This window comes from Procambarus clarkii, chromosome 21, assembly GCF_040958095.1.
Source record: "Procambarus clarkii isolate CNS0578487 chromosome 21, FALCON_Pclarkii_2.0, whole genome shotgun sequence".
NCBI lineage: Eukaryota > Metazoa > Arthropoda > Malacostraca > Decapoda > Cambaridae > Procambarus > Procambarus clarkii.
The window spans coordinates 30541578-30682777 of record NC_091170.1 but is presented as its reverse complement, the minus strand read 5'-3'; the positions used below and the strand labels follow the sequence as shown (position 1 = coordinate 30682777).

General features: G+C 37.9%; 3 protein-coding genes and 1 non-coding gene across 11 annotated transcripts; 3 read left to right on the top strand and 1 right to left on the bottom strand.

The window, feature by feature from the left end:
• The first annotated feature begins 9190 nt into the window (after positions 1 to 9190).
• On the top strand, positions 9191 to 9261 carry TRNAG-CCC (transfer RNA glycine (anticodon CCC)). Its single transcript has one exon. It is a non-coding gene; the product is annotated as a tRNA-Gly (tRNA).
• A 10595-nt stretch (positions 9262 to 19856) lies between these two features.
• babo (TGF-beta receptor type-1 babo) lies at positions 19857 to 103807 on the top strand. 8 transcript variants are annotated; one of them, XM_069328254.1, is made up of 14 exons: positions 19919 to 20178; positions 27375 to 27464; positions 28493 to 28637; positions 67577 to 67722; positions 68512 to 68684; positions 76407 to 76522; positions 78894 to 79026; positions 79188 to 79323; positions 80205 to 80299; positions 81690 to 81857; positions 82017 to 82189; positions 82973 to 83078; positions 84173 to 84306; positions 86933 to 103807. In XM_069328254.1, exons 4-14 carry the CDS (start codon positions 67625 to 67627, stop codon positions 87056 to 87058), a joined length of 1458 nt encoding a protein of 485 aa, XP_069184355.1. In that variant the 5' UTR covers positions 19919 to 20178; positions 27375 to 27464; positions 28493 to 28637; positions 67577 to 67624; the 3' UTR covers positions 87059 to 103807. The 8 variants fall into 8 exon arrangements, with proteins under 8 accessions (XP_045602354.1, XP_069184355.1, XP_045602349.1 ...); XM_045746398.2 differs by lacking the exon at positions 68512 to 68684 and having other exon boundaries at positions 19857 to 20178; positions 76407 to 76516; XM_045746393.2 differs by lacking the exons at positions 67577 to 67722; positions 68512 to 68684 and adding an exon at positions 45351 to 45586.
• A 1062-nt stretch (positions 103808 to 104869) lies between these two features.
• LOC123760647 (tRNA (adenine(37)-N6)-methyltransferase) lies at positions 104870 to 117709 on the top strand. Its single transcript, XM_069328251.1, is given in 7 exon segments — positions 104870 to 105809; positions 107952 to 108121; positions 110300 to 110450; positions 112809 to 112975; positions 113202 to 113539; positions 113541 to 113995; positions 114252 to 117709. Coding segments are annotated over 7 exon segments (1590 nt in total). The 5' UTR covers positions 104870 to 105744; the 3' UTR covers positions 114496 to 117709.
• On the bottom strand, positions 115172 to 117124 carry LOC123760759 (uncharacterized). The gene has a single exon (XM_069328250.1). The coding sequence runs from the start codon at positions 117122 to 117124 to the stop codon at positions 116129 to 116131; it is 996 nt and encodes a 331-aa protein (XP_069184351.1). The 3' UTR covers positions 115172 to 116128.
• Positions 117710 to 141200: the final 23491 nt, after the last annotated feature.

Below are 141200 nucleotides of genomic sequence, written 5' to 3'. Positions count from 1 at the left end.
GAGGTGTAGCCACCAATCTTAGCTCAGTTGTCGTGAGTCCTGTCGTCTAGAGATGTCTCCAGCACAACTATATCAAGACGATGGAGGTTAGCGAAATTGTGCGCGACATCGCAGCCAATGGTAATGATCCATCTCCCCCTCCTTCCCCCACCTTCACGATGTTTGGCAGACATTTTGGCTAATGGATTGGATCCTCGTGTTTGCACGCGGTATGAAAACGTGGTTTGTTATGGCGGCTGATAGGTTAATGGGGCGGAGACTGGCCGGTGTGCCGGGCACTCGACCACCTGCTGGGCTTGAGTGTGTGTGTGTGTGTGTGTGTGTGTGTGTGTGTGTGTGTGTGTGTGTGTGTGTGTGTGTGTGTGTGTGTGTGTGTGTGTGTGTGTGTGTGTGATCTACAGGTGTGTTACTGCCTGCGTCAGATCCCAGCGCGTCTTGGTCCGTCTCTTTGTCTGTGTTTGTCTATCTGTCTGTCCGTTTGTCCAAAGTTGGAGGCCAGACGCTAGTGGCTGGCCTCACACAAATTTGCGGGGGGAATAGTCTGGGGTACGGGACGGACATAGGGTGGTCGGGGTAGGAGTAAATTTAATGCTTTAAGAAATATTAGCAATTATAAACAACCCCCCATTCCAAATGCGATTTTCATGGAGTCATGATTGAAATATTTGGAATAATTCCCTTTACAGTTTTTAGTGATCGTAATAATATACTCTCTCCCTCCTTCCCCCCCCCCCCCTCTCTCTCTCTCTCTCTCTCTCTCTCTCTCTCTCTCTCTCTCTCTCTCTCTCTCTCTCTCTCTCTCTCTCTCTCTCTCTCTCTCTCTCTCTCTCTCTCTCTCTCTCTCTCTCTCTCGTGCAGGAAGAGTTGTTCTTCCTCCATTTTTATGCCGCTTTGATGTTTTGGTTAATTAGCACTATAAAAATTTTATTTTTATTTTCGGCTTGTGATGTGCAAATGTGTTGTTGCCATGGTAACCCCCTCTCAGAAAATCGGATGTTGGCTGCGAGAAAGAGAAACTGATCGTGGCAAATAAAGTTTGCGTGGAACAAAGTTTGGGAGGGAATATAGTTTGTGGGATATAAATTCGTGCCATGAGCTGCCAAAGTCAGCACCTCTTCTACCATATTGGAATATGTTAAATAAGACAAGAACTACAATTTGAAAAAAAAAATCCTAAATGATCCTATAATTGGCCAAAAAAGACTCTCGCTTCGCTTGATCTGTTGTGTATATACAATTGTGTATCTGCATAGAATTAGCATAATCCGGTCAAATGAGCATTTATCCGTAGACCCCGTAATTAGTAAGAGTTTTATTTGTCATTTTTTATTTATTTCTGCTGCTGCTTTTGTTTTTTTCCGGTTGAGAGGAAAAATGTGGAACTCGTGATTTTAGCAAATATATCAGCGATGTTAAGTTCAGGGGTTAAGTTAAGTTCGAATTACTGTGTTTGTCGCACAGCAGCTGACGTGGTTGTTACTGTTGCAAGCCGAACCCTCGCCCCCCCCCCTCCCTATGTTAATAACGTCCTTTGCAACGTTGATACACACAAATGTTTTGGTGGCGCAGTGGTAAGACACTCGGCCGGCGTTTCGCGAGCACTTTAGCCTGGGTTCGTATCCTAGCCGGGGAGGATTGACCGAGCGCCAAGCCTTAACTGTAGCCTCTGTTCACTTAACTGTAGTGGGGGGAGCCACCTCTATCTTTCTGGCTCTTGACCCGACAAAGAATTCAAACGTGAGAATAGTTAAGTTATAAGTTGCAACAAGGCTATTAGGCGGGGTATGAAGAGCTAGATCCGACTTCCCAGAACGAATACCACTTCCTCCACTACCACAACCACTACCACCACCTCTATTACCACCACAACCACCACCACCACAACCAATACCATCTAACCACCACCCACTGCAAGATCCATTATTGAATGCGCCATTAACCCGTCTCTGGCGAATATTTTCTGTTTTCGATTCATCAAAATTTCGTCTCGCGCACTAATCAAATGAAATTTCGATCACGGTGACGCTTCTTAAATACAATTTAATATTGGAATTTCTCAGAAGAGAGAGACGATGTCTGGCCGCAACTGCAAGAAAGACTCACCCGCGCTTTCCCATTGGTCCATTAATATATCATTATTTTTTCACGATCACTGATTGGTCGATTCAAGTGTCCGTTTCCAGTTAACCGTCACTGTCGGTTTTATTTATTTTACTTTCTTCTTCTTGCTAATAATTCAATACAACTTGCATTAGACAGTGATTTGAATATATTTGACCTTGTGGGTTATAATAATTTATTGTGACGGGGGACAGGAAGCCAGAGTGTATTCATACACGTTAGGCTTTTATCGAGGTCCTCGAGGTAATTCGACCCTCTTGAAGGTCGAATTACTGACCCCGCCCATGCAGGATGCAACCCCACAACAAGCTGACTAACTCCTGGGTACCTACTTACTGCTAGGTGAACAGGTGCGTTAGATGAAAGGTAATATGCCCAACCGTTTCTGTCCCGCCCGGGATTTGAACACGGAATTATGCATCGAGAACGAACTCGACTATACTACCGGGACCCCTTTATTTATATGGGTAATATATGGTTAATTATTCAGACGGTCATGGTCGAATTATTTCTGAATATTTTGTTATATGGAAGGTCTTCCCAAGGCGGTCAGAAAATGTCGGTTACTTCCACTGGCCAGCCATTTCAATAACTCTCTACCCTTATACACAAATTCTTCCGAATTTTGTTGCTGTTTTTTTTTTTAAGATGGTAAATTTGTCACCCGTCTATCAATCTTACGCCATTACAGCTATTTCGTACACATTATTTTCATGCGCCACGCGTCAAAATTTACTGCCGTACCCAAATGAAATTTTCCTACCTGATTGATACAGAAATTTCTCACTGACAAAAAAAAATAGGGCAAATATTTACGGAATGCGGCTCTGTCAAGCCACCATTCGCGGTCCGCTTCAATCCGGAAATTCACTAGAGTAATCAGAAATCTTAACACGGAATGATAGACTTCTGGTGGAGACCTCAAAGATGAATCATAAATAATATACTTATACTCCGCAGTCTCGGTCGTGATATCGACGGCCAGTCCTCGCACCAGTTCATTTTCTCTCGTGAAGTCATAAAAGAAAACGAAAACAAGCGAGGATAACTTAGTATTTTTTTTCTCTTTTACATTGACGCACACGAGAGCGATTTCAGCCCGAGGCCGCTAATGTGGCGTTATCACGCGAGAAGCAGTTATTACATATTGCTCTCGTGTTTGAACTGCTACGAGCCTTCTAATAACAAGCAGCCAACTTTATTCATGGTGGTATACACTTCCTGACGAACACAATTTGGGCTCCATTACTGATTGAAGCGTCTACATACTGCCAAGAAGTTCAAGGTCATATTAAAAGAAATTATGAATACGTTACCATTAAAAATATGTGTGTGTATATATATATATATATATATATATATATATATATATATATATATATATATATATATATATATATATATATATATATATATACAAATTAAAACACAAATATATTGTCGTGTAATTAACATGTCGGCGTTGGACTGAGGTAATGCTGCATAATTGTGAAAATACTCGTGATTTTCGAGCGATAAATTGGAACAGTAGCAATGACGCGAGCCTCTAAAGTCTTGCATAATATATCTTTGTTCATAAATTAATAATCCACCATGAAAGCTATAATTATTTCTAAAGTATATGCTCGATATACCGTCATGTTGTATATTACCTGCCAATAAAATACAAATTATATACAACCAGGCTATATTATTTTGAAGTAAAATGGGATCCTCTCGGCTCATTCCTGGAATATTGGAACATTAGCAAGAAGCTTTAAAAAAAATTGCTCAATTCTCCTGAATGATAATTATATGTAAGTGAAGCCTTCACCGTGTGCTGTAATTATAATTATGGTAGCCCTGTGTGTGTGGTGTGATCATAGTGGTGGTAGCCCTGTGTGTGGTGTGATCATAGTGGTGGTAGCCCTGTGTGTGGTGTTATCATAGTGGTGGTAGCCCTGTGTGTGGTGTGATCATAGTGGTGGTAGCCCTGTGTGTGGTGTTATCATAGTGGTGGTAGCCCTGTGTGTGGTGTTATCATAGTGATGGTAGCCCTGTGTGTGGTGTGATCATAGTGGTGGTAGCCCTGTGTGTGTGGTGTGATCATAGTGGTGGTAGCCCTGTGTGTGGTGTGATCATAGTGGTGGTAGCCCTGTGTGTGTGGTGTGATCATAGTGGTGGTAGCCCTGTGTGTGGTGTTATCATAGTGGTGGTAGCCCTGTGTGTGGTGTTATCATAGTGGTGGTAGCCCTGTGTGTGGTGTTATCATAGTGATGGTAGCCCTGTGTGTGGTGTGATCATAGTGGTGGTAGCCCTGTGTGTGGTGTTATCATAGTGGTGGTAGCCCTGTGTGTGGTGTTATCATAGTGGTGGTAGCCCTGTGTGTGTGGTGTTATCATAGTGGTGGTAGCCCTGTGTGTGGTGTGATCATAGTGGTGGTAGCCCTGTGTGGTGTTATCATAGTGATGGTAGCCCCGTGTGTGGTGTGTTATCATAGTGGTGGTAGCCCTGTGTGTGGTGTTATCATAGTGGTGGTAGCCCTGTGTGTGGTGTGATCATAGTGGTGGTAGCCCTGTGTGGTGTTATCATAGTGATGGTAGCCCCGTGTGTGGTGTTATCATAGTGATGGTAGCCCTGTGTGTGGTGTTATCATAGTGGTGATAGCCCTGTGTGTGGTGTGATCATAGTGGTGGTAGCCCTGTTTGGTGTGATCATAGTGGTGGTAGCCCTGTGTGTGGTGTGATCATAGTGATGGTAGCCCTGTGTGTGGTGTGATCATAGTGGTGGTAGCCCTGTGTGTGGTGTTATCATAGTGGTGGTAGCCCTGTGTGGTGTGATCATAATGGTGGTAGCCCTGTGTGGTGTGATCATAGTGGTGGTAGCCCTGTGTGGTGTGATCATAGTGGTGGTAGCCCTGTGTGGTGTGATCATAGTGGTGGTAGCCCTGTGTAGTGTGATCATAGTGGTGGTAGCCCTGTGTGGTGTGATCATAGTGGTGGTAGCCCTGTGTGGTGTGATCATAGTGGTGGTAGCCCTGTGAGATAAAACCAATCGTAGCCCTATGATATAACCCATTATAGCCCTGTGTGATACATAATGGTTTATCCCCCCCCCCCTTGTGATATATCCAAGTGTCGCCCTGTGTGATATAGCCAATAGCACTCCAGTGTAATATAGCCAAATGATAAACCCGTGTTATATAACCGGTTTGTAACCTCCGGGTGACATAACCAACGATAACTCCGGGTTACATAGCCAATTGTAGCCCCTTTCTGATATAACCAATGTCAGCCTAGTCTTACATAACCAATAGCAGGCCCGCGTGCCAGAACTAACGGCAGTGGTGGTCCCGCAACACTCCCGTAGTGTTGCAGTATTGCTGAAGCTGTCATCCTTGATTATGGTAGTGTATGATTCTGTGTGCGTCTGCAAGTGTTGACAGACCAGTAGTACCTGTGTGTGTGTGTGTGTGTGTGTGTGTGTGTGTGTGTGTGTGTGTGTGTGTGTGTGTGTGTGTGTGTTACTGGTCCAACTATTCGATGCCCCACATACGGTACAGACTGAGGACCCGTTTGCATGACAATCTCGCACTGAGAAGCGTCATAGCGCACTTAACACTTATTTTCTCCCCCCCACCCCTTATTCACTCTAATTTATTAACGATTGCCACATCATTATCTACCTTTTTTTACGCCCAGAATAATACATAAACTCTCCTCCTCCTCCTCCTCCTCCTCCTCCTCTCAGTTTTACGCCGCTGGTTATTGCGGCCATTTTTTTTTAGCAGGGACTCCATCGTGTCGAGAAATTCTTATTTACGTTTGCACGAATCTACTGGGAATCCGGATTCCTGCTGTCAAGAACGCCACCGGATTAAGGGATTTACTGGCGGGGATCTTAGGATGTTATGAAAGTTGTACACGAAGATGGAGGAAGAAAGTGGTGTTTATGTGTGTGTATTTACTTGTTCATGTGCGTGTATATGTATAAATATTTGTAACGCATCATGAGTATGTGCTAGTGTTTATGTGTACTTATCTGCAGCCATGTATGTATGTATGTCAGCATTAATTCATATGTATGTGTGCTTATATGTATCCATAGAAACTTATTTGTGAATTAGATTGTTTATTTTTTTTCAATTAGTTATTTGCTTTTAATATTTTATAATTAATTGTTCGAATTGCTCACACTCTTCTAAATCATTTGAACTGTAATGTCTCTTTCTGTTCCCTATTGTCTGATGGGTTCGTTCTCCCTCCAGAATACGGAATCCCGGGAGAGAGAGAAATGGTTAGGCATATTTTCTTTCACCTAATGCCTATGTTCACCAAACAATAAATAGGTGCCCCCCTGGAGTTATAGTCACCTGGTGTGTGGTTGCCTCCTGGAGAAGGTCAGAAGGTCGACCTTGGAGGACCTCGACCATATAAGAATAAGGTGCATATATACACGGGCTGCCTGTCCCCGACCAAACTGCTTAGGCTTTTCCCTATTAGTCATTGTATTATGTATACATGTAGCTGCTCATATGAATAATAGAAGATGGCAGTCCCCGTGGGGTAGTGGTAAAAAAACTCGCCTGGCTTTGTCCTGGGTTCGTATCCTGGCCGGGGAGGATTTACTCCGCGTCAATCCTTAACTGTTTACTAGCCTCTGTTAAGGTTAGTAACAGTTAAATCATTTGAATTTAACATTAACAAAGTAACATAATTTAATCATTTGATTTAACAGATAAGTAACTGTTAGCCTCGGTTTACCCAACAGTAAAATGGGAACCCGGTTGTTAAACTATTTGGCGGGTCGTATTCCGGGGAAAATTAGGATTAAGGACTTGCCGGAAACGCCACGCGTGCTGGTGGCTGTACAAGAATGTAAGAACTCTTGTATATAAAAAAAGTAAACAAAAATAGGCAACCATGGTTAATTTAAGAGTGTTGGACATCTCGAGAAGGGAGATAGTTCTAAGTTAAATCTGACGAAACCTTGTCTTTAAATATATCAACACAAAATAGCACGCCAAACAATTATAAATACAGACTGGCTAAGATTATATTCAGAAAAGACCTGGGTAAATACTGGTTTGTAAATATGGTTTTGATTTATGGAACATTACGTGGAGTCCCTGAAGTGTTCCAAGCGTAGGTTAAACATTATATATGTGACCGAAAACTCATCACCCCTGAAGGATTCGAACCCAGACAGCCAGGGCTCCATGCACCTTAACGTATCCAGTACTTTACTCGCTAGACCACACTGTTCAAAAAGAATTGGAAGTCGTTGGACCTTTAACCCAACCCCCGACAGCACTCTTGGTCAACTTTGGGGACAGATATTTCATGGAGCCCCCTCGCATGTTGGGGCCTCGTGAGTAACACAAATGTGAACACAAATTTGTTTATGATAAAATATGTGAGTGAGTTTGGGTATAGATATGAGCTGCCTCGTACAGCGCCTTCAGGCCTTCAGTAATTTCACATATTCTTATGTGGTTATGTTCTTGTGTGGATATGTTCTTGTGTTCCTGGAAGAGGGCAGCGAGAAATAAAATCTTGACAGCTGTAGTGGGCCGTCCATGATGTGCACTACTGTAGCGCAGTAGTCTACGTCCGAAAGACTCGGGTTCAATCCTTGCGCAAGTCAGAAAGGGTTGGACATGTTTCCTTCCACCTAACAGTAAAATAAGTCCCACGGAGATAGGTAACTGTTGTGGACTGCAGCCTTGGGAAGGTTAGTAGTTGTCCTAGTTCATCCCATCCTCCTGAAATGATAGTACTCACAGTAACTATTTGGTGGGAAGTACCAATACATAGTGAAGGGCCGCCAGTACACTACTTTTGGTACTATTAATTTTATAGTCCGGGAAAAAATCAAACTAAAACCAAACTTAAATATTTCTAGGCCTAGTATAGCATATATATATGTACTGTAATAGGCCTAAGATAGCGAGTGTTAGTCCTAGGATTGCTAAGAGAGGTTTGGTTAGGTTTTATATTAATGTGGCGCTTAAAAAAAAAGTTTCCGGTTTGTCCAAATTCAGTAACACAAAAGTCAACTTTCCGGTGGTCCATCACTACATATGGGTACTTTCCATCAGTTACTGTAAGTACTCTCATTTTCGGAGGATAGGCTGCCTAGTGGGACTTCGATAGATTAGCCTTCGTGTCCCCGACAATGTCTAACAGGGCGAGCAACTTCCATATATCGCTAAATTGGCTTACAAAATGCTTTGTAATTGACATTTTGCTGTGTGTTTATATCGGCAGTGTTGGAATATGGTGGCCCGAGACGTTGGGTGAGCGGCGAGATCACTATAAATAGCCCTTAGTGCTGGGCCTTACACCACGCTCAGGGGTGGAAAATCAATGAAGGTTTCACAGGGGTTGGCAGCCCTGCTTTGGGGATTTGTCTTAGCTCCTTGTCATGTTCCAGGCTGCTGCCATTATATCTAAATTCCGCCCAGGTGAGGCTGCCTCGACTCCACTGATCGTTGAAATAAGCTACCATTGTTCCAGTCGATGTTTAGATAGTCTTGCAAATTGCATTCCTTTATCAAATAACCCTGCCATTTTACCGCTGATGCATGCAACACTTCGTTAAATTAATACGTTGTAACACCGTATATAACTGATAAGTTTAAAAAAAACTGCTGTTCTCTGGTTAATTCCATAGTAAGATGGAAACCACTTTTATAAGAGCTACCCCAGTGTTCCGTCACAGAAAACGGGTGCGTGTTCTAGGAATCTGGCGGAGGCGTTTATGAGAGTGTGACACGCATGCGCACACCATCACTGTCACTAAGTCTTTCACAAGAAAGGCTCATTTGGTGGAACAGGGCCCTCAGACTTTGCCTTCCGTGAGACAGAGAGTGAATGTGTCAGGGTCTTAAAGACTCTTTCAAGTCGAGTAGCACAATACTGATAATCAATATTTCAAGGACAAACCATTATTTTATTAAGGATATTCTACGCGTTTATTCATTATAGATCATAGTATAAGCAACTAATAAATTAAGTTTTATGTATTTGGACAACTAAAGTGATTAAACGTCTTATTTTCCTCAGTAAATTCTCTCTAGTACCACCAAGCGCCGCTGGTGTAGTGGTATCATGCAAGATTCCCATTCTTGCGACCCGGGTTCGATTCCCGGGCGGCGCACTCTTTTTTTTTTCACACCTACTAAATATTTCATTAAAAAACTGTCAATCAATATATTTAATCATATCAACTTATAATAATCAACATAAGTATTCGATCACTTCATAAGTTATTATATACACTCATGGGAACTAAACAACATACCCTTACTTAAACAATTGACTATAGGTCACACTTTATTGTTTTATTTATTTGTTTATATACAAGAAGGTTACATTGGGGGTTAACAGAGAATATAGAAATTAAGTTGAATTTACATTCTTATAAAGCCACTAGCACGCATAGCGCTTCGGGCAAACACTGTTAAACATTTAACAGTGTTAAATATTTACGGAAATGATGATAATGACATAATTAGGAATATGAGGAAACTTAGTGTCAGCAGTTTTCTTGATGGGAACATAATTGGGGAAGCGGGTTTTAGGGTTGGTGTTAAATTTGAGCTTTATCAAAGTTATTGGTTTCTCGCCAATAACTTTGTTGCATGAGAATTTTGTATGTGGTGATCATGTCTCCCCGAACTCTTCTGTCTTCCAGCGACATGAGGTGCAGTTCACGCAGCCTTTCCTCATAACTCATGCCTCTTTATTTCTGGGACTAGCTTAGTGGCATACCTCTGAATTTTTTCCAGCTTCGTCTTGTGTTTGACATGGTATGGGCTCCATGCTGGGGCCGCATACTCCAGGATTGGCCTTACATATGTGGTTTACAAGGTTCTAAAGGATTCCTTACACAGGTTTCTGAAGGCAGTTCTGATGTTAGCCAGCCTCGCATATGCCGCAGATGTTATTCTGTGTATGTGTGTGTGTGTACTCACCTGTTTGTACCTGCAGGATCGAGCGTTGGTTCTTGGATCCCGCCTTTCTAGCCTTCGGTTGTTTAATGCAATGACTCCTTGCTGTAAACGCGCAATGTGTGTATTTACAACAAGGTGAGCACACACAATGTGTGTGTGTGTGTGTGTGTGTGTGTGTGTGTGTGTGTGTGTGTGTGTGTGTGTGTGTGTGTGTGTGTGTGTGTGTGTGTGTGTGCGCGTGTGTGTGTGTGTGTGTACCAGGACAGCAGTGTATACAAACTATGGAGGGCGGTGAGGGGTACATTAGACAGTGAGATCATCCAGAGATAAAATGCATGAGTGGCGGGGGCACATGGTGGAGCGGGACACGCACAAGTAGCCTCACACACACACACACACGCCACTCCCAGGAAAAGAACGCCGCCATGAAGGAGTGGCCAACATATTCCAAATTTATCTAGTTTATTTATATATATATATATATATATATATATATATATATATATATATATATATATATATATATATATATATATATATATATACAAGAAGGTACATTGTGTTTGTGAGGATACATAGCATGACTTTAATATTCTTGTAAAGCCACTAGTACGCGCAGCGTTTCAGTCAAATGGGTTGTAATTTTGTTAGAATTATCAATGTTAGAATTGTTAGAATGTTAGTCAATGTCAACGTCAATGTTAGAATTAGATAATGTGAACAGATAATAACAACTCTATAACAAATATTATAAAGGATATGGTCAACATTTTCACATATTTATATTTGGTATAAAGTCACAAATCACGTTCATAGCTCCGGGCAAACTTGAAGATTAATGTATATTTAGCGTATACATTTTTAGGGAAGCAAGGAATGTACTGAATATACACTTTCTGGTCCACTCCGAAAATAATACTACAACAAATACAAATATTTATTCAGGTAAAGTACATACATACAAGGTGAAATACAAAATTTGATGGATTTATAGATAGAACTAGTACATACAATGCCTAAAACCACTATTACGCAAAGCGTTTCGGGCAGCCACTAGTTATATACTTCACGTAAAGTATAATTGCAATTATAAGCGATGAAGCAATGAAAGTATGCAATAAATGATGACATTTTATTTACTATATATTATTATTATTATTATTATTATTATTATTATTATTATTATTATTATTATTATTTATACATCACTTTAACATTATTTTTTGTGAATTATTATTATTATTATTATTATTATTATTATTATTATTATTATTATTATTATTATTATTATTATTATTATTTCCCTCGACAATAAAATGCCCCGGGTTACTATTGGCCATATATGCATCGGAAATTATTGTAAATTTAAAGTTTAATTTGAAAAATTAATAGTATTCCTCAAAGTAAGTTTACTTCGAAAAGATGGCACTTAAATTTTTGTGGTAGTGAGGGCATATCCGGTGGGTGGCACGCTGGTAATGGGCAGGGTGCCTGGCCCCGTTGGTGCCACGGGACTATATATGGCTCCTGTTCAAGTGCCGCGAGGCTATGTATGGCTCTTTTTTTTTTTTGCAATACCACGGGACCACGTATAATTCCCCTCGACCTGCCTTTCCTCCCCCCCTTCACTGAGTCGAACAGACTGGTCTATTCTTTCTTACTGTGTCTATTCTCCTTCTTCGTGTCTAATTCAAGTACATTTATTGAGATAATAAAATACATCTCAAAGGGATAGAGTAGCTTAGGCTATTTCTACCTCTCTCCCTCCCTCCCTCACCCGTGTATAACACACACACACACACACACACACACACACACACACGCTATGATAGAGCCCAATAGGCTCAGGAATCTGTACACCAGTTGATTGACGGTTGAGAGGCGGGACCAAAGAGCCAGAGCTCAACCCCCGCAAGCACAAGTAGGTGAGTATAATTAGGTGAGTACACACACACACAGCAACAGCCCAGGCGCAGCTGGCTGTGAAACTGTATACTTGAGGGAGCGCAGTGGCAGTTACGATGAAGGAAAGAATGTATCCACTTTTATATATATATATATATATAACTATAAACAGTACTTGTTCTCTTATTCTAGTAAATATGTTCATGTGTCTACCACGTGATTAAAGGTCAAGTATACGTGTTTCGCTTCTTTGGGCATATATAACTTCTTTTAGCAGATTTCGCTTCTTTAAATAGATAATGTTTTCTTCAAGATACATATCGCTTCTTTACATAGATATCACTTCTTTACATAGATATCACTTCTTTACATAGATATCACTTCTTTACATAGATATCACTTCTTTACATAGATATCACTTCTTTACATAGATATCACTTCTTTACATAGATATCGCTTCTTTACATAGATATCACTTCTTTACATAGATATCACTTCTTTACATAGATATCACTTCTTTACATAGATATCACTTCTTTACATAGATATCGCTTCTTTAGATATATATATATCGCTTCCTTAGATATATATATATCGCTTCCTTAGATATATATATCGCGTCTTTAGATAGATATCGCTTCTTTATCACCAGTGATTAAAAATACATTGACTGTACCGGTGAATAGGCTACGAAGAATTTGATATATCTGGCACAAAGTGATAAATATGTCGAGTATTACACTGTGGATGTTTGATCAGATCTATAACTATCATTCTAGATCAAGTTGAGTGGCCTATTGTAGCACAGTGGTGTACATCCTCAGCTCACAATCGAAGAACCAGCGTTCAATCCATGAGCAACAAAGAAATGTTTTTTTAACACGTTTTCCTTCACGTAGCAGTTAAAACCAGGTACCCTGGTATTTAGCCAACTGCTGTGGGTTGCATCCTGGGGAAGGTCTTAAGTTGACCTCGATAATCCTACTAAGTTTTGTTGCTTCCTGTCCACGACGACGGGAATTATGTTGATAGCTATTAAACCCCCCTCCCCCCTTCCTTCTTTACTTCTCTATATCCACCAACAGGCAGTAAGTACCTCACGATTACCTAGTTCTTATTGCTCCACCTTCATTATAAAAACGGCGAAATTTGCTATCACATAAAAGGAGCATGCAGAAGATATTGTACTTCGACGAAACTTTATCAAGAACGCATGTAATTAATTACATGCGTTCTTGATAAAGTTAAAAAGCCCCACCACACACGGGGCTTTTAATGTATTTTATAATTACAGACAGGAACAATTTATGAGTAACAATTTAACTATATATTACCCTGTCACATTGACCTCCTGATATATTAAAGGTATTGCAGTATCTTCCTAAGTTACTTTCCAAAACCTGGAAGAGACCTGCTTTTTCTTATTTCTATAATTCACTAATATGTCGTAGTTATTCTAATACCAGGTAAATGCTAAATAATGAATATATACCTTATGTCAAGAAACATTTCCTATACTGTTCCCGATCAGCTAGATGTTTACTGTTCAAGCTGTTTTTTTTTTTTTTTTTTTTTTAATTTTATTTGCCAGCTGTTTTCTTGTTTTTCCTGCTCAGCTGTTTTTTGTTTTTCCTGCACAGCTGTTTTTGTTTTTTTTCTGAATAAGCTGTTTTTTTCTGCTGAAATTGCAGACCCTGAATTTCCTGTATTTCCGGGAGTGGCGTCTTGGGTTAGGTTACTGCGAGCTCACCTCATGCCCTCCTCGGCTAATGCCACCTTTCGTGTTCAAACTATTTTTTAACCATTTCAGTGTAAATTCAATAGTTAATTAACAGCAAATTTGCGCGTTTCCAATAGCTTGCCCCCCAGCTTTCAGGCAATATTACAATAAGTAAATATATTGTGCAAGGAATTCTCTCTCACACACACACACAACACAATTTTATATATATATATATATATATATATATATATATATATATATATATATATATATATATATATATATATATATAAATATATATATATATATATAAATATATATATATATATATATATATATATAAATATATATATATATATATATATATATATATATATATATATATATATATATATATATATATATATATATTTATAATGTTAATCCATTCTGCGTTTCGGAATGGCACAATGCCGCCCAACAATTACCAGATAAGAGCAAGAGACCATATATTATTTTCCAAAAGACATACTTGCTAGGACTATAAGTCATAAATAGTCAGCATATTGCCATGTTTCTTGACCGTTGTAATGTCACACTAGACTACAGTGTTATTGTCTTCGTGTAACATGGATGGTAAATCCCAGTGTGCCTATGTCACTATCGTAAAGTTCTCGTGAGCGTGTCCGGGCGAGCGTGACTCATCCTTAAGAGTGAACATGGCGCCAAGGCAACATATACTACACTCTCTAATAGGAAGAAAACCAGCTGTGTTGTTCATCCTGTCACTTTTACCCAAGCGCAGCTGGGGCTTGCTTAACTGTCTCAAGTGAACACATTCTGAAACAAGGGATTAACGTCTCACAACCCTCAAGTTTACGTTAACTTGCGGGTGCAGAGTGGTAGAACCTTTTCAAGACTATTTATATTTGACAAAATGTACTTTCCTAATTCAGACAATGTGGGGATTATTATACTACACATATTTCTAATGTCTCTGAGATGGACACGCTCTCTAAGACAGTGGTCCAGTCGATGTCCTTCACTGTTATATGTTTTGGGCAGAAGGAAAACACACATCTTGTCCGCATTTCTCCCCCCCAAAAAAACGCAGCGTTCAACCCCATAAATTCCATGTATAAAATTACAGTACTTATAACGCACAAGAGTATTTACAATATAACAATAATGCCCATATAATAATACTATGAAACTAACCTAGGTAGTACTTAATATTGCAACACCTTCAATCCTAACATTCACTCATGCTACAAATTCTTCAGTTTCACTCATTAGGTGTTGTTTTCATCCCAAAATCTCCATGGGAACTTGTATACAAGACGAATTCTTTGAAGTACGGATTCCATCCTTCGGACACCTCATTTTCGTGTATAATGGATATTTTAGGCTGTGACTGCACTGTACACCAGCGTACAAATTCAGACTTGCCCTTCTATCCTCCTTTCCTTGGGCCAAATTCACAAAGCAGTTACGCAAGTACTTATGAACCTGTACATCTTTTCTCAATCTTTGGCGGCTTTGTTTACAATTATTAAACAGTTAATGAGCTCCGAAGCACCACGAGGCTGTTTATAACAATAACAACAGTTTATTGGGAAGTTTTCATGCTTGTAAACTTGTTTAATAAATGTAACCAAAGCCGTTAAAGATTGAGGAAAAATGTACACGTTCGTAAGTACTTGCGTAATTGCTACGTGAATCTGCTGGCCCTTGTTACGGTGACGTTCGATGATGCCCCCTAATCGTAAATGGATCTTTTTGTGAAACATTCAATATGGCCTCCTTCCAACCTGTCCTCTCAAATAGTGCATTGCATTTTGACGTATGAACAAAACGTCACATCAGTTTAATTTAGTGACATTGTGAACGTTCGTGGGGATAGGCTGCCTTTCGAGCGTTAAGGCCAAATTCAGTAATATAAGACGTCAACTTTTTGATGGTTCCTCACATCTTATTGGTACATTTGACCAAATAGTTACTATATGTATTATATCATTTTAGAAAGATGGGCTGAAGAAGAACATCAATAATAACAATAATTATAGTATCATAGAAGTATAACTACTAATAATCATTTATCTGTTATAATAATTACAATGCTCTAGCAATCTTAGCGATAATAAAAACCAATATAAGCAATAGCGCCCAGCAGGGAAGGGCAACACTTGAGTCTCAAGTGTTGTTATATATCTTGAGAGGCTGACTCGACTCGAAACGACTTGAGATGCGTCTCCATCTCACTCCACACACTTGTATTTATTTATTCATTTATTTATTTATACAAGAAGGTACAATTAAGTTTGAGAGAGTACATAACATTGATGTTTTTTTTATATTTTTTGCAATGCCACTAACACGCGTAGCGTTGCGGGCAAATCCTTAATCTTTATAAGTCGGCAATTTGTAGCAAAATTTGAAGACAATATTCTCACAAGAAGGGGGTGTGTCTCCACCTCACTCCACACAAAATTCACGCAACAATTGCTACATCTCCACACAATATTCCTAAGCTATTAGAAATGGAGAAGCTCTATCTATAGCCTATCCCTCCTCTCCTTCGCCCTCTCTCTCTCGCCCTCTCTCTCTCTCTCTCTCTCTCTCTCTCTCTCTCTCTCTCTCTCTCTCTCTCTCTCTCTCTCTCTCTCTCTCTCTCTCTCTCTCTCTCTCTCTCTCTCTCTCTCTCTCTCTCTCTCTCTCTCTCCTTCGCCCTCTCTCTCTCTCTCTCCCTCTCTTACAAAAACTGGATGTGTAAATAAGGAAGAATGGACATAATTGGGAGCTCTTAGCTCTAGTTCAAATCTGCTGGTAAGCGTGTCTTAAGATGTATTAATTAATTTATTCTTATTTAATAACTTGAATTTCTTTAGATTTGTTAATATAATGTTTATATAACTTTATTTATTTGTATTAATTTGTATCTGGTTTTGAAGGTTATTATATATATGATGTTTAATTATATAAATCTAAACTTCTATGAATCAGTTTTGTTTTGCCAATTTATTATTATTCTTCGTCGTTATATTTCAACAAATTTTGGAACTTATTTAGTTCGTACTGTAAGCCAAGGCGGTCGGCTTCTTGAAAATGATGATTAAGGTCTTATAACTGAAGATACTCAGACAACTTTGATTATAAGATTAGATATATTATCAGTTTAAGATCATAAGACACTTGTGTGATCACATCTGGAGCATCTCGACTGTGCTTGACCAATTTGCATAAACATTAGTCATTGGAAATTTGCTTTCTTAACATACAATTCTAGTTTAACAAAATGCCATTAAAATTTTCACTTGAAAATGAGTAGACTGTTTCACGTCGATCTCTCTCTATAATTAGTGATTTTTTTAATACAATTTTCGCTACAATTCTGAAATAAAATGGCCCATTGGTTAGACATGAGTTATATTAAATTTTAAAAATTCAGGCGAGGCCTGTGTGCTCTCCCTCCTCCTGCATACATGTTATTGAATGAGTCTGTGCCCGTACACTTAATAATAATAATAATAATAATAATAATAATAATAATAATAATAATAATAATAATAATAATAATAATATTTTATTTAGGAAAATAAATCAGTTTAATTATTGTGAAGTAATAATTACTTCATTCACTACATTTTATTGGTCAGATGCTGTTCCATTTTAAGAAAGCCCTTTATACTTTGTTTTAACCGTAGTTTTTTTCATTATAGTATTTTACTGTTTCTTCTGTGTGCTTGCAGTCTTTGTGCCAGACATTTGTCAGGCAAGTCTGCAGTATAAAAGGCCAACCAAACCTCAAAAATATATTAAAGTCCACTAAGGGCTCACTATAGCCTGTGCTACTTGGAACTTTTGTTCCGAGTAGCTGAATCTAAAAAAAAATTCAACTGCATGAGGCTCTGGTGCGCAATTCTCTAGACTATTGCATCCGAACATAGAAAACCCACCTTCAAAAGGACATATCTGCTTTGAAGAAAGTAGAACGATAAAAATCTCTCGAGAACTAAGCTCAACTCTCATACCAGGAACAGCTAAAGGCCATAGATCTAACACTACAAACATAAAGGTTTCATCGAGACTTTTAAACAAAATATAAGTTGCTTTTACACCCATATAGTGCATCTATAGCTATAAGAGAGAATGTGTGTGTGTTTGTCCAAGGTTGATAACCAGACGCCTGCGGCTAGCCTTACACAACTTTGCAAGGGGGGAATGGTCTGAGGTACGGGATGGACATAGGCTCATTAGGTTGTACTGTAGCTAGAATTCAGGTGGGAACAGCGTGTCATAGGTCACATCTACATATTATTTTTATAAGAGAGAGAGACAGGCAAAGATAGCAAAAAGACAGAGATAGACAGAGAGACAATTAAAAGTAGGCAGAGACAGACATAGAGACAGATACAGAGACAAACATAGAGACAGACATACAGAGACACACACAGAGCTATAGGCCTGCAGAGAGACCATGTCGAACAGCGCAAAGAATAAAAGGGACAGGAAGATAAACGAAAAAAAGACAGACAGACAACATACAGAGACATACAGAAAGACTGGGACAGATAGACGGGGAGAGAAGGAAGGAAAAGGGGGATATTTGAAGAGAGAGAAGGAGAGGAGAAGAAGTGGGAGACTGGGAGAGAGGGTTGAGAGTGGCGAGAAGTTTGAAGAGGGAGAGGGGAGATGGAGGGTGGGAGAGAGAAAAGGAAGGAAAGTGGGAGAGGAAAGGGAGAAAGTTGGAGAGTGGGGGAAGGTGAGACTAGTGACCCAGGCACACCCGGGTACCCCACTATAATGTAGAGTTATGAAGCCTTCAACCGCCTCGGCTGGTAAGTAGGAAAGGCCAAGACATTATTTCAGTTGAAAATTCAGTTGGAAAAAATCCCAGGAACAATGGGAGGGGCTTTGATTAGCCAATGGCTTCGTCCCTTTCGAGGGAATACGGCCTAAAAAAGGTTTCACCTCTCTACGTCATCACTATATACTCTTTTAAGTAATCCTAACCAAACCTAACTTAACCAAAATAAGATCTATAATTTTGTGTTTTATATTTGGCATGCACGTCCACTTAGATAAAAATGTAAGTGATGAATCCCCTTTTCTTAGAGCAGTATTTTGTTAGCTAAATAGAATCTAAGTCAAGCAGTAATTACATATATTTTTATAGGAGTTTGATAATTTTACTAAATGAAACAAAGGTATGTGGCTTTTCTTGCATGATAGATGATGATAAATGGATAATAGTGCAAATTTCACTTTGTATCGGCAGAAATCTTAGCCAAATATTCCCAGTCTGCTAACTGTAGGTAGTAACTAAGTGACTGTAACCTACCCATCGCTGCCCACTGGATGGGGGCGGTGTGCAGGACAAACAAGGTATGGACAATACAAGGTAAGGGAGTAGAAAGAGTCTAAGCTACGTAATCTTTTTGGGATGCATTTTATTATCTCAAAAAACTTATTTGAACTTGAAAAGTTATATAGTCAACGCGGCCCTTCTTTAAAGGCGCAACCTTTGGTTAACTCATATCAGTTCTACAATGAATTCGGAGCTCAACATGAGATGGAATGCATACGAAATGAATCTTTCATTCTGTGTTATATACCATCTTATTAATCATTTTGTTGTATCTGTGTTATAGATCTTAAGCATGGAATTTGTATTATGAATATTTATAATATATATATGTTTCCAATATACGCGCCATCACTGCTCTATTCTTCATCAACATGTTGCAGGCCAGTGCGAGAATGACCCCAATAAATGATAATTATGAAGAGAGCAAATGTTTCTGGCATTCAAGAAGACCGGGCAGTTGCATGCATGTATTCCTTCGCGCACTAGAGCATGTATAAATATACCATTTATACGTAGTTTAAGAGGTATTTTAGTATACATTTTAGTTCTAGAGTAATGAAAATTAGTTTTCAGATCATACAATGTGTATTTTAATCGTTTTGCTATTAATAATACTTTTAATTTCTTTTCGAGAAATCTCTGTTCAAATCATAGGTGTCATATCAATGCGAACAGACCGTATGTTACGCAAAATACAACAAAATCGCTAAATACACATTTATGTACATAAATTAACACCGTCAATACCATTCTAAATAATGCATTCTCACGAGATAAAATGTTGGCAAGCCTGTTTTTAAAGACAACATGCGGAAGGGTACTGTCTAGTCGGGCGTCACGCGGCCCTTGCCTGTCTGTGTTATAGATGGTTTGAGAGACATTTACCAAGAAGAATCCAACACTTTAATGGCTCTTCAGCTCTTTTAAATATCAATGAACAACAGAATCCTACACCGAGCTTATTGCGCTCGAGCAGGCTGGGTCTGGGAGAGCACAGTGCCTATAGTACCAAATAACAAAGTACAAGATTTGCAGAAAGAGAAGGCAATGTAGTTAGTAAACGCAGCCGGAGTTTCCTTCACGAAACCAGAATGGAACAACTCCGATGGCTGGTATTGGTGTTATGCGGCGTGACGCTAGTTAACGGTTAGTTTGACGGTGTAACAAGCTAGCCTAAGTGTGTGACGACGCTAGACGTGATTTGAAGGGTTTGGTGTGTATGAAGGAGAGAGGGTTTTTAAGGGTAGGGCTGCCGCCCCCCCCCCCCGTCACTGACAAGCCTCGGGCCCCCACCAAACCTGGATTTATCGTGTCTATGGGGGCTTGACAGTGTGTGGAGGGGTTGTGTATGGGTATATATGGGGGGGAGGGCAGCCTTTTACTAGTGCCTCATTTGTGTGTACGTTTAGTGATGAAAGACCCCCTAGTGAGTGATTAATATCAGCGAGTGATATTTTCTCTCAATATCAGCGAGTGATATTCTCTCGATATCAGCGAGTGATATTCTCTCAATATCAGCGAGTGATATTCTCTCGATATCAGCGAGTGATATTCTCTCGATATCAGCGAGTGATATTCTCTCGATATCAGCGAGTGATATTCTCTCGATATCAGCGAGTGATATTCTCTCGATATCAGCGAGTGATATTCTTTCTTTAATATCAGTGAGTGATATTCTCTTTAATATCAGCGAGTGATATTCTCTCATAATATCAGCGAGTGATATTCTCTTTCGGTATCAGCGAGTGATATTCTCTCTCAATATCGGCGAGTGATATTCTCTCTTAATATCAGCGAGTGATATTCTCTCTTAATATCAGCGAGTGATATTCTCTCTTAATATCAGCGAGTGATATTCTCTCTTAATATCAGCGAGTGATATTCTCTCTCAATATCAGCGAGTGATATTCTCTCTCAATATCAGCGAGTGATATTCTCTTTTTAATATCAGCGAGTGATATTCTCTTTTTAATATCAGCGAGTGATATTCTCTTTTTAATATCAGCGAGTGATATTCTCTTTTTAATATCAGCGAGTGATATTCTCTTTTTAATATCAGCGAGTGATATTCTCTTTTTAATATCAGCGAGTGATATTCTCTTTTTAATATCAGCGAGTGATATTCTCTCTTTAATATCAGCGAGTGATATTCTCTCTTTAATATCAGCGAGTGATATGCTCTCTTAATATCAGCGAGTTATATGCTTTCTTTAATTATCATGCAAATATTTATACAACATTTTAATTATTTTCCCAAGTTGGTGTAATTGTGGTGGTGGTTCAAGTCCACCAAGTCTTTTTCTTTTGGAAGTCTTTTTCGTGGGTAACCGTTTTGACGTGTGAGAATTTAATTGCATGTTGATAGTTTTTGTTTTGAGTGCTTCTGGTTGATTGTGTGATGTACGCTCTGCATTTTAACAGTATTATGCCCCAGGCGTGCGCTTCGCGCGTATGTACGAAGTAGGCCTGGCAGTGTGGGCGAGTGCTCGGAGACACTAAATGTGTATACTCGTTTCAGTTTTCGCACCTTAATTCTCGTGCTAAGGTCCTCGTTTTTGTTTCATTGTGTTCACAATAGAATTCCCTACAGGTATATGCATATAAGGTCCAAAAGTCAAGCTTGACTCCCCACAGCAAAGCCTAAAGTCAGGAAAAGTTACCCGTGAGCACACAAAATCAGTAAAATGTGTATAAAGTACTCGTTTCAGTTTTCTCACCTTAATTCTCATGCTAAGTTGTTAGTTTTGATATCAATATGTTCACAATTAAATTCCCTGCAGGTGTATATGAAAATATTGTCCAAAAGCTCAGCGTGACTTCCTTAGCAAAGCCTAAAGTTACCCATGAATGAGAACCAATTATTACACCCGCAACCTAATGTGTACATATACTCGTTCAGTTTGATAACATCAATTTTCGTGTTACGTCGCTCGTTTTGGTATCAAATTGTTTGCAATATAAAGGTGCGTATCTTAAAACTAGTCCCATAATAATAGAGCAGTAACTGGAATTTTAACAAACATTTTAATGTTGGACGCTCATCACAAAATTATTTACAGTATATCTTTCCAGTGTTCTGACATAAAATTTCGTGTTACATCTTTAATTTTAGTATCAAATTGTTGGCAATGTAAAGGCGTGCATTTTAAAACTAGTCCCATAATAATAGCATAATAAATAGAATTTTAACAAATATTTTAAAATTTTGACCAAAAACGTATTTATAATCTTTCAAGTGTTCTGATATCAAGTTTTGTGTTACATCTTTCATGTTGATATCAAATTGTGCGCACTCTAAAGGCACTCATTTTGAAACTATGTCGAAGTCGATCGGATAGAAAATGAATTTTATACAAATATTTTTTGTATTGGATGCAAGCAGTGTCCAATACAAATATTTTTTGTATTGGACGCAAGCAGTGTCCAATACAAATATTTTTTGTATTGGACGCAAGCAGTGTCCAATACAAATATTTTTTGTATTGGACGCAAGCAGTGTCCAATACAAATATTTTTTGTATTGGACGCAAGCAGTGTCCAATACAAATATTTTTTGTATTGAACGCAAGCAGTGTCCAATACAAATATTTTTTGTATTGAACGCAAGCAGTGTCCAAAGCAAGGACACGAGAGAAAAAAGTGGACACGAGGGGTGTGTAAAGAGAGCGATAGTGTTAACCGATTTGGGAATTTTTTCTCTTAATATACTGCTGCCCAACCATGACACTACTGAGGGGGAGTTCCCTGTGCTTACATTTCTCTTATACTGTGTAAACCTGCTCATATGGAACCATTTCTTCAGTATACAGTATAGTACTTGTTAAACTAAACTTCCTTATTTCTTTTGTAATATACTGGTGACATTGGGTTTACCAAAAGTGTTATTTTTTTTTAATTTCTGGCTAAATTGATGGATAATTGGTGAACTCATTAGGCATAGCATCAATGAAATGTATAACCAAAGGCACTAGAAATACTAATTATGCCCGTATACTGCATAAGTAAATGCAAAACAAATGTTTAAAATTTTCTTTGAAATTAATTATAACATGACATACTGTATATTTAATGATCTCAGTTGTGTTTATGCTTCCCCTCCATGCTCATCATTTTTAATTTCCTGCATTACTGCTAGGCAATCTTACGGACTATCATTTGAATAATACTATATGGCATTGGTAATAGCAGTGTTTCTATTATAATCAATTTACCTGCTTGATACCTGCTTGATGGGGGTTCTGGGAGTAGTCCCCAAGCCCAGCCCGAGGCCAGGCTTGACTTGTGAGAGCTTGGTCCACTAGGCTGTTGCTTTAAGCGACTCGCAGATCCACATATCCACCACAGCCCGGTTGGTCCGGCACTCCTTGGAAAAAATGATCTAGTTTTCTCTTAAAGATGTCCACGGTTGTTCTGGCAATATTTCTTATACTCGCTGGGAGGATGTTGAACAACTGTGGACCTCTGATATTTATACGTATTCTCTGATTGTGCCTATGGCACTCCTGCTCTTCACAGGTTCTGTTCTGCATTTTCTTCCATGTCGTTCACTCCAGTATGTTGTTAGTTTACTGTGTAGATTTGGGACCTGTCCCTCCAGTATTTTCCACGTGTATATTATTTGATATCTCTCTCGTCTCCTTTCTAGTGAGTACATTTGGAGAGCTTTGAGACGATCCCAATAATTTAGGTGCTTTATCACGTCTATGTATGCCATGTATGTTCTCTGTATTCCCTCCATTTTAGCAATCTCTCCTGCTTTGAAGGGGAAAGTGAGTTGTGACGGGTTGTGGTATCGCAGCTATACTGAGCCAAGATGGTATGGCTCTCACGCACATAAATAAAAAAAAATGCTGCTATTGGCCTTGCAGTGTGTAAGTCGCAGGTAGAAACAAATGAAAACCATCAAATAAATAATTAAAACAATTTACTGAAATACAGTTCTAATGAACAAAATGACACCTGGGAATACTTGGTTATTATTATATAACAAATAAAATAAGTAAATGAAAGTTTAACTCTAATACAACACAAAAGTATACCTGGTTGATACCTGGTTGATGGGGTTCTGGGAGTTGTACTACTCCCCAAGTCCGGCCCGAGGCCAGACTTGACTTGTGGTGGTGGTGCCACCGGTTATTTTTCCTAGTGTTTCATCCATCTACAAAATTCTTCAAAAATGTGATTGGAGCCACAGTAACTGCGTTACCATTTATATCGTTGTTACGGCCCTATTGGGTCGCAACTGGGTTCTTTCTCTGATGTTAATAGAGTTTGGGTATCCGGCCCCAAGTTAGTACTGTAGTGGCTTTCAAGGGGTGTGTTCCGTAACGCAAGTAAATTAAAGGGGAAGGGAGACAAAGGCAAAAACTTAAATATATAATTACCACCGTCACCATAAATAATATATAAATTATCACACGGGGAAGGTATAAACACTATTATGTACAATATGGTCTTCCTCTGAAGACGCGGAGTGTTCCACGGTGCGCAACGATGCTTAGCCCTTGGTCCTCTTGTGGCCTCACGATGAATCCTTCGATTCTCTCGAGTCTACCCTGGCCACAGGCCAGCCAAATCACAGCTCCACTGGGGGCACCGTCGTGGAGGCCGTCAACCACAAATCCAGCCTGTAGCTGGCAGGTTCCAATCAGTTCCGCTGGTTAGGCCACTCCACGACCGATACTAGGGTAGCGAGCCCTAGGCAAGAGCCTCGTGTGATCCCACAGATCACTCTCCTCACCACAACACCCCAGTGGTTAGTCTTCTCCACTAGTCAGCCCCGGGTACGACAATCCCTGGTTCTGCCACTTCACAGGCAGGCTAACACAACAGTGTTCATCCGGGGGGTGACTCACAGCTCCAGCAGCAAATGCGTGGAGGTTCTACGGCTGCCTTGGGTAGACTGATCCAACTTCCATTACAGCAGTCCCAGGTTGACTCTGTAATCAGACACGTCATCAGTACCGGTTACACTCTAGGGCACCTCACTTACAGGCTTAGACACAAACGCCCACCTATCCACTCCATAGATGGCGTTGCTGTCTAAGTGTCACCTCACCAGAGGTCAGCAGCGGCTGTGTTATGAGCTGATCAGGACGGGAAACCAGCCCTTGTGGCCAGTATATCTCGTCCTCACTAGATGGCGTCGTCCATTTGGAGGGGGTTTCGGGAGCTGACCCACAGATGGCGTGGTCGTCACTGCTCCGGGCTTGGACGCTGGACTTGGGTCCGTAACAATCGTAATGTTTCCCACGCTCGATGGGTGAATTTTCCAGAGCAAAATTGTAATATTTTTCTATCATATAATGGACAATAACCAGGAGACCCTGTCCATAAAGAGGTACTTACTTCCCACATTACCAGCATTTTTCCGGACTAGGTTCATTGAGTTTCCAATGTCAAAAACTCATTTTTTAGCATAAGATTATCTTTGTAATATCTTGGAAACTTTATCTAATAAACAGTTAAGAAAATATGGTGTCACAACCATTTTCAGGACACTTCCACTAACCTAACTTCTGATCCAATGAACAATAAAAACAGTATATAAAAATTATATAACAAATGTGATCTGCAGGAAATTACTTTGGCTGTTGATCCTGATTTTCTGGAGAGAGGGGGTGCCCCCCCTCAGGCTTCTGTTTAGAGGGACCTATTATAGTTAGGTCTGGATTTTGGAAGTGCCACTGTATCTCCAAATCAGTTAAAATACTACCATCAAATGCCTAACACACCATGCTACCTTGCGTATTATCAGACCATATTGCTCAGTGGTTACAGAGAAAGGACTTACTGAACTCGTAAGAGACGAGTGTCTTACTGAGACACTCGTCTCAGATGAGACGAGTGTCTCATCTGAGTCTACAAACTCTTGGGAAGAAGTGCTTTGTCTTCAGTTGGATTACACCCCAGTGGTCATAGTATTGCCTCAACAGAGGTGGGTCAGTTTACTCTTTCTGTGTGGCTGGACTCGAAGCATAGCCTAACATCTGACTTCCCAGGGTTTAGGCCTCCATGTAGTTTATATTTGGGACATGTTGGACTTTCTTGCAGAGGGTTTCTCTTCCTTTTATGCAATTTCAATAGATAGGGGTGTAGGTAAGGACTCCATCCTTTGGCTGTGCAAGATGTTTGGTTTGGTCATCAGATGGACGTGTTTGCCTGCGTGTGGAACTGGTGGCTCATGATATGTGGAGCCATTTCAGGGTCAGTGGGCATTTGTAGTAGGTACATTTTGCATGGACTGGCGGCATCAGTGATCCTACCTATACCTCTTTCACTTAATCAAATTGCCTCTTCTGTTTTGACTTGTTGGAGACCTAGGTAGGAAGCATTTATCTAATGGTTCCCATGTGATTGACACTGCCTACTTTGAAAGCCTTCTCGAACATTTTTCCAACTCCACTCTCCGTAGGCTCCACATCTTCTGGTCCCAGTTTTCAATAGGTGATGGATGGATGGATCTCGGAGACATGGAGTGGGGGGTCTAAATCTTAATTACTCAATTTATTAGCTAAGGGAGCTACCTGAGGCCAACCAAAAAAGGGTGTTTCATTACATTCAACGCTTGATTTTTGGCTTAACCCTTGCACTGTGCAGTAATATTATGCACCTATCCCCAGACACAGATAAAACATATATTCCAAACAAATTGACTTTTCTTCGCATGTAGTTATTAATTAAAAAGCATCTCAAACTCTAATATCATAAAATAACTCTATTGCATACCAAGCTTTATCTGTGGTAGTGTCATAAAGTTGGTTGGTTTTGATACCGCTGCTGGTAGCCAGCCATGGTAGCAGGTGGTTACCTTGTGGTAATTTTGGGGCTCAATGTCCCCGCGGCCCAATCCCAGACCAGGCCTCCTGGTTGCCGGCCTGGTGAACCAGGCTGTTGGATGCTGCTGCTCAGAGCCTTGATGTGTGTGGAGGAGTGGTGGGGTACACAGAAATTTCTTGTTCTATTTTAGTTGCTCATTACTCACTTTATTATTCTCTTATTAAATGATACAGTACCTTGGAATGTCGCTAGTGGTTTTAATATTTCATATAATGTGAAACATGAGTCTGCACAGATATATACATAAAGTATCATTATTTGAGAATATATTTATTTATACCATTATTTACCTATGAGTTTTAGTTATGTAATACCATTTAATACACATTTTTAACTAAGTACTGTTCAAACATAGCTGAAAATATTTGATCTGAAAAAACAAGTTATTGACCTATTATGATAGAAAACATATTTTCATGTAGCCTTGTTATATTGAAAATGACCTTGTTCACAGGCACTTTATTATAACGACAATATTGTATATTTTTGTTTTGTTTTAACAGCTTTTCAAGATGGTGGAGTTGGAGGCCTGGAGCCAGGCACTGATGACCAGTCAACCACAACACATTCAGCCGTATCTGAACACTTGACTGGTAATGTTTACTTGTGAGATTTTTGTCACTAAGATTTTAGCCAGTAACATATTCTAAGGGAAAAAACAAGTTCTAAGGCAGCCTCAAATACAGTAATAAGAACACAGTTATATTTTGAAGATTGATGTAAAGAACAGCACATACTGTAAATCATGCAGCAAAGATCAATAATTGCTGAGCTATTAAATGTAGAATAACCACATACTATAAAAGGAAATAGTTGCTAGAGTGCTTTTAACCCCCTCAGGCCTTTTTCAACAGCATGACTGTTGACAAAGGCCTTAGAAGGTGGAAAGCGCTCAGCAGTTATTTCTTCCTTAATAATAATAATAATAATAATAATAATAATAATAATAATCTTTATTTAGGTAAGGTACATACATAAAGAGATTTACAAAGTTTGTTGGCTTTATAGATAGAGCTAGTACATACAATGCCTAAAGCCACTATTACGCAAAGCGTTTCGGGCAGTGGTTATTCTGCACTATGAGTTTTATATTCTGCACTATTCTGCACAATATGTGGTTATTCTGCACTATTAAACTTACTTGTGGTTAAAATAATGAAGCGTACATTAAGTAGTGTAAATGTAAACTTTCATAATATTATATCAGTGTGATTAAACTCAAGTTTATAGTTTATTTACTTTTTTGTTTATACAGTACTTACAATGCCATGTTTTTCTTGACACTACAGTATTCTTATCCCTTTGGCTGCAACACCCCCATTTTGGCTCTATAGTTTTCTTGGGTGTATTTGAGGCTAAAAAAAAATAACTAATTTTTGTTATTGGAGTCCCCCAACTACAAAAAATTTACACTGAAAATATGTTCATAAAGCATTTGTCCAGAATGCAAAATGAGATATTTGGAGTGTCCGGTTCAGGTAAGGATTGTGTCCAAGAATCTGGTGCTGTATTTGACCAACAGACGAGGAGAAAACTTATCCAGTTGCCTTTAATTCTTTGTATGCACTTTTGAAGTTATTATTGTTCTAGTTAAAATGGTAATTGTGAAACCTGATTTCAGATATCAATCGTGTTCCTCCAACACCACCAGAAGATAAATTGCTGAAGTGTGTGTGTTCAGATTGTGATACAGGAATATGTGAAACTGACGGTTACTGCTTCGTCACTGTTACTATTGATACCTCTGGAGAAACACAAATTTACAAGTGAGTTACCATCTTGCAATTCTGTTTCACAAACTTGTAGTGTTATTTTTGTTTAACCTTGAGATAGGTAAAAAAATGGATAGACTAAACAATAGGTCAGCTTAGCTTAGCACATATTGGAATATCAGCTTAGCACATATTGGAATATCAGCTTAGCACATATTGGAATATTTAGTGTGAGTGCTTGATTTTGAGATATGTATGTGTGTGTGTTTGGGTATTGTTAGATGGAAGGAAGTGGTGTAGAGTCGATTCCCTACTGTAACTTTTAAAGAGGGTGAATTAAAATAGAATAAGGAAAATTAGCATGCATGGTGTCAGGTACATTGATGGTCAAGGAGAAAGGAGGCAACATTAAAAAAACAAAACTGTATGCTGGTTAATTTTTAAGTTTGGATCTCATTAATTTGAAATGTATAACTGTACTTGTATAAGTGGCAGTCTAAATGGTCATTCTATGCATGGGGTGTGATCAAAATTTTTGAGGACTATGTTATCTCGTCTCTCTCTCTCTCTCCAGTATTGCATAGTAGGCTTGGGAGTGCAGCTATTCCTCTGGAGCTTAGTACATTTCATGCTGAGGGCTTGATGTACTGCAGCACTTGATGTATCACAGAGCTTGATGTTCCATTAGGCCAAACCTTCGAGTATTTGTGTATGCAAATACAAATGCTTGATTTGTCAGGTCCTCATCACGAAAAGTGTAATTCACCATATTACCTGTGCTTACCTACTACTCAGAGTAGTAGGTAAGCATACTACATGTAATTCAATTACTATATGTAATTCACCATATTCCTGTATGCTTACCTACTACTCAGTCCTGGAAACAGATGATACTGTACACCATAATATCCAGTGATGGGCCAAGTCCCAGCATTAAGTGATGTCTTTCATTAACTCGGAATTTTTTACTTAAAACTAATACCTCTACATGGATATTTTCAATTTTGTTTGGTTAGTGTCTATAACCTCCTTTCATTATATTATTCACCAGTTGGGTAATGATTGTACTCGTGTAAATATTTAGTCGTAAGGTTTTTGTTCACACCCCTCAAGGCATACAATTAGTGTTTAGTTTTGATTGTTACTGCAGAGACAGTGATGCAGCTGGGATGGAGTGTGTGTGCATGCATTTGTAGTTGTGGAACTTTTTTTGTTTTTTATTAAATTTTTATGATGTTTGAAATGTAGTTAAAGACTTTTGGGATGGAAAAGAAATGAAATGACTGGTTACATGTGATACTTAATGGATACTTGCCCAGTTTGAATGCAGAATATTTCACACACATTAGACTCCATGATAGCATAAGGCAAATAGAACAGGTTTGAGGATTGTGTAGATTGGGCTCTCTTGAGGTTAGATATATTTTTCTTTACTGTTGAGCATTTAGAGAAGCTAGGCACCAGAGAGATTTATAGTTAATAGTGCTACAACTATATGAGGTATAGATAGATCACTCTTGGTAACCCAAATTTATTGGATAACAATCCAGGTTGATCTTTAGAGGAACAAATATTTGTCGGTACATCCTTATGATAAGGAAATTGTAAGAGAAACCTTTTGAATGTTCTGAATTTTTTAGTTTTTTGTATAGCTTTTTCTTGGTAGAATAATCTTTCCCCTCCTTTTGCACCAGTTTACTTGGAAGTGGAATGAAGTTAATGGATAAGAATCTTAAGAATTCATGGTAGACTCGATTAATTTAGATTTTCAGTCTCAAAAGTATATTTTTAATTATACGATAGTCTTTTTATTTCTTTTAAAACTATATTTTGGGAAAATAATTTATAATAATTTCTTTATAAATAGCTTATGAGATTATGATTAGATATTTACTAGATGTTTAGTGTTACATGTAAATTTTCTAAACTTAATATGTTTTAGTGGTTGCTTATTTATGATAAAATTATATACTTTGAACATAATTATTTAAATAGCTTGTAGAAAAGGGGTATTAATAACCTGTAAATATATATATTGTGTTTGTATAATGAAAGTTAAAGCTAGAAATCTATCATCAGTTACTGTGTAATATGGTACTGGTAATAATTATCCTCATTATTTGTTAGGTATTGCTCAGGCAATACTTTTACTATGAATTTTCTTTATTTTTCCATCTTACATGATTTATTTATTGCCATGCATATCTCGTTTAACGTTGGGGGATACATTCCTTGAAATGTAGCATTAGCTGAATTATATAAGGAATCATTGTAGTGTAGTCCCTATAGAGAGGCATTCCTCGTATAATTATATACCTAGCAAAACACATTAAAGATTCACTGGGTTACCGACAAAATACAGATGATGATAAATGTGCTTTTATAAATACAGTGCTCAATGAAGGTACTCTTATCTTTGTATACAAAACATAAGAACATAGAACAAAGGTAGCTGCAGAAGGCCTATTGGCCCATACGAGGCAGCTCCTATTTATAACCACCCAATCCCACTCATATGCATGTCCAACCCACGTTTGAAACAATCGAGGAACCCCGTTAAAACTACTCTTCCCACTCCCGCACATTAATTTATGAACATGACAGCTGGTACAAGCTCATCACTGTCAAAAATCCTTTCCTTCGAGTCATAGGAAATAAGGGAGTGTGTGTGTGCCTGTGTTAGTGTGGTGGTATGTTAGTGTTTATTGGTGGTTAGCTGGTTAGAGTGCATGGGGGCCAGCTGGCCAGCCACCCACCAACCCGCTAATCATCCTGTACTGACACTGTTGATATTACTGTACAGTACTTCTGCAGTAATTTATTTTATATGTTTTAGAATTTAGATAAAAAGAGCTAGAACGAATTCGCGCTGTGTGAAAAACATTTAGCACGGTGGGAGGAATCGTTAAACGGGGTATGCATTATCGTGTAACAGTGGTAATGATGTTTGGAGCATCTTTACTCTAGTTAAATATATATTCCTGACATGTTAAATGTGGCGATAAGTGCATGTTTATTTGTGTGGTCATAGGAATATTCTGTAGCAATGCAAATCTTTTAACACCTATGAAAGTAGTTTTTCTTGTTTAAAAAATATATTGGTAGCGGGTAAACGAATTTTGCATGTAGGGTGGGAGGTATGTAGGTTTGTGTGGGTGTTTGTATGGCAAGTGGAGGAAGGAGGAGAAGCTGGTATGCTTTATGGATTAGTGTGTGACTGTGAGCACTGGCAATGTGCTTCTGTTTTTAGTCTTGTAAAGTTTCAAGTTGTAGAAATACAGTATTTATTTATTGGGTTTTTAAATGTGTGTATACTGTGTATATATATGTATGTGTATATATATATGTATATATACTGTATATATATATTATATATATATATTATATATATATATATATATATATATATATATATATATATTATATATATATATTATATATATATATATTATATATATATATATATATATATATATATATATATATATATATATATATATATATATATACATATATATATATATTATATATAATATACATATGCATACTTCTAAATATTTTCTTACTCTCGTGATTAAGAAGAGCAATCAAGTTACCGAATTTCATGGTAAAGAAACTAGTGATTATTGAAGGGTTTACTTTCTACAACATGTCGTTCCATTCTGGAACATCTTCAGGTAAAGAATGAATCCACATGGTGCAAATGTATGTTAAATACATATATGGAAGAAGTGATGTTGTGTGGGATAAGGTGAAGTCTTCCCTTATGTTTGATTACTTTATGGAGTATGGAGTATTACTCCATATTCCATTTCATTCCATGGAGTGAAATTGACAGCCCAGACCAAAGATTGGAAATCATTATTTACTACAAAACAAAGAGGACTGCTGATTTAATTCTTAAGAACAGCCCCAATAAACAATACAACCCTCTCCAAAAAGCAAACGTGGTATACCAGTTTACATGGCCCCATTGAAGGATGTCACCTCGATCTACTTATATATTGGTATGACCACTACAAAGCTTTCGAGAAGACTGACCAGCCATCTACAAGCTGGTGTCCCTAGAAACCATATGCAAAGTGTACACAACACAACACTCGCTACGAACATGATAATAGAAAATGCAACAATCCTGGCATCCACCACTGACCAGAGAAGACTGCAAATACTAGAAGCAATACTCATGAAAGAAAAAAGGCCCCATCCTAAATATACAGAGTAGCGACATTGATACCTTGTCTGCGCTTGATTCCAGACCTCGCCACACAGCATCGGATAACATCATCTCTACCCAGTTTCCCCTCCCACCACCTTGCCCAGTGTTTGATTGAGAGCCATCCCCATTATTCCCCTATGTCTTCACCTGCGTGTGTGATTACTTCACCTTACCCCCCCCCCCACACACACCTTTACCTCTTTCACATATGTATTTAAGATAAATTTGCATCTAGTATATTCTTTCCTTACCTGAAGATGTTTCAGAGTGGAACCAAAAGTTGTAAAAAGTCTACCTTTCAATTATCATTAGTTTTCTTTTCCATGAATTTTGGTAACTTTATTACTCTTCTTAATCCTGGGAGTAAGAAAATGAGTAGAAGCATAGAAAGCTTATACTGTACTACATGCAAGATCAACAATGCCAGCAATTCGGTCATATTTAACCAAATGTTTATGTGTATGTATGTATGTATGTATGTATGTATGTATGTATGTATGTATCTGTCATACCTAATGGCCAGAGTTGATTAACAAGCCAAATTTTCATAAAATATTAAATTTTTCCAAAAAAATTTTCTTAGGAAATTATAAAGTATTCTTTGTACTGTATTATATATGATTGCTATTTTGTTATTTGAGTCAAAACTAACAGAGAAATTTCATCAAACCTTTACCTAACCTAACCTAACTTCAGTACCCCCTTACACTACCATAACTAAGTCCGTAATTCATGTGCCTAATATGATAGATTTTTATTGTTAGAAAAAGTGCCCATTTGGAAAGAAATATTTGAAAATAGCAAATATCATTCAGCCTGTTGTGTAGGTTGGATCTTGCACTCTAGGCCAAGTAGTGCAGTTCTGGCTATTAGGCATGACATACATGTATATGGTACATACATACATATACACATATACATTCATATACTTACATGTATGCACTCCTTTAGTGTATGATGTTCAATATACAGTAAGTTTTTTTTTATGGAAGGATGCCGTATTTAGTTACATTAGTTTACATTGGTTATTTTATTTAAACTTGATTGCTGTATGCTTAGCATATGATGGTTGTGTAATATATTATTGGTTTGTTTATTTGGTAAATGGGTAATTCCCAAATATCGGATTGACTCGTTCAATGTCGCTGGTTTTTAATTAAAGCACGCTGCACAGGGTTCAAGGTTAATTTCTGGAACAGTTTACTAAGTGGACAAGAAAAATGTGAACATTTATTTAATGGAACATATATAATTGTATTCTCCTTTTCCCCGAAAAATTTGTTACTTTTCCTTTGTCAGCCTTCACTTTGGTAGCCACTTTTGTACTTTGACACACTTTGACTGTCCCTGTTACTGAAACCCGTTTTTGAAGTTGCTTGGCATGTTTTGGCCGTGACAATGCTTTGGTTTGTTATTTAAACAGTGCATTAATCACTTATTTTGGATAAATTATTTTTAGTTAATATTTTAATTGCAGTACTGTATAAAAAATTGGATTGTCGCACAAGGCAACAACTGAAAATGATTTTGCTCATTGTGCTTTTATAAACATGACTGGGCAATGGAAACGAAATTGTCTTTGATCCCTTATATACCTGTATCTGCCAGTCATCTTTGCCTTCCTATTCTGCTCTCAAATTCACACAAATTACCTCATCAGCCATTTATTCAACTTGACCAAACTCTCTCCAAATACTCAATTTTACAACTTGCAGGCTTTCTCACTCGACATCTTTCCACGATGTTATCGTTTTTTATTCTCTCTACTCTGAATGCCATACTTGGCCTTAAATTTGTCCATTTCTATTTCTCTAACTTTTAATTCTCATGCCACTAGCATTTTTCATCCATACATATGGGTATAACCACTTCTTCATGTAGCTCTGGACTTTTGGAATATCCTACAACACAGCGCTAAATAGTGATCTCAGTTTATTGCTAAATAGTCATCCCAATTTGATGCCTTCTTTTGATTACTTTGTGCAGACCTCTAGCTTTATCTCTCCTTATGCAAGCAACCCCGTTGTAAATTAACTCGCTGCATAGAATTTTCATCCCAATTTGGTGCCTTCTTTTGATAATTACTTTGTGCAAACCTCTAGCTTTATTTCTCCTTATCCAAGCAACCCCCGTTGTAAATTAACTCACTGCACAGAATTTTGCTATACAGGTAATGTTTAAGTTATGAAACGAATTAGAATTTGTTTAAATTAATTTGCTATGAAAAATCATAAATTTGTTTATATTCAGTAATGTGAAAAAATTATTAAAAAAAAAAGTGCTAGCAACTGAGCATCATTTAGCATAAATTGTTTTTCTAGCTAAAAAGTAATGTTGGAAATTTGTTAACATGTTGCATCATTTAGTCGATTGTCATGCGCTCAAATTACGTATTTTTTGTAAATGTATTTTATAAACATGTAGTAATTCATTTAATATTTTTGTTCTTTCTTTGTGGACGTAGATAAATTATTTTTCCTCTTTCCCTTGTATGTCTACTATTAATTGTCTTCATATGTTACAACATATGTAGTGTATTTCTCTCAACCCCCACACTACTTGACCTAACACCTCACGTCTGGCTGTATCTGCCATCCCCCAAAGGCCCCTCTCTACTTGCATCACTTGCAGTTCATAGGTACTGTGTATCAATTCAGCAAACTTACTGAGAAATTTATACATTTTATTTATGTCCTTTGTTACTCTGCTCTAGATAGGTCAGGGTTGGAAGGAGCATACTTTTGTGCAATTCATTCTTTACATTCATAGTAGTGTTTCTGTTTTTTGTAATCCTTTCTAGGGATCGGAATAACTTTTCTCTTGTGCAGTATTCAATCCTTCAGTTGATCCATCTATTTCATATAACTGATTCCAATGTATACCATCTTTTTATATAACCAATTCCAATACATATTAATGGCCTGCATTCTGACTAATCTTAACATCACCCAATTTTGAGTTAAGCATACCATGTTGAATATCCAAAATATTTTTCCATATGAAGGGTTCATCTCTTATCTGTCTTTTAGTAGAATTCTGAAAATATCCTCAGCAGAGGCTACCCTCTTTACTTATTATTCATAAACTTATTGCATAGAATGTGACCAGTTTCCACTTTCCATATATCTCTGTCCTTTAGTACCCATACACTTGCCTTCAACATGTGACCCACTCAGAAGCTAAGGTGAATGGCCAAAGCATATTAATAATAATAATTGTTATATTCTAACTTCTTGTACTGGAGATGTTAGATTATTTTATTAGTTTCATGCTGGTCTAAATTCTCATTAATAATTCAAAAGTATGAGTGCTTGAATGCTGCTTCTCTGGTGAGGCAGAAATGATAACTAGCAGTGTAATTTTGGGTAATGAGAAGTGAGGGGGCAGGAAGCTGTGTGTAACAGACATTTTATTGCTGTGGTTCTTAGATGTTACTGTTTACATAAATATTTTAATGGCAGTATTTGCACTCCACTAAGTGCAAGTTAGGCAGAAATAATGCTGTATAGTATTGCCATAATTTTTAAGAGAAAAGTAATTAAAAGCATTATGGATTATGTTTTGTATGTAGATAAAAGTTTAAATATTACAGGAAATGTGCTCATGAGGTCCGACTTACATTATCTAGATTTTTTTCTGGGAGGGTTTCTATTGGTGGTGCCTTGGACCTTAATACCTAGTAAGCTGCACCCAGTTGAACGAATCCTGAGATGAACGAATCACCGAGTAAAGAAGCAGTTTCCACATTACAGTAGTTCCACATATGCACCACCAGGTAATGAAGCAGTTTTCTGATCAGTTCCACTTTCAAGCCACTAGGGGAATCCGCACCTTCCTCCTCCATCCACTAGCAGTGAATCTTAGTCATTTTGCCAAGTGCATACACCTTTGATGTTAATTACATTCTTTTTTCCCTCCCCAGTGCTCTTTGGGTCCTAGTTTTTCAGATTAATGTTGGCCATCCTGAACTCTATGTTTTGTCCTATGGGGGGCCTTTGTGTACAATATTTGTTCCATCTATCTGTATCCACAGACAAGCAGATTAGCTCCTAGCCAATTCACTTGTCTGCATGCTAGGAATCTGGTTCTTTCCTAGCATGCCTGGTTTGGGTTTCTGATGAATTATTTTCTTCAGCTCTGTTTTCTTTGGTTCCATCCCTTTCGCCACTGCTGAGACTGTCAGATGCAGACTTCTTGGCCCCTTTGATGGCTTCTGGCTTTCCAGTTTTCTTTTATGTTTTTTGGGGGGTTCTGTCCAGTAGCATATCCCCCTCCCACCACATCCCTTTGCTTGACCTTTTCATGGATACTTCAGCCTTGGGTTAGGGATTTGTGTTCAACACTCACCTGGCTGCTTGGGGTTGTTTGGTGAATTGGTTGAGTCAGGTGCACAGCATCCCGTGTAAGTTCGAGGCAGTCTTGCACACTTGGAAGTTGCTTTGACTTTGGGTGGGCCTCATAGTCCGGCTTCACTCCAACTACTCTGATGGTTCATTGAATTGCAAGGGGTCACTTTGGTCTCTTCCATTGTGGGGCGAGACTCTTCAGGCGACATTCCTTCTAAAGTCTTGTGAGTTTGGGTCTCTGTGCAGTTTGCATTTCAGGAGTGCCAAATTACTCATTTTCACTCGATCACCACAGAGTGGACCATCAACAACTCTTTCTTCCATTCATTAGCAGAGAACTGGTGGCTTCTATTTTACATGGCTCCATTTTCTGATCCCAAAGCTCATGCAGTGGATGCCTTTCTGTTGGACGGGTTGCTGGGGGTTTCTTTATCTGTTTGGCTGTTGTTCTAGGTTTTATCCAGTCTAGAGATGTTCTCCAGCAGGGTTTTCCCTGTTGGCTCTATTTTGGATAGCTCATCTGTGGTTTCTTGCCCTTTGTGCTCATTTTCTAAACTCACATTGCTTTCCACAGCTCTGCTTCTTTCAACAGATACGCTCAGAGATGTTTCTCATTAGTTCAAGGTTCTCCACTGATCTACATATATGGAGTTTGACCTGTGTACCACTCTTTGTATGGTCTGCAGGTGGTCGATCTTTTGGTGTCTCACCTGCAGCTTTTGTTGTAGTGACAGTATGAAGATTCTTGGCACTCCTTCCATATTTTCTCTTTGTTGCTTGTCCTCTGTTTCTGTACCATTGGTCGTATCGTTTTTGTAGTTTATGGATAGGTGTCTCATGCTGAATGCTATTACTTCATGCTGTTCGACATTTTCTCCGGAGCGGCTGCTGTTAATGTTCAGTATCAACGTATCATTGGCCCATTTCATAAGCTGTCTTAGTAACTTTTTCAGCTTCCCTGTTCAGGGTCTTTAGTTTTCCATCTTCCTGGATAAATGATTGAAGTTCACAACTAGAGGGATGGAGGAGGAAGGTGCTATTTCCCTGATGGTGTACAAGTTTAACTAAGGAGAGAACTGCTTCACAACCAGATGTTTCGTTCATCTAGAAGCTTTGGTGACTCATTTTCTATGCTTTCTTTACTCTGCTATTTTACTTTGCCCACCTTTATGATGACCTTTCCTTGGTTAGGGTATTATTGGATCCCCTGCTCCTTGCCCCCTTTTTCGAGGGGACCAGATTTTGGCCTGTCATTCCTAGTAGGCTTATATATGACTCACAAGGGTCAGGCATGAATTGACTTGTCACTACGGACCCTCCAGAAAGAGGCATTTCATCATATTCTATGCTGCTTTTTTAATCTGGGTTTTAAATGACTTTTAAATAATAAATGGCCTGCAGTATATGGCATCCCCTCAAAAAAATGAAGCTTGTCATTATTAGTGGTGATGATTGTAAAAAGTAACTTTTGGCATCTGTCATCAGAAGTGGCACTGTCATTGATTTTGTAGATTATGCATATTAATTGTTAATATGTTGTTAGTAGTAGTAAGTTGATTATAATGTTCAAGGAAATATGTTTAAGAACAAATATGGTGCCTTAACGAGTCTTAATGTATGAACTTGCCCAGAATACTGCCAGTAAATGTCAATTTTCTACAGCAGATGTTAGAAGTGTTCAGTTTTGTTTATTTGAGTTATTTTACAGATATCTTTTGTAAGATTAATTTTTACAATTTTATTTGTGTTTAGATGTGTTGCAGTATTTCAATAAATGTATCTTGAGCTTGAGTTAATTATTTTTTTTAGTAAAATTGAATTTATTCATCTTGTTTTAAAATAACATTTTGTATTGAACAGATAAGACACAAAGTAATAATAAGCTGTAAAAATATAACTTGCTCAAAATATACTTTGATATTAGTTAGCAACAAATATAAATTGGAATGTAGTTGTTCTGTCCAGACCAAGTTCATAGGTTGGAAGAACAAGATCCTATTTATTTGCAATAACAGTTGGTGAACTACATGAACTGCTAGGGCCAAATTCACGAAGCAGTTACGCAAGCACTTACGAACCTGTACATCTTTTCTCGATCTTTGGCGGCTTTGTTTACAATTATTCAGCGGTTAATGAGCTCTGAAGCACCAGGAGGCTGTTTATAACAGTAACAACAGTTGATTGTGAAGTTTTCGTGCTTAAAAATTGTTTAATAAATATAATCAAAGCCATCAAAGATTGAGGAAAGATGTATACGTTCGTAAGTACTTGCATAACTGCTTCGTGAATTTGGCCCCTGATACTGAGAGGAACATGCTATTTAAAATGCTGTGTATGTCACATGGGGGATATATCTGTACTCCGTGACAAGTGGAGCGTGATGATCTTAGTTTGATCTGTAGTACAGTATTCATCTGGCTAATCTATTTTTGCAGTTAATTAGAGATCAGCTATAAAAGGGTTGATCCTAATAGTAGTTAATCTTCTGTAGTTGGGCTAATGGGCAATGTTAGTTTTCTCCAAATTGTAAATTGGCAATATTGTATGTTCACTAGTAAATGGAGAGAGAGAAAGCTGGTTGACTAGTGACAAATGGTATAATAATACAGTAATAATAATTAATAATAATAATAGTACTATAACTTTATTATATCTCTTGTCAGTATGAAGTATGTACACAGATACAGTGGTTCTGACATCTCGATAATGTCAAGCTGTACCAGTGGTCAGGTTTTCAGGTAGTCATTTTAGCAGGGAAAGCAATGCAATAAAGCATACAGTTGAGGAAATTCACAGAGCAGATAAACAAAATAGGGAATAGTCTTGATATTGTCAAACCCAATACCAGATATTGTCTTGGAGATTTCTTTCTACCCAGTCTAAGATTGAGATTAGCAATTAATAACGTTATAGCGGGAAATGAACCTGGAACTTGACTAACCACAGTTCAGGGAAATACTTAGTTTGTGACAACTTTTTGCTTATCCAGCAGATCTCAGAGGAATCTGGTGTCTAGGAATCAAAATAAAAATACTAGAGATCTGATCTTCACAAGCAACAAAGAAACAATTAAGATGTTATAATTTCAAATACCACATACTCAGATCACAAGCTCATTGAAGTGCAAGGAACATCAGTGTTTGTGATAGGTTCAAAAAGATTATGAAGCAAAAGGTGTTACTCATAGAACTTGCAAACATCCAATAGTGAAACCATCTTAAGTAACAAAACACCCAAGCAAAGAATAGAATAATGACTGCTGATGCATACAACATTTGCTTGAAATACATTTTTTTGCCAGAAAGGCCAGAAAGAGGACCAACTTAGAAAGAGAATGCAGGTAACTCTACAGGAGAAGAAAGAGTAGAAATGCTTAAGCAGACTCAACTATCCCAATAAAGAAAAATTATTTAAACAGAGAATTGAAGAAATAGAGCAGGAGTCAAAGCAATCATACCAGACTGAGGAAATGAAATAAGAACAGAAAGCATTGTAAGAGGAAAGAAGAAACCAAATTATTTCTTCACATATTCAAAATCAAAATAATTGACCTCCACCAGTATTGGACCTGTACAGTACTTACAAGTGACATTTCCTATACAGAGGATGACAAAGAAATTAGTGAATTCCTAAAAGGTGTACAGGTGTCATGGGTACAATCATAGAGCACTGTATGAACATCAGAGGTCTGTGAATGTTCATTGCGCTCCCAGCAAGCATAAAAAAATATTGCCAGAACAAAGGTGGACTTCAAGAAGTAATTAGATAAGATTCTGGAAGAAGTGCCAAACCGACCAGGTTGTAGTGGATGTGTGGTCCTGTGAGCTTTCCAAGCAACAGCCTGATGGACCAATTTATCACAATTTGAACCTGGCCACAGGTCGTGGTTGGGGAGTAGAACCACTCCCGGAACCCTCTCCAGGTAAACTCCAAATAAACATACGTATGTTACGGCCCTATTGGGTCGCAACTGGGTTCTTCTCTGATGTTATTAGAGTTTGGGTATCCGGCCCCAAGTTAGTAGTGGCTTTCAAGGGGTGTGTTCTGTAACGCAAGTATATTAAAGGGGAAGGGATACAAATGCACTGCTTTTGTATATATATTGCTACCACCACCATAAATAAATATATCACAGTCACACGCGGGGTTGCTATAACTACACTTATTATATACAGATTAGTCTTCCTCTGAAGACACAGGATGCTCCACGGTGCTCACGATGAGTAGCCCTGGTTCTCTTCTTTGTGGCCCACGATGAATCCTCCGATTCTCTCGGCGAATCTACCCCGGCCACAGGCCAGCCAAATCACAGTCCCACTGGGTGCACCGTCGTGGAGGCCTTCAACCACAAATCCAGCCTGTAGCTGGCAGGTTCCAATCAGCTCCGCTGTGTAGGCCACTCCATGACCGATACTAGGGTTGCGAGCCCTAGGCAGGAGCCTCGTGTGATTCCGCAGATCACTCTCCTCTCTCCGCACCACAGTGGGTAGTCTCTTCCACCAGCCAGCCCCCAGATAAGATGATTTCTGGTACTGCCACGTCACAGGCAGGCTAACACACTCAACAGTGTCCGTCCGGGGGTGACTCACAGCTACTGCAGCAAACACGTGGAGAGACTTTGGCTGCCTTGGGTAGACTGACTCATCGTCCAATACAGCAGTCCCAGGTCGACTCTGTAATCAGACACGTCATTAGTACTAGGGACACTCTAGGGCACCTCACTTACAGGCTTAGACACAAACGTCCACCTATCCACTCCATAGATGGCGTTGCTGTCTAAGCGCCACCTCACCAGAGGTAAGCAGCGGCTACGTTACGAGCTGATTAAGACGGGAAACCAGCCCCTGTGGCCAGTATATCCCGCCCTCGCTAGATGGTGCCGCCCATTTGGAGGGGGTTTCGGGAGCTGACTCACAGATGGCGTTGTCGTCACAGCTCCGTGCTACTACGCTGGGCTTGGGTCCGTAACAACGTACTTGAATTGAGGTGAATACAAACAATACATAAACAGATTCAAAATATAGAAAGGAACATTTTGAAATGATAAATGGGAAGCTACATGTTACAAAAGAGTAATTAATGAGGAACATTAAATGTGTCTTAATTGGCATTAAATGTATTAAGAGGACCCATAAGGCAAAGAATGAATTTGTGAAGATGCGTCAAAATGATGAGATATAAAAAGGAGAACAGGTGAAACGAATGATAAATAATATTAGTACTGTATAAGTAGAGTGGTAGACATCATAAATCAGATGAGGCTGTAAATGTGTTTATAGCTTGGTGAATTATTCCCCAGGATTTACCAGCAGAATGATAAGCATGTAAAACATTAAGTGTGGATTGGATTAGAATATGAACTTGGAGATTGGAACTCTAAAGGAAAATCAGCTTAGTGAGCAGAACATTGAAGTGTTTAGCAGTGTTTACATGGTTAGGTATATTAAATTGACTAGCAGTGATCATTAGTGCGAGTTGTTTTGTTTTGAGTTAAGTGTGCTAGTAAGCAGGTAATAGAGAAGTTAGTCTCAGTGGTCCATGGAAGCACAAAGGGGGGGGGGGAAGTGAAGGAATGTACCCCCTTGGCTCATTCTTTCCTTTGGCTACACTTAGTTATTTCTTCCTCTTCTCCAACTAATCTTTTTCACTTTCATTATATTCATTTTTCCCACTCTTCTTTACCCTTAATTGTTGTTCTACCATATGTTTCTTTCCTTCTATAGTCTCACAATTCATGCAGTAGCTGGAGACATTTTTCTTTTCACACACAGTTGTTACTCGGTGTAAGAAAGTGGTGACTACTTAACTTTAACTAAGCCAGCATGTAAGGTTTTGTATGCTTCTTCAGGAACATTTAACACACAAGGCATTACAGATGCTTTTAATAAGATTTGTGGCCACCCTGTGAGATAAAATTCTCTTTATTAAGTTGGGAAAGAAGGCAACAGAGATTGGAATACAGTGTAGAGATAAAGTAAGATATTTAAATGTGCTCATTTTACCCATATATTGAGAACCTAGTATAGAAGGATAAACTAGAATGGAATGATGTGACACGATTAGAATTTATATACATAATTTCATATCTGTTTATGCCAAAACCAAGTGATTTAGGTGATCTTCTCGAGCTGCCATGCGTTGTGGCCATATACTGATGTTGTATATATACCCCATCAAAGATTGAAAATTGAAGAAATACAAATAGTCCTTTTTATTCATTAGGAGCTCATATGTGCCGTGTTATAAGCAATTTCTTACTCAACTGTTCTATTAAAATTAGTATATCTATGTGATTTTCATTATCGGATAATCTAAAAGTGCACATTGAAGTAGCAAGTGTTTGTTGTTCATGTGAAAGTACCATGATCATGTACTATACTTTTATTCTTTGGTTAAATGCCTAAATACCAATTTTTTTTCCTTAAAATGTGAGGGTAAAGTTAGCATCATTGTATTTAAATATAAATTGAGGGTTGGCAGAAAGCGGCAGAATATAGTATAGCTGAATATACCATATGCTAAGGTATTGAATTTGTTGATTAAACTAGAGGAGGCACATTCCATTACTGTAGAGTGAGAAGTTGATGTTTGAAGAAAGAATTGAATTTGTCAGTCTGTTACTTGTGGTTGATTGGTTAAAGCCTTTCAGTGTTTTGTGTTGAAAATCCCATACTAAACACTAATTGCAGGAGAAACAAATTTGAAAGTATTATTAAATGTTTACTTTTATATGAGTTTCTGACATATTAAAATTTTGTAATTGAATTTTTAATAATAGCTATTTATTTTTTGAAAGTGCAGTCCTGTACAGTACTTGAATTTTTTGTGTAAATTATAGGATTTTGAAATTTATAAATAGTTATTAAAATGTAAAGTTGTAGAGGTCATTAAAATTGTTAAACATCCTATTTTAGGAATAACAGTTTTGATACAAGAGGCATCATTTGTAGTAAACAAGTGAATACTTCACTTGTACAGAACATTTCAACAAGACTTTCTGGTATTGGTGAGATGAGTGAGTGAAGCATTTGGAAACGTTTCTGAGCATGCCATTGTGGGGGACACAGAATTTTGACAGTTTTGTGTATGGGTGCTGTTTAGTGGGGCACTGAAAATGACAGCTACCAAAAGTTTTACAAGTTATTAGTATATTTACTTTATTCATTAAGCTATGAATTTTGCAGCCAGTGCCCCTCTTATGATTTTTCCAAAACATTTTTTATTGCTCTTCCTCCTAATTCTTGCTCTCCATTTTATGTAAAAAGGTATTCAATAATTAACTGAGCCTTTTATGATGTTCTGTCACTGAAAGAAATGCTATAAGTTGTCACTGCCCCTTACATTTGCTTAGTGTCCTGTAATTTTGGCAAGGCATTAAGGGTTAATGATGCTGTGATTTTCCGATAGTCGAGCAGTAAAAATCATGCCTCCACTTTATCTTGCGTTTTCATTATTTGTCCATTTTTTATTTTTTATCCAACATGTAGCTGATTATAAGAACAAAAGTGAATTCTGCATTAATAAAATATATGAAATATTAGGTTGTCTAAGAAAGACAATGTAACGATTTATACATCTCGGTGATAAGGAGAGTAGCTTTTGTTATTCTTATTTATATTGAATAGCTGTGAATAGGTATCTTGAAAATGTGTGCTTATTTTTTTTTTTTAAGTCGCCAAGTTGAAACGTAAATCATTATTTCCAGTACATTTTAAAGATTCTTCATGAACATTTTGTGTGCAATTCTGTTACAGGGTCACACTTGCGTACAAAGGGTTACAAGTAATCAGAAGGTTGCTGTCAGGACTTGTTTGACCCTGTGGGTAACAGTATAATTGTAGTCTTTGTATTAATTATGGTGATTTCTCTCCTCCTCCTTGATTCTTAGATTAAAAGAAATATTTTTATATGCCCTATGTGTAGTGTTTTTATTTTGTAATTAAAAATTAATAACATTCAAAATTTTATAAAATATGTAAATTTAATATATATTAAGCAACAATAAATTAATTGGTGAGTGATGTTCATAATGGGAAAATTTGAATCTTGGATAAAATTTGAGCTGTCACTGAGTGTTAAGGGTATCTTCTTTGGTGCTGGGTGGGTGGAATACTAAGAAAAGTGTGGGCCCAGCAAGTGCCTCTTGTGTATAGGAATGGCTGGCACTAACAGCTGTGTGTCACTCTGACCTGGCTGCTACAGGAAGCAGGCGTGTTTGGACAAAAGCAAGCAGTTCCCTCCCGAGCATGCACACAAGTGCCGAGGAGGCTACTCCCACAATGTGTACCCGTGGCTGGAAGAAGAGGTGTTATGCTGCCATCACGCCGACTTCTGCAACTCTCAGTTGCCAACGGCTTCCCCCGGGAAGCCACCCCTGCCTAGTTTGCCTCCAAAGGCTGCCAATCCATGGAGCAGGCCTGGCGATAGGGGTGGGGAAGGTAAGGCCACCACCAGCCCAGCCTCTCTTCCCATGACCAGCCTCATCACCTGCCATTAGTAAGTTGACAGAGTATAAACTTAAGAGGAAGGAAATTTTACTCAGAGCAGGAGGACTGGTATTAGGTTTGGAGGAGAGGCTGGGCAATGGCACCAAATGCTGTGTGATTATTGGCTTCCCTGCCCCACCTTGTAGGCTCTTTACTAACCACTCACAAGCAGTTTGACTCAATCCCTTTTATCCTGGTTTCTTGAGACTTCTATTTTACTTGTGCACTGCCATTATGCTTTAATAACCTGTAGCTCTCACCTCACTATTTTATCTTGGTCTTTCTGCTGCAAACATTAATATCACCTTGATTATGCCATTTTTAAACTCCAGGTTTATATTTATAAAGACAGTAAAAACATTATCGGTAAGGTTCTACATTTGTTCGACTAATTTTCAGACTTGTCTGCAGTTTGACAAGCTTACATCATTGTCTTTATGGATTGCAACTCCTGGTTATGAGTTGAGTCAATCAACACACTGCACATAATTTCCAAAAAGTATATAACCTGCATTTTATTCTGCATTGCCATTGCTAAGGCAGTTTAACTGGTATAAATGTATAAAAAAGGTAAAGGTAATTAAACAGGATGGAATGACTGGCTTTTGGGGGCCTATGTTAATTTTTCTTGCGTATTGGGTTGGCATATTCTTCATTTACATGCTGTCTTGAGCTAGCATCTTGAATGGTTTGGTAACTTCTCTTGGCCAACTGCGTCTTTTTCAGGTTGGTGACTGTTTAAGGATGCAGAGATTGGTTGTGTCTGCACTTTCAGTTGTTAATGGTACTTTGCTGGTTCTTATTCTGGTTTATTCACTCTCGGTCGATATGCAGAAGGGGCTGGCAACTTTAACCCATGTCTTTGCTCACCTGATTATTTTGTGTCAGCTGTCACTGCTCAAGCTGATCTTCCTTTCGTGTGTGAGAGTTTTACTAACATGGTTGCTAGTCTCTGCTGTAAAGATGTAGTGGTGGTTCTCATTCTTGTAGCTTTGGTGAAGGGTTTAAACATTTGTGATAATAGTTGCATAGTGTGAAAAATGTATTATTGACTTGTAAGTGCCAATAAACATGATCAATTTTGCTTTTGTTTTACTTTCAAGTGGAATTTTTTTGTTTACTAACTTGTTATGTATGTGTTATTGTTCATTGTACTTCTTATAGATCTATAAATGTTCAGTAGCTATTGTAAATAAATAGTATTCAGTAGTATTTTTTCTAGCCAAATATGTAAGCTATATAATACTACACTATGTATATTTTTGTAAAGTAAATGGTAGGTTAGAAAATTTTCATCATTTTGTTATAAGAATGATAAATGTTCGTAGTAATCCAACTTTCTGTTTGTAAAAGTATGTGTAAAGGAAAAAAATTCAAAGGTTTGATACAACTTATTGTATAATTTTTTGTGTTTAAGTAATTTCTTCTTTAAGATGACTAGTGTGCCTCGCATTCCACTAGGTGTTTTATAATTGTTGATTTACCATATATTTTAATATGAGATACACGGTATAAGACGAATTATTTTGCCTGGTAATTTTTGGAGAGTGAGTGAAATAGCAGTAACTGCTGTATTAAATAATGTTAAGTAGCTGGACCCGGATTTACAAAGCAGTTACGCAAATACTTACGAACGTGTACATCATTCCTCAATCTTTGACGGTTTTGGTTACATTTATTGAACAGTTTACAACCCTGAAAATTTCTCAATCAACTGTTGTTATTGTTATATACAGCCGCTTGGTACTTCGGAGCTCATTAGCTGTTTAATAATTGTAAACAAAGCCGCCAAAGATTGAGAAAAGATGGACAGGTTCGTAAGTGCTTGCGTAACTGCTTTGTGAATCGGGCCCCTGGTTAGGAAATTCTGTATAATATGATAATGAACTGCCACCTCTTAGGGAAATGTGAGTCTACAGTGGTACTCCTCAACCTAGGTTCTGCACGCTCTCACTTTGCTGTGTTTGAAGGGGGTTTTGGTTTCAATGATCATAAGTGTTTTTAGAAGAGCATTTTAAAATAATGTACAAGTATTTTGATGATGATCATTAGTGACTCCGCACATTTTTTTTTAGAGCCCCTGGATAAAATTAAAGAGGAGATTTTAACATAAGTGCTGAATAACCTTAAAGAAATTGCATTGGGCCTTTTACCTAAATACTGTCATAAAAATAACATAATAATAATAATTATAAAATACAGTACGTACCGTATACAAATTCAAATTTTGTTAGTTGATGCTTCTGCAAACAATTCATGCAATATAGTCATAATGTGAGTAAGAATACGAGTTTTTTTTGCTTACTGATTTGTTAAGTTTTGGCGTTCACTTTGGCAATAGTATTAATCTACTGTCAACACCAGTGGAAGCCATTACGCAATTATTAATTTAATGGAAAGCTGTGACTTACTGTGACATCATGGGGAAACGGTATGCACATATCATGTTTGTTAGTATATTGTAAGATTCAAAACTCCCGTGGGTACAAAAGGCTCGCATCCTGTTCCTGAGGACTCCCGTAAAGGGACACCGTCATGAAAAAAAATCTTGTACATTCCCCCCCCCCCTTCCCCCCTCCCCTTTCCTGGCTGTGAGAGCTGCTTTACTGCCGGTGCATGCACAGCACACCTGTGATGTTCAGGGACATAGTATCACTTTATAATGATGAATAAAAGATGTATCTGCAATTATTTTGCAATGATAGTGTCATAGATGATCCTGACTGTGATAAAGACCATGTACAACCTTCAGATATTAGGGAGCACAATGCTAGTTATAATGTTTACATAATGAGGTGGAGAGGGACAGCACTCAGCCATTGTTTCAAACATCTATACTTCATGAAATGACCACATGCTCCTTTACAATATAACCTTTTGGAAATTCACATTCAGGATTTAGTGACACAATGTGATAATAACAGGTCTGTGGCTCGTCATAGCAATATGTTTAGTACTGTATATTGGAGGCATTTTCTTTCATCAAATAATTGCTGGTATTGTCTGCATATACCATGTAGCTCCATGCTGTGTTTTGATTTCATCACCGCACCCACCAGAACTGATTATTGGTTTGTTATGGTGCATAAGTGTTGATAGCTATATATATGATGTGTGTATATAGTGTAAGAACAGCAAAAACACTGTTTTATTGTTCAAAGAATATGATGTGTGTCTACATATGAGCACCTATTTTTTTTTAGCATAGTGATGTTCTACACATTCAACTGTATAAATTCCTCAAATTACACACTATTGAATAATATTACTGCAAAAATTAGATTAGAAAATGAACTATCAGAGACATTGAAGTACATAAAGTAATTACGTTCTGGTCTGTAACAATATCTTTGCGGCAGCTCCTGGCACATGTTGAGGCTGGAGGAGGCAGCCCCATCTGATGACCACTCTCTCAGCCCCTGAATATTGGTAGACTTGCTTGTTCCATTATGATCATGCGGACGCTGCCGCTAAGGAGGCTATCCCACTTGTCCCATCTCCCGTAAAGGTGTTCCTTATTCAGACTTATACCCAGTTTTTCATGCCTCCATCCTTGCCCATTGGTGAGATCATTGATCTTCTGTTACTAGTAACAAACTGCATGTTCTTAAAAGTAGTGTGTCCCCATGGCCTTCCCCCTAAGGCCCCCATGGCCTTCCACCTAACACCGTAACTGGCGGTGGGAAACGGCTCTGGTGAGGTTACGTATTGGTCATTAACGCTTAACTCACAGGCACTTAATGGAGCGCCGTCCTGCTCCTTATTGTCCAAACTGTAGTCTCTCTCTTACAGTCGTGCATATCCCTGTTGAATGTCTTGACTTCCAGGACGAACGTGTCTTGCTTCTCAACTGTCCCTCGCGGTCACTTGTCCCTCGATCGAATTCTTACTGAATTGGATACCTTTGATAATCGTTCGCCTTATGTGCTTTTGTTCTCATATTGGCATCCATAGTGATATTTAGCGCCCCATGAATACCCCTTACATTTGATGGTGCTTCAAAGCCTTCCCGGCTTATTGCCTTCTTTTGATAATTACTTGTTCCATCATGGCCAAAGTATGTCAGACAATATTTTTGCTATTTGCCTGTCTAGTTGCCTGTCGGTTCAGGGAATGCATTTCAACAGTTCTGTATTGTATTAGACAAAAAAATTTGGGGGATTTTTTTTGTTATGCAGACAGAGGACTTGTCACTAAACTAATGTGTAGTACAGTGGTATGTGGTTACTTCAGCTCTGCCCTCAGTATCGCAGACATGAGTGGATATGGAGCATCATGTCTATGATTGTTCTCGCAGATTTTACCTCTTTTTGGACTGTTATTTCCTTTAGGGAGATTTGCTTGGAATTTTGTTGTGTGTTTGAGAGGCTCTTGTGATGCGAGTTGACAATACATTCAATTCATATTTCATTACCTAATCCAGTGTGCCCTGGATAAGTTAGCTGTACATTGCTGAGTTGCAGCTACCTTTGGCCTCCTCCCTGGTATATGTTATCAGAATGGTAGAGAAAATATTCAGTCGCCAGGGACTGTAGGTAATAGAATTTGTAATAATTAATATTTTGAAATAAAATTACTGTACCTAAATATTCATCAAAAGTAGAGTTTGCACTTTTGTTGGCTAGTGTGTGTTTACCGCACATGATCACATGTAAACAGAGTGATGACAGGGCTAATGCCATATTTGTTTTAAAATTTGCCAACATTCTGATCAGTCATCAAAGCCCTCTTTCACCATACAGTAAACCTTTGAGCAGCACATTTCTCACACTGGGAATTTGATGGGCTACTCAGTGTGCCTTGGAAAAATAATTTAGCACATGTTTCTCTTGTTTTATAAGGAATTTAGATTCCAATATAGTTTTGTATCCTGACACTTTCCCAAATATTGTGCAACTCATGCTGCACAACATCAAGAAATTAAAAGTAATTTTAACTAATACTAAAATGTTCCTAATTTTGCACTGTATTGGATAATTTATTTGTTAAAGTATGTAGTGATTCACTTTTATCCCAAATTAGGAAAGTGTTGGCCAATTTTTTAGTGTTTTGCTCAGGTATGGGTTTTAGTGGGAAAAGTGTAAGCACAGATTGGTTTACAGGATATTGAAATGCTTCCTGCTGAGCATGACATTTGGATGCTTCCCATGACAAGGTTCTACAGGTCCATGGGCAGATCTGGGACAGTCAGGGCAGGTCTACCTGCCTCATTGGTACATCAACCATCTTAAAATGCCTTTTTTGGTTTATACTGGTGGTGCTAGGGGGGAAGACAGAATACTCGTCAGCCTTGAATGATCTTTGGTTCATTCCAACAAAATTAAAGCCCTTATAATCATTAGCTGATGTCACAAGGATCACCAGACAATGCTCTTTTGATAAACTATTGTATGGCCTACTTGCCTGCTCTCCCTTACCTCAGCCAGATGACAGTATGTACATGACAACAGGGTTCCTACCTAAAGCCGAGTCACATTACTTACTCTTGGGGGAGAAATGACCTAAAAAAAGAAAAAAGAGAAAAAAAGAGATGATGATCATGTGGTAGATAGCGTGTCCCCAAGACCACACTTATGTCGCAGGAAGATATTTAAGGAGAGTTTCCAGGGTGCAAACATTGGTTCAGTTGCCAGAGCATCAGAGCTCTGGTGTTAGTGCAAGACATTGTGGAAGAGAATGATTTAAGAGTGGTGGACTTCTGCAGGTCATAGGGATGTGACTACATGTGTGTACTGTATGTGTATTGGCCACTTGGAAAGCGGTTTGAAGATGAAAGTTTTCAGTAGCTGGGCCCATAGTACAGGGGATGAAGAAGAGGGCCACAAAAGAGAACTGGTAGGAAGCCTCTAAGATATCAGTATAAAGTTGTTACAGTGCACGAACCATGGTGAACAAAGGACACACAAACCATAAGGGCCACGCTGAAAGGTACTGGTTTTTTATTCGGCTCAGAAGGAAAAGTTGAGTTGATACACAAGTGTTCCCTATAACTAGAAGACACAAAACCATGATAACAAAGAAAAGCATATACTGTATAAAGAACATCTGCTAAGTTGGTGCTAGCTGTTAAACTTGCTGTAAAAAGATGCTAGGAAACAGAAGAACCTCGCCATGGAGCTGTTAAAATTCACTACACGAGAAAGAATAGAAGAGGGGCAAGAATAGCCCGATTCATGACATCAAGGACCTTTGTTGTTCAGGACACATTGGATGTGAGAACTCAAGACATTTGAGAAGATCCTTGCTATGCCAGGGTGAAGTGCCCACTTGCTCTATCCATTTTAGCTCCTGCCCAGGGAACCAGTAGAATCTTGCCTTAAGGAACATGCAAATGCTGTCTTTCTGAAAGTTAACCTTTCAGGCCTCATGAGAGGTATCCTTGTTTTCCCATATAAACAATAGTACTTTTAAGTTTGATTTATGAAGATTTTCGGGGAACACATTCCACATACAAACTACGACTCAGTGTTTCTCATTAGTGAGTGTATAAGTCTTGCACAGTGTGATTGTGATGTGGATGTGGTAAAAGAACTTGGTAACTCGGTAGCACTATTCAAATATTGTGCAATAGTTGTTTTTCAAGATATGAGTGGGAAAACTTTGACTTTGGAAGGTCTAGACTGTAACCTATTTTTCGTATAGAATACCTGTAGTAGCTTTGCAAAGCTTGATTTTATGCAGGACAAAATTCTCCTTTAAAATATTCCTTGAGCTTTGCGAGGGCCTACTGTACAGTACGTATTTGAATTGTGCCAGAAAGCCGGATACTGTACTAATGTACACACATTCAGCAACACTTTGACCAGCAGAGTGTAACTTATTGGAGAGAGAACCATTCACCATTTGATCTAATATTTATAGATGGTAGCCATATGTACAATAACTATTCTAGCATAAGAATATAATACAGACAACAAAAATCCAAATTCTCCTGTTTACAGCACTTTGGAAATTTGTTTTGAAAGAAAACATTTAGTTTAAGATATGTAAGGATTAATCAAATGGTTATATTTGATAATTTGTTTAAATGGATACCTGTCTGTTTAGTTTCTGAAAAATATTTTTATTTAATGGATTTGTTAAATCTGAAAATATGCAGTACCTTCCATATATATATACACCGTAGTTTTCTTGGGGGGGGGGGGAAGCCCCTTTGGCTCCCCGGAGGTATCTAGGCTGATACGGATATTATTAGACTTTGACATCAATCAGTGTGAATGGAGTTCATAGGCCTACCGGGGACTATGAGCCAGAATCTGGCCCCCTCAGAGAGGCACGGGGAGCAATGGCCTATAAAAGCACGTGATTTGGAACATTCTATGTTTGCCATTGACCGGGTCAGGCACCCAGAAAGATAAGCACCCCAAAACAAATGCCTATTCTGGTTGAAACTACAGTACTACTGAAAATCAAATGAGTGGACAGAACTCCCCAAAGAAAAAAAGCAAACGAGCATGTCACTACTTGCCGCCTCGCTGTCTGCGCAGCTCCCCCTTCCCGGGAGGGCAAAGGGGAAACCCCAGACCCTCCACGCCAGCTATCCACACCTTCAGTTCTTCGGCTGATGTGAATGGCATTGGTCATTGTGGCTCTGGCTCCTGACTTCTGTCCTCTGCTCTGTGCCTTGTGGTGTGGGAGAAGTCTTCTCTGGTGGTGCACGAGCCAGGAATAATTTCCCAAGTACTCGGGCTGCATGCGCCTAGGGTCACGTTCCTTAAGTGCCCTGTAAGTACTGTACTGCCCTTGGGGCTTGGGGTTCTCTTCCACAAGTCACCCTAGGGTCTACCTCTGTTGGTCTTTTGGTGCTCGGTAATTGACCGCCCTGAGTGTGCTGGGGGTTTTCCTCCTCCCTTGTTTACCCTAGGGTAAGGGATAGTTTGCACTGGTAGGGGCGTGGGGGTACTGTACAGCTAGTTATCACCTATTATGGCAGCTGGCTCTGTTCTGCCTGGATATGTTGTCCTCTTGTGGGTTTTTTCTTTTGTTTTTGTTTTCCTGCCTGGTGGGGGGATGGGTCTGCCTTTGGTTCATTGCCCCCTTTCTATAACTTAAGTATATCTGTCTGGTTCCTTCGGGGACATCCCTTCCACCTCTCGCGGCTGCTGGGGTCGTCTTCTGGGGGCTTTGCGTCGGCTGCTATGTCGCCAGCTTCCTCTTCGGGTTTTTCAGGGTTCAGTGCCTTGGCGCCTACCCGAGCCCTCGCTCGATGTGTTTACGGACGTATTGTGTCGCCTCATATCGTGCGACGCTGGTGGAGCCACGGCAGCTTGCTTTCGGCATCGATGTTCCTTCTGCGCCTTTCGCAAGCTGTCTAGAGCTTTGTTTCACCTTCGGCCTGCCATGCGCTGCCTGAGCCATCCTAGTCATTGGACAGGGTGCTCTTTTTATCTCTCTTCCTCTCGGTTTGTAGTGGCCCCTTTGGTTCAGGTTTGTCTCTCCGAGGCTGTTTTCTTGTTGGCGTTGACCTCTGGGGGTCGGATTGGGGTGCTTCATGCTCTCTCCCGGTGCAGGGGTTTCTGCTCTTTTGGCTCTGGTGATAGGATCTTCATTTGAAGCCGTCTACTTCTTCTCTGGCGAAGCATGTGACGGCTGCTTTCCGGTGGGGTCCTTGGGTTGTTGATGCTTGGTAGGTTGGACAGGGGGTGCATCATTTGTTGTGTCTGGTTGCGACTCTCGCTTATCTATCAGTGGCCCCAGTGCCGTGGCGTCTGTGTCCGGGGATGCGCTTTGGTTTGACCCGGGTTTTTTTCTTCCCTGTTCCCTGGTTTGGGGCTCCTGGGTCGTCCACAGGGTCTTTCGGTCTTGCCTGCTATCTTGCTTTTGTGTTTAGGATGCGTGGTTTCTGCCTCCCGGGTCCTTCCCTCTTTTGTCCTTGTCTTTGGGTAGATAGCTCCAGGGAGCCGAAGGAGCTCCCCATCAGAAAACTGGCATTGAATGTATTGAAGCCATTTTCTGGGTGAGACCCGGAGGCTCCTCGGCATCCCTCCCTCCAGTAGGCATTTTTTTCACGTGTTTTGACATCCAACCTCAGAATTGAAGGTGTGAATAGCCGGCGTGGGGGGTCTGAGGCTTTTCCCCTTCCCCTATCCGTGGAGGGGAAAGCTGTGCAGATGCAAGTAGTGACGTCATGCTCATTTGCTTGTTTTTCTTTGGGGAGTTCTGTCCACTCGTTTGACTTTCGGTAGTAGTTAAAACCAGAATAGGGATTTATTTTGGGATGCTTACCTTTCTGGGTGCCTGACCCGGTCGATGGCAAACACAGAATGCACCAAATCACATGTGCAATTCTATTGCTTCTTGTGCCTCTCTGAGGGGGCCAGGTTCTGGCTCGTGGTCCCTGGTAGGCCTATGAACTCCATTCACACTGATGCCAAAGTCTAATAATGTCCATATCAGCCGGGATAGCTCTGGGGAGCCTCCGGGCCTCATCCAGAAAATGGCGTTTCATTACAATCAACGCTTTTTTTTTCATAATCCAGCATTTGAGTCAAATGAAGATGCTGCCTTTAGAGGTAAAGTTGGATATGACAAAAAGGTTGAGGAACCCTGTTCTATATGTATGCTTCTGTGTTGAGTTTAGAGATAATAATAATATGGAATTATTGGGAGAGTCAAGAGAATACAGTGCATCAATTTTGTATTTAAAAGGTCTGCAGAAAGATCTTAAGCACTGCATTAAAGTCATTTTTGTATTGATTGATAGCTATTTAATTTGTGGTGTGTGTATTAATCTTAGGTTTCTCTAAGTATGATTATATTATTTGTATAATTAAAATTGAGCATGTTTTAATATGTTTTTTTATAACATTTGGTAAAACGTAATAAGTTTTCTGGGATTTTATTCTATCGGTGCATGTTTCAGAATGGCAGTTGAATATTTTTTTGTTCTGGTAATTGATAGTAAACACCTTACACATGTGTACATGTATGAGGCCACAGACACACGCACCTACTGGTGTAACCGACACACAAACTCGCACTCTGTTTCTCGCTCTCATTGCCCTTGCAGCAGTTAATCCAGCTGTACTCTTTATGCTTTTTTTCTCTCATTTACACTCCTTTTTCTTCTGCATTTTGTCTTCCTCATTAGGAAAGTGGAAGTAGATGGTGGTTTGCCTTTTCTACCTTTCCTTTTCCTTCCCATCCTACCTACCTTTCTCTCCCTCCTTCCTCTGATCCTATTTTCCTTCCCTCCTTCCATGCTACCCTTCCTCCCATCTTACCCTCTCTGTTCCTCCATTCTCCAATCCTATGTCCTGTGCTTTGTCTTTCCATCCTATTCTTCGTCTTCTTATTTCACCTTCTAGTCACTTGCAGACCAAATTGTTTTCTTGTCTATTGTTTTATCTCCTTCCAGCTTCTTTTCAGTATCCTACCTTTTTCCAGCCCCAATTACATATTCCTGTATTTATATATACATACTCAGTCTCCTTCCAGTCCACTTCAAAACTTCTAACTTATATTAATAGTTTACATTGAGAGAAACAGAGATAACGATAAACGTACATTTACAGTATTGCATGATGTAAATTTTTTTTTGTCCTCGTTTCTGAAATTTTATTGCTCATTATAAATGTATTTATAGCATGGATGTAGGTTCGAAGGCAAATAAATGATCATCCATAAATTTTGTAGTGCATATATTTACAGTATGTTCATTATTTATTGTACTGAACAGGTACAGTATTCTAAAGTATTTACAGGAGACATTTCAAGGATCTTTCGTTATATAGTTTTTTCTTGTTCACGTTATTCATATTCAGTACTGGTTTGTTTCATGGTGTAGAATCACATACAAATAATGCGTTCATATTTTCTTTTTATGGACATTTAGAGCAATGATATTTATACCCCTGTACTCAGTTCCATATGATACAAACTATACTTGCATTAAAGTCTGGTAGTTTTGGTTTGTGTTTTGAGCGGTAAACAAATGCAAATTCTGAATATGGTAGTTAAAATCTTAACCCTTATTGACGTAATACAATAATCATGGCCTCTTCACTTATTCAAGAACATGAGAATAAAAGAAACTTCAAAAGGCGTATTGGGCCAAACCATATGGCTCTTGTCTATATTTGGCCAAACTCACTCGTGTATACTGTATGTCTAACCTTCACTTGAAACAATCCAGCAATCCTACATCTGTTTTGTTACTCAGTAATTTATTTCATAAATCTACAACTATTTTTCTAAACCTATATTTAACTAAGTTTTTCCTGAATCTAATCTTATTAAAGTATATCCATTGTTTTATGTTCTATTTTGTTGATATATTTAAAACCTTATTTATATCCTTTTGGTATACCTTTTCATCCATTTGTATACTTCAGTCATGTAACCCATTACTCTGTCTTTCTAGAGATTATAAATTCTCTTCACAGGGAAGGTTTTCTAATTTCTGGAATTAATCTTGTGTCTTTCATTGTTTATCCATTTTATTTCTCGTTTCTTCCATATGTATGTATGACTAAATTTGGATATTTCTTATTATTCTTGTGATTGAGATCCAGTTCTACATAGAATTTGTCAATGTGATAGTGGCTGGGATGCTGGTTATCAGGACGTTACTTAAATTAGAAACTTTAGTTTTTGCGATGGGTAATAGAAGATGTACAAATATTACCTTATTTTGTTTCCGGTTTTCTCTATCCTTTAGTACGATCATGCCATGCATAGAAAGACATTTGTTATTGAACCACATTGCCCCCTGGTGGCAGATTTTAGAACCATCCTTTTTAACACATCGATTGGGATAGATTTCTTCGGTATCTTGAGGGGAAGGTGTCTTGAGTATCGTGAGATTTCTACGGTATCTTGAGACAGGGCAAGGGTGGTGGGTGGAGGCAAGGCGGGAGTGTACTTACCTATCAGTGCTTATCTATCAGTGACTAGAGGATTGAGATCTCTCTCTCTCTATGCCCCACCTCCTAGTATTGTATACCTGGCTCACTAGTTACCCCTCTCAATATTAACACTGTCATCATATTTCTTTGTAGTGAATGTGGATGGAATTGGCTTCAACAACCCCCTTCTTTCAATGCATTCCACTTTCCTTCCTACGCATACAGGGAACGAGGACTACTGAACATCTCTTTGACTCTATTGCATATCCAGCTTCCACTGATGTCCCCTTGTTCTATCTCTTTTGTAATTTAAATGGGCTTCCTTTTTCCACATTATCTATTTCCTTCAAAATCTTGTGCATACCCAGGAGTGACTGGGGTCACCACTGGGTGCCCCTGGGAAGGGTACTCATACCCCTGGGAAGGGTACTCATACCCCTGGGTATGAGTGAAAGGGGTGAAGGAATGTATACTTGGAGTGGATTCTGAGAGTTTTTCTGCTCCCACAAGCCTGGCCCTATGAAAACGTGGTCCAAAGTGCTCTTGCTTGAAATGACCCACAGGCCCACGTATCCATTACAACTCAGTTGGTCCAGCACTTCTAACAGGAACTTTTTAATTTGGTGAAGTTCAATGCCCTTTGATGTTATGGACATATTAGTAGGATACTAGGGAATTGTTTAACAAGAAAGGTGAAATAAGAGGATCACAGGACAGAGGCAGATGACTAGTATCTTGGAAGAGAAAACTGGAACAATATATCAAAGAAGGGTTGTGTGGAGGGTTAGGGCTTGAAAGAGCAAAAGGTTTGTGTGGTGAAAGAGCTTACTGTAGAAAGTTATGCTGTGGTCTTCCCCTGGGAGTGAGTATGGCATTGGGGCTATAGATATTTGGAATACAGTACTTGGCTTAAAACCATACCATTTAGTATGGAATTTTCATTTTTGTAATCCTAGTACTTAGTTTTAACATTTCTGATCAGCATCTTGAAATTCTTCATTGCTTCACAATTGTTATGGATTTTTATTGTTGTTGTATAACTAAGCATATTTTCTTACTTTATATCAAATAAAAATTGTTCATAATACAGACAGCTAATGAGGCTGTTCGGAGAATTTGTGGAAATAAAAAGGAATGGGCATCTTTTTGGAAAGGTGATGAAGTAATTGATGTTGGTGTAACTAATCAGTGATAAATTTTGGGTACCTGCAGTATTACACCTGTAAAATGTGTGTCACTAGTATTTATTTACTGAACATTAGCAGGGTAAGCAGTTTTTAGTTTCATTGTAAAAATTACATTTGTGGTCGAATTTATCTTGTTTCATGATTACCAAACTAGTATAAAGATACAATTTATGAAGACAGTTTTTGACTCATGTTGTATGATATTAGATATAAACAAATCTTTTGTGTCAACATCCAGTGGGCAAATTGTGGCCATTACATATCTTTCATTGTACATAGCATCATCGGTCACATCATAACATAACATGTCAGTTACATCATTAACATCAGTCACCATAATGTAGTACAGTATTTATTTATTTATTTTTTATTTATATATACTGTACAAGAGTTCTTACATTCTTGTACAGCCACTAGGACGCATAGCATTTCGGGCTGGTCCTTAATCCTACTATTCCCTGGAATACGACCAGCCAAATAGTTTAGCAACCAGGTACCAATTTTACTGTTGGGTAAACAGAGGCTACAGTTAAGGATTGACGCCCAGTGAATCTTCCCCTGCCAGGATACGAACCCAGGACAAAGCGGTCGGGAAGTGTCAGGTGAGTGTCTTATCACTGCACCTCCGGGACAAGCGTGTCTTATTTTCGGACCGTCCCCCGCTTGTCCCTCGATAGAATTCTTGGTGAATCGGATACTTTTGATATCGTTCGCCTTATGCATTTCTGTTCTCGTATTGGCATCCTTGGTGATATTTAGCGCCCTCTGATTATTCCTCACATTTGATGGTACTGTACTACATAGCCTTCCCGGTTTGGTGCCTTCTTTTGATAATTATTACTTATCACTGCACCACTTGGTATCATGAATTCTGTAATGAATCAATAATTCTGTAATCATTGCAGACATAATTAACATGAGCTGCTAATTAACTACTGTTATTTTTATTGGAGTTGCTAGTTAACCAGGATTGATGGAAAGCTCTACATGCTATATAATGTCTAAATTAGAGTAGATGTGAAAATAAGTCTTGGTTGTCATCGTTATATTTCGGTTAAGCATCCTTGTAAACAAGAATACAGTACAAGAGAGCCAATTGTGTGCAACTAGTACTACATATTGAGTACTGAATGTTGTATGGAAAGTAATTGTTTCTTTTAAGTTTAGGTGTTATAAATTGGAGAGATTTTGCACTTTGATCTATCATGATTTGGGCATCACTTAATAGTCTTGGTGCCGTCTTTTGATAAACGCTTACACTTTGCAATAATGAGACAGTCTGAAACAGCTTACATATTTGAAAGAATGAATAATAATAGTGATTTGGCTAAAGTGAGCTTTGGATGTGCTGTGTTCATAGACACGGCATGAACAGTAATTGATGCATTGAAGTTTTTTGAAAAATGTTACGTATGTACCTGGATGGGGTTTTGAGAGTTCTTTCACTCCTCATGCTGGGCCCAGGGCTAGGTTTGACTTGCGAGAGCTTGGTCCAACAGGCTGCTGCTTAGAGCAGCCCACATACCCACTACAGACTGGCTGGTTCGGTACTTCTTGCCAAAGGCGATCAACCATCATTATGAAACTTTTTAACAAATAATACTTTATAAGACATTACTGCAGTTTACATTTTAGATTCTTGGCAAAGATTTTATTTCAGATTAGATTGGTAAATCAATGAATTTTGTGAGTGTTAGATATTCACATTGCTTGATGTAAGACAAAATATTACACAATTAGGCAGTTCTCTGAAAAGTTTGAAATATACTGTGTGGTTGACTTAGTATACTTGTCTGTGTTCAACTAACACTATGTATTAAAATAGTGAACTGGCACTACCACAGTCGTGTACATGACTCTTTATCCCTGTTGCTTGTTGATTCTTGTGCCACATTAATTGAAACAAAATGGGCAAACCACTTTCATTTGTTCCAGGTTGATGTTGCTAAATTTTCAGCTGGATGTGTGAAGCTTAGACAATTTCGGAATGTATAAAGATGCACTTAAAAATGGGGGCTTGGTTGAATTGCTCTAATTGCTTTAAAAATGAGTCGTCTCAATATATACTAACTTTTCCTTCATTAACTGAAACTTTCAGCACTATGCTTTTTGTGCTTCAACTTAGAGCATGCTCTGATGCCCCCATATACCAAAAGTGGCTTAAATTTGGTACCAATTTGGCTTAAAAATAACCCTAATTCTTTCTGCTAGATAAAACTAAGAGAAAATGTAAGGCATGTGTACTCTATATCTAAACTTAAGAACAAATTATTTAATTATTTGTGAATTCGATATTAAGGCGGCAGTACGCTTCAAAAGATTGTTGTGTGTTAATGTGTAATTTAAAGCCTAGTACTGTTCTGTACTTTATTTATATTGGAAACCAAGAATCTCTTTCAGCATATATTTTAACAGGGCTCATAACATATTCAAAAGTGTTATTCACATACAGTTCTTCGATAATTTGAATTCATACTTCAAGGCATTACTATACAGTACTGTATTAATAAGAGATTTTTTTGTTTAATTATTGCATGTACAGTATGAAGATTTAGTTGTCTTTTAAAAGACAGCAGAAAGTAGATTACTGTACTGAGCTTTCCATAATAATTTGTTAAAACAAATTTTATAGAGAAAGGAGGAGAGAGAGAAGCTTGATTGTTATTTAATAGTATTTTATGAAGGAAACTCAAAATTATTTTCATAGTTGTATTGTGTGATTAGTGTTGTGTGAGCAGTTTGTCAGATCTAAGCAGTGCTGTGTAAAGAATGTTCAATAAGTCATTGCAGATCATTTTATTGCAATTATTGAGTGTTTGCTGATACAATGCTAATTTGCTACTACAGATAAGGGATATCCCTTTTTACACTTTTGCACACATACACATACTCCTACGGTTGAGAGGCGGGACCAAAGAGCCAGAGCTCAACCCCCGCAAGCACAATTAGGTGAGTACACAATGGGGAAGGGGGAGTAAAGGGAAAATCAGTTGTTCCTAAAAATATTATTTGCAAACATAGATGGGGTGAGATAAAAAAAAAAAAACACTATATAGAAGATGTAATACGTCTGAAAATATCTGATATTGTTGCCCTGGCAGAGAGAGAACTGTGAGAAACTTTTTTTGGTGAAGTGAAGTTTGAGAGGCTACTTAGTTACTTAGTTTGGAGACATGGTAGAATGCAACCCGTTCTCGCAAATTTAATAAGTCAATATTGACTTATTAACTACGTGCATAGGTGATATACTAAACATAATAGATACCCTTAAAAAGATTCATAGAAAACACCGACCTTACCTAACCTTGTTAGTATCTTAAGATAAGCATCTTATTGCTTCGTAATTACAATTATTACTTAACCTATACCTATTATAGGTTAGGTAATAATTGTAATTATGAAGCAATAAGATGCTTATCTTAACATACTAAGTAGGTTAGGTAAGGTCGGTGTTTTCTATGAATCTTTTTAAGGGTATCTATTATGTTAAGTATGTCACCTATGCACATATTTAATAAGTCAATATTGACTTATTAAATTTGCGAGAACGGGTTGTAGAATGATAATCATTATTGCCTACAGTTCACCTGCAAACAACACATAAACAAAGGAATGAATAGACAAAAAGAAAAAATGGTTTTCATAATTGTGAGGGGGATGATGAGGGAGGTTTCACAAATGCTGGATCTAGAATTTAGCTTGAAACATTATCATCATTGACCTTCAGTGCCTTCCTCCACTAGGTAAGGGTGACCATGTATGCTTAGTAACTAAATACTGTACAGTACACGATATGTTATACCATAATCTACGAGAGACTGGGGAAATTGATATAACAGAAACTTCACTTTGAAAGAGGACACTATGGGAGTCATTGAGAGTTCTTTAATCGATTTGACTGGTCAGGTTCTTGTTAGGCAAGGAAGTTGTGAGATGTATGCCAAATGTTTTGAGATATATGATAGTCAATCAAAAAATTTATACAAAAGCAGAGAAGGAAATCTAGAAAATGTGACTGGTTCAGTAGAAATTATGAGAGGACCACAGAGCAAAAGACAGAAGAAGGGAATCGATATAAGAAGAGGCCAAACCTACATGCATACCAGCAATATAAACAAGCATAAAGCAACTACTGTACATGATTGGTCAACTGTAAAACAGAACCTGGGCTACTTTATAAATTCATGAAAAGAAAATGGCAATTCGGTGACTTCAAATGGGTAGATAGGAAACTGAAAAGTTGAAATACCTATGAAATGTCCAATAAGTATTTCCTATGTAAGTAAGGTGAAATGGTGCATTAAAACAATCAGACACATTGCAGACTTTTAAGCACACTATAGAGTATCTTGAAGTGTCTGGTGATGAGGTAGAAAAATTGCTCAAAGAACTAAACAGAAACAAAGCAGTTAGGCTAGTTGGAGCATCATCTTGGTTTCTTTGAGACTGTGCATCCGAGAATATGCATTTGAGTACCCCACTACACATTATTTTCTAAACATTCTTACAAACAGGGAACCTCAGACATATGGAAATATGTAAGCAGTTCCAATCTATAAAAAATGGAACAGAGAAGACCATCTAAATGGTAGACCTGTATCATTGACAAATATTGAATGGTAGTCTAATCACTAGGAACAAAAAAATTAAAATCAAATGGGTAGAATACCTAGAAAGCAATTGTATAATAACATATAGTTTTTGAATGGAATGTGGAATTGGAAAAAAATAGTTCACACTTGTCCTATAAATTATGTAATAAGATGCTGAGGAACTTGGACAGTGAAAGACACATTAGGGTGGTTCAGGTTAGTAAAACGTTAACAGAGGATCACATCAAAGGTGTTGAGAGGAGTTAATACTACATTAGCAAATTTCAGAATCACTTATAAGATTGTGAATGAAGTACTATAATACTAAAAGATAATGTTCACGGCATTCGTGAGACCAAAATTAGAATATGCAGTAGTTGTGTGGTGTCTTTATCTCCATAAGTATGTCAATAAATTTGAAAAGGAGCAAAGACATGTTACTAAGTGGCTTCTGAAACAAACAAAACAAGGGGTATGAGATAGGCTGGAGGCATTCAGTATGCAGAATATATTAGTTCTAGAAGATAGAAGGAAAAGAGGAAATATGATCATCACTTTTTTTTTTTTTTTTTTTAAGATATACAAGAGTTGTTACATTCTTGTACAGCCACTAGTATGCGTAGCGTTTCGGGCAGGTCCCTGGAATACGATCCCCGCCGCGAAGAATCGTTATTACAACCAAGTACACATTTTACTGTTGCGTTAAACAGAGACTACAGTTAAGGATTTGCGCCCATTAAATCCTCCCCGGCAGATTTAAGACAGTTTTAGCTTTGCTGCTAAAGACCTTGTGGTTACCGGTTCTAAAGAGGCTGTTTGTGCCTGTTCCATCTCTCGGAAACAAATTCCATACTCAGATTTCTACTGTCACTCATAATGCCATCCACAACATTCAGATAGATAGATGATTGGCTATTACAAATACAGTAATAAATTACATACACTATTATCAAATGTAATTTCACAGCGGCCTTCCTACTTCAGTTATAAGAAATGGACAACATCTTGAATTAGGTTATATATAGACCATACACCATTAACTCTTGGGTATTTCTGGGAGGGCTGTTAATGGTGGCTTCTTAATGTTTGCTACCTGGCAAGTCCCACCCAATTCAATCCATGCCAGGTCCTTGAGTCATGTACTACTGTACAAGCTTACCAGAGGCAAAAAATCTGGCCCCCTCTAAAGGGGCACATAGAGTAAATCATCATAAATCACCCTAATCAAGAAAAGGTCACAAGAAAGGGCAATGGGGATGAGTCAAAACAGATTACAGCAAGGTAAACATACCATAGAAAATAGGACAGTGAAACCCTGAAATTCACGAACCCCTTGGTAGTGAAACAGGTTTCACTTTAGTTGCACCTGAACACCACCAAGGGGGTTGTGATCCTTCCTCTCTGAACCATCAATATACCTTCAGTCATATAGCCAGGAATATGAGAAGCCTCAGAATGGGAAAGCCACCATGGACCCATCAGCTGTTTTTTTGGGGGAATGGCTCTGTCAGAATGCTGGACGTGCCCAGGACGTTGACCAGCATGGAGAGTCAAACCTCGAAAATCCAGAAGACGAGCTACCTGAAGAGTCCAGCCCCACAAGGGAAGAGACTGAAGTGACCCCATGCAATTCCAGGAAGTGTTTGGGGTGTCTTATTAGATTGGGTTATGTTTCATGGTGCGTTCATATCTTTGCAAAGTAGTAAATGGGTTATGCTTGTGGACCTGCATCATCCATACAGTTGAGTAACGTTCTGTTAATGGATTCATATAGCTGCCACAATAGCTACCACAGTAACTGCCACAACAGCTGATACAATATCTGCTGCAGAAGATGCAACAATAAATGCCACAAGAAAATACTGTATGATGACATCAAGCTACAAGTAGAAGCAGCATTATAGGATTTAAAACAGCAATTTCAGACATTTTTGTTTCTTGAGTAGAAACGGTAATAAATGTGATATTGGGAAAATAGTGTATTACGACATAGTTGTGTGTAAAAACAATAGACAACTATAAACTTATTGCGCCTAATATTCACTTATTTAAAACCTTGTAAAATATAACTTTTTCTCATTACAGTATTTTCAATGTGTGTAGCCTGCTTTATTTTTAACTTGTATAACCTTTGTCTAATATAGTACAGTATTTTAATTTGTCTTTTTCTTTCGATGAAAAAATATCTATTGTATTTTTCTAGTAAAAAATGCAAGATCATCAGTCTTGTAATGATGCATCTGATTTGAACTCTAGGATGGACCCCATGCTGTCTAGAATGTTGTCCATTGTGTGTGTGTGTGTGTGTGTGCGAGTGAGTGAGTTGAGTGAAACTCTGCCCATTTTTGTTTCTTGCCAGCACCGGGAATTGAACCCGGAGCCACAAGATTACGTGTCCAGCATGCTATCCACACAGCCACCGGTGCACCGTGTGTTTGTTTGAACTATGTGTCAGCAGAATCGAGCCATTAGTTCTTAGACTGGCTATTTAACCAATCTATTTTTCCTGTATTATATCTACTGCATATATTTCTCTCTAACACACGCAGACACATACACATCCCCAGGAAGCAGCCCATAGCAGCTGTCTATCTCCAAGATACCTATTTACTGCTAGGTGAACAGATACATCAGGGTGAAAGAAACTGCCCATTTGTTTACGCCTCGCCTAATGGCCCGGGAATTGAACCTGGGTCATTAGGACTATGACAATTGAGCACTAACAGCTCAGCTGTGAGGCCATCATGTGTATGTATGTGTGTGTGTGTGGGGGGGGGGGAGGAGATCCCATCCTCGTGATAAGATAGTCCTTTTTGTAACTATGTGGACGCTCATACAAATATTGATATGATAGACAAATGTAAAGTAGAATTTGGTACTACAGTATTCATTTTATAGTCTGGAAAAAATAAAGATAAAAACCAATCTAATTATTCCTGGGCTTAGTATAGCACATACATGTTATTATATTTAAGCCTCATATAATGAGTATTAGGCTAGTTAGTTTAGGTTTCACTAGCAACATAGACAAACATTTCTGGTTTGTCCAAATTCAATAATACAGAGTCTACTTTCTATTGGTCCCTCATGTCTTTATTTGTATGATCAACAATGTCGTTACTATAAGTACTCTCATTTGAGGAGGATGGGCTGGAGGGAGTGTGTGAGAGAGAGAGCATGAGTGAGCGTATTTATTAATCCTTGTTCTACTTTTCAGTGGGCTGGGGCTCTTTTTAGACGTCATGGAAAAGTAAGGCAAGAGTAAACGAAAATAACACACGAAAGAATTTTGATACCGTACATTGACAGAAGTGAAGTTGAGAGCAATAATGGAGTAATAATTGTTATATGTTCACCCATACCAGTTTGGGCTTGATCAAAGGTACCTCAGGTACATTATCACAAGTGATATGCCAAATGATATGCAAGTCATTCAGTCCCTCTGAAAAACTACTTACATTCAGTCCTGTTCATTGGTACTTTCATTAGAATTTCACTGTTGAAAATTAAAATTCTCTTTACCATCTTTTATTTCTCGTACCCATTTCTTTTCCTGTTCCTCTCCCCCCCCCCCCCCCCCCCCACCCCTCTCTCTCTCTTTCTCTCACACTTTCTCTCTCTCTCACTTTCACTCACACTCACTTTCTCTCTCACGCATTCACACTACTCACATGTGTGGCCACATACACATATACATAGAGTAAAGGAAAGCTAAACTTTGCCTTATTTTAAATTAAATTTTTATAAATTTTGTATCTGTGTATTGTACGTATAAATGTTTTGTACTGTATTAAAGTGTGGTACAGTATTACCAAAGGAGACCTCATTTTAATAATTGTCATAGATTTATTGTATAAAATTGGAATATGTAATAATCATGTTTGATATTCAAATATTGTTTGAAGTTGCATATGATTTGTAAATATAATTAGTGTTTTCATTGAACTGTTTTATATGCAATATTTTAAGTTGACATACACTAATTTTTATATAATTTTCCTATGAAGAGCCACCATTGTTGTGAAATATTCAGGAATTTGTGATACACAGTACAGTACGTGTATTTGCCTGTTATATATAAATGTAAATTTATTAAATCGTGTACAGTGTTTGTATATAATTATGTAATTAAATAAAACAATCTTAGTGTGGGTTGTCATGTTTATGTAACAGAAAACAATTGTATAAAATGTATGACATGGTATGCAAGTACTGTATGTAAATGTTTGGTAAATTGTGATAGTATTGTATTATGTTTGTAAGGCACTGTGTGTGGGGGTGTAATGTTCTTGTCTTTCCCTCCTGTGCCCCACCTAGGAACTGCTTTGCGAAGAATGAATTAGTACCGAAGGACAGACCCTTTTTATGCATAAACACTGTGAGCTACGAGAAATTTGTAAATTGTTGCGGCGATGCAGACTTCTGCAACAAAGAAGTTACTCTTCCTTACCAGATGAGAGGAGGTAGGTATGGCCCTGTAATATACCCTTCAAGTTCTTGATTTTCTGCCCCCAAGCCCCTTATAATGTAAAGTAGGATTTTCTGATTTGCATTTTTTGTCTATTTTATATTTATAAATGCTTAAGGATTTCTTGTAAAATGTATCAAATCTTGGTAATGGTTCCTGTGAAGTTGGCATTGATCTTGCTACAACATCAAGATTCATGCTCTTTTTCCCGTTGACATTGAAGACTCTGGATTTTTTACAACTATACTGTACTATTAAGCAACCAAACACTATAAATATAAGTGCTGTATTTTAATAAAGTTTGATGCTATTGACAGTTTAAATATAAATACTAGTCACTTGACATGCCACTTCACAATGTTCCTTTACGGAATGTTTGTCTTGTGGTCCTTTTGTAGTAGTAGGGGCTTTGGTTATTTTACTGCTTTTTCTTGTGTCTAATCAATGGGGATTGTTCTATTGTAATATTCAATTAATTAGCTCTTTTGGTTATATAGACTAGCTTTATACAAGAGATTATTCTTTGTTTGGTCATGCTTTTGATTGCTGCTTTTCAAGGATTCTTGGGAATTTAATATGAAAATCTTCATGCTGCATTGCTTGTTTTGTGGCATATTGGCTAGAAGCATTGACTATCTTGTTTGAATGAAAGGTCCTTTCATTGGTATGTGTATGTATTTGCTGTAGGATATTAGGAGAATTTGACTTTCAAATTGTTTCCTGTGCTTCATACACTATAGTGGTTTGATAATTTTTAAGCTATTTAGGCCCACTTGTCTCACAGACTAAACCGTAACTGCAGAGAGGAAGTGTTCTTTAGTTCCACCTGCAGCGAGAAAAAGCTGCCTCTGTATGGTTCAACATATCAGAAAGAACATTGCTGTAAGGAGGACAAATGTAACCAGTTCATCAGCTTCAACTACCTATTTGAACCCATTGAACTTCCCAGACAAGGAGGTGAGGTGGCATGGGATGAATTTTGAGTCGCCAGGAACTGTCTGGTCTCACATTTGTGTAAATGTCTGGATCGCTGCCAGCCTACATGTTGGGATCTGCAGGCTGTACATGTTGTGGGACTTGCACATTTATTTGGCATATGGTGACTTTGTTAATCCAAGCCAATGTCTCTGAATCTCTTTTGGTTTCTGTTATTGTCTCTTTGTAGATACAAAATAATATGTGGGTACAATTACATTTTGTAGAGATTAATTAATACTGTAGTGGAAATATAATTTATTTTCCAGTTGGAAATCTCATTTATTTTTTTTAATTGCTATTGCTTTAAACATTTAAACAAATGCAAACAGTACAACTTAATGTTTAAAGTTCTAATTTAAGAGTTATGAAAATACACTAACTAACTTGTTCTTTTTTTTTCTGCTAAAGATTTACAGTAGTATACATAATATATATGACACATTAAGCCTTAATGATTTGCTTAACATGAAGCTGATTCATTTTCTTTAAGCCTTATAAGCATTTTGTTTTTTAAATACAAATATAGTATTCATGCCCTAAGAAAAATTTTTCATTGAATTCATGCGAGTTAAAAAAAAAATGTGTTAGGCGACAGGATTGGAATGACGTAGTGGCAGCATTATTGGGTAAGCTTTAGGTTTATGCAATAAAACACAATCTTGCAAAGTCTGACTTATATATATTTCAGTATTTTGTACATCTTCCCTGTTATAGTTTCTCACTATTCCTTTTCTGTCTGGGGTATCTGTTGTCATCCTCATTTTGGCATTTTATTAGCTTCTGTTACTAGTAAGTACATTTTTTTCTCATTTCTGTGGCGATTGAACGACAGTGTAAGACTTTGTAGTAAGTGGTTATCCCATATGTGGATATCAGCCGTGATAATGGGGAGCTAGAGATCAGACTTACATTTATTATATTTTGTGCAAATATTTTAAATGGTTTTAATTTTTACATGATAAATTCACCTCGCCAGAACATTTTTCATGAGCTTGTTAGAAACTATGTTGATAGATGATTGTTGCTTTTTTTTTAGATGATAGTTCATGAACATAATTCTATGTGATTGCTGAAGTTTATTTTGTTAAGTCTTACAGGTCAGGTGACTGCTTTACATGAGCCAACAAAATAGTTAATGAATTGCATGCAATGAAGATTACAAAGTAATTTTGTAGTTCACGTGAACTAACTTGAACAACTTGGAACTGCTGCATGGATTTTGAATTGAAGATTATTATTCTGCATATAAGATCTGGGATGTGTCATAAGTCATCCTTCAAGCACCATTGTAGAAGCTTAGATGAATAGTATGGGGAAGGTCTTTGGTTTAATGTAAGACAAAATTGCACATGCATGCCAAAATGCATTAGTTTAAGTAGTATTTTTTTTTTCCAAGGATCTGTAGCAAGAGAGTAATAATAATAATAATCTTGTTTTTAACTTAAGACTTCAATTTGACTCGTGTATGCTTTTTACTCTATATGGTGCTTGGTCATCTGTGTTCTGGTTAGACATACTGTCGTACTTTAAATTTATTTTGGTGTTGAAAGGATTATAATGCATGTAAGGGGCATTCCTGCATTTCATCAAGCCTTTTATACCATGTATGAGAGGTGAATTGGAACATAGTGTGGAGAGCTTCAGTTACACGATGACGTCAGTGGGTTCACACACGCACTTAATATTTATTTCTTTGCCGTATAATTTCACTGGCCATTCTTTGCTGAATGGGAAGCCTGGACAAAATGTTTGCTATGCTAAAACGAATGGCTGTTATTTAATGCAGTGTTTCTGCCAACAAATTTAACTGATCAACCTAATTAGGTTAAATTTAACATTATCACACACACATACTATCAGCTCACCTGACACTAGATTTAAGTAATATATTTTATATATTTTAAGTTCATAATATTTCACTCTTGAATGGTGTGTGCCATGAAGGTAGTGCGAGTCAGCAATTAAAGGATCTTCATGTACTTCTGGTATTCATAGCAATCCATGAATTTAAACCAAATTTTATGCATTACAATATGGAAATAGTTGTGTAGATGCAAAATGTTATTCAAAAAATTTGTGGGATAGTTGTGCAGTTATGTAATTTTATTTAAATTTGTATTGCCTGTACATGCATATTTTTTGGGGGTTTTATAATTTGTCTTCAAGTTTTGTCTGTTTGATCTTGGTTTAGTTTTTGACCGTCTGTGGGCTGGGGAGTATGTTTGACCTTAGAGTATAACTTGTCTCCAGCTGTTTTTATTGGTCATAATCGATGCCGTCTGTTTTGCTGCTTGTTAGTGTTATTCTCGTGTTGAATTTTAATTCAAAATTCAGTTTGTTTAATTGTTTCCAGGCTATTAGGAAAGTGAATGAGTACATATATTTTTGTTTACATAGTTCTTTGATTTAGTTGGAAGTGTTAGTTTTAGAATATGCCAGTGGCTGCCTTGGCTTTATCAAATTATTATTTATTACTAATAGGTGTGTGTGTACACACACAAGCACACACCTACTGTATACATGCACATAACTACACAACATACATATATATATACAGTGTATGTGATAAAATCCTACAGATGAAAATATAAATAAAAGAAACTGAAATATTCAGTCTCTAAACTGCTGAAGAGAATATTACTGTATGAAGATCAAAATATTTACTTTCTAGTAAAATTTTTATCCAAGTTTTAACCACATAATCAATAATAATTAATATATACTATATACATGTGTATATACATATATATAGTATGTATGTATACATATATACAGTGTGTATACATATGTACAGTATGTGTGTATACATATAATGCAAAAAAAATTGTCTGCACATGATGAAATTATGTATTATATTTGTCACTTTAATTACTAATTTGTTTTGGCTTAGCTTTACCTACATTAGGCAAGGGTTAAGATATAAGGAAGTTTAGGTTAGGTCAAGTCTTCCTCCTTCCCTGTCTCATGCTGGACCAGCATGTACACCACAAGTTAAGCCTCGGCTCTACCACCTTCAGTTTTCACATTTGTACCCAGCTCTTCCTTAATAACTGTTCGACGGCCCTTCACTCATCCGAGTCCATGAATGTCTCATTATTACCTAATGTTAACTACCAAGATCACCACCTGCTTTACCCCTCCCCACTTCCCTTCTTGTTGCCATATATTTTTATTTACACAGCTTCAGTAGGTGATGATTTCTGACTCTTGTTTGTAGGTTTAGAACTTTTCCATCCCATAGCTCATGGTAAGCATTACCCTACCATTTTAGAGTACAGTACTGTTAGATTTTCTATGAGAACTAATTTTTATAGGGTGACTTCAATTGCGGACACAATTTGTTGGATGATCCACTTGCAACTTCCTTAGAGTTGTCTTTTTTTCAGATCCTCTCTAATCCTCCTCCCTTAACTAATAAATGTCAGTGAACTAACTTATATTGGCTCCTATCTCAGGATTCCTATTTCTGGTTATCTCTTTTTATGCTCTGCTTTTGTATGTTTAGATAAGTGATAATTTTCCCATTTTATTACACTTCTTTGAGTGGCACTTTGAGAGAGTAGATTAGAAGTTATTTGTTACTTGTTTGGTTGCCTATGATAGGTTGCAGTTATGAAATGCTTGCTTCTACTTTTGGCAATCTTTCTTTACCTCTCAACTGCGCAGCCAATCAACATGACAAACCCCTAGAGTGCAGGAAGAAATCGATTCAGAAAATTTTATTTTGCCCAGCTGGGGCCACCTGGAGCTGGCAAGCGGTGTCACTAATATGCGCACCAAAATGATTTATTTACAGTAAATTACAAAGTTATTTTTGCTGTTATAATGCTGTACACACTTTCACACTCACTATACTATTTTTACTCTGTTATGAGACACTCAGAAGTTCTGGAAAGTGTGATAATCTCATTAGCAGTTTACAGTGCACAATGTAGTGCCAAACTTTTTACACCAAATACTGACTTATCTTCAGATTCAGATTCAGATTCAGATGTTTATTCAGGTAAGGTATATACATACAAGTGATGTTACATTAATGGATTGATATATAGATAGAGCTAGTACATACAATGCCTAAAGCCACTATTACGCAATGCGTTTCGGGCAAAGGCATCTTCTATGCCTTTGGCCTCTTCTCTGTGGTCCTAGAGACAAAGTACTTACGTGCTCCTTGTGCCTTTTTCCAGTAGAAATTATGTATTCAATTTGGCGTATCAGAAAGCTATCTTTGAAAGACAGTCTGAAGCAGTATGATCCATTGTTAGACTGTCTATGCCCTTGCTTCCATCATGTAGCTCTTGACAAACTGTACGAGCCCGTTGTGACATAATGGCAAGACTAAACACACACAGACACATAATGGGTCTATGGCCTGATTTCACCATATAAATTTTGTAACTGCTCAGCATGGTTATGTCAACAAGGTGGAAAAGTTTCTTGTTCCTCCTGACACTTTTACACAAACATTCAACAACGTTAATCATCATGTTACATTTATCAACTAATCGCAATTTGGTTTATATATGGGTGATTTTGTTGTGTGATTTACATTTCCACTACCTACCATCTCACCAATCTGAATGTTTGTCACTTTGTGCCTGTCTTTCCAACACAATGCTACCATTTTTGTCACTTAGCTGATATTCACCTGGAATTGTTTGGTAAAACACTAGCATTTTCCTCCCTCATGACTACTCTGCCACACACTCAAGAGTACTGTTCAAAGCAGAAATACAGTTAATAAGAGACTGTCTTATTACTGTAAAATAGCTGTCTGCATATAAAATATGGCCCTTGTTCAGCAGTGGAGCTATCAGCATCTTTACTACACTGCCTAAAAAATCTATGAGAATCATCCTTGGAAATGTCTACGATTGTGCCGGAATAAAGCATCAAGTCTATCACCATTCCTGTCTCATAATCACAGGGAATGAAGAATTTGAGTCCAAATCTGTGGTAATTGGAGATGTACAGCTTAAAAGCTAGATGTCCGTTGAAAAGCATGACGGTCCCTAGTGTTACCTTGTTACAAAATTGTTACATCTTGTTATTAAGTTTTCATGAAAGTTGTTACAACTTGTGTGTCAACATGTGTCAACATGTACCCTAGAGGCGGAGACTTATCAGACCAGACCCTACACCCCACCCTAACTCAATATTGCACCAGGCAAACCACAAGAGAAGGTAACCTTATGTTGTGGCTGTGAAGATAGTCTTTTGTTTTCAGTAAGAGATGCAATTCTTTTAATAGTCAGACTTTAAGGGTTAATAAATACAATAAATGGGAACCTATTTTGTCTCTTATAGTTTGGAAGGGGGGTTGCAAAAGTGATCCCAATACATGAAGGGGGGCTATACATTCCTGAGAACTGCCAGTTGGTTGCTGCAGACACTATTACAGACTACCAGGTGTTGTGGCAGACGCTTGTACAGACGACTAGGTGGTGGGGGCAGACGGGCTCGTACAGACGACTAGGTTGTGCGGCAGACGGGCTCATTTGACATTACTCATCTTGTGTATTTTTGCTGTCACGTGGGTGATCTGAATGATGTAATGAAATGCTTGAATATTCTGTACCATAGACTTTCTGTTCATTATACTCATCCTTGCTTATTGCTTTTTCTTGATAACCAGTTATGTGCACACATAAGTCAACATGAAGAGTCATTTAATTATATGGGAATCGGTATTCACTGTTGGGGACAGGAAGGCTTTGTTGCTTTTTCAGGAGGGTTCATGGTCACCCATCCAGCTATGGATAAGACCCAATGAAACTTGACTTGAGTAACCGAGTGTTGAGTAAATCAGTCACAATGCCACACAAAGGACTTCTTGTATATTACAAGGCATTTATTGATAAGTTAAACAGGGAATGTCAGGGAAATAAATTGAGGATGACATTCAAAATGGATATTTAGATATTCTATGAAATTTACACAAATTTTTTAAAAAATTTGAAAGTGAAGTCAAGTGTTAGGAAATTGAATTCAGATTATAAATAATATTTAAATAATAAGCACTAGAGAAGTAAAAGACTGCTTATTTATTTACTAATTTATTTGTTTACATATTTAAAAACAAAGTACAGTGGGTTATCTTTTTTTAATCTTCCTGACTTGGAGCCTTCTTTTGATAACTACTTACTGTGCGCCTTTTTCACACCCAACTTTTATATTCTTGCAAATGCCACTAACATAGCATTTTGGGCATGTCAGGGGATAAGTATTAGTGTTGGGCATGGATAGAATTGAGGGCAGTCAGATGAATGATTGTTTATATTGAAACTTGTTAAGTTGAGTAATAAATGGGTGTGAAATACTGCAGTTGCAAGATAGCATTAAACTATCAGGGGAAAAGCTGAAGAATAGGAACTGGGTTTTAAACGTATCTTTATGTGCAGTAATCGTACACTGTACGTGACTATAGTTTCAAGGTGGAGAATAGTCCAGTGGATAAGATTGATTGCATATGGGGAAAATGTTTGAAAAAAGGATGTAAGAAGTAGTTAATCTTGCCAGACGATAACTTAAACTTTTGCAAGACACGTTTCAAATTAGATTTGGGATGTAAACAGTAGAGACCAGTGATATAGTGAGGTTGTGTGACTGATCTTCTTCATTGGAATACTCGGGGTGTAAGTTTAGATCCGTTTGAAAAGGATGTGTGTACATACTCCAATTGAGTTTCTTTTATATACAGTACAGGTAAATGTTTGTTGGGAGGGAGATTAAACAACTAAAGCATTAGTAGCTGAAGTAGAAAGTGTGTTGTACTAATATAGTGGTTAGTTTGAATAGGGTTGTAAAGAACCTAGCAAGCAAAAGGAGAAATTTATGTATTCAATGAAAGTGTATGTATTCACATGTTGAGTGATATTTTATAAACAAGTTCAATATGTGGAACCCATTACTAATATAATTGCTCTTGCTTGATTTCTTAAATTTTCAAAGTAAATTTTAAGAGAGTTATGGAATTATTTTTAAAGAAAAGATTTGGTGCATAATTTTAGCTTAAGTCTCATACTGAGGTACAGTATTTCCACTGATGAAAGGTTTCCTAGTTTGCCGTGGCTGTACAAATATCCCTTTTCTTGTTGGCTAAATTGTTTTTCTTGAATGCTTCACACTTACTATATAGGAAACAGGATTGTATGTGAGAGAATTCTAATTTTCTGATGTTTAACTGTCGGCAAAAATTTATTCCGTCATCATTTGACGTTATCTATACTGTATACTGTACTTAAAGAGGCATGCATATTGTGCACGGTCTCATTTGGATAATAAAAATACACACACACACACACAAACACACACACATGCACAGAACACTTGCACATGCACAAGAATATGCAACTATATACTGAGTAAGTTGTACAGTTCATTTTTTCCTTATTGACTGTAGAAGCTTGTCCCAAGTTTTTTCCTCTTGTGTCTGTTTAGGACGTGATAGGCTAGCAATATTAGCTTTTTACTACTAAAACCATAACACTGAAAAATTAATATATTTGTTGATTGCTAATTTAGCATAATGTAGATGTGTTTGCTAAATATTTATACTGCATACAATACATAATTTCTATCCAGACTTAGTTATTAGTGCATTATCATCTATAACTTGTGAATGTGTTATATAGTACTTGTTCAGAACGCGTAGTGTCTTGACATTATAGATGAGTGTACATATTTATGTTTATTGTGCAGCAAGTTCTGTATGGAAATGGAGCGATTTGGCGTTAGCTGGTGCCGTGGCCATGTCCCTCCTCCTGACGGTGATCCTCGTGGCTGTCATGTGCTACTGGCACCATCGCAAGGTACAGGTACTCCAAATATTGTACTTGCTCATTTTTATGTTTGAATTTTGTTATGCAGAATGACTTGTGGCTCATTTTCTCAGTAAAGGCCAAGTGACTCATTTTCTCACCAAAGACCAAGTGACTCATCTTGCTAAAGACATTTGAAAAATGAGAAAAAATTAAAAAGGGGTAAATGATGCTATCTGTGCATTTATTTCTTAAAAGTTTGTATCTGAAAACCTAATGTTTTTGTTCAAATTATTCACTGCTGGAAGTAAATCAAAATAAGTGTTTGCCTGTACAGTATGTGCATGTGTGCTTACCTATCAGTGACCACAGGAAAGTGAGATCTACCTCTTTATGTCCAACCTCCGAGCCATTTGTACCTGGTGTGCTAATTACCCCCTCTCAATATTAACCTTTTCATCATATTTCTTTTTAAAGTTGTCTATGGAATTGGCTTCAACAACCTCTTTCTTCAATGCATTCCATTTGACTACCACCTGTACAGGTAACAAGAACTTCCTTATAACTCTTCAACTCAATTGCAGGTTCAGCTTCAACTGCTGTCCCCTTGTCCTACCTCTTTTTAATTTAATTAGGCTTCCTTTATCCACTTTATCTCTTCCTCTCAAGATCTTGTACATATTTATAATATCTCCTCTGTTTCTTCTCTCCCTCTAAGGTTGTGAGGGAGAGTTCTCTCAACCTGTCCTCATAGCCGAGGTCTCTCAATTCTGCTACTAATCTAGTTGCAACCATCTGAACTTTCTCAAGTTTATGTTTGTTTCATAAGTGTGGGTTCCATGCTAGAGCTGCATACTCAAGTATTGGTTTCACATTACCAGTACTCATCTAATTGTGCTCAACCTAATTGTGCTTGTGGGGGTTGAGCTTTGACTCTTTGGTCCCACCTCTCTCAACTGTCAATCAACAGGTGTACAGATTACTGAGCCCTTTGGGCTCTTATTATACCTACATTTAAAATTGTGTATGGAGTCTGCCTCCACCACATCACTGCCTAGTGCATTCGATTTGTTAATTACTGACACTAAACAAGTTCTTTCTGACATGTGTCTGGCTCATTTGGGTAGTTTCCACCTGGTCCCCCCCTTGTTTGTGTACCCTGTGTTAATAAACTGTCTTTATCTTCCCTATCAATTCCTCAGAGAATCTTGTATTTCATTATCATGTCTCCCTTAACTCTTCTGTCTTCCAGTGACAAGGTTTAGTTCCCATAGTCTCTCCTCAACCAGTGTTGAGTGTGTGAGTACTTGAAAGCTTTGTTGTTTAAATTCTTAAATGACATTCTTATGTTTGCTAACTACATATACTGTATTACTTCTGATGTTATCCTGTTCACATGAGCTTCTGGTGTTAGTATAGGATTATGACTACTCCCAGGCCTCTTTCTGCTATTTCTTGTAATTACCTTCCCTTTTCAGTATAATTAAATACTGGTCTTCTATCTCGTTACTCATTTTCATTACTTTTTTACTTATTTGGATTGAATTCCAGCAGCCAATTATCTGTCTACTTCTGAAGTTTGTTAAGGTTGTCCCTGCAGCACCCTACAGTCCTCTTTAAATCTTACTCTCATTAATTTTGCATCATCTGTGCAAACATCGACTTGTATGAGCTCATTCCCTCTGTGAGGTCATTTACATAAATTAAAAAGATAATGGTCCTAAGACAAAACCCTGTGAACACTTTCTGCTCTTCTCCATCCTGACATTTCCCTCCCTCCCTTTCTGACCCTTTGTTCCTGTCAGTCAAGCACTCCCGTACCCAGTCCAGTGCCTTGCCTGTCATCTCTGTCACTCCATCTTGTGTACCGATATTAGTCTTTTGTGAGGAACTGTGTCACAAGCTTTTTTGGCAGTCTAGGAAGGCAGTCTTCCCATCCTTTGTTCTCTTACCTCGTCATGTCTTGTGCAGACCTATTTCTACTGGGGGGGGGGGGGGGATAGAGAAGGTAAGCTTTAGCTCTTGGCTCGGTTGTTTCTTGTCATGGCTTTCTGTCGGTTGTATTTGCTCCTGAGGCCTGTGAGCTCTTGTCATATCTACTCTTGTATGTATGTGGGGACATGAGAGATCAAATGATTGATTCCTAACTATTGAGGGCAGTGTGTTACCCTTGTTGGTTGAGGCATTATCCACTTGATATTCTGTTATACAATATTTCTATACAATTTTGAGGTATCTTAATGCTTTGAATTTGTTAAAGTTTTGTTAAATTTGTTAAAGCTCAATCTTAAAATGAACATAGCATTTGCTATAATTTAGCCAGGTTTAAATTTGATGTCTCAGCTGTATTGATAAACGTTAATGTCCAATATAATTCAAGCCTCTTTTTTTTTCTTATGAAATTTTTATGCATTTTGTATATCTATAGCAAAGAAGTGAAAGAATCAGGCGAGGTTTCCCTGATGTGGAATCAATCTTAGACCGATCGGAGGTGCCACTCATGGGGCCACACACACCAATCAGAGACTTTATCGAACTAACTTCGAGTGGCTCTGGATCAGGTAAGCTTCTCGGAGGAAGATCAGTAATGTAGGTGATTAACGTAACAAAAATATAATAAAATTTTTTTTTAGCTATTTTGAATATTTGGTTGTATTGTACTAAATACAGTATTGATTATTTTTTATATATGTTGAGTGTTGATTAATTTTTTTTTTTACAGGATTGCCATTATTGGTCCAGCGAAGTATTGCACGACAAATACAACTTATAGAAATTATTGGTAAAGGAAGATTTGGAGAGGTGTGGCGTGGTCGATGGCGCGGGGAATATGTTGCTGTGAAAATATTTTCATCAAGGTGAGTCATGTGTGAATAAATTTGACTTTTGTATTTGAATAAAACTGGTCACTGCACTGCATTAGCAGATGAAGGCTGCTTTCACATGTATTGCACAGTGGTAGGCTGCTTTTACATGTGCTTCAGAGAAGGCTGGCAAGGTTAATTACTAACATTTAATAAAGTAATGCGAAATTTCTTAAGTGAAAATATAATTTATCAGATGAATTGATTCAAAATTTAACATTGTCCATATAACATACACAGAACAATAAAACTCCACAATAATGGAGGAGAGATGTATTTTGAAATATTTCTGTGAGCAACCTCACACTTGAGGTTTAGCAAGAGAAAGTTAATAGACATAGCAGTACATAATATAGGAATCAACCAAGCAAATGCTATACCCAAGAAACAATGAGAATGGTGAGGAAGTTTACTCGACTGGGTAAGTGAGGAGCTTTGTTGTGTGGTATATTATGCTGCTTTATTGTGCCCATCTTAGGCCTCATTTAGATTATGAAGTTCAATTTTGATCTCCATACCAAATAGGAAGAATTGGGTAAATATTAGTTTGGAAACAGGATTGCTGATTTATGGAGCAAATTACTGAGTAATTTGCTCCATAAATGGATTGTTTCAGTCATAGGTTAGACATACATATGACTAAGTTTGGGTAAGATATAAAGAAGAGCTGCCTCACATAGGCCTGTGGTTTCCTTAATTATATTCTTATGTTCATGGCATTATTTTTCTGGGTAGGCCTAACATGATTATGTGTAGCATTTTCCCATATTATGAGAAGTTCTAAAAGGGCAACATATTCTTGTTAATACAGTACAGGTATTAACATTTCTACTTGTTTTTCTTACAATACTGAGTACGAATTTTATTTTGGATAGGGATGAGCGTTCGTGGTTCCGGGAAGTTGAAATTTACCAAACAGTGATGTTGCGACATGACAACCTACTTGGTTTTATTGCTGCTGACAACAAGGGTAAGTAAGCTCTTGTTTGTTGCACATTATCTCAAGACAAAACAATATTCATGTCTATTGATGACCAGACCACACACTAGAAGGTGAAAGGACGACGACGTTTCGTCGTCAAGATCACAATCGACTTGAGAATGGTCCAGGACAGACCGAAACGTCGTCGTCCCTTCACCTTCTAGTGTGTGGTCTGGTCAACATACTTTAGCCACATTATTGTGACTCATCGTCTGCATATTCATGTCTATTTTAACTAGAGGATACATTTTGTTTGCATGCGACAATTTACAACGAGCGTTGGATACCTAGTCTAGTGCTGCAGTGGGGGTCTTGCTGCTGTTGGTGATTGGCCAGCAGATGGTAGTGGTTCTAGTGTGTAGTGTGTAAGGTATGTTGAATGGGCAAGTGACACTCTGTGTCTTTTTGTCTACAGTTCCTATATTACTCCAGGAATGTGGGAAATATGCTGATGTTATTGATGTTAAAAGTAGCACTTGGTAAAATTGTTATACAGATTTTTATGTGTTTGTTAAAATTTATATATGATTATTTATCTAATTAGTAAATTTATTATGTGTATGAGATTGTATATACTGATGTCTAATTTTTTTTTTACTAATTAACATTGTAAATGCTCTTAAGCAACTGGTAGTAATAAACTTGAGCAACTGGCAGTTATAAAATACATAAAACATTTTAATAATAAAAATTTATCTCATTGCATAGCGTCCCAAGGTATGTTACGGTGTATAAAGAGAATTGCTAACATGTTACAGATTTTTTACTGTTGAGATTTTCATTATGCAACATATTTAACTGTTGCATTTTTTGCATGATACTGTATGACAAAAGGATGAAGTTCCTACTGGTTCTTCCTCTTATTCCACAGAAGGAAAGCCTTCATAGCTGAAATAGCAAGGTTCCTGTTGCCAAAGTCTTTGTGTTGATTATTAGCTAGGATACTGTATATTACAAAAAATGTTACATATAGAAAATCCTGAACAATTAATTTTTTCAAGGTACAATACATGAATCTTGAAAACACCTAAAAGTTTATATATTTTTTAAATAAATTGCAGGGAATTCTAGAATTTAAAACTATTGATTTTAGACTACTGTGCATGGTGAGCTGAATAGGTTTCTTTTGTAGTTAATGTTTAAGACTAATTGTTATTTTATTTTATTTAAAATGCTTTGATTATTCAAGTCCTATCAAGTCCTATGGCTTGATTTGTGCTTTTCGTAACTAAGTTTTTATCTTCTCAGCTTAACTGGAATGAAACAAAAATCATATCTTGCTAAGAGTCCCATTTAGTTTGTAGAAACGTTTGAGTTTCTTGACTGATGTGTGCTATGATGGTTTTATTATTGCTGTATTCTGCTTACTATTCGCCAGATAATGGTACTTGGACACAGCTGTGGCTGGTGACTGACTACCATGAGAATGGATCACTATTTGACTACTTGATGCGATACACGGTAGATACAGCTGGAATGATACGCATGGCATTATCTATTGCCACTGGCTTGGCCCATCTTCACATGGATATCATGGGTAACAAAGGTGAGATGTGAAATTGTTTTAAGTAATATAGGTACTAATGTATAAGTTATTTGGGTACTAATGTATTTTTTGTCATTGTATAACTGACAAAAATGATCTTGTATATTCTTTGATGAAATGAATGTGTTTGGTATTCAAAATATTGTCTTGTATTTTCAGGAAAGCCAGCCATTGCACATAGAGATTTAAAAAGCAAAAATATCCTTGTCAAATCGAATGGTACATGTGCCATTGCCGACTTGGGTTTGGCTGTGAGGTATGATTCAGCCACCGACACCGTAGACATTGTCCCTAATAATAGAGTGGGCACTAAGAGATATTTAGCTCCTGAGGCAAGTAAATATTAACTGGTTTAAATTAATGTTTAGCTGTGGAAGATGCTCCTTATTGTAATCTGTAGGGTCTCTTATATATAATAGCCAGTATAAAAGAGTTGTTCTCAAGACATCTAACAGAAAAAAGTTCAGGACTGGCTGAAATGTTTATGAACAAAACTTTGAATAGCTCTTTACATTATTTGTTGACTTTCTGTATTTCTTAAAAAAACTATGTTGAATCTTTTGTTTCACTATTTATATCATATATAAATAGTGGACATGTTAAACTAAAATATTTCAAGAGTTTGCAATGTTTTTGTTTGATTTTATGCCATGCTTCAGGTGATGGTTTAGTTTTTCTCGGCATGGCCAACGATTCACGATTAGACCCTTGTTAGCGTTCTGTCCCAAATAATTTGTAGTATAATTATCATTACAAGAATATTTTTAGTATACATTATTGGAGTTAGCAATCTGTTAACAAATATGTTTGTACCAGTGCACCAAAATTTTATTTGTTTATCTAGCAATCTGCAAAAAATATAATATACTATATATATAAATAAATAATTAGAGTTAGTTAAAGAGTTAAAATTATGTTGTAATTATAAATGTTTAATATAGTTAGCAGTCTCTTAAATTTGATTAAATTCTAATTACTGTCTTAAATTTTTTTAAGATTAGCAAACTGTCAAAAAGTATTTTTGCTATAGTTAATAATTGTAATTTGAAATCTATTCATAATCATTATTTGCATAGTTAGCAGCCAGCAAATTACCAAAATCTACTATTTTGCAGTGTCTGGATGAGTCAATGAACATGAACCACATTGACTCCTTTAAACGGGCAGACGTCTATGCCCTTGGTCTGGTGTACTGGGAGATTGCCAGAAGATGTAACACAGGTAAGCCTTATAAGAGTGGAGAAGACGTTTAGCATTAATGTAGAGCTGAGCCTATTACTGACCAAACAGTGCATGGAATGAGAAAAATCTTGAAGTAATACAAATGGGATTGAACCCGCATCTCCAAACTCCTCAGACTCGTGCATTACCACTTGGATCACGATGGCTTAAAAAATACCTCGGCCAGAAGTGTTATTTAACTTGCACGCACAATTTTTGGGCAGGCGTCGTTACGGCATTCAGTTACCCTTTAAATTACTCTGTCATGGTTACTCAAATCTTAATACATGAAATTTGATATAGCTTAGTTACATAATATACTTAATAATATATGATTATATAATAATAAATTTATAATAGTTACATAATAAAAAAATTCTAGGAATTTTGTATTATAAACTAGTAAAGTATGTAAATTGAATTAGATTGTAGTAAAAAGTGAATAGAATTGGTTAATTTTTATTCTTTGCTTTTCATAGCATCTATGGATACTAGAAATAATACAGTACAGTACTGTATATGCATATGTAATGTAACAGGTAATATGTTAGAATTTGGCACATGACCTAAATATTGTGCAAGGAAGTAGATAGTTTGTTACAGGCTAATTTGACAAGTCAGTGGCAGTGTTACAATTTGTGCTCAGGTGGTCACTTCTAGTTACTGTTTTGACATTGCTACAGCTGCTAAAATTCTTTGTTGTTTATAAATGTTAAAAACAAATGAAACAGGAAACTTTATTGCACAATAAAATCACAAGAATGGGATTTATCTGTGAGGAAATATTGAGGCCATAGGATGGGATTGAACCAGTATTCCTAGACGTTCCATGCACACACATCATAGTTCAGTCAGCTGTGCACGTGCCTGGGAGTCCAGGAATGTGGGTTGATTTCCATCGGATTGCCTCAATAGTTCCCTTGAGAAATCTTATTCTTGTTAAATACTTTGGCAGCTGTGTATAGTAGCACCTAGTTGAGAGTAAATAAGCAAAATTATATCGTCAGTAAAGTTAAATTTCGTCTAGCGTTTCTCGATATCGTTGTAGGCACTTTGTTCAGTTTACTGTAATATCAAACATTTAATATTGTCAGGTGGCGGGTGTGAGGAGTACCAGTTGCCATATTATGACATGGTTCCCAATGATCCAACCATTGAAGAGATGCGGAAGGTGGTCTGTATATACAAGCAACGGCCAATCATTCCCAACAAATGGCAGTCCTGTGAGGTTAGTTTACTTGTTACCCCATAGTAATTACTGTTTTTAATTCTAAACCTACATGCTAGAGACATGAACAAGTAGTGATTTTGTTCATCCTGAACCATTATCTTGTCTTGGACAGGTTGAAACTTCTTAATATTTTCACATCTTCATTGTGTGGGTTTAATGTGTATTGGTTGCTCTAGAATCTGGGGTCTCTAAACCTTTCAGTCCAAGGGCTACAGCATATATTTTACACATTTTCACGAGCTAAAGAAAAAAATTAATGTAAATGAATAAGTTATATTTGAACCATTTTTCAGTAATCATTTAGCTAACTGCAGATGAGAAAAGCAGGCTATTAATTTTTTACACATTTTATTTACTAAAATTTTACAAATATTTACCTGAAATGAGAAATTGCCTAATTTTGTGGCACTAGTTAGGAAAACTAAACTTAAGAAAGAAATTCAGTAAAACAAATCAAATTAAAGTTATAGCCATCAATAAATATAGAACAAAAATATATTCTACACACACTAGAAAATGAAGGGACGACGACGTTTCGGTCCATCCTGCACCATTCTAAAGTTGATTGTGGACCATTCACAATCGTCTTGAGAATGGTCCAGGACGGACTGAAACGTCGTCGTCCCTTCATTTTCTAGTGTGTGGATTGGTCAACATACTCAAGCCACATTATTGTGACTCATCGCCTGCATATATTCTACACCTTTCTGCTCAAGTCCATCATTTTCATCAGAGGATTTTCGAAAATACAGTAGTAACTGGATCTGTCTGTTGCCCAACAGCATGGTTGAGGAAAAAACAAATTGGTAATGATTAATTTCACTACAGTATTTATATACTGTATGAGCTCAGTTATCCGAAGCCTGCTGAACCAAATATTTGGGTTATCCAGCCAAACTTGCATCCAGATAAATTTCTGGTAAAACGTCTCTATCATTTGGAATGCTCCCAAACACATGGAAGCTTTCATAGGCCATTGCTCCCTGCACCTCTCTGAGGGGGCCAGGTTTTGGCTTGTGGTCCCCGGTAGGCTGAACTCCTTTGACTGATGCTCCTGATTAATATAGCCTTTATCAGTCTGATTGCACCCGGGAGCCTCCGGGGCTCGCCCAGAAAACGGTGTTTCATTACATTCAACGCTGTTTTTTTAGTGCCCAGTTTTTAATATTTCTGTCCAGAATTTCAATTTCTGTCAAAATTTTGTCTGGGGTAACATGCTGATTCAGGTCGACATCAAAAAGAGGAAATTTCTGAAATTGCACATTTGTTTATATTGTTTCCTCAGCTATTCTTGCTTTAGTTCTTAGTACAGTCTTATTCAATCTGCAGCAGCTTCCAACTCTCTTGCCTTAATTTGTGATTTTTAGTGATTTAGATTTAGTGATTTAGACTTTTTGTTCAAAATTAGAATTTTGTTTAAAATCTCACCAGAGCTAGTTTTACACATGTGGATTAAGGTTACAGTATCAAATTAGAGTATTTTTGCAAATAAACACAGTACTGTACTTTCATATGTTATTCTTCTGAATTTGTTCCCTTAGCTCTTGGTACAGCGTCTTATTCATTCTCCAGCACCTTCCAACACCCTACCCTTATTTATTAGTATAAAAGGTAAAAATGTTTACTTTTTTCTTCAAAATGTTAATTTCCTTTAAAATCTCCAACCCATCCTTCGAATTGACAGTACATTTTAATACTAAGTGCAATAAGTACATTTCCTGACAGCCATATATAGTACATAATTGCACTTATGGGGCTGTTACATTTACCTCCCCATTTTTGGAGAATGAGCTGAAAATCTCAGTAGTGGTAGTTTTACATATGCTGATTAAGGTTACGAGATTAATGAGGAAATTTGTGAAATTAAACATTTGTTCATAGTTTTCATTCAATTGTCTCTTGCCTCTGTTCTTGATACGGAGTTTCAATCAGTCATCGTCAACTTCCAACGCTCTTGCCTTTACTTGCGATTAGGTTTAATTTTGCCTCCTTTTTTTTTTTCATTCAAAATTTTCATATCCTTCAAAATTTCAGCAGAGGTAATTTTAGACATACTAATTAAGGTTGCAAGATCAAACAAAGAAAAATAAATTATGCAGATAAATGTTCTTGCATACTATTCCCTCAATTGCTGCTGCTTGCCATTTTTAGGGCCCAATTTTGAATATTTTCATCCAAATTATTACTTTTACACAAAGCCTGAGGTAGTTTTATAAATGCAGATTCAGGTTAACAGATAAAAAAAAGAAAAGAGGAAATTTCTGAGATTAAATATTTGCTTATAATTTTTCCTCGGTTATTATTTCACTAGTTCTTGGGAGCGAGTCTTATTCAATCTGCAGCAGCTTCCTGCACCTTTGTCTTTATTTGCAACTTTTAGGACCTAATTTAGACTTTTTCCATTCAAAATTTAAATGTCTTTAAAAATCTCTTCTGAGATCATTTTACACATGCTGATTAATGCAGTACTTTAAAAGTTTTTATTGTGATTGTGCACCACTGTGATTGGTTATCGAATTTGTAGCCATTTGCTCAGGTGAATGCGTAACAGCTATAATTTCCTTACCAACAGTGAGTACCATTTGCTATTAAATATGGTGGTACAAAGTGAGTCGCATTTCAGGACTTGCGGGTGATGAGTAAGTTGATGAAAGAGTGCTGGTACCACAATGCAGCTGCTCGACTCACTGCTCTTCGTATCAAGAAAACGCTGGCCAACTTGGGTGCCCATGACGACCTCAAGTGCTGAACCACCCCTCCCCTTCCCCCTGCAAGTAGCGGTGCACTTGTGGGAACATGGTTATGTGATTTAATGTGTTCAAGTATTAACAAATATCGACAGCCTCATGATTGTCCTCACTTTCATGGAAATTAATGATCATGTGGATACATTTGATATATGTGTATGAGTGTGGGTGTGTGCATTTGTCCATGTGTGTATGGATTTGTGCTTGTTTGAATGTATGTTTGTCATCACATAGTGTGGATGGATACACGCACACTCATTTTTCGACTCGCATCAAGCGTACATACATACACAAATGCCATATTATATTATGAGGAAACATAATTAATATGTTTACTAGAAATTTATCGGACATCAAGGGATTACGTGAGAATATTAGATTAATTATGATGCAATCTACAGACTTAAAATGACGCTAACATGCCCAGTGAGGCTTGCGGTATCTTGAGTCTCATTGAGATAGTTGATCCACTAGTTAGAAAAGAACACGAGAGAGACATGTGCAACACTATTCAATTCTTTTTGCTATTGTAGCATATCAGAGACAGGATGTAATTAGAATGGCATTTCGATGTTTCACCATTTGAGAATCAGATGTATTGACTTCTTGTTCGCGACCCAGTACCACAAAATTCACATGTGGGTATTATTTTCTATGACTTCAGGGATTACCTAGCTGCTTGTGTCTCCATTTTATATATTAAAATGCTTGTGTAGCAGAACAGCTGCAAAAGAAATGTGTGTGTTTGTATACACATGTATGTATGTATGTGTGTTATTTGTACATACATTTGTGTCTGTTTACATTTCTTGGTATGTATGTGTGTCACTATACATAATATGTGCATACATATGTTTATATACACATACATTTACCACTGTTAAATTTAATGTATTACTGAGAAGAGTATACATTATTTTTATTTTTATTTGTACCTTTTCTCCTGCAGAAATTTGTGATGCTACTCATAGATCTCCATTAATTTTTATTAATACATTAAAATTGGACTTAGAAAATTCAAAATGGTGCAAAGTGGGGAAAATGTAGATGTTACAAATATTTATATATAAATAAATATGACAAAGGCTTCATATATATATGCAGGTTGTTTATTCCACAAAACTATTTTTTAATCAGTGATCATTTTTCAATTGTTTTGTTTCATGCACTTAAGTTAATGCAATTCCTGAAAAGATTACAAATTAATACAATGTAGTTTACATTTCTTGTCAAGCAGGTTTAGAGGATGCAAGTCATTGGAATGCATGTTAATTTAATTCATATCAAGCTTTATGTTTATACAAAATGGTTATACAGATTTATATATATATATATATATATATATATATATATATATATATATATATATATATATATATATATATATATATATTAATATATATATATATTAATATATATATATTTAAAGCTTTTTATTATTTGTAAACCAGGTTTACTTAGGAACATCGCAGTTTCCTGGAATCGTGTAAGGTTTAGCAAGTCTCAAAATGTGATTGAGATTTGAGCAAGTTTTATTTTAATCACTCAAGTGGTTATTAATTCTTATATTATTGGTACAATTATTTTTGTTACTCAACAGGCCTGTTATTTAAATGTAATATATATACAGTTTGGTGGGTTTGTTTAAAATGTCACCGATTTGAGAATTATTACACATTACAGTATTTAAAAACCTCTTTTATAGTAAATTTTATGTAACACCTCTGCCTTTTTACAAGCCCTTATCATTTTGTAAATAATATAATATATATATATATATATATATATATATATATATATATATATATATATATATATATATATATATATATATATATATATATATATATATATATATATATATATATATATATAATAAAATATGGGTACCACCACTGATGCCTGATGCAGTTATAGTGACCTATATCCTTGGAGAAGGAAATAAAGATCATTCAGAGAAAATTTTGTATTTTGTCTCTGATTTCATGAGTATTTGTTTCTCCTACCACCCCTATTTTTAATTATATACTGTATTGTACAAGGTTACATGACTGCAAATTGCTTAACACTGACTTTCAAACATCATTACCATTGCAAGTAAAATGAAAACAAAAAGGATTCATTAGTGGATATTACAAACCAACTTGGAGCTTATAGCAAGTCAAACACCTCCGAGGCTTTATATGTGCCTAAGAGGCAGAAGGCATCTCTCTTTTGAACTGTGACATTGAGGCACTGGAACAGAAACTTGTCATTGTTTGGTCTTTTGTAACCCTAATTAGTTTGTCGGCCTGTTCTAAAGCAGTGTGCCAGACCTCTGTATATGATGGCTTTCTGCATTTCTTTGATAGCAGCAGTGCCACTTCCTTTGATTACACTGTATTGAAGGTAGGTACTAGCCAGTGTAGAGGCACTTGTGTAGTCCTACACTACTACTACTAGCTAGCTGTCCTTACAGGCACATTTCTGAATGTTGTTGGGTGTGTGTACACCATATGTATGTGTGTACATTTTATTTATTTATTTATATATATATATATATATATATATATATATATATATATATATATATATATTATATATATATATATATATATATATATATATATATATATATATATATATATATAATATATATATATATATATATATATAAAAATAAATAAATAATCCAGGCAGTTGGCCATGACAAGGCTCCTCTTGATGGTGTCATTGACTTCCTTGTGTCTTGCAATCTTTCCCTGAGATTTAAGACTTGTCAGACTATGATGGCTGTATTGGTCTACTAATGCACTTCTGCAGATGCACCTGTGTTCACTGAGGATATGGGTGGCAAGGCAAAGGGCTACACCAATACGAAGAGCGTTGTGATTAAGACGAGTTCTCAGGTCAAGTTGGGTACAGCAAATAAAAATCCATGGCGTGAAGGGCTGTTTCTGCTCGGAAGCGGGCTTTGTTGTTCTCAACAGATGTATTTTCAAGTATTGTTGAGGCAATCTTCTCCATTATGGGACTATTCCAGTGAGCCGGTCTGTGATCTTTTGGGGCTGGTGTTCGGTGTGAGGGGGGTGTCCCACTGACTGGCTCTTTCAATGAGCTTCAGATTGTGAACTTCTACCGAGTCTCTTATGTGTTCTGATAGTATCTTCCCTACTAATTCGTTGGCAGTGATGCACGAGGATAAAAATACTGCTATTGCTGCCTGTGTTGGTTTTCATATACCTATTGCCCCAAGCCTGACTTGTAGTGTTGGAGGGTTGGTCACACTGTCATCTAAGTCTACATTGAATGCCTTCCTTAATACTGACTTCAAGAGCTCATTCTATTGACTCGTATTGGCAGTTAAAAGTGGGTGCACACTTTACACAGTATGTTAGTCTGGGTAAGGTGAGGTACCTTACGAGAAGGTACTGTGCATCATGGGATTCCAAGTCCCATATTCTCTCTTCCATCCTCCTTAGGGCATTGAAGTTTTCCTCGGGGATTACATCAATGATACAGCAACTCAAAGACGCTCTAAGAAGTGTGCTGTCAGTGGGTTTAGTGACTGAGGCTTCTGGTAAAGATTATTTCACTGCATTAACTACTACTATGTTGGATGAAATTATATAACACATGGAGGGGTTAAGGACACGACCCAAGTTCTCCCCTGGAACTTCACCAGCTGTAGGTCTGCATGCAGTGTCTGTGCTTGCATCTAGTGTACCGAAGATTCATCTTTACAGTGCCACGAAATGACCAATATATCAATGTAGCTCGGGGCAAATTGGCGGTCTGATTACTTTCGGTTGATGCTAGCGTTTAGTAATAAAGAAAAATTATAATCCTGCTCTACATATTTTTCAATTCAAATAAATAACAAATTTTAGTGCAATGTATTTTATTTTTTCCAATCGGTTGAGGTCTTATTTCATACCGATAGTGAGTTGGCACTTGATTGGTGAAGCCTGGGTTGTATGATACAGTACTGTCATTAGTCACCAGTCATACAGACATGAGTTATCAAAGGCAGCCATTACATTCACGGCTAGTCATCAGTCAAGCCACAATGACTTGGACAATTTTAGTGATCATAACTATGTTTTCAAAATTTTAGACGTTACATTGGTCATACTATGTTTGCAGGTTTAGTGACACAAAATATTTTATATATGACATCAGTTAAATTTTGTAATTTGTATGAATTTCTTTACTTTGTTTTGTTTGGTTTTTTGTTTCAATTTAGATGAGCTTTTTTGATGGCTACTTTAAATTTGGAATGAATTTCAGTTGATGCACACATAGTATTTGACCAATAAAAGATGCATGAAATGATCACTTTCTATGATTTGTTTTGGTTTTCCTTTTAATAGTAAACATGTATTAAATCAAAGAAACTACCCAGACTGTCACACAGGTACGTCAGGTGAAAGGAAAGCACCTCCACTGAACAAACCCTGAACCCTGGCCATAAATACATAGCTGGGAAAGGCATAAGTGAGAACAATCGAGCAACCAAAGCTAAGCATACAACTGGCAAAAGTGAAAGCTCCAGCACACACACACATGGAGCAGGGCTAGAAGCAATTGCAGTAAGCTAAACAATACGGTTAACTACTACTCACTACATCAACAAGCCTTGGAAGGGTGTAGACAAAATTGTGTGCTACCCATGAGCAAGGAGAGACTTGAGTCAGCTTGTAGTGAAAGAACCCGAGCATCTCGGATCAGGCATCTCTGGTGGGGGCGGGGAAAGTGTAGGCTGACTACCAAGAAAAGGAATTGGCCCATAGTCAGGGAGAATGTGGGGGAACATAAATCACAATCATGAAGGAGTAGGAAAGAATAATAAAGCATTGGTCACCATGGCACAGTTGTTTGAAGGATAGTAAATGCCATTTGGCATAAGTGTGAAGCAGAGGAGGGGACCCAGAGGCTCTGACCAGGTGAGTGTGTGAAGGCGGGGTCTGGCTGGGATCCTCAATAACCTTGGTTGCTACCTGCTGGGGATCTGGTGCATCATGGTTAAGGTACTTACTCCATGGTAATTATTGTTTGCATTCATACCCCTAGTGTTCTTAATTTTCATCAAGCAAAGACTTATGTCGTGCTTAAGCTTTATTTGATGTTTTTTTTTCCGTTTCGGGTTGATCACTGATCCCTAAGCTCCTTTTACCTTATAGGGAGAGCCATATTCTAATCCTGGCACCCAGTAGGCAAGGGTGCATCTCAGATCCCTGGTGAATCTTGCTAAGGCGTGACTAAACCGCTGCTTAGCTTGGAGAGTTAATGAGAGCCCCCACCAGAAAAGGACAATTCATAACATTCAATTCTTCATTTTTACAACAAATAAAAAACATTTGAAGAAAATGTTAATCACACAACAGCAGAGATGTTGGTCCCAATTCAAATGCAGTTAATTTAAATGGTTAATTTAAATTATTATATTTCTTTGGCATCCTTGTTTTCCATGAGGTACTTTGTTTTAGTACAAGTATTCTAGTTCCAGATTTGTCTCTTAGCCTTAATATGAAGAATAATTATTGCATAATAAAAAATATTTTCACATTAAAAAATTGGTGTATGTTGTCATTCTGTGGAGTATGTACAGTATGTATGTAACCCATGTAACAAAATTATAAGTCAGTTCACATTTAAATGTAGATTTAATATAAAAATGAATCATAGCAGCAGCATTTACTGTTTGTTTTAAGTTAATTAAATTTTGTTATAAATCTTGTACTTTTTACATTTTTGACAAAGAGATGTAATACAGTGGTACCTCAGCTTACCAATTTAATCCGTTCCCACAGATGGTTCCTAACCCGAAAATTCATAAACCGAAGCGAATATTCCCATAAGAAATAATGTAAGTTGAATTAATCTGTTCCACACTCCCAAAAATATTTACTTCAAAGTAAGTTTTAAACCTAATTTAAATAAATCTTTAGTACTAAAGTATGTACAAGTTATTACTTACTTTTATTGATGACTCTTGTTGGCGTATGGAAGACGGGGGAGGAGGAGAGATGTTAGTGTTTGGAAGGGAAGTGTCCATCCATTATACCATCAGGCAGTGATGACTTCTTTGGGAGTACTCTCTCCTACGTTTTGCAGGAGTACCACTAGGACCTGGTTGTGGCTCACTGCTTGCTTGTCTTGCTAAGAATCTGTCTTAAAGACACTTTTTTTTTCCTTACATTTTAATACTGTACTTGGATGTAGTGAAACATCACATTGTCATTTAAAAGGTCTATGCAACGGCTTGCTTCAGATTTATCTGGATGAGGTTTTTCAACAAAACTTTGCAGTTCTTCCCATAATTCACACATTTTCTTAATGAGGAAGGAACATCCTCTACTGCCTCTACTCACAACTATTTTCTTAGGTTGAACCTTACCACTGACTTTCTTGGGACCCATGGCGAGATATAAATAATAATTACTTCTATGTTCAAATACCCAAAAATCCGAAAAACAGTGAAATTCTGTACAAAGAATTCAGGCGCGATTGTCACTAGGCGGGAGGCACTGGTAAACTGAGGTGCGGTCACCATGCCACCACACGCTAGGTTGTCCATATGCATATCAATAAACTACGTTACCGAAGGCAAAGTTCATAATCTGATTAGGATTTTACGAAGAAATTGGGCTCATAACCCGAAATGTTCGTAAAGAGGGGCATTCGTAAGCAGAGGTGTCACTGTTTTTTAATGAGTATTTCATGCCGATTGTTAAGGGGGAGATATTTATAAGTGAGATTTCATTTGTGAAGTTGTTCAGTGGCGCCTCGATTAACGAATTTAATCCGTTCTGGCACCGAGCTCGTCATGTAAAATGCTCATCTTGCGAAACATCAACACTGTCGTCGGAGGCGTCCAAGAACCAGCGGGAATACGAGGAAGCACCATGTGGTTTGCTCGATAATCAAGTGAAGGCTCATCAATTGAGACAAATTTTCTGCACGTGGCTCGCTCGTTACTCAAAATGCTCGTAACTGGAGTCGCTCGTCACTCGAGGTTCCACTGTATGTGTAAATGAAGCTTCATTTGTGCAGTTTGATGTGTAAGTGAAGCTTCATTTGTGCAGCTGGATGTGTAAGTGAAGCTTCATTTGTGCAGCTGGATGTGTAAGTGAAGCTTAATTTCACCTTGAAGCTTAATGAACACCTTCTCTAGAAGAGCCTTCACAAGTCCCCCCCTCCCCATTTTTATGTCGGGATCTGATACAGAACCAACTCTGTCATCTCCAGCAATAAGACAGTGCTACTTTTATGTCTGCATGACCAGGGTGCCATGTAACTGATCCACGCTGCCCCAGTCAGGAGTCTCTCTATCAGTGAAGTCCTACTGTGTATTCTCTTGACTTTTTCATATTTGTATGAAGGAACTTACCATTAATTTAAGTTCTAAGGCATGACTTGATATGTCAAATAGCAACAATTAGACAAAAAATTGTTGCATGAATACCAAGGACCCTTTACCATAGAAATTAAATTAAAAATAATCAACCACTCTGGGAAGAGGTAAATGCCAACACATATCTCACATGTTAAGAGGCTGGGATATGGAAGAAAATTTAAAATCTGACATTAGAGCATGGGGGAAAAATAACCTTATGATTTCTCCTTTATTAATATCGCTCCAAATAAGTTTTTAATTATTTTTTTTGTAGGTGGGTGTAATCTTAGGAAAAGAAGTTAGTATCATGGGAAAGCCATTATTCATAGTTAAAACAAAATTGTATGCTCTATTTTCATATTAAGTTTCATGCATTTTTGCCCACTTGGAGACATGGCTCTTCTGTTGGAAATATGGCTTTGAGGCTAAGACATGGGAAATATTGGAAATGCAAGAGAAAAAACTGTACAGCTAGGTTCTCTTCCTAGATGTTTATGTATGACAGGTCAGACTTTAGATTTTTCATGGTAAACTTTCCCTACAGAGTATGGTAGAAAAGGTGTGAATGGTAACTTTTTATAATTTTGCTTAAATGAATTTTGGAGATGTCACTGCATTATCAAGGACAAGACTCAAATTTTAGCAAGCTAGTAACAATAAAGACCAATCTTTGCCACCCATATTAAAGATGGCTCAATAGAGATTTCCATCATTCAATGTAAATAAAAAAGAATTTCATATATTTCCCTCCCAATATTTTTAATATGGTGATTTTTGGTGGCCCGGTAATACTTAAGTCCACATTTATAACGCTGTGCCTAAGGAAAATCTGGTTAACATTCTGAACAGCCGAGTTTATGAATACAGTACGGGTACGTCTGAAGTGCATCCTGTTAGTAAGTTGGGGACTGCCTGTACTGTATGTGATACTTGTACTCTTCTGTCCAAAGAGAAGTAAGCTTTCTTTAATTACAATTTATTTTAGTAGCCTATTGATCTTTTCAAGATCATGACAAGACAGTACATATAAAACTGAAATGTTATAAATATATTGTATTTGATGGTGATGATAACAAATGTATTAAATACAGTACTGTATTTATAAAGTATGCCTGAACAAAACCTAAGTGCATGTGTCTGTAGCATTACCAATTGGGAGTTGCATGTTTGCTTCTTCCTTCAGTGTAGTAAGGTGAATGTTTCTATCCAATCAGTCACTTAATAGCAGATGCCAATTTCATCAACAACAGTCGTGAATTAATGAGTGGGTTTGTAAACGGTACTACTTGACCAGATAATAGAAGGGGCCTCTCTACTGACATGTCTAAATGAATGGGTGGGGGTTGGAAATGTACCTGTCCCATCTTGAAAATGACTAGGAAATTCTCTCTTCTCCAATGTCTCATTGACTAATGGGCTGCTGCTTCCCTAGTTTTATTTAAAACAATGTTATAATTTTAAGGTACAATGGTAGTAGTAGTAGTAGTATGTATCTTGTATTCTGTAGTTTATTATATGTCTACCACATAGTAATGTTATAATTGTACAACATTTTTGTTTTTCTGTAGTTGTTGGTGGGTAATTAAGGGTGCAAAAGTTCTTTCTAACAGGGTAGTAATCAAAATACAAACCTTTCATTAATGTACTTTCCAAAAATTATACAGCACTTAGAATCTTTCTTCAGTCATATCTTTTAGATAAGAAATGTTGACCAAACCACACATTAAAAATTGAAGAGACGATGGCGTTTCAGTCTGTCCTGGACCGTTATTAAGTCGATTATCACAATTGATAATGGTCCAGGACGGCCAAAAGGTCGTCATCTCTTCAATTTCTAGTGTGTGGTTTGGTCAACATTTTTCAGCCACGTTATTGTGACTCTTCATCTGCAAAGAAGAAACGTGTTTTTTACAAGTATTTTCTATCTGTTACAAAATTTTATTGCTATTACTTAATTACATATTTAATTTGCTAATATATCATCCGTGACACTTGAAATCTTAAAATTTGTGCTTGTGCAATTGACGATACTTTTTTCCCTATGCTATATAGATGACATTATCATTAGTACTGATAATTTATTTTGTTCAACAAACTTCATATAACAGTAATGTGATACATAGAGTACTGTATGTGAAAATAGTATTTTCATTTTCCTAAAATATACTTATTGTCAATATGTGAGTTGTAAGTGATTTCAAATTGTAGATACAAAAAAATTATTATTCAACATGCATTATTGTTGATCTCAATTTAGTGCTCTCCTCTTGTATTGTTTTAATGACTCCTGTCCTGTCTTGGGCCTCTTGTATTGCTTGAACCACTATCCTGTCCTGGCACTTGGGCATCTGTCATAATAAATAAATTGCAGTTTGCTTATATGCACATTGTGTTGTCGTTCAGAAAAAGGTAATATTTAAGTAAAATGGTAGAATGATCCTTGGTATCAATTAATGTCCTTGCATTCAGATAGGAAAAAAGGAAGGAAACTTTTTAAATCAAATTAATATATGTTTTGTTACAAGTGAGTACGAGTGTACTCACTTAGTTGTTCTTTGTCTCTTTGTCCCGCCTCTCAACTGGCTTATAGGTTCCTGAGGCTATTTATCATATCTACATTGGACTCTTATCATATCTACATTTGAAACTCTGTATGGAGCGTGTGTGTGTGATGATTCCTCCTTGTCAATTTGGTCGATTCCTATTAGAATTTTGTATGTGGTGATTATATCACCTCTTTCTTCTTGTGTGTGTGGGTGTGTCAATGGAAAGTGTGAAGATGACAAGTGTCCTGGCTTCTAGTGAGAATGGGAAGAGAAGGGAGAATATATTTTCATTTATATGAAAGCAGTAAACCTTAAGCAGTAAGGCTGCTTACTGTGCATCATTCATTTTATACTAGAGGAATTGAAGTTTACAATTGGCTTAGTTTCATGGGGCGCTAAGATGGCATGGATAATTAAAGAGTCTGTGATTTATTTTAGTTCTTAAATGAGGCCAAAGATATTTGGATATTTTATATTATTATTTATATATTTTTTACTGTATGATATTTTGTGGAATATTCAACCTTGTATTTTCTGAAAAGAATTTCAATCATGCACCTAAGTGTTCCAAAACAATTGATAATGTGAAATAGAAATACAAATATATTATGATGACCAAACCACACATCAGAAAAAGGAGAAACGATGTTTTGGTCCATCCTGGACCATTATCAATTTAGTAAGTTTAGTTCATTTATTATGCACCCCATAACCATCTTGTGGGGCAGTAGTGGAAAGGGTTACAGAGGCACATAATGGGCTAAAATAACCACCTAAATGAATTGTGGGGTTCAGTCACTGAACCCCACAATTCATTTAGCTGGTTAAGTTACAATCACTCGGTTACTACCTACAGTTAACGAACTGAGGATAGTTTGATATATCCCCCACTATCCATTATCAAGTCATGTGATGTCATCACACGACTTGATATTGATCCTGGACAGACCAAAACGTTGTCATTTCCCCATTTTCTGATGTGTGGTTTGGTCATGGTATTTTCAGCCGCAATATTGTGACTTCATTGGTATACATACTGTATATATTAAGTCACTCATCGATTGTTTTTATTTCAATTAAAATTTGCTTGTAACATTATGTGCAAAATCAATGCACATTTGACTATGTGACTTGCTGAGAAATATTTTAATGTGATTTTCAGGATAGACAGAGCAATTAGTCTATAGTCTTGACTAATTATTATTAGTTATTTTTTTTAAGTTATTAGGTAATGCTTCATGATGGTAATGGGGCATCAAGGAATTTAGGACAGTTCATGGAATTATGTTTTAATATTTTCATTAGGCATCCAAACAAGGGAAAACCATTTGTATTGAATTGAACTCTGTATATAAAGCTAAAACAAAGCTTTTATTTCTTATTTCTGCTGAAAGCAATGCAGTTAGTAGTGTTTATTGTAGATCATTTTGGATATGTTTACTTAAGAAACAGTGTTGAGAACCTTAAGTAAAGGTACTGTGCAAATCTTGTCCCAGTATCCAGTCTTCTCGCTTATTTGATTGACAAGGTATTGTTCAATCTTAATATTTGTATATTTCATTGTAGCTAAGGGTTATGTTTTTACTTGGTGAATAGTAATTACATGCTCTACATGAGCTGTAGTTTTTTTCTTTCTCTTCCAGTGTGTACAGTGGTTTATTAGGTTCATTTAAACAAAGTTACCATTGGTTTAAAATTTTAATTGTTATTTACAGTATTACTGGTACCTCCAAAAATAGATTTTCATATGCAGCATATACAGGTACTTTATAAAACATGGCTGCTGTTGAAGTATTGCTGTGGATTTATATATGGTGAAAATCTTTCACAACAGCAAGGTAGGATAATAAAGCAAAGAACAAGTTGTTAGTTACCTGTGGTAAAGTAGTAGTTGTGTACTACGTATTATTGTTACGAAAATTAATAGGTTAAAAAAAATATTATCACAATTAACAAGCGGCAATGTTGATTGGGTTAAAAACATGCTAAGAATATTGTCAAGCAGTTTGGAAATGCCTTGATTGAGTGAGGATTTAAGTAAGGTGTGATATTAGGCCTTACTGGCATTACTTCAGGTATAAGACTGCTGTAACTAATTAGTGATCTATTTCATCGTATTCAGATACCCATTTATGTGAACATATTTTTGTTCAGAGCTGCACATTCATATTTCTAAAAAAAAAAAAAAAAAAGATCCTTACTAATTATTGAGGGAAATATTCATGTGATTTTCTTGAATTATTTTGTGTATATATGTTTTGCAGTAATTCCAGGTCTTGTGTTTGACCCGAGTTACCATCATTCCAATTTGAGAATTTTCACATGTCATATTTGTACAGTGTTGTAGAATGAGCAAAGCTTTATTGATTATTATTAATTGTTTATGATAATGTGAGAATATCTCTTAGACCCTATAAACTTTCATATGAGATGGTTTTGATTAGTTTTATTATGTCACATAAGTATTCACAACTGAAAATTCAGAAAAGCTTTATTCATAAATGTTCTAGTTATTTGAGAATACATACCTATTCACCTATAAACTCTGAGGTGTTTACTGTTAGTGAATTAGATTTGTATGGAGGAAAATTGATTGCAAGTGGCTTGTAATTTTTAGTTTTTCATGCCTCCTCAGTCTTGACACTTTGCTGTTCTTTTTCATCCAATTTTGTGACATGTGGCCACAATGTCACAAATGATTGTGTAGTAGTTACATATGACAAAGCCTAGCAGGTTTGATATAATTGAATTGTTTTCTCCATATGAGAGATTTGTGGGGGAGGGAAGTATGTCAAATCTACCACCACTGCCCTCGGTTATATGATAGAAGAGTGCATGATAATGACAGCACACTTTACAATGGCAGACTAAAGCCCATTAGAAAGAAGTGAACTCTCATTCCATGAAACTCTAGTTACGTAATGATGTGCACTTGCTGAGCCAAGAAAATTAATAAGAGTAGATCAATCCCTTACTGTATAAAAGCAGTGAAGTGGATATCTTGCATTTTTAACCCTTTTGCTACAAGTACAATCCATGGCTGTGTTTTTTCTAATTTAAGTCCACACAGTGTGGATACCATCCATGGATGTTAGAATATGTGGGAACTTGTTTCACAATTCACCAGATGTAAGATTTAAGCCTCTGGTTGCCAGAGGTCTCTAGGGACTAAGTGGCCAAGTTAAGAAAAATATTTAAGCCTTCACTGCTTGCAGAGTCTGTGGAGAAAATAAATGTCACTTGCTGCTATCTGCCCATAACAATAGAGCTCTTGAATGAACTTGTGAAAACACATAACGATTGTCAGTGATGCAAATACAGCAGATACAGTATATCCATTATGGTGATGGGGTATTGGGGGCCACCACACCACTGCCTACATGTATTTATTTTATTTTACCAAGTCCTAAGGCAGCTATATCTTTTGGGGAAAGTGTCTGAGCTACGTGGTGGTTCAGCCAAACCTTAGCGAGATGCTCCAGGCCTCTTGAGGGCCCAAAATTATCTACTGGGTGCAAGGACCAGAATCTGGCTCTCTACAAAACTGAGGGAAGCTTAAAAATTAGCTATCAACTCAACTCAAAAAAACACCAGAAAGCACATGACTTATTCTAAGCCTACAACAGATGAAGCAAAAGCCTATAATTCTTTGCCTATTTTTCCCTAACTTGCTATTTTCACTGTTAATTCATGATAATTTTTGTTTTATTTTATCAATAATTCCTCACTGAGGAGAGGATTACCCTAAGAATGATGTAGCAAAAGGGTTAAATATGATCAATTATGGGCCATATTAGTTTAGAATTTTGATTTTACTAGCTGTATAGAATATTCTTAAAAATGTTGCTTAATTTCAGATCTATTTACCAAGGCATGATTTAATATGAAATTAAAAATGTTTATTTTATCATTTTATAATTACAAAATAAATTATTATTACAGAAATATTTCACATAATGGAATTATAAGCACTTACCAGACTTGACTTAAAAAGTCATTTTGTCATGCCTAGTTATTATGTTTAACATTTGTTTGATTTCTTGACCTTTGGTATTCATTTCACAAGTTCTCTAGAATAAAAAGCCTTTTTACTGTGATAACAATGGCCAGTGTCATATGATGTGTATTTTGTTCAAGTATGAATATGATCTCATTCTGAATATCTTTACAAGTTCAGCTTGTCAGCAGGAAAAAATTGAGTGCTGTGTCAAATACAGTGGTGGATTTAAGTGAACATTGCAACAAGGGTGAAGGTCATATTCATTATATCTCAAGAATAAGAGCTTATCTAACTTTATTAATATGTATATTTAATGCAACTCAGTTTTTATGTTAAATGTATCAGATACTAGGTCATATAAAATAAGAAAGTTGATACATAACAAAAATAGTTTAGTAGTTACTGTCTTATACTTTTAAATCTGTTGGGAAAATTGCTCTTGTCATGTGCACCAGGACCACACCTTAAAACTCAGACAATACACTTACCTAGTTTAAGGGGTTTAACAGATAAAGATCAGTCCACTGAAAACAACATAAGGTATATTGAATCCTAATGAAGTTTCTATTCATTGAGCCTATTTGTTTTAGATGAGAAGACTCCCTAAGAAGATGTCTTAGGGAGTCTATTGCATGCCTATTTAGAAAAAAAGATGTACCATAGTGGTCTGTAGAAGAAGACTGTGGATGTGCACCCAAGAGCTTTATATGGTTAACCATTTATCATCACCAGTGTGTTCGCGTTGGTTACTGTAATATTGTTTGAGTATACTGGTGGTTACCCTTTAACATTTTCCCAGTGCATCCTTGTATGCTCCTGAAGCTTTTTTCTTGTGGGTCAGTTTTTGTGTGTACTTAACTCAATAAAAGCTACCTCTGTGTTAAGTCTGTACCTCAGCTTAGAAAAAAAGTTTTGAAACAAGATGTGTTTTTATTATTGTACAAGGTCAGTGCTGTATTTTATTTACAAATTTTATTGTATTATTTTATATGCAGTTTTTAACACATCTTGTTAGTAAATAATGTTTGGGTTGGGTGGCACTGCTTGTAGTTTTACTACTTGACCCCATAGCCACTTATTTGGGTCATTGTGGTAATAAAAATGCTATTAGAATACAATCTGCATACCAGTTATGCTCCACAAGGCAGACACAGAGGTACTGCTTGTAGTGCACCATGTAGAACACACGTTGCCCCCCATCAGTTTAGCAGGACTTTGAAACTGCCTACCACAGGCAAGTACACTTACAGCCCACTGGTAAGTTTACTGCTTGGGACACTGCTGGATTAATTATGCTTTTGCAAATAAACATAAAGGTGGTTGCTTATAGGAGGATCCTCTGCTCATACAATGAAAGATGTATGATATTCAGGTAGCTATGTTTGTTGGTGTGTTAACTCGGCATCAGTGTTGCACCGAAGGTTTGATCAGGACAGCTTTTCATGGTGCCCTTGGGAAAATCCACACATTACTGGGTGGATTTGTGAATATCCATGGATGTGTTTTTTTTATGTAAGTCCACACAGTGTGGATACCATTCCTGGATGTTAGAATATGTGGGAACTTGTTTCACAATTCAACAGATGTAAGATTAAGCCTTTTGTTGCCAGAAGTCTCTAGAGACTAAGTGGCCAAGGTATATATGTTGTATCTAATAATACCAGAATGCACTTTTTGAATTAGTATGTAAGGCCTGATTTGTCTAACAGGCAGAGTGGTTTTCATTATTAAAAAAAAAGAAGTTCAAATTGGTTTATTTGAATTAATATTATTAGCCTATTATATAATGAACATGAATTACTGACTTAGCTATGTTAGGATAGGTTGGGTTAGGTAGGTTAGGTTTGGTCATAATTCTACATTGGTTTTAACTCCAATTAAAACAAGAAAAATCATATGTAATACTGTATGATGGAATGCTTTATCATTTCATAAGAAAAAATTAAAACTATTTAATTTCAGGAAAACTAGGCTTGTTAGGCAAATTGGGCCTTGCTAGTACTAAGGCATTCTGGCAATTACGTACAACATACATACACACACATACATACATACATACGTATATATATATATATATATATATATATATATATATATATATATATATATATATATATATATATATATATATATATATATATATATATATATATATATATATATATATATATATATATATATATATATATATATATATCAACATGCATGCTGAGAGAACTATCAGTAATGTGTAGATTAGCTTTTAAGATATAAAGCCCTTTGAAACCAGTGTTACAAGTGTCCTTTTTATTGATTGTACAAAGAAAATGGGTATCGAGTTTTAATTTATAGGACACAGCAAGAACTTTTTTTTTTTTAATTTTGTGAATGAAATAAGTTTTGTTATTGAATTGCTTTGTTGCCTAAATGGTCTTTAGGTTTAAAAATTCAGCACCTTTACACTTTTGGAACATTATTGTGCATATTAGGTTGTAAATTATGTTTGAGGTGGGACATGTTGGGTGGGTATATTCTGTATTCAGTACTGTATCTTTTGGCTTAGCAGTCATGGAATATGTTTTAAGTTCCAGAAGCTCTGCTTGTAAGTTTTACGGTTGGAAGTTTGGCCTAGGAGGGCAAGGTATTTAACACTGTGCTGAGCATGCCTCATGCTTCTCAGAGCTGTATATTGCATCTAGCGTCCTCTCGTTAATATTATCATCATTATTATTATTACTAGTCATCAGATTATGCCTTTGAAAGGTAATACATCACTTGGATAACTGTATGGATCATGTGCAGTTTTTCTCACTGTACTGTTTGTTAAATACAAATATTTTATGATACATTTTTTCCTTCTTTATCCTATTATCTGTAGTATTTATCATATTCTTAAAGCACTTTTATTAATTTAGTGTAAATATATAAAAAAGGGATACAGTACAGTATATATATATATATATATATATATATATATATATATATATATATATATATTGGATTTTTTGCATTTTTTTTTGTGGGGGGAGGGATGTCAGTCTGGTGTTGACAACAGCCTTGATCGACTATGGATTTTCCGCATATATATATATATATATATATATATATATATATATATATATATATATATATATATATATATATATATAATATATTTATATGTATATATATATATATATATATATATATATATATATATATATATATATATATATATATATATATATATATATATATTTATATGTATATATATATATATATATATATATATATATATATATATATATATATATATATATATATATTTATATGTATATATATATATATATATATATATATATATATATATATATATATATATATATATATATATATATATATATATATATATATATAAATATATATATATAAATATATAAGACCCACCAACAAAAACATTCTAAATTCGCCAAGAAATAATTCAAATTGCTAATTGAAAATACCAAATCTGCCAACATAAAATTTCCAAGTACGCCAGCGACAAATTTCCAAGGCCGCCAATAAAAAATTCCAAATACTATACAGTACGCCAATAAAATAATAGATCAGCCAACAAAAATTATAAATGGGCTTACAAAAAAAATCCAAATGAATCAACAAAAACTTCAAAATGCACTAACAAAAAACTTTAAATCCACCAACAAAAACATCCAAACCTGCCATGCCATGATTTTTTATTTTTTTTTGTTGGCGGATTTTGATTTTTTTTCTAAATTTAAATAATTTATTTCAAAATACTTATCAAGTATTTTAATTAAAATTTGTTTAGGTATTTAATTAACATAATTGTAAACAACAATAATAAAGAGTGCTGCTGGATGGGAAAACAGTAAAAGCTGAAGTCAGATTCGGCTGACGAACCACCCGGATTTGTTTTGTTTTTGCCGGATTTGTTTACAATCACGGACTTCTTGGCCCCTGAAGACCACCAGGCGCATCAGATCCCACTATCGTCGTCCCCCAACAACACCAGACAACGGGAAGTCTGGGGTCACGAAAGCTGATAGATATTTTTCCTGTTTTTGTCCCTGTTTCCGATTGGCTCTTCGGGGTAGAGAGACCGTGTCTGGCACCGGCTAGGCCGAGAAGTGCCGAGAGTTGGTGGGTCTTGGTGGACCCCTAGTGTGCCCTTTGAGTGTAATTACCCAAGTGTAGTTACAGGAGGAGAGTTGCGCTCGTGGTGACCCGTCTTTCCAGTACTCTTTTCATATAACGCTTTGAAATTACTGACGGTTTTGGCTTCCACAACCTCACCTAACTTGTTCCAACCGTCTACAACTCGGTTTACCGTCTACCACTCGGTTTACCGTCTATCACTCGGTTTACCACTCTGGGTGTGGTGTGCATCTGGCTCTTGCTGTGCAGGAAGTCACTGGAAGATGTTGCAGTTTTGCACAATTGGGTTTTGAGTTTAAGGGGGAATTTGATTCTGCCAATCAGCTTCAACCTTGTTTGGCTAGCTAGCATACACAAGACTCCTGATACCTCAATTGTTTAAAGTCAATAGATAGTGTTCTGTATGTGTGTGGAGGGGGGGATGGAGGGGGTGCAGCACGCTCCTCTCTGGGGAACACCAAGGGTCACCAAACATCTTCCTTACAATGTGTTTATCTGCTTCAAGGTGCAGTAGTTTTTCTGCTGACAGGCAACGTATAGCCTCTTGGCTTCAAGTTTTCCCCCCCCACGAAAGCAACAAGGTTTATGTGGCCTTTTGCTATAGATGTGCCTAACTCAAGAACAATAATAATGACCAACACCGTGGATCTTTCCAGGCAGCTCACACAAGCTCGAAATGAACTTAATAACCTAAGGTGAGGCAGTACATTTTTTTTAACTCCATGATGAGCTGCCAAGTTGAGTTAGGTTTGATTTTTGCAGCTTGGTTTGTGATATTTAATATATTTAAGCCTTCTTTAGGTATACAGTAATGTATTTTAGGCAGTTTTATATTAGACATATAATAGACTACAAACCACAGCTTTGTGGCATCCTTTGTAGGGGGAACCATCTGGGGAAAGCACCAAGCCATTACAACTATATAACACTAGGAAAGGATCAGGATAAGGTTTTAGGATGGGTCAGGGAGAAGGAATAGTGCTCGACCACTTTGGATGGTCGGGGATTGAACACTGACCTGAATAAAGCAAGACCGTTGCTCTACTGTCCAGCCCAAGTGGTTGGATACCAAATTAGCATGAAATTTACCCCAGAAATTAACTACAAACTGATGTATAAAAAGTTCCATTGAACAGTGGTAAAGAATATAGTGTACAATAGTTTATCAGTTGTTGAGGTGACTTGAATTGAATTATCAATACTTGTGATGTTAGAACATAAGGGACCAGTACTCACTCAAGATACAGCAGTACTCACCTAATTGTGCTTGCAGGGGTTGAGCTCTGGCTCTTTGGTCCCGCTTCTCAACCGTCAATCAACTGATGTACAGATTCCTGAGCCTACTGGGCTTTATCATATCTACATTTGAAACTGTGTATGGAGTCAGCCTCCACCACATCACTGCCTAGTGCATTACATTTACTAACTACTCTGAAAGATGAAGTTTGAAGGAAGGAATAGGAAGCAGTGTTGAAGCTTCCGTGTAGATACCAGATCGTCAGTCTCCCTTCCCCTGTGATGCCCAACACTAGACCCCAGACTCCGGTCTGGACTGAGACACAGAACACACTCGCCTTTCCCTCTCTCGTAATGAGCTGTTATACCCATCTATCCGCAATTATCCGTTGAATGGACGGATTTTAATCTGGTAACAAGGGATAGCCTTCCAACCTTTGAACTACTCGAGGTGAGGTTTGTGTAACCCCACCTCACCTCCCTGTGAATGTCTCGTAAGTCAAGTACCATCCCAAGTCTCTACTCAAGTCATCTCAACAACTGTTACAATAGGGACAAATTCTATTGACTGTATTCTGTATTTTGTACCTCTTTTCTATATCTAGTAGAATATTTGTTGTAACACCCTCTGTTAGTAGATTGGAATAATAATACCTACAGTAATTGCTTTCCAATTGTTATAGTAATTGTTTCTCAATGATATCTTCTCTTGCATACTAGAGCTGCTGTGCTTTTTATTGTATGCATCAGAAATTGTTTGAGATTCAAGAAATTGTGGAATAGTAAAGCAGTGGCTGGTGTCAGTTATCAAACAGCTATTTTTTTATATTGTGGTACTGACATTTAAGTTATGTTTCTGACTCATGTTTTGAGTGTTTTATGGAGATGCTGAAGGCTACAACAATTTCTGATAGACCAATTGGTAATGGGTATAGTAAGGTGGGACAGCTACTGGTGACAGCAGTGTTTGTCTGGATCTGTAAGGCATTTTTGACAAGGTTAACCCTAACTGTTGAAAAGAAAGAACATTATTAAATTTAGTTATTGATTTGATCTATTTTTTTTTGTGTGTGTGTTGACTGGATCTCAGGATGTTCATGATTATTTTCCAAGTGCTGATTTTGTTTCCAATTACTGCAGTTGCATTAAGTATGCCATAACTTTCATCAAGAACTTGTGAACAGTTTTATACAATTTCCAAAACTTGGGTATTGCTTTTAAAAATGTTAATAACTTGAATGACAGCTCCCATATGTTAGTGTATAAAGTTTATATATGAATGGATGTTTTACTCTTTTCTCCATAGTAAGTCAGCATTTATTTGAGAGGCAAGTCTTACAAGATTGGATCATATAATTAGCTCTTATACATTTCTTAAACAGAGAATCTTAACTTTTTATATTTTATTCAAATCTTTTTGTGATTAAAAACAGGAACTTTCCTTTTTTTCCTTTTGTGACTAGTTTTCCTGTGACATTATACCAGCTGTTGTAACGGAGGAGGCTGGAACATTTTAAAGAGCACCTTTATGTATATGATTATCATCTCCATTTGTAATTGTCATGTTCATTTACTATGTTATCTAGAAATAATCATTTCAGGAAAAGAATGCAGGGTTTACAAGCTCAGCATCGCAAAGATATTTCACACCTGGAGAAGCTGCTTACTCGTGGCCAGCCTCTGAAGGGGGACTTAGTGCAAAAATCTGGTTGTCAACCTAGTTACGGAGGGGACACTAAATCAAATCGCTTTAGTACTTGGAAGCCAATAGGTAAGTTTAAACTAGATTTTTTTTCAGTGGCATTAGCAAATTTGGGATCATATTATGAGCCCAGATATTGTATACTGTACTTATTGTATAATATTAGTATATTAATTACTGACACTGCTTTAGATGAGATTTTTAAATAGGAAAATTGAAACACATGGCATCAGAGGTCAAATGCCAAATTGAATTAAATCATTATTAACAGAAAACAGATTACTGTATTATTACTATATCTAAGTAGGTAACAGTCAACAATTTACTGTATTATTACTATATCTAAGTAGGTAACAGTCAACAGATTACTGTATTATTACTATATCTAAGTAGGTAACAGTCAACAGATTACTGTATTATTACTATATCTAAGTAGGTAACAGTCAACAGATTACTGTACTATTACTATATCTAAGTGGGTAACAGTCCTTATTGGCATGCCCCAGGGTCCTGTCCTAGTACTTTTGTTTCTAATGATATACAGTCCATTAATCTTAATTTTTGTAGTAAATAACAATACAGTACAGCATACTGTAAGTAAATTTGCAAGCAATAGAAAAATAGGACACAATTTAAATTCTTTGGAAGACTCTGAGGAAGAGGACTCAATAAACTTCAAATTTGGACTGGTAAGAACAGATGATATTCAGTGCTAAAAATTTCAATTTTTAAGTTTGGAATAATAATATGATGAGTGATATTACCGCAAAATGTGGATATTAGTAAACACATTTGCAAAAGAGGTTTGAGAATAATGACTAATAACCTTAATAACCTAAAACCAAGATAACAGTACTGTATATATAAGGATACAGTAAGATCATAATGATACATTGCTTGATTTATATCTAATAGGGTAAGCAACAGGAATTATAATGTTATCTTTCAGTTTTACCTTGTGCTAATGAGGCCTTACTTGTGTTGTTCGGATCACTATACTACAGAGGGGTAAATAATTAATAAAAGAAGGCACCAAGCCGGGGGAGACTATGTCACTATACTACAGAAAAATAAACATAAATTCTCTTGAAAACATGCTGTATGATGAAGAATTACAAAAATAATCAATCCCCAGCATTTGGAATATATCTTGCTAGATTGAAAGTTGTTGATGACTGGAACAAACTATTAAGTATCATCAGTAACCAAAATACTGTACCTGTACATGTACTTTGATACATTTTACAAGCATCATGGGCCAGTTGCCCCTACTACAGGACCCTTGTATAGAAATTTGCATAGCCTCAGTATTTTACATAAACAAATTCAAGGACAAGCAAGGCTCTAAATCAATTTGTACACACGACTCGCCTAACACAAATCTGATATCACCAGAATTTAATGTTTGTCAATAAGGGATACATAATATTCTATTATGCAGTTTTTATTCTTATATCTTTCCAATATAGTGTACAGTACTTCTATTTAAAATTCACATGGAAAAAATCCTCAGGAGTAATGGGGGACCTTTGATAAACCTCTAGCTGCCTGTCACTGTCAAGAGCACTAGAGATGGTGCCCCTCAAGAAAATTTAAAGAATTATAAAGTATGTCTTGTACACTTGATGCATAAGAAACAATACTGATGAAGAAAATTTTCCATTAAAAACTTGACAAAACTACATTTAATTTATTAATTTCAAACTTTTAAGGTTTCCATTGTATCAAGATTTTTTTCACTATTAAATTATTTTTTTTGGGGGGGGGAAGTGGTTTCTTACTGAAAACAATAAAGCACAACATTGCTAATATTTACACATACAAATACAGTAATATGTAAACAATGCATTAAAAATAGTCTAAAAATGATAATATTTATAAAAAAATAAAATAATTTATTTACTGTACCTTCTTTTATTCTAACTTTTATTCCCAACATATGATGAATGTCAATCAAGAAAACCTGATTGCAGAGTTTTCACCTTCATGCCTAGTATTTTATCAGTCCCCTGAACCATGTTATCAAAAGTCATGCCGTGACTTACTTCACTGGGGGGAACACAAAAACTATGGAAGAATCAAAATAAAAACCAACCATAGAATGTTGTTTTAACCATCTTTGCCATTCACAACATCTTTTTCAGCAATTAAATAAAATAAAAGTGCTCGGTCCCATGATTTTTATCGAAAACCCTCTATAGGAGAAATTGGGCTAGAATATTTTACTGATTTGTAATCTATTAACAGGGCACATCATATCATGGTTCCGAACCAAAAATGGAACACCACGGCAAGGCAGTGTGAGTACTCTCAGCCGTGGTATTCTGAAGGTGGACAGAAGTGTGTTCAACAATCCTCATCATGCACTTGAGGGATTGCATGAGTATTCTCATGTGTGGTAAGACTTTTATACTGTATATATATATACTGTATATGCTGTTCTATATATTTTTGAGATTTGCAAATGCAAGTTATTTTTGCAAAGCTATCACACACTGTTGCTACCTGAGTTAAGTATCTGCAGGGTCATAGACTGGATTTGTGTACAGTCAGATAGGACAACAGTGTATGCACTGTTAATGCAGGGATCATTTCATACAGCCCTGGAGGGTATTTAAATTTGCTCAAGGATCTGGATATAAGCTTATTCAAAGCCAGACGTAATCCTCATTTAGTTTGAGAAGCCACTGGTAAACGAGGGCCCACAAACTGTTAGTCTGCTTGCCTGGCCAACCTCGCTGACCTACGTGTTGTTGGTTTCGGGGATCAACATTCCTCATGGTCTGGTCTCTGACCATGTCACAGCACCATTTCTGTGCTTATGTCTTCCCATAAGAAGACATAAAAGTGCTACGAGATGATATAGATAGGCTCTTAAAAATAAATGAAAGATTGGCAGATGTAGTTTAATGATGAAAATGTAGGATTCAGTACTTGGGTACAGAAATTGCAGAAGCCACATATACAGTAGTTACCAGATATCTGCTGGACAATGCTGAATTAATAAAGCTGGATTAGAAAAAGATCTGAGTGATGATTAGTTGGGATATTAAACCAAAAAATCAATGCTTAAATGCACAGAAAAATAAAATAAAATACTAGGATTTATTTCTAGAAGTATTAGCAGTAAGATATTTAATGTTATTCTTCATCTTTATCTCACCGTTGTTAGGGTTCCATTTAGATTACAGCATATGATTCAGTTTTTGTCTCCATTATAGAATGGACATAAATTCATCTGAGCACATAAAGAGAAGGATGAAGTTAATCCTAAGAATTTGAAACCTTCCTTATGAAGAGGAATTATAAAGCCTAATTTACATTCTGTAGAAAGACAAAGTGTAAAGGATGATGATTGAAATATACAAGTGGATGAAAGGGAATAATAAAGGGGATATAAATAAACTTTTAAATGTGTCAACACAAAATAGAACAATAAACATTGGATATAAATTGGGATAATTTTAAATTCAGGAAATACCTGCATAAATATTGGTTGGGAAATAAGGCTGTTGACTTATGGAACAAATTGCCAGGTAACATAATAGAGGATATATTGCTGGAATGTTTTAAGAATAAAGTAGACATTATACATGATTGAATTTGGATGGATATATATAGGAGCTGTCTCCTGTGGGCCATTAAGCTTTCTGCTGTTTCCATTATTCTTATGAATTCTGTAGATCAAGTAGGAGGTCTTCTTTATTTTCCTTCAGTCAGGATATTACTACAGTATTGCTTTTGTATAAGATGGAGTTGTGTGTAGGCAGCTGGTATTGTGTTGCCATTCCCACCCTGGCTTTCTCTCATGTTGACCTTTTACCAAACCTGGTATTATTTTCCCCTCAGGTAGAAATTCTATATTTAGCTCCATTGAATTTGAGACATTTTCTTCATCATTCTTTATCTGTAGTGTCTTTATAGGTCCTTTCTCCCACTACCTTCACAGGATCACAGGTGTCTTTCTGCAAGAGGACCTGCATTCCTGTGTGTTGGTGGTTCTGGTACCACTATCTACTGGCTTCTATCTAATGGCTTCTATCTAATGGGTGTTTTTCTGCACCCTTCATTCTTTAGGTACCTCTACATCAAAGACCTACCTTCCTCATTTTTATTTATTGTTTTTTTTGCATCTGTTACAGATGCTTACTTTATCAAGCAAATGAGTATGATTACTCAGAATTAATGTACTGTACTTGAAGAAAAAACTGTTCTTATTTTATTGTGCACGGTTTCTATGTTTGCTTCAGGAAGCATTTGTGGTGTTCCGGGAACCTAAAGTATGTATAGTGTGGCTATCTAGGAATTAATGAGCGGTCATTTGGCAATCACTTATGCTCCTAAAAGAATATTCAGTAAGACTTTGTCTCTTATAAATGGATCTCTGGTGGTCATTCTGGGCAAGATTGAGCTTTTCTCCAGTGCATCTGTAGCATGTTTAAAGACCTTGCAGGGGACATTCAAGATGGTTCCTGTGGTACTGGTGTTTGGAATATTATCTTGCCTGATTGTACATAAATTGATCTATGATTCAGCAGATATTTGTCTTAGGAAGCAACCGAGTTGTCTGCATATATAAAACATTTGTTGTTGTTGTCACAAAGCCTTATTTATTGGGTTGTTGCAGATAATTGGATTTTAAAGCTGCTCAGACATTTTGAAAATATAATATCGTGTGACTGTGTGCTATGTTTTTTTTTGTAAATAATATTTATAATTATTTACATAGTGTGAGCATTCAAATTCTTGTCTATAGGATCTTCTTTGTATTTGACCAAAATGATGAAAAGGCACTGGGCCATAGCAAGACTAAAGTAGCACCTCCAAGACTTAATGGCGAGCGAGTTGGTGTGTTTGCAACCCGATCTCCACACAGACCCAATCCTCTTGGCCTTACATTGGCCCGATTGGAAAGAGTCCAAGGTACTGTGCAACATCTTGTCATGTCAAATACCTTTCATGCATTTTAACTTTTTTCTTTCTTTCTTTCAGACTTAATTTGGATCAATTATATAAATTTGTTGGTATTCAAAACATTTATTATATATATTACAGTTTATGATAAGAAAATATGAGAACACATGAAATCTATGTGCAGAAGACTTAGCAACTTTATTTTTTTTTTCTGATTGTCTTATCAATGTTTCAGATGACTCCTTGTACTTGTCTGGGATAGATATCTTAGATGGAACACCAGTATTGGACATCAAGCCTTATATTCCCCAGTATGATGCACCTCAACCTATTTCATCTACTTTGGATAACTTAACTTCTCAGGAGAGAAGAACTGACGGCAAAGAGTGCAGACTCCTTGAGAACAAGAAAACAGTCAATATGACTGAAATAATTGTTAAAGAAAATTCCTACTGTAGTGTGACCATTTCAGGGGGTTGTAATGAACCTAAAGTGAAGCAAAGTGCCCCAAGCTATAGGCCAATATGTTTGGAAGAATGTTCAGTCTGGCAAAAAGAGCAAAGGACACAATAAGACAAATGTAATGGTGTTTGATTCCAAAATAATTAGCCCGCATTTGCCAAAACAGTGTGATACAGATGCCTTGCAAGTTATTAATAAGGAATCTGGGAAAGATGACCAAGTAAGTAATTCAGGCAGCTTGATTGTCTCTGGCACTAATTTTGGGAGAGCTTTACTATCCTGTGACAAAGGTGATTTTATGTCTTGTAGGATAAAGGAAAATGCCATTTCTCGGTTGAGCAAAGGAAATAAGTTACAGCCAGTTTCAGGCAATAAGCATACAAATATTCAGAACCATCGTGCTGGGTGTAAACAACTTGACTCATCAGGGGAGGCAGAAAGAGCAGAAGAGGTGATAACTGCATCATGGCTTGAAGCTCCTCCATCTGCTGCACTTCGAGTTATATTTAACCCAATAGCCGAGGCCCAAGTTAAACGCTTTTCACAGAGTGCAGAAGATTGTTACAGGTAAGTATTTTGCAATTAATATAGTCATTTGCTGTTACACATTAAAATATTGCAATAAACATACAATTCCCAATTACTGTGCAAAATGTAGAAAACTGAAATATTAAAGTTGCAATATATAAATGTCAGCACTTGGATTCATTCATTTTGATCAATGAACAGGTGGAGTTACTCAGCTGATAAAATTTATTTAATTGAAACCTAGGTGTCCATAATCAAAAACAATTATTATAGTGACTCCATATTTTATCGACAGACTAGAGTTCCTTGGAGATGATGCTGAACTGACAGCTGCTATTAGCAGCGTGCTTAGTGAGGATCCACGCTCAGCGTACCGCAGACAAAAATGCTCTTCCCTTCTCTATTATTTCAATGTTGATACTGCACACATTACTGCTTGGTTTGAGGGGGATACGGCCGAAGTTCTACGTGTCCATCCATTACAGGAAAGTATACAAATGACATCTAGAGAGACAGTCTATATGGGAACTGTTAAATAATGTTAAAACCACATGAATATCTTATAATCTTGAAATGTCCCAAGGATATTAAGAGTATTTTGTTTCATTCATTATACAGTAATTAGAAAATTTTATTCTGTTTATAATTGTGTACACTATACATGAGTACAAAAGAGTATTCAGCAAGGTTTTCAAGGTCAACTGCAGACAAGAAAGAGACATACAGGGGCACTATTTTGCAGCAGTGTACTGACATATCAGCCTCAACATTGGTAGTGGTACAATGCTACTATTTTGTGTGACTGCTTTGACTGCCACTCAACCTCAGTTGTTATGTAACAACTGTATCAGTATTTGCAGAGTTTGGAATTACTGTATAGTACAGTATTGTATTACATTTGTTCCTGTTGTTGGCTTTGTTCTGTATTATTGTGTAATTTGTCTTGAGTGCAGTACTGTATTATTTTTCATTATTGTACTCTTTATGATAAGCTTGATCTAACCTTTATACAGATTGTAAATAATAATATAATTTATTGAATACAAAAATTACTTTTAAAGTTGATGTTGAAAGTATTTTTAAATGTAAATACATGTACATTGGTGAATATAGAAAAATTACATTTCATTATGCCCATATTTTTTCAGAATTGGCTTCTTCAAAGGACATTTCTAAATATACAGACTACAAATTTATTGTGTATAATAACAGTGGTCTATTTTAAGTTTTTATTTTATTAGCATACTGTACTTGGGTATATCCACAATTATGTGGCTACACTACACTTACAAAAGATTACAGTTTTTTGTGATTTATATTGTACTAAGTTCTCCAATTCACAGGATGGTTCGTCATACAAAGGCATGAAATCGCCAGCATGCTTTCGATTTCAATATTAGGATATTTTCAGTACACAAGAATGGATAAAGCAATTGTAGATCTCCAGGTACCATATACCAGCAGGTCTAAAGAGTTTAATGACTGGATATTTAATCATTTAATTTTACAAAGCATAACCAAGTTTTTCACACACAGGTTGTAGCTACCTTCCACGGATACATAACTGTAGCCCAGCCCGATTCTCACATTGCTATGTTACATTGTCTGATGGATGTTTTGTGCTGTCCATATACATAGGTATCGGATCTAAACCAGCAAAAGGTGTACTATACATGCAAGCATTTTGTACAAACACATGGTATGTCGAGACATGGTATATCATGCATATCATATGCATTGAAAGTGTTAAAAAGTGTGCAAGTTTTGCCAAATGTCATGCAAAACAGCATGTAAGTGTTTGTATGTCACAGCCTCTGGACAATAATTCAGTGTGCGTTTCAAGCTTGGATTTTAGGTAAACTTGGAAAAAATTTAGCTATCTGCAGAGTAGGTATGTGTGATCAAATATATGAGATAGATGAGAGGGTATATTGCCAGCAGGCAAATGAGCAAAGGTTTTTGAATTTTTTTTTACTACTGTATTTCTGATGTGGATTAAGTTAGGTGTCACTTGTTTTTACAGTTGTGATGGGTCATTTTGTGTGTGTTCCTATGTATATATATATATATATATGCATGCACACTACAAATTTTCATCGTGTACTTGTTTGTATTTAGTGGTCAAAATACTGTACACTGTCATTTAGTTTAGCCTTGTTTCCATCCAAGATGCTAAATTAAGAGAAAGGGACCACCATGACCATTGAAAAGTGTTGTAGAATTGTTCTTAGCCATCTCTTCTAGACTGTTAGTGGTCAATAGAGCATTATCAGTGCTTTCTTGCTTGTCTCTGTCGGCCAACACTTCGAATGTTGTTGTTGGCGACTCATAACCATTAGGCAGCTTGGCATATCCAAGCCCTACAATGCTCCTCTGAGAATTATGATCTATATTTCGATATCTTTGATCATTTAAATTTTGAATTGTAAAAAGCTGATCATATGAAAATTGTTTTCCATCTGGTTTTGTTCTGTAAATATTCCTTGTATGTGCTTGGTTACTGAACCGATTGTTTCTGTTATATATATTTGGCTTGTAATGTATAGTCTTGTCAATGTGTTGTTCAGTTTCATGTACACGACGAGTGCCAATTGGAGGATTTTGGACATAGTATGAATCTCCAAAGGACACACTCGGTGGGTAACGCTCAGGGTCATAGAGAACCTGATCTGCTATCGAGTCAGTGTGGAGAGTCGTGTCTCGAGCCATTGCTGCACTAAATGATTTTGGAGGAGTTCTAGGATAAACAAGATCAGTCTGCGAGTTCAAAATTGGTCTCTTGTTGGTATTAAAAGATCTTTGAGTGTCAGTTGAAACTGGATCTCTGTAACTTTTAATTTGCAAGTTTTTTACTCTATTTACTCTGTCAGTGTTATGACTAGCTGAAGTTTGCAAGATGGGAAAATGTAAAGGAGCGTTATTTTCCCTGTAGAATACGCTAGTTAAGTCATGGATAGATATTTCAATTTCTGGATCACTTTGGTAAGCTTCAGGCTGCTTGCTATTCAGCAGTTGAAATTTATCTTGCTGTAGATTCCCTGGATGTCTTCGAGGTAAATAAGGTGGTTTAGTGTAGGTGTGTGTGTTAGGGCTGGGCCTTGGAATGTTGTGTGAGGGGAGAGAACTGGTTTTGAGCAAGACCATTTGTTGTTCTTCGGAGACCAGCATTCCACATGTTAATCCTTAGTGGTACTGGGGTTAAGTTTTGTAGATTTATTTTTTGATTCTGAATGTAATTAAATGCACGATTGGTATGATCTTGATTCAGAATTGGATTCATAGGATGTTGCCTGATGTTGTATGGATTAAATGCTTGTGGGGGCCGAGGGATTCTCATTAAATGCTGAAAATAACCCAGGTTATCTTTCCTAGGGTTAAATATATAGTGTCGATTTATGTACCCTTGTGGCAGCAAGTCCTGATCTCTGTGCCAACTGACGGATCAATGACTCGGGTGTTGGAAGCACTTCAAAGGGTTCTGTACAGTTTTCTAGGGGCGTGTCTGTAGAACCGACATTACCATCATTGCTGAAGCTCAAATCTTTTAACTCTTGGACAGCAAGTCTTGTATTGGTGAGAGCCGATTGCCTTATCTTCTCGTCAGAAGTAATGTTAACATCCTGTGAAATAAAATTTTAACTTTAGTATCTGTTTTTGGTCTAGTTTATTGTTATAAATTTTTTCTTAGATTTAAGAAATGTCTTTATGAATGGAGGCTGTATAGTATTACTATAAATAAATAGGAATTATAAATGTGTTTTGGTTACAACCTTTGTTCACAGCAGAACTTCTATAATAATGAACAACTTGTAGAGCGTTGTTCCTGATCAGTAATTTAAAACGTCTAAATTGACTCGCACAAGAGGCAATAGTTTTAAGTGCACCAAGCTTCAAGGTAGGCCAGACAGCAGGACCAAAAATTTTTATCCTCAAAAGATTATCAACCTGTTTAGCCACCTATCCTTGAAGTTTTAGTTTTTCAAAATTTCGCTAGAAAATCATATCAGGAAGTCTGGGAAACTACACACAAGCCATCAGTTCCCTAACTTGTCCACAACAACTGGAGATAACATACTGTAGTAGCCAACAGGTAAAATAGCCATTTAGCAACACTAGGAAAATAATTAGGATGGTCAAGCAAGTGTTGCCTGCATATAGAGAGCAAAGGGGAGGATCAGGGCAATAGACATTAAGGAATTGTTGTTACAGTGGGGATATTTTGAAGTTGATCAGGCTAGGTATAGTGGCAGGTAAATTACCTGTGCATGTGTCACAGAAGGATGGCTTATTTATAATTAGTCTAGGTTTAGTGAAGCTCACCACTGTATATGTACCAGGGCTGACTGAGTTAAGGTCTATACCCCCTCCCACATCACCCATCTTCCCTTGCAAATGCAGTACTACAATGAATTTTTGGTCTACCTTTGTGATAATTATGCACTCAAAATTACTAATCACTTGGAGTGGTCAGAGGAGCGATGCTGTCACATATTGCAGGGTCAACTTTTGATCCTCAGTGATCCATGTGGAATGCAAGGTTCCATCTTGGGGCCAACTCTTTTTATCATATACTTCAATGACATAAGAATATTACAAGCCACATCATCAAATTTGCAGATGCTTAAAATCTGTGGTAAAGCAGGAAGTGAAAATGATACTGAGGCCACACAAAGTCTACAAATGGTTAGATGACTGGCAAATGCTTTTCAATATTGAAAACTGCAAAACCTTGCATTTAGGGAATAATACACAACTAACATATCAATAGCACTATCATGCAATGCAAGATGCAAGAACTAAGATCCAGCAGTCATTGAAAACTGCAAAACCTTGCATGTGGGGCACAATGCACATCACAACAACTATATCAAGAACATTACCTTACAACAGATTGATGACGAACAGGACCTTGGCGTCAGAATCCACCAGTCATTCAAAATTGCACAGTAAGTGGGAGCTGCAATAAAAATACTAACCAAACCCTAGGAATAGTCAAACAAACTTTTGACTCTAAGGATAAGAAAGTGGTTATTCAACTGTACAAATCTCTGGTGCCCCTTCATTTTGACTAGTGTATCCAAGCATTGAGCCCTCACCTCTAAAAGAATATATCTACGTTGGAGAAAGTTCAACACAGTGACAAAAATCATCCCAGAACTAAGTCAACTCTCATACCAGGAACGGCTGAGGACCACAGGACTAACATTGTAAGCTTAACATGACAGCTGATCTAATCGAGACCTTTAAAATGCTGAACCTGGTTTACCTGGTTGGTATCAGGATTGATGGGGTTCTGGGAGTTTTTCTACTCCTCAGGCCCGGCCCAAGGCCAGGGGGGACTTTTGAGAATTTGGTTCACTAGGCTGTTGCTTGGAGTGTCCCGCAGGCCCATATACCCACCACAGCCCGGTTGGTCCTGGCACTCCTTGAAGGAAACCATCTAGTTTCCTCTTGAAGATGTCCATGGTTGTTACCAGTATGTTACCACGGAACAAGTGGAGGATATTAATCCAGACCACTTCTTTGAAAGGGCAACTGTAATGTATACAAGAGGCAATAGCTTGAAGCTCAAGCCACAATGTTGGACATAAAAAAAAAGTTTTTTTTCACACAGGGTTATAAACCCATGGAACTACCTACCTGCCAAAGCTGTAAATGTCAAGTCTAAAATCCAGATACTTCCTGGCCTCATTGAGGCCACTAGGGAGATAGTGGCTTACAGGTAAATTCAGGTGAAAGTGGTTGGTTATTTTAATAATGTATATTTATGGCAAAGTGTGAGCACAGTATCTGGATTTTACCGTGTTGAAATAAAAGAACAGAAAAGAAAACAGTATGAAGGCATCAACAATTTTTCTCTCCCCAAAACTGTTTTCCTGTGAAGCCACACGGTAATAAGCAGCTTCTTGACCACTTTCCCAGCTATACTGCAGACAGTTATATTTTCTACTGCTAGAGTAATGAACCAATCACCTCCACTCGGCTACCTCCAAATGGCCAATGACTGTTCCGTTCCACGTGGGTGTAACCAACCTCTAATTCGCGTCATCAGTTTCTTGTGGTTTAACCATTCTCAAGTTTCTCAAAACATGTCTCCAGTATCTTAGTTGGATTTAGTTGGATTTAGCAAAATTAGAGGGTGTAAATATTCTCTTAACAATAAAATATAGGATGTATAATGTATATATAGGATAAAATATATACTGTGGCTACAATAAGAGTAAAAATATAAGTAATATTTATAGTGGAATACAATACTGTACTTAAAGAAATCAATGTTGTAGCAAAAGACATTTATACAGTACTGTATATTTACTACTATGTAATAGCAGCTCACCAACATATGAAGGTACGGCAGCGGGGTGCCAGATTCTGCTCTCCCAGATAGTGCCATTGCCATCACCACCACCAAACGAAGCAGACAACACATGATGCTGTGAAACAGATGAAATGGATTTTTAATTGTACTAATAAATACAGAGCAAAAAAGGTAAAGTAGGACATGATTCTGTAAACAAAGAAATTTTTAGACAAATTATGATATACTGTAGTATTAAAATAAAATTATTAACCACACACACACACACACACACTATATATATAACTGTATATCACCATATATTACTCTATGGTCATATAACCTCTATGGCTGAGGTTACATACAGCATTGATGGTTATAATAAGAACTGGTACAATGTAAAATAATAAAGTTATACTTTAAACTGATAGATTTTATACATTTTTAACCTCTCAGGATTTGAACTGTGGATTCCAGATTGTGAGTTGAGAATCAACTGGACTGTACTACCAAGACTATGGGGGGTACCTGGCTGTACCTGGAAAAATAAATTATAAAAATACAATTACATATGGCTATGTAGGAGTTTTGGTTGCGAGGCAATATCATTTTCATAGTTTCTGTTAATCTTCTTATGTTTATGTAGTCATTCCTGGCCCTGTTGCATCTACATGTATTCCGGTTTACCTCTGTCCTTTGCCTTTTGTGTTTGCTCCATTCCCTCCCTAGACTGTCTTCCCTTCAAGTTCCTCCTCCCATTGCACACTTCCCAGATACTCTCTTTTATGTAGTCATCCTTTTTTATAGTCTGCTCTCCCTTCCCTGACTCCTTGTCTTATGGGCACTGTTCTGAGTTCCGTCATGTAGTCGAATACCAGGACACAACGGTCACTTGCTCCTAGTGGTATTTCCTGCTCTTAAGTTCTTAATATCTTCCTCATTCTAGGTGAAGATCAAGTCCAGTAGGTTTGGTGATCTCTTTTTTCTCTTTTGTCCTCATTTACATGTGGTGTTAAGAAGTTTCTTTAAGAAACTTCCACTAATTTTGCTCCCCACGTTTCTTCCCCACCATGAGGATTTCTGGATTCTCAGTCACTCTCTGATTTAGGTCCCCCATGACTAGAAGTTTAGCTCTCATTCTGTGTGCCAATGTTGCTGCTCTCTGCAATGCCTCTATGCATGCTTTGTTGTTGTCATCGTATTCCTGCCTGGGTCTTCTGTTTGGTGGGGGGTTGTAAATTACCAGGACCACAATAATTCTTCCATCTGCTGCCAGTGTCCCAATGATGGCGTCTGTGTATTCATTTTCACTCAGATTCTTGAGTTCTTCGAATTTCCACTCCCATTTTACTACGAGTGCAACTCGTCCTCCTTGCCTTTGTTGTCTTTCTTTCCTTATCACTTGGAATCCCCCTGGGAATATTGCATCAGAGATCATATAATTTTTTTCCCACTGTGATCACCTAGGTGTGTGTGTGTGTGTGTGTAGGTGTGTGCGCGCGTGCAACATGAAAGGTCACACCGACCTTGTAGATTACAATTTACCCAGGTAGATTCTAATGCAATCTAATGCAGGTAGAAATTCTACCTGTAGTAGATACGACAGTGTGAAAATGGGTTGAGTCAGTACGTTAGATAATCAATGGTTAGAAAGGCAGTGGTCCAAGAGCTATCATCTCGAACTTTCAGGCACAAATAGTAATCACACCCTCCCACCCCATTCCCCACCCACACAATCTTAAAACTACAATGATTTGCCAATTAAGCTTGTACAAGAACTTTAAGAGGTGGATTATGAAGAGAAAATCTCGTATTATCAGAAGAGAAGAAACACGGAGACATGATCACAACTTTCATAATGATCAGAGTTGTTGAGTGTACAAGAACAGTGTGTTCAGGGTGTACAGGAATATGACGAGTGGTCACCGTGTACGAGTAATTAATAAGTGGAATGGGCTATGGTAGGAGACAGAGGGATGATCTATGGTATGACAAGGCAAGGTGTAATGAGCTAGGGGGTTGAAGACAGTGGAGGCTAAATCTATACATATAACCATTTACAAAGTGCGAGGCGATTTGTGTTAGATACACTAAAAACCGGCAACTAAGAAGTGGTCCTGGGGAGGTGGAGCCTGCGATCCCACCCCAAGCACAAGGATACGAACACAAAACACCAAGTTATAGATATTATCATAAATTCAGCTACTCTGAACAAGTTCCAAGTAGCACGGGCTATGGCGAGCCCGTAGTGGACTTACCTGGCACAGGAGCGGTGCTGAGCAAAACACCAAGAGAATCAACTTACAACTTTCGTGTTCCCCGGTCGAGTCTCCCCTTCTCTGCGTATCGCAGAGATCAGTGTTGATGTAGTATTTTTGATCAGAATTCACGACTGCTTCGGATCTTGGCCAAACACTCCTTCCAGTCTTTCTTTACCAGAGTAATGGCGCCCATGAAATCACGTTTGTTTGCTTGTAATTCAGCTTAGAGGCTTTAGAGCGTTGATCTGCTCTGGTCTTCACGCGGACTGCCCTAGTTTGTCTTATGTTTTCATTTGTATTTTATTTATACATTCTAACAGTCTTGTAAAGCCACTAGCACGCATACCGTTTCGGGCAAGGCCTTAATCGCAATTTTCCCCGGAATACGACCCGCCAAATCGTTTAACAACCAGTTATACCCATTCACTGCTGGAGGGGCGTTTCTGTTATCACTGTGCTACGGGGGTTTTCACTCTGGTGTGGATAGGATTCATCTGTTTATTCCGTTAATTCCTGTGGGAATTAGGTGCGGCGAGTGCCGTGGAACAGCAGTAAACAGGGCTGAGAAGTGAAACAAAATGGCACAACAGACACTTATTCCTCGTTCCTGGAGGAACCTCACAATGTTCTGTTGTGGAACAAACGCGCCAACAGCGCGCCGTCCTGACTGAGCCTGTCTTCTCTGAACCAACTCTGCTCTATCAGAGAGAAATGTCCGGTAAAGTGGTCTTCATGAAGCTCTTCCCGTTAATTAATATGGTACCGTTGGAGGACTGGAGCCCGTGGGTGGGTGGGAGGCTGACTACCTCTCCCACAGCTCTCACTCTTCTCCCCTCCCTCACGGCCCCCACATCACCGGTTGTAAGTGTGTCCAGTCCCTATGGTACACTGCTTAATAAGATGGTCTGGACGATGCAGTGACCAACTCTCTCGGAGACAGCACGTCCCCTACGGTACACCGGTCACCAGGTCAACCAGTCCTCTTAACAGAGCGTCGCATTTTGACGTATACTTATCTAAGGCAAAAAATCGCCGTACTAGAAAATAATAGCGACTCACAAAATTGACACTATCCCCGTTTTCTGTTTTTTGGATTCTCGGGTAGGTTAGGACAAGGGTTAGTACGACAGTTTCTTGACGTTAGAAAACCTTAGGAGGACGGGTTGAGCAGGCACAGTGAGCGAGGAGACCCGACCGGTCACTCCTGCTACTCCACACTGACTGGTGCGCCTCGTCTCAAGTTCTCCCAGTCGTGCCTGTAATTACCCAAGTGTAATTACCTAAGTGGAGTTACAGGATGAGCGCTACGCTTGCGGTGTCCCGTCTTCCCAGCACTCTTGGTCGTATATAATGCTTTGAATCTTTGTGCATGCGTGCGTGAGTGTGCGTGCGTGCCACTGTGTGAATGAAGATGAGAAAGAAAGGGCAGGAGGATGGGTGATGGGTGAGGAGGTGGGGTGAAAGTGAAGGCAGAGGGGGGGGGGGGAGCGGTAACCAATCATCTGTTAAATGGAGTCAGAGGGGCAGTTTGGCCAACTCATCAGCGGTCTAGTTATCATTTCTCGAGTTTAATTCCCTAATATTCTCATTAACTCTCAGTCAACACAGGAGACCAACACATCAATCCATCAACACAATAACACAGAAGACCAACACACCAGTCAACTGGTGAGAGGTGTGAGGCTAGAGAGTGAGCGCAGACAGCTACACGATACTCTATGCTGCGACAGTGACAGACAAGTGGTTACTAGAGTTCATGACTAGTAAATGCAAGGAAATGGGTGGTGTCAGAAGACAGTGAGATTAATACAGCGCGAGATACAATAATACAGCATGATACAATAAAAAGGAATGATGTGCAGCCATACAGCATGATATACAATAGAACCGTATGGTACAATAAATCATTATATACAATAATACATCATGATGTACAATAATACACCACGAGATGCAATAATGCAACATGATATACTCATAATACAGCAGGAACTACAATAATTCAGCATAAAATACATTAATAAAACATGATATAGATTAACACATTATTACAGTGCGAGATTGAGATAAATTTCGTCCCAGAGAAATATTATACACCGCTGCTGTACCAACATGGAATTCAGCTCCGATGTTGCAAATTATTCCGAACTTTCGTCACTGCAACAGTAGTATAACAGCTACTGCACCAGTACACCAGTCACTGCACCAGTCACTACACCAGTCACTGCACCAGTCACTACACCAGTCACTGCACCAGTACACCAGTCACTGCACCAGTCACTACACTACACCAGTCACTACAACGCTCACTGCACCAGTCACTACAACGCTCACTGCACCAGTCACTACACCAGTCACTACACCAGTCACTGCACCAGTCACTGCACCAGTCACTACACCAGTCACTGCACCAGTCACTGCACCAGTCACTGCCAGTTCACAGGAGAGCCTGGACACAGCCATCACCTACCACAAAGCGACGTGCTCTGAACACAAGGAACCAGATTTCGACCGTAAGCCTCATTTTTGCCCCCCCCCCCTCACACTACACGTCATTTCTCTCAGTATTATTAACAGCGTCGATTTGTCGTACGGACCATCACGCAGTGCTAGTTAAAGAGGGAACTGAACTGTCTAATCCTGTCGATACAGATGAAATATATGTTGTTGTTACAGATTCAGCTACTCGGAACAAGTTCCAAGTAGCACGGGCTATGGTGAGCCCGTAACTTACCTGGCACAGGAGCGGGGCAAGAAGCACGGCCTGTGTCTGTTCAGATGATGAAATATAGTTGGCACATGAGCTCATATTCCTGTTAGGTGAGGAGAAGTATCAGTTGAAAGGCTTATTAACGTGCTAGAAATTCCTTACAATGGTCACATAAACGGTTGATTGATTAAGCCACCCAAGAGGTGGCACGGGCATGAATAGCCCGTAAATCAATTAAACGTTGTGACTATTGTGTATATATTGATGATGAGTCACACAACAGCGTGAGGGGCTGGAGGTGAAGACAACAATCACAGGTGTTTGAGAGGAAATTGGTTTTCTCTACTTAGGTCTTTACACATGTTTACAATAAATGATCACCTGTTCAAACAGATGTTTCAATATGTCCTAAGCCTCCACCAAATATAAGTATACCCCGTAAGACAATGACAAACTGAATACAGATAATTCATTTTTTCATAGCTTGTGTATTTATTTTATATGTAACCAAAACTACAATGGAGGTTTAAGTACAGAGACGTACTCGCTAAGCCACAAACACAGCGTTTCGGACAAGTCCCACGCAGCAGCTGATCAGTGTTTACATGGCGCAGCTGATCACAGTGTTTACATAGCGGGGGATAATTAAAGAATAAACGGATTAGATACGCCTGCTGCTTTGATTTACCAGTCGCTATAATTACATAGTTTACCAAGTAAACATTCAGTACAGAGAAGATTACGGATAAAGTCAGAAAGTGACGAAGAGATGTGGTTCATATTGAGGTAAACACGGGTCAGCTGACTTGAGTTGCCAGCTAGGCAGTAAGGTTTGGGGTTTGCTCAGCAGTGGTGGCGTTTAGAGGAGAAGAAGAGAGAGAAAGTTGGAAAGAGAAGAGAGCTAGGGAGAGGAGAGAGAGAACCAGGGAGTGTATAGAGCAGAGGGGAGGGGAGGAGAGGAGAAAGCCTAGAAGAAAACATAACATTGAAGAAGAGGGAAGCGAGTTAAGGGAGAAGAGCCGCACCCACACCTCTCCCATGCTTTCTCCCAGTGCATGCGTTCTGGCCTCGACGCTCCCATGCACCGATTACAGTGACTTGCGGGCGGTGGTTCCCGAGTGTCTTATGGCTTCCTCTCTACTGGCTGGCTGCATGGGTGACTGGTTGACTAACTTGGATGGCTAACTGGCTAACAGGTGGATCTGAGTGGTTATAAGTGGCTGACTGGGTGTTTGATAATTTGTTGAGTGTGTTGGAGTTGATGTGCTGGAGTGAATGTGTTACATACACACACATTATATATATATATATATATATATATATATATATATATATATATATATATATATATTATATATATATATATATATATATATATATATATTATATATATATATATATATATATATATATATATATATATATATATATATATATATAACTGAAAACTCACACCCCAGATATATATATATATATATATATATATATATATATATATATATATATATATATATATATATATATATAGAGAGAGAGAGAGAGAGAGAGAGAGAGAGAGAGAGAGAAAGAGAATGTCCATTGTCTGTCAGCTCAAGGTTGAAGGCCAGATGGTTGGGACTAGCCTCACCCAACTTTGCAGGGTGAATAGTCTGGAGTACAGGATATAAATAGGATGGTCAATCCTATCGGTCCTATTAAGAGGAAGATCGGGGCCCAATATTGACACCCCTACATAACCGGTGAAAGATAGCTGACAGAATCCTTAGATTTCGCAACTAGAAACGATGAATGTGAATTTAATATTACATTTCTGGAGACAGTGATAGGGAAGAAGAGGCACAGAGGCATGGAGAGTGAGGATGGTGGGAGAGAAGGAAGAAAAAAGGGGAGAGACAGGTGTGGAGGGGTGCAAGAGTTAAAGAGAGGAGGGAGTGGTGAAAAAAGGGGGAGATTCAGAGAGGCTGGAGAAGGGAGGGGACAGGGGAGAGAAGTGAGAGAGGGTTATGTTGGAGTGTGGAGGGAAGAAATGTGAAGAGGGCAAGAGAGAGGGGAAAGAGAGTGGAGATAGGGAGAGAGATATGAGAGAGGGAGAGGGGGGGGGGAGAGACTCGGGCGCTACCTAACCCCATCCGCCCCCCCCCCCCCGCTAGTAACACACAAACAGCACCAACAAGCTCGGCCACGCAGCAACAAAAGCCACCCACAAAAGCACTCACCCAGATTCTGCAGCAACAAACCGTGAGAAGACAACACAGATCTCTGCGTCTGCCGTTACGGCGGACCACATCGCCACCCCCAGCAGACAACGCAACCGACGTTGTTTCAACATTATCCCAACGTTGTTTCAACGTTATACCAACGCTGTTTGTCTTTACCACAGTGACTATCCCGATAGATCCAGGTCAAACATCTATTCTCACATCTTGGCTTTGGGACAGAGGGAACGGGTCTGCCCCGCCCCTCAGAGTTAGAAGCGAATGGAACGCTTGTTCCAGGGGGACATGAACAGCCAAGCAATTAACACCTTCATCAGTGTGTTTACCAGCCCTTTCAGGCAATCAACAGTCACACATCGTCCCTCTTTTCTATGATAAACAATGAAGTTCCCGAAACAAGCAATTTATAAGCAATATTAAGTTATATATTTAGAGAAACCTCCCCCAAGCTAGAAATGCTCCATTTTGAGCCAACTATTCACCTAATTGGGCTTGCAGGGGCTGAGCTTTGCTCTTTCGGCCCGCTTCTCAACTGTCAATCAATCAACTGTTACAAGTATTGCCAGGGTGTGGTTACGGTTGACAGCGGAAGCGGCGTGTGGCTGTGTGCTCCTTGGAACTTTTTGTTCCAAGGAGCTGAATCTAAAGCAACAATAAGAACAACTCCTGTCTCCTCACTTGAGAATGAACCTTGTTGGTTCGAAACATTGTGTAAGTTTGTAATAAGTGTGAGACATTTCACAATAATTTCTGTATTCTTTTAGTCAACCTCGAACAGATATGTCATTTGGTAAGCTGCAATCCCACACCTGAGGTCCCACAAGGTCACCACCACACACCTGAGGTCACGCAAGGTCACCACCACACACCTGAGGTCACGCAAGGTCACCACCACACACCTGAGGTCACACAAGGTCACCACCACACACCTAAGATCACACAAGGTCACCACCACACACCTGAGGTCACGCAAGGTCACCACCACACACCTGAGGTCACGCAAGGTCACCACCACACACCTGAGGTCACACAAGGTCACCACCACACACCTGAGGTCACACAAGGTCACCACCACACACCTGAGGTCACACAAGTCACCACCACACACCTGAGATCACACAAGGTCACCACCACACACCTGAGGTCACACAAGGTCACCACCACACCTGAGGTCACGCAAGGTCACCACCACACCTGAGGTCACACAAGGTCACCACCACACACCTGAGGTCACACAAGTCACCACCACACACCTAAGATCACACAAGGTCACCACCACACACCTGAGGTCACGCAAGGTCACCACCACACACCTGAGGTCACGCAAGGTCACCACCACACACCTGAGGTCACACAAGGTCACCACCACACACCTGAGGTCACACAAGTCACCACCACACACCTAAGATCACACAAGGTCACCACCACACACCTGAGGTCACGCAAGGTCACCACCACACACCTGAGGTCACACAAGGTCACCACCACACACCTGAGGTCACACAAGGTCACCACCACACACCTGAGGTCACACAAGTCACCACCACACATCTGAGATCACACAAGGTCACCACCACACACCTGAGGTCACACAAGGTCACCACCACACCTGAGGTCACGCAAGGTCACCACCACACCTGAGGTCACGCAAGGTCACCACCACACACCTGAGGTCACGCAAGGTCACCACCACACACCTGAGGTCACCACCACACTGTGCTGGGAAACACAAACACACGTATAATCATCGTACATCTTCCAGCAATACAAAAACAAAACACATCATCACATATTAACACAATAGTAACACTCTTTCTTACCCTTTAGACTCCAGTTTACAACGTGTCGCTAATTACCTTGTTACTGAGGACTGCGATCATGTCATAACAACCTTCTAAGATTTCCAAATTAAATTTAAGAATTTTCCTTCTTGAGGTGATTTCCGGGCTTAGCGTCCCCGCGGCCCGGTCTTCGACTAGACCTCCTTTTTGTTACACATTCCCCGGAAGCAGCCCGTAGCAGCTAACTCCCAGGTACCTATTTACTGCTAGGTGAACAAGGGCATCAGGGTGAAAGAATTCTGCTCATTTGTTTCCGCCGAGGATCGAACCCGGAACCTTAGGACGACGAGTCCCGAGCGCTGTTCACTCAGCCGACAGGCCCCTAAATGTAAAATGCCTCACAGAAAGATTAAAACACTCTAAAATGATTATTTTTCCACTAAATATCGTTTTAAAACATAGACAAGTGTTATATGTCGAGGAGTGACATATATATACGTCAGCGAGTACGGTACGCTCTTCTTCATGGTACGTGCACCTTGCATCGTTCTCCTCCCGATGACAACTACGGTACATTACCCAGTTGCCACAAACCATCAATAAACAGTTACGGCAATCCTGTGTAGCGTTCACGAGCGCGTCTGGATTCGTCACGGATGAAGTGGCGGACCATCCGCCTCCCACGCAACCAGAACGGATAGCACGCGAACGTTTGGAACAATGTGGACGATATTACACGAACGATGACTAGCATGTTTCTTTTCCTGCTTATATATATATATATATATATATATATATATATATATATATATATATATATATATATATATATATATATATACATCATCACATATTAATATATATATATATATATATATATATATATATATATATATATATATATATATATATATATTACGAACTTGGGTTCTGTTAGGGAGTCTGGTTATAAACAGTGGGATCCTGGCTACACTTAATAGCTCAATTGCCTCGTTGGTAAGGTGGAGGTGGCGCCAACTCTTTTTTTTTTTTTTTAGTTATTGCTCTTTGTTGGGACAAGAAGCCACAGATTATGGCCTCTTGTTAGGCATTGATGTCCTGATCTAACTGCAACTTATATAACAAAAAAAATGCTACGATTAACTGTACAGTCAACAATGTATTTTATCATCATCACCAGCATCCTTATAGTCAATCCCCATCATTATTAAATCATCACCCTGTCATCATCAATCATTTTCATTCACCATCAAACTCTATTTCATTTATACAAGTTCACAATGCTTTCCTAATCACCCAATGAATGCTTAATTTGCATATTCGCCGCATTTACCACAAAGTCCAGACTATGTTATTCTATAGCAGAACTTACATTAATTCCCACTCTCACACGGGTCTCAAAAATAGAATTTTGACATCACTGTACAACAAAGATCACGACAATTCGCAATTGACTTGAGAATGGTCCAGGACGGACCGAAACGTCGTCGTCCCTTCACCTTCTAGTGTGTGGTCTGGTCAACAAAGATCAAGAACTGAAAAGGGTCGAAAAGCGTTATTTCTGGGTAGAGGATTAAAAGGATTTCATTCCTTCCGAAGCCAAAATGTAGTTGTGTGCACATGTGTACGTGTGTGTGTGTGTGTGTGCACGTGTGTGTGTGTGTGTGTGTATGTGTGCGTGTGTGAGCAACTACTGTACGACTATTCTTACAATTACTTCACCTTTTTCTTCTCCTTTCTCTCTTATTCTCCTCTTTCGTCTCACTGTCCCTTCTGCTTTACTCTCAGGCCACAGCATGGCACAGTTATTCTGTGCCATCACAGAACACAGATCACATATTCTATCACAGGTCCCAAGTGAGAGCTCTACTACTCTCCCTCCCTCCCTCCCTCCTTCCTTCTCTACCAGCCTCTCTACACTCTCACTCTCCAGTTTCATCCCTTGTCTCATTTTTCCTCTCTATTCCCTTCCCTCTTTCATACCCTGGTAGAAATGCTGATAATGATAAGAAACGTAGCGTGCGTCTGACACTTGGGCGCAGCGAAGGTGTTGTACACTGTGCGCACGCATAAACACCCGAATTAAACAAATGCAACACGAAAAACTGCGCAGTCGTGTATACAAATATCAGAATCTCCCGCCCAAAAAAAAGGACTTGAGTATAGCTATTCCGGAGACTGCACACCGCAGGTAAACAAAGCCCCGTTGGTGCTCCGGCAGCGCTGACACGATGCTTCCCAGTTCGACTCCCACTCGACGCTCAATAAACCACAGATCAGGAGACACGAACAGACTCGGCCGAGCGCAAAGTCAACAGTGCCGAGGGACTCGACCGAGCGTCTCGTCCTGCTGTTTGAAGAGACAAAAAAGCGAACCAAGAGGAAAAGATTCCATTCACAAATTCAGGTCAATACAGGAAGCACCAATGAAGACAAACCGATGGCCTAAAAGAATGACAGACTGACAAATCGACAGAGGGACAGAACAACAGAGGGACAGACGAATAGAGGGACAGACCAACAGAGGGACAGACGAATAGAGAAACAGACGAAAAGGGTAACAGACTGGCATAGAAAGTCAGACCTACAGTCAGAGATAGACCAGAAAGAGACCAGAAACAGAGATAACAGAAAGATAGACCAACATAGACCGACTGACTAACAGAGATACCGTCAGGAAAGACAGACCGACAGAGGGAGACAAAGAGATAAAACGCAGCTAAATAAACAAAAACAAAAAAATTATTGAACGTAGATTAAACAATTAAAATGGAAGTAATAACATATTACAGGAAGAATTGAGATGAATTTGAGTGAAAGGAAATATTTGAACCATTAAAACAAGACCTATAATGAAGTGAAGGTATAATGAAGACCTATAATAAATATAGGTTGGATGGTGGTGATCATTCCCAACACTCTCTCTCTCTCTCTCTCTCTCTCTCTCTCTCTCTCTCTCTCTCTCAGAGAATGTCGTGCATGGGATCACGAACTCAAACAAGGTCAGCGTAGACAGTTATAATCATCGTGTTCTGTGAAACGTTCGGGATGATTTGTTTGCAAATATTTTCTCCCATTGGTCTTAAGTTACACACATCATTATTTGTACAATTTACTTGATCTTCTTTCCTCTGGTTCTTATCGTCAAGCTGATTGTTACGATTGTTCTTCGTGTCGTTGTGTTTTGTATTAAATTTGTGTTCCATATTCGGGCTTTGAGAGTTCAATTTCCATTATCTATCACGTGGATTTTATTTCGTTTATTCTGAAGGATTTCATTGTAGTGTATTTTCTCTTTGATTCTGTTAATTCGTGATATTTGGGAGTCCTTTGAGGGTCGAGTTATGTGGCCTCGCTTCCCTGTCCCAGAGAGAGAGAGAGAGAGAGAGAGAGAGAGAGAGAGAGAGAGAGAGAGAGAGAGAGAGAGAGAGAGAGAGAGAGAGAGAGAGAGAGAGAGAGAGACATCTCCTTTCCTCTCCTCCCATCAAAACATCTCCATGAAGTGCTCAAGAGACCCAAGACATACGTCCCTGATCCGCCATATACTAAGAAGTGAACCCAACCAACCATTATTCATCCTTCGAATACTTAAAGTTTTGAACCCCTTGTTAGTGAGCAGGTGACAGTGTCAGTTATCAGTGGACTCTCACAACCAAAATATCTAGAGGCTTTCTAACGTATATATTATATAAATATATATATAATTTTTTGGCAAATGCAATATATACAGTATATTGTTTCCATGCACGAATGCGCCCTTTTCTCATCACTAACTCTCACTAACTCGCCACACTATATGATATCTAACAATCGCAAATGTATGGTGTCTAACTAAATGACGTTTAACAATCTACCATTACAGATGTATGACCACGTCTCTGCTAGAAGAAGAAAACCCCCCAAAACATTCATAATATTTGTGTAATATATTTTGTGGGGGTAATGTTATGTTTGTGTGCCAGTGTCGTATCGCTTCCATCTTAATAACATGTCTTAAAATTGCATTCTTATTTTTACCACGACATTTATCACCCTTCACCCCCCATTCCCCAGTTTCTTTTTTCCAACTCTATTATCACGTAGATCAATATTTCCCATCAATTTACACATTGATAAATGATCCTGTCTACCGCTCCGGTTAATGCTGCCCCCTCTCCGTCCCCTCCTAGACAGGTATTAACGTTACAGCTGTCCCACTTACCCACTTAAAAATAAAGGATATCACGACTAATTTGCATGTTATTTACAATGGTAATATTTACGAGGAGGTGTGACGTAAATAATTATCATTGGCAAATGATTCTGCTCAAACTTTCGCTCTTCTGTCTAACTCTATGATGTTGGAGCCGGTCGGCCGAGCGGACAGCACGCTGGACTTGTGATCCTGTGGTCCTGGGTTCGATCCCAGGCGCCGGCGAGAAACAATGGGCAGAGTTTCTTTCACCCTAAGCCCCTGTTACCTAGCAGTAAAATAGGTACCTGGGTGTTAGTCAGCTGTCACGGGCTGCTTCCTGGGGGTGGAGGCCTGGTCGAGGACCGGGCCGCGGGGACACTAAAAAGCACCGAAATCATCTCAAGATAACCTCAAGATATTCTGAGACAAAGTGCAAACCTAAGAGAGTAATCCCACGATTTTTGGTTGCAATTAATTCAAATGGTATCGTAAAGTTGACCAGCAATCCCCTGCCAAACCACAATTTCTCTGCGTTTCAACCAGGGTTGAGGAACACAACCTTGGTTGAAACTATTCGGTCACAACGGGATTGTTCTCACTATGAGCCCACGTCACGGAAACTCTCCACGACAGCACACTCTCAGTCTGCTCTTATTACCTATGACGCAGAACGCTCTGTTCCATATATCTAATGTTGAGCTCCGCCCTTCCTAACGCTTCGTTCCACCCTCCTCCTCCTCCTACTCCTGTCCCTTCCGCTCTTATCCTGTCTCTCCCTATTCTCTACCATTTATGTCACAATTCTGAGGTAACTCCTCGCATCTCTCCCTCCACCAAAGGGAACGTAAACAAATACGCCATACGACACCCCCAATAACACAGATATCAACACCCACATCAACAGATATCAACACCCTCGTCAACACAGATATCAACACCCCACATCAACACATATCAACACCCCCATCAACACCCCCAATAACACAGATATTAACACCCCACATCAACACATATCAACACCCCCCATCAACACCCCCAATAACACAGATATTAACACCCCACATCAACACATATCAACACCCCCCATCAACACCCCCAATAACACAGATATTAACACCCCCATCAACACAGATATCAACACCCCACATCAACACCCCCAATAACACAGATATTAACACCCCCATCAACACAGATATCAACACAGATATCAACACAGATATCAACACCTCCCCCCATCAAACACACTATAACCACCATATCAACACCCTTGTCGACAACTACACCAGAAAGCTGTAAGCACTAATTTACTTGTTAATAATGTAAATATACGCAATTTGCTTGAACTATAATTAATACAAAAGCCTCATATGTGGCTTCGATATTGCTCATGGCTTCGTGATCACTCTTATATTCCTCAATATATATATATATATATATATATATATATATATATATATATATATATATATATATATATATATATATATATATATATATATATATATATATGTCTTTGATGCTACTTGCACTATTGAAGAATGTCCGTACTATGAGTAGGAACATCACGTAACACAGTGTTGCATTCTAGTTTAAGTAACACTATCCAGGTGTCTGCTGGAACACCATCCAGGTGTCTGCTGGAACACCATCCAGGTGTCTGCTGGAACACCATCCAGGTGTCTGCTGGAACACCATCCAGGTGTCTGCTGGAACACCATCCAGGTGTCTGCTGGAACACCATCCAGGTGTCTGCTGGAACACCATCCAGGTGTCTGCTGGAACACCATCCAGGTGTCTGCTGGAACACCATCCAGGTGTCTGCTGGAACACCATCCAGGTGTCTGCTGGAACACCATCCAGGTGTCTGCTGGAACACCATCCAGGTGTCTGCTGGAACACCATCCAGGTGTCTGCTGGAACACCATCCAGGTGTCTGCTGGAACACCATCCAGGTGTCTGCTGGAATAGTCTGCTGGAACACAAGAGTTTAGCGGGCTCGGTTGATTCTCACTTTATTCCAACGTACTTAAAGATTTACTACACTGTTCCCAAGCCAAAAAATATGATTATGAGAGAGAAAGAGAGAGAGAGAGAGAGAGAGAGAGAGAGAGAGAGAGAGAGAGAGAGAGAGAGAGAGAGAGAGAGAGAGAGAGAGAGAGAGAGAGAGAGAGCAACACAAAATCTACATCTACTTAAATCTACATCTTATCTTGTTGTTGATGATAACGAGACATTAAAATCCAGATTTACAACAGACATTTTGCCTCGAAACTCTTAGTGGCTTCATTAGCATGTGTAACACCTGTCCCTACAGGTGTTACATTACTCTCACGTTCTCTGTACACACACACACACGTTCTTCTGAGTAAACATTAACATTGTCATTACATTCAGCAGGGAAGTGCAGTCAATCTCACTCAGTTTCTTAATAAACGTTAATCTTTCAGTTGAGGCCAGAAATGTATATATAGAAACTGTGCAAATTTTCCTTTCTGAGCTTCATTTTCCTGAAGATCAGTTGACATGAGAAACAAATGAGTCATATATGCCTTGTGTATATGTCATATATGCCATATACTATGTCATATATGCCATATACTATGTCATATATGCCATATACTGTCATATATGCCATATACTATGTCATATATGCCATATACTATGTCATATATGCCATTATGTATATGGCATATATGCCTCTTGTGTGAGACTTCCAAACTGAATAGTTTTTCTGACGAAGTTCTACTTTGGAGACTTAACATTTTCTGACTACTCTAATAATAAGAAATTAATGTCTCTCTAAATTAGTAAATCAAATTTAGCGAACAAAAAATATCTTGTTCCTGTACTTTAGATAAACATGAAAACCTAATAACCCAAAGCACAGTTATAGGCAGTTAAACGCTCGTTTCCAGCCATTAGCAGTTAACTGCGTTCCTTACTCTATAATTGTAGTTCAGGTGGTTAGTGTTATTGGCGTGTGGCTGGTGGACACTAGTTAGGTGGTGACTGGTTAACTGATTGGCTGACTCACTGAAGGGCTAATTACTCTGTTCTGTTGATTAATCTTTCAGTCTAATTGCAATTCTCTCTCTCTCTCTCTCTCTCTCTCCTCTCTCTCTCTCTCTCTCTCTCTCTCTCTCTCTCTCTCTCTCTCTCTCTCTCTCTCTCTCTCTCTCTCTCTCCTGCCATTACTTGCGGTTATTCTCTCTCTAAGATATCACATAACCATCAAAATACGTGACAACTGGAAACAACAACTAATTACACCTATCGGTGGGTAAAACAGCAGGTTATGGAATGGATGGGATGGGGGAGGGTGGGTGGGTGGGTGGGGGGGAGGGGTCTAGGAGGCGTGAGGTGAGCGAGAGTGGGCTGTGGTGGGATAGGGATAGTGGGACAGCCATGGGATTGTGTTGGCTCTCTTGAACCACTCACTGTTTTATCTTTCTGCTCCCTGAGGTGCATTATGTTCAAAAGTAGAATTCACATATACATCCCAAAATCCATACACACACACACACACACATACACACACACACACACACACACACACACACACACACACACACACACACACACACACACACACACACACACACACAAAGTAGCGTGTAAAAGTAGTTAGTAAACAGTTGATTGACAGTTGAGAGACGGGCCGAAAGAGCAAAGCTCAACCCCGCAAACACAACTAGGTGAATACAACTACACCACACACACAGACACACACACACACACACACACACACACACACACACACTCACACACACACACACACACACACACACACACACACACACACGCGCACGCCTGAGGTAGGTACACAGCCGATGAGCAACAGAGTCAGACGACCTGGACGCAACACCAGTTCACTCCATGGCCGCCAGAGGTCACTACAAGTAGAAAACAACGAAGGTGAGGGTCTGGGACAGTAGACTGTAAACAACATACTGCCTGGCACAAACACCTCCAGGGGGCCGGGAGTCAAACAGCATCTTCACAACCACTGACGAAACCTGTACATCTTTTAGCAATCATGGCGGGTTAGCTTACATTTATTAAAGTGTTTATAAGAGCTTCGTAACTTCAAGTTTTGTTATAACCTCGTAGTGCTTTGAAGCCCAAAACTGTTTGATAAACTTAAGCATAGCCGGCTTAATTGAAGAAAGATAAACAGGTTTCGTATAAGCTTAATAGCCCCTGGCTCAGGAATCATGCGCATAAGAGGAACTGGGAGTGAAGTAAGTTCCTGAGACGCACACCAACCACATCACATCAGCATCATAGGTAATTCTCGCAGGTGGTCTCATTCAGCAAAATGTGTACAACATACGTAAGACCAGTCTTCAAGTATGAAGGGACAGGCATGGAGGGGGACCTGGACGAGGGGGCACACAAGGACAGTAGTGTACCCATACGTGTCCTGACGGCCGTTGCAGAGGCCTGGGGCCAGATTTACGAAAGCACTTACGCAAACACTTACGAACCTGTACATCTTTTCTCAATCTTTGGCGGCTTTGTTTACAATTATTAAACAGTTAATGAACTCTGAAGCACCAGGAGGCTGTTTATAACAATAACAACAGTTGAATGGCAAGTTTTCATGCTTGTAAACTGTTTAATAAATGTAACCAAAGCCGTCAAAGATTGAGGAAAGATGTACACGTTCGTAAGTGCTTTCGTGAATCTGGCCCCTGGGCTGGCTCACGGAGCTCCAGGTAGACACAATAGAACACACAAGGTTCGGCAATACGAAAACCATTGATGAAAGGCGAGACCCGAGAGCTGAAGCTCTACACCTGCACAAGGACAAGAAGGTAAGTTCACACATACGTGCCCACACTAACGTGACAATTGTCGTATTAAAGACTGTTGGGTCAAACTAGTAATTGGACTGGTGACCACACAGGCACCGCCTCATCCATGCCTTTGGAAGCCCTCAACCACCCACCCACTTTTACGAACATGTACAAATATATGCAAATTATATGCAAATATAAACACATATATATACAGATGCGTATCATTTCCGTCAAAGCTGGTAGAGCGGATCTCCCCCAACCTTCCCTCCTCTCCACCACATCATCTGTCCGCCTCACCCGGTGACTGACACACAACTAATCAAAATACAAATCACATTTCCAAATTCGCGACGCGATCGATGACGTCAGAGACACCTCCCGTCCCCCATCCACGTGTCCTGATTGGTGGAGCTCCAAGTCAGCGCAATATTGGAACGGAAGTGTGGTATGGATCTCAGAGAAGTCTCTTAAAATATTGCAAAGAATAACTGAGAAGGCATGCTGGTATAATAATAATAATAATAATAATAATAATAATAATAATAATAATAATAAATAAATAATAATAACCACTGGACCACAAAGAAATCACATTAATGTGATGTATCAATGAGAAAATCAGGAGCCATGGGGATTCGAACCTGCACACTGGGTACTCCTAAGCACACTTTCGTAGCATATCATAGTGTAGTGGGTTATGATGTGTGCTAACACACACACTGTACTTACCTAGTTGTGCTTACGGGGGTTGAGCTTTGACTCTTTGGTCCCGCCTCTCAACTGTCAATTAACTGTTAGTAACTACTAACTATTTTTTTCAAACAGGTACCTGGGAGTTAGACAGCTACTACGGGCTGCTTGCTGTGTGTGTGTGTGTGTGTGTGTGTGTGTGTGTGTGTGTGTGTGTGTGTGTTAGAGAGAATTATATGTAGCAGATATAATAGAAGAAAGATAGATTGGTTAGAAAGGCGGGGACCAAGAGCTAATAGCTCGATTCTGCAGACACAAATAGTAAATACACAGTCACACGACCACACAGTGACACGACCACACAGTGACACGACCACACAGTGACACGACCACACAGTGACACGACCACACAGTGACACGACCACACAGTGACACGACCACACAGTGACACGACCACACAGTGACACGACCACACAGTGACACGACCAAAATATGACCATAACAATGATTACTATATGTTGGATTACTGTACATTAGATATGTTGCATTGGAACGCAACTTACGATCGAAAGTTGCGTTACAGTGTCATGGGGAACGGAAAGTGTTGCGTCAGTCACCGGCAAGACAACATTCAACACGCCACAGAAAGCAACGGAACACAAACTCAGCCATCTGCCACTATTTGGCATTATTTGCCACTTTGCCACTATTTTGGCATTGGCATTACTATCTGCCCGAAACGCTTTGCGTAATAGTGGCTTTAGGCATTGTATGTACTAGCTCTATCTATATAGCCAACAAACTTTGTAAAATCTCTTTATGTATGTACCTTACCTAAATAAAAATTATTATTATTATTATTATTATTATTATTATTATTATTATTTCTAAGACATAAAACCTTCGGACCTTGTCCGAAACGCTATGCATACTAGTGGCTTTAGGTATTGTATGTACTACCTCTATCTTTAAATCTATCACAATGTTTGTACTGTAACTCTGCAACTATGTATGTACTGTTCCTAAATAAATTAATATTATTATTACATAAGACATTGTACACCTCTACAATACTTAAGCGAGAGGAATCCATGTGAAATATATTGATTTAATTTCCCCATTGTAGGAAATAGGAAGCTGTCAGGCTTATCGAGGTCCCCGTAGAGCCTGGACCCACAAGATACCTCCTACAGGATGCAGACCACAACAGCTGTCTAGCTCGCAGGATAACAAGAATTAAGGTGAACTGGTGCATCAGTTGCTGATGAAGGAAACGTGTGTCAACCGTCTCGTCATCAGTTGGAATCGAACCCGTGACCTCTTGGAGTTAAACGTATGGGTGAAGAGGGTTTGTTTAGGTTCATACGCTTATCGTGGGTAAACCACTTGAAATTAGAAACTCTATCGAAAGCTAAGACGAGTTAACGAGTGTGAACAAAAAATATAAGTCTACGTTAAAATTTACAGGACATTTTCTATAAACAAAAACGTAGATTTTATTTTATTGGGAGACTAATATAAATGGCCCCAGTTGTTGGTGACAGGAGGCCTGTACTTAGGTTTGTGTAGAAGTCCACCCCGTCAGGGTATAGGACCTAGGTCCTCATATGAACAAATCCACAAGGGCCGTGACGAGGATTCGAACCTGCGTCCGGGAGCATCCCAGACGCTGCCTTAATCGGCTGAGTTGAGGTGTATCTAGGTCCTCATAGGGTATAGGACATAGGTTTTCCTAAAGGCTAGATCCAAGGTCGAACTACTGACCTTTCCCAGACTGCAATCACAACTAGTTCCCTAACTACCGGATATCTGTTTACAGCTAGATGAACAGGAAGTCTGTTATACTTATGAAGGTGTCCATAGGCCTTTTCAAACAGGTAACCCACATTAGTTGCCTAACGCCTGGGTACCTTTTCAAGACGCTAGTGCTCTCTAGAGGTTAATACTGTTGCACAATGACAGCCCCTTTCAAAGCTGGAGAAATTGCTGACCTGGAGAGCGTGTAGAGATTTTTTACTGCTAAAATCCTACTCAGTAAAACATCTAAACTATTGGGACCGACTAAAGAGCCTAAATCTGTATTCTCTTGAACGCAAGCGGGAGAGATACATAATAATTTACACGTGGAAAATATTAGAGGGGCTGGTGCCCAAACCTGCACACAGAAATAACATCACATGAGACCAGAAGACATGGCAGGATGTGCAGAATACCCCCGTTGAAGAGCAGAGGTGCAACAGGTACTCTGAGAGAGAACTATCAACATCAGAGGCCCGAGACTGTTCAACACGCTTCCACTACACATAAGGGGC

Coding starts and splice junctions, on each gene's coding strand:
- babo (XM_045746393.2), top strand. CDS start 20,124: ATGGAACAACTCCGATGGCTGGTATTGGTGTTATGCGGCGTGACGCTA. Junction 28,638..45,350: donor GGAGAAACACAAATTTACAA/GTGAGTTACCAT, acceptor TGGCTGCTACAG/GAAGCAGGCGTGTTTGGACA. Junction 79,324..80,204: donor GTGAAAATATTTTCATCAAG/GTGAGTCATGTG, acceptor TATTTTGGATAG/GGATGAGCGTTCGTGGTTCC.
- LOC123760759 (XM_069328250.1), bottom strand. CDS start 117,124: ATGCTGGTCTCCGAAGAACAACAAATGGTCTTGCTCAAAACCAGTTCT.